Raw genomic sequence first — 122595 nt, 5'->3', positions numbered from 1 at the left:
TTTAGGACTTCGCCCACATCTTCTGGCTCCACACATAGATTACCCCTTTGGTCCCCAAGGTTCCTTAATTTTGCCGTGTTTACCTTTCACCCTTACTGGTCCTGAATTCTTTGCTAACTCTCTTTTAAAAGCTACTGTTTTACCCACAAGCATCTGCTCGCAATCTGTTTTTGCCAGGTTTTCTCTTACGTTCTTGAAATCAGCCTTAGCCCAATTCAAGACCTTAACTTGAGGACTAACATTATCCCATTCCACAACTACCTTGAAACTTAGAGTTATGGTCACTGTTCCCATAATGTTCCTCCACTGACACTTCCACCACTTGCCCAGTTTCATTTCCTAAGATTGGGTCGAGCATTGCCTCGTCTCTGGTAGGACTGTCTATATATTGTCTCAAAAAAACTTCCTTGAATGTATTGAACAAATTCCTCTCCATCTTAAGCCCCTTACCCTAAGGCAATCCCAGTTAATATTGGGAAAGTTAAAACCCCCACCACTATAACCTTATTGCTCTTACACCTTTCTGCAAATTGCTTACATGCCTGTTCCCACTACTATTGGGAGATTTGTAGTATAATCTCAGCAAGGTGATTGCCCCTCTCTTGTTCCTAAATTCTACCCATGTGGCCTCATTGGATGGTCCCACCAGAATATCCTCTGTAAGTACTGCAGTGGTGTTCTCTCTAATCAGTAGTGCCACTCCCCATCCTCTTTTGCCTCCCACTCTGAAACTTCGATATCTCAGAACATTAAGCTGCCAGTCCTCCTTCCCGCAATCACATTTCCATGACTGCAATAACATCATAATTCCAAGTGCTGGTCTATGCTCTGAGCTTACCTAATTTACCTGTGAGGCTCCTTACATTAAAGTAAATGCAGTTGAGTTTGCCAGCCCTCCCATGTTCCCTAACCTGCCTCTGTCTGCCCTGCCCATTGGACTTGATTGATTCACTCTCTACATTCATGTCAATCTCCCCACCTGTCACACTGCTACTTGCCAAATTACTTTAAACCCTCCTAAGTAGCATGAGCAAAACTTCCTGGAAGTTTATTGGCACCCCTACAGTTTAGGTGCAACCTGTCCTTCTTGTACAGGTCCCACCTGCTCCAGAAGCCATCTCGTTGAACCAGGTACCTAAATTCCTCCCTCCTACACTAGCTCTTCAGGCACACATTCATCTGTCCTATCCTTCAATTTCTACCCCTGCTCGCACGTGGCACAGGGAGTTGTGCTGAGATTATGAACTGAGAGGTCCTGTTTTTTAACCTTCAGCATAACTCCCTAAACTCACTGCAGGATCTCATCTCTTTTTCTACCTATGTCATTAGTATCAATGTGTACTACATCCTCTGGCTGTTCTCCCTTCTCTTCAGAAGGTTCCAAACCTGATTGGAGACGTCTCTCACCCTGGCACCAGGGAGACAACAGACCATTCGGGACTCTCACTCTTGGCCACTGAAACGCCTGTCTGTTTACCCTCACTAACCGAATCTCTCTCCACTAGTGCTCACCTGGACCTTTCCCTCCCCTCTGTGCATAAGAACTAACTGTGGTGCTAAACAAACTTGGCTGCTGCTGCTTCTTTCCTCTGAGAGGCCATTCGCCCCCAACAGTATCCAAAAAAAGTATGCCTATTTGAGAGGGAAATGACCACAGGGGACTACCTGCCGGCACTGACTACCCTTCCTAGTTAGTGATCACCCACCTCCTTTCTGTCTATACCTGTGGTGTGACCAACTTGCAAGTATGAACTCCTTGAAGAAGTCTTTTGAATGTCTTTTAAAACCTGAAGTAGAAAAAGAGAAAACAATGAGAGTGACTTTGCCATTTACTGAGGTCAACACCTCAGGCCAGTGATTGATCGATCTGAGGAAAAAGTGTTTCTTTCAATTTTTCTGTTCATCTAATTTGAGCTAGCTTCATTGAACATGGAACATAGAAAAAATACAGCACAGGAAAAGGGCCCTTCGGCCCACCATATCTCTCTGCCGACCATGATGCCAATCTAACTAATCCCACCTGCCTTCACGTGGTCCGAATCCTTCCATCCCCGGCCTGTTCATGTGCCTGTCTAAATGCCTCTTAAATACTGCTATCATATCTGCTTGCACCTCCTCCCCTGGCAGCGCGTTCCACCTTAAACCTCTGCCTATCACCTGCCTGCATGTGCTCCTCCCCCTCCCCCACCTTCTATTCCAGCTTCTGCCCTCTTCCTTTCCAGTCCTGATGGAGGGTCTCGGCCTGAAACGTCGACTGTTTATTTCCCTCCATAGACGCTGCCTGACTCGCTGAGTTCCTCCAGCGCTTTGTGTATTGCTCCAGGTTCCAGCATCTGCAGGATTTCTTGTGTCCTCTTCTCTAGTATTTAACATTTCCACCCCGGGAAAAAGACTGACCAACTACCCTATCCATGCCTCTCATAATTTTATATACTTCTGTCGGCCATCTAGAGAAAACAATCCAAGTTTGTCTAATACACTCCAATCCAGGCAACATCCTGGTGAACATCTTCACCCTATCTAAAGCCTCCACATTGTTCCTATAGTGTTGGCGAACTGGATCGCTTACAACACTCCAGATGTGGCCTAACCAAAGTTTTATACAGCTGCAACATGACTTCCCAACTTTATACTCAATGCCCTGACCGATGAAGGCAAGAATGCTGCAACGCCGCCTTACCACCCTATCCACTTGTGTTGCCATTTTCAGGAGCTATGGACTTGCACCCTAAGATCCCTCTGTACATCAGTGCTCCTAAGTGTCCTGCCATTTACTGTAGACTTAACTCTTGCAATTGACCTCCCAAATGCAACACCTCACACTTGTCCGGATAAAAATTCCATCTGCCATTTCTCCGCACAAATTCCCAACTGATCTATACCCTGCTGTATCCTTTGACAACCTTCCTCTCTATCCATAACTCCACCAGTTTTCCCTGAGATGGTTCTCTGATCTCCTTTACTTCCTCATCCCCTCCCTGTTCCACCCCTACTCATCCCCTCTTCTCTCTCAGTTCCTCCTCAGCCACCTCCATTTTCCATCTTTTCCTCCCCTTCCCACTCCTCAGTTTCCTATGACCAACCCTGACCTCTCATCTTCCCAATCCCTCTCCCAGCACCTGCATCCATCACCATCCCCGCACCATCTTTTTCTCTCTGCTTCCCATCCTATTCTGTCCCTACCCTCTTCCTTTGTGGCATCCCACTCTCAAGCCCATTCCCTTTATCTCCCCAGCCCAGACTTTTCCCATCCCCTCCGTCTCCCCCCCACAGCACAACCCACAACATTCTGCCCCATCTCCATTTCTTTTCCCATTCCCAAGCCAGTTACCCAGCCAGTATTCAAAGCTTCTGGCAGTAGCTTTCATAATTTACAATGCCACTGTGTCTTGTGTGTAATTCGTCAAAGAATCATCTTCTTAAGACATTGTAGGTGACCCACTTCAGAATCCTGGATCACTGGGCACGTCAAATCTGAACGCAAGTATCCCAGTATGAATATCCAGCCATTGACAGTGGACTCATTTCAGGGGAGCATCTCAGCAATTTCTGCTGCTGTGAGTGGAAAGTCATCTTCCACCATTGTAAGGTAAAGAATGCGTCAGAATCTCCATGTGGTAGCCTGCATAAAACATTGTGTTTTATGTGGAAGGCTGATCGTTGTACTAGGATAACAGAATCACCTGTCTCTGCACTCTAATGTGGCCATGATTGAAATTGCCAGTTTTGTACCTAGAATTGCTCAGAGGAGTTTATGAGTTAGAGCAACAGATCTTCCTAAATAGAAACTGGTGAAACTTCTTTACTCCAAATGATATCTTGTGCTTTTCCTATCTCTGCGTTACTCCATTCACTTTTAAAGGACAAGAAACAAACAATGTGTCTGGTAGTAGGCTTCTGCTGTGCTGGATTGAACGTTGAGGTTTGCTATCCCATATTACGTGATGGTTGGGTACACAAAAGTTGGAATGGCCACCGTTTCCACACGCGCTGGAGTCTAGGCTCTGTGTGGCACAGAAAGTTGATCACTACGTTTGTACTAGATTGCCCGTGCAGCAGAGATCCAGTGTCTAACCTGCCCTCTGCTACACCGATACCTGAACTGCTGGCTGTGTTAGCCTGACTGACTGCTCCCCTTTCCCTTCACTATCTTGGAAGTGGAATTTGATGTAGGAGGCAGACTAAGAGCATAAGAAACAGAAGCAAGTGTAGGCCATTTGGCCCATCGTAACCTGCTCAGCCATTCAGTAACATTGTGGCTGATTCTATACCTCGGTGTGAGCACACCATTGTTATCAGTTATGTCTGTTGCTGCTGACCATGGGCTGTGGTTACAGCACTGTTAATTGCCAGTGCTCCCTCTTGCAGCCTCTGAGCCAATGAGCATGACCAGCTGATAGTATTCCACCTTGCTCTGCAAGAGCGGTCATGTTTGAGTGTTGGGTAATGTGCCTAGCTGGCTGTGTTGAAGCTGTGAGACGTGTGTTGAGGCTTAGGATACTGAGTGGGAGGGTAGTTAGGGCACAGGCATGTTTCATGGGAATTCTGATTGATATGGGTGAGTGACAGGGCGTATTAGATGGAACATCTCGTCAGGTGAATGGTGCGGTTGGCGAGAGATGCGACAATGATGTTCGCATGGGGGTCATTGAATATTTTATGACTGTGTCTGAGAGTGTCACTTCTGGCACCAAGGGCGGTCTCCTCCATTGACTTAGCTATCCATCTGGATGGCTTCTTGGGCCCTCTGTATGTGGAGGATTTCTCTCTCTCACTGACCACCACCTCAACCAAAGCACCCTCAGTCAAAATCAAGTCACCACTTTGACCCATGTTCCCTCACGACTTCCACTAACCTTCCCAGACCGGGAATGACGATTACAGCCAGCTTGCCTTTTAGGGATCCAGGCTTGGTTTCAATCAACATAAGCCAACTTCAAGTGGTGCTAGTCATTGGATTCTGTTCATGTGTTACGGCAGTAGAAGTGGGGCTGGCGTAGGGTGGAGACTGCAATCATGATAATGAACTGGGAGCACAGACTTGTTGCGTGTCCTGCACTGGGTCAGATGGACATGGATAAATCACACATCACAATCTCATTGTGGGGTTACCAGCTCTATACCAGTTTAGCCCCTTCAATCCTAATAGAGTGATTACCTATGCAAAGTACTCACCTAGTTTTCCTGCTGTATCTGGTGGGTTGTTAGCTGCCTTTAAAGACCTTCAAATGATCCAAGCTACTTTGAACTGTGACTGGAAAAAACTTTTTCTACCCCTTCCTCAGTGCTGAGACAATTTTCCTCTTGGTCTTTCAGCAGATCCAATGGCAGTCATTGTTTTCTTCCTTTCACTTGCCACGGTTTGTTGAATGAGGAGGGCTTTTGGGTCATACAGACATTCTGTTGAAATGCTCATAGATATTTGCAGTACAGAAAAAGCCCATTCAGTTCTAGGTGTCTGTGCCAGTTGAAGATACCCAGCCCAATCCCACTTCCCAACTACTGGTTGGTAGCCTTGGGGGTTACATCACATCAGCTGCTTAACCAGGTACTATTTAAATGTAGTGAGGTTTCCCGCCTCTAACATCCGACCGGGCAATGTGTTCCAATCCCCTCAACTAATCTTTCTATCAATTACCTTAAATCCCCTTGTTATTGGCATCTCTGCTAAGGGAAATTGGTTCTTATAATGTGCAGGCCCCTCGTGATGTTATATATCTTGCCTCAGCCTTGCCTGTTCCAAGTAACAGTGCGAGCCTATTGGATCTCTACTCAACAAAAATTCTCTGGCAAAACTTCATACATTTGCTCTGCACTCTCTCCGGTGCTAACAGATCCTTCTTGTAATATGGTGACCAGAACAGTACACAGTGTTTGAGCAGTGCTGTGGGCTAAATCGTGTCTTACGCAATCTGAGGGTGACTTCAGCTAAGGAGAGAAAGTATCCTGTATGCCTTTCTCACCATGTGATTTACCTGACCTGCTACCCTTAGGGATTCCTGTTTGTGGAGTTCCTCATTTCTACCATTTCCTAATGCAAAAGCAGGAATGCTCAGCAGGCCAGGCAGCATTGATGGAGAGGGAACAGTGATCATGGTTCAGATTGATGACCTTGCTCTTTGCTCTTTCCTTACCTTCTTTGCCTTCCCCAAATGCAGTAATTTTTCCAATAATGTGTCCAGCACTTTGGCCTGTAGCTACTTGTTTTATCCTCCAGGTAACCAGCAGTATCCCTTTAGCAGTCCCCAACCCCGCAGCATCGTGGCAGTGAGCTGGAGAATGATGGTCAGAGCCTTCCCTCCTGTGCTGGTCCTCCTGTGCTGGTCTGAACAGTCAGAAACACATTTTATCTGGGTGTCTCAACTTACCTACATCTAAATGCTTAACATTTCTTCCCTCTCTAGTTTACTTCACCCAGGGCTTCACATTTTTTCTGGTTGACCGTCACTTCTCTGTTTTGTGGTCAGTAGCAGTAGGAGTGGCCGGATTGGGAGGGTCAGGAATTCTCACAAACCTGCTGTCAGTACATCAAAGTCAAAATCAAGCTTATTGTCATATGCACAGGTACATGTCTGCACAGGTGAAATGAAAAACTTACTTGCAGCAGCATCACAGGCACATAGCATCGTTTAAGCAGCATTCACAAGAAAAACATGAATTAAACATAAATTATACACAATTTTTACAAGAAAGAACACAATTAGAACAAAAAGAGCTAAATTTTAGTACAAAATAATCAAAGTGGTCATAGTGTTGCTAAACTGCAGTTGATTAGGGTTTTGCTGGTTGGTTCAAGAACTGAATGGTTGAAGGGAAGTAGCTGTTCTTGAACCTGGTGGTGTGGGACTTCAGGCTTCTGTACCTCCTGCCCGATGGGAGCTACGAGAAGGTGGCATAGCCCGGATGGTGGAGATCTTTGATGATGGATGTTGCCTTCTTGAGGCAGTGCCTCCTGTAGATACTCCCGATGGTGGGGAGGGATGTGCCCGTGGTGCATTGGGCAGAGTTCACTACTCTCTGCAGCTTCTTACATTCCTGTGCATTTGAATTGCTGTACCAGACCATGATGCAAACAATCAGGACACTTTCAACAGCACATCTGTAGAAATGTGTTCAAGTGTTCGGTGTGACAAGCCAAACCTCCCTTAACCTCCTAAGAAAGTAAAGACACTGGCGTGCCTTCCTTGTGATTGCATCTGTGTACTGGGCCCAGCACAGGTCATCCAATAGGTTAACGTCCAGGAATTTAAAGCTGCCGACTCTCTCCACCTTTTTCTTTAATATTCCCTCAGTTGCTCAGCTGCTCCATTACCTCCTTAAAAACGACCCTGTTTTTGACACTCGCTTTCTGCTGCTTCACACAAAGAATCATAGAATAGTACAGCACCATGTTGTGCCGACCTTTAAACCTCGCCGAAGACTATCTAACCCCTTCCTCCCACATACCCCTCTATTTTAAATTCCTCCATATGCTTATCTAACAATCTCTTGAATTTGACCAATGTACCTGCCTCCACCACCACCCCAGGCAGCGCATTCCATGCCCCAACCACTCTCTGGGTGAAAAACCTCCCTCTGACATCTCCCTTGAACTTCCCACCCATTACTTTAAAGCCATGCCCTCTTGTATGGAGCATTGGTGCCCTGCGAAAGAGGCGCTGGCTGTCTACTCTATCTATTCCTCTCAATATTTTGTATACCTCTATCATGTCTCCCGTCATCCTCCTCCTCTCCAAAGAGTAAAGCCCTAGCTCTCTTAGTCTCTCCTCATAATGCATACACTCTAAACCAGACAGCATCCTGATAAATCTCCTCAGCACCCTTTCCAATGCCTCCACATCCTTCCTATAATGAGGCGACCAGAACTGGACACAGCACTCCAAATGTTGTCTAACCAGAGGTTTGTAGAGCTGCATCATTACCTCGCGGCTCTTAAACCCGACCCTATGACTTATGAAAGCTAACATCTGATAAGCTTTCTTAACGACCCTATCCACCTGTGAGGCAACTTTCAGTGATCTGTGGATATGAACCCCCAGATCCCTCTGCTCCTCCACACTACCCAGAATCCTGCCATTAACTTTGTACTCCACCTTGGAGTTTGTCCTTCCAAAGTGTACTACCTCACACTTCTCTGGATTGAACTCCATCTGCCACTTGTCAGCCCAGCTCTGCATCCTATCAATATCCCTCTGCAAGCTTCAACAGCCCTCCACACTATCCACAACACCACTGACCTTTGTGTCATCTTCAAACTTTCTGCCCCCCCTCATCCAAGTCATTAATAAAAATCACAAAAAGTAGAGGTCCCAGAACCGATCCTTGTGGGACACCACTAGTCACAGCCCTCCAATCTGAATGCACTCCCTCCACCACAACCCTCTGCTTTCTACAGGCAAGCCAATTTTGAATCCACATGGCCAAGCTCCCCTGGATCCTATGCTGTCTGACCTCTGAAGAAGCCTACCATGTGGAACCTTGTCAAATGCCTTACTGAAATCCATGTAGACCACATCTACTGCACTACTCTCATCAATCTGCCTGGTCACCTCCTCAAAGAACCCTATCAGGCTTGTGAGACATGATCTTCCCTTCACAAATCCATGCTGGCTATCCCTAATCAGTCCATGATTCTCTAAATGCTCATAGATCCTATCTCTAAGAATCCTTTCCAACAGCTTGCCCACCACAGATGTAAGGCTCACTGGTCTGTAATTCCCTGGACTATCCCTACTACCTTTTTTGAATAAGGGGACAACATTCGCCACCCTCCAATCCTCCGGTACCATTCCCGTGGACAACGAGGACTCAAAGATCCTAGCCAACGGTTCAGCAATCTCCTCCCTCGCCTCACGGAGCAGCCTGGGGAATATTCCGTCAGGCCCCGGGGACTTATCTGTCCTAATATTTTCTACCAACTCCAACACATCCTCTCTCTTGATATCTACATACTCTAGAACATTAACCTCACCAACACTGTCCTCAGTGTCATCAAGGTCCCTCTCCTTGGTGTATACTGAAGAGAAGTATCCATTGAGGACTTCACCCACTTCCACAGCTTCCAGGCACATCTTCTCACCTTTGTCTCTAATCGGTCCTACCTTTACTCTTGTCATCCTTCTGCTCTTCACATAAGTGAAAAAAGCCTTGGGATTTTCCTTAGCCCTACTCGGCAAGGCCTTTTCATGTCCCCTTCTTGCTCTCCTCAGCCCCTTCTTAAGTTCCTACTTTGCTACCCTATATTCCTCATGAGCCCTATCTGATCCTTGCTGCCTACATCTTATGTATGCTGCCTTCTTCCTCCTAACTAGTTGTTCCACCTATCTTGTCACCCACGGTTCCTTCACCCTACCATTCCTTCTCTGCCTCACCGGGACAAATTTATCCCTGACATCCTGCAAGAGATCCTTGAACAATGACCACATCTCCATAGTACATTTCTCTTCAAAAATGTCATCCCAATTTACACTCCCAAGTTCTAGCCTTATAGCCTCATAATTTGCCCTTCCCCAATTAAATATCTTCCTGTCCTCTTTGCTCCTATCCCTGTCCATGACAATTCTAAAGGTTAGGGAGCAGTGGTAACTGTCCCCCAAATGCTCACCTACTGATAGATCTGTCACCTGACCCGGTTCATTACCTAATACTAGATCTAATATGGCATTCCCTCTAGTCGGCCTGTCAACATACTGTGACAGGACTCTGTCCTGGACACACTTAACAAACTCTGCTCCGTCTAAACCTTTAGTACTAAGCAGGTGCCAATCAACGTTTGGGAAGTTGAAGTCTCCCATGATAACAACTCTGTTATTCTTGCACCTTTCCAAAATCTGCCTCCCAATCTGCTCCACAGTATCCCTGCTGCTACTGGGGGGCCTATAGAATACTCCCAGTAGAGTAACTGCTCCTTTCTTGTTCCTAGCTTCCACCTATACTGACTCTAGAGAGGATCCTTCTACATTATCCACGCTTTTTGCAGCTGTAATTGTATCCCTGACCAGTATCGCCACCCCTTCTCCTCTTCTCCCCCCCTCCCTATCCCTTTTAAAACACTAAAATGCAGGAATATTCAACATCCATTCCTGCCCTGATGTCAGCCATGTCTCTGTGAGAGCCACAATATCATAGTCCCATGTACTTATCCAAGCTCTCAGTTCATCACCCTTATTCCTGATGCTTCTTGCATTTAAGTAAATGCACTGTAGCCCATCCACCTTACTACTTTTATAGCCTGTACTCTGCTTCTCCTTCCTCAAAGCCTCTCTACCTGTCAGATCTGCCTTTTCCCCATCCCCTTCTTCCTCTGACCTACTCCTCCGGTTCCCTTCCCCCTCGCAATCTAGTTTAAACCCTCCTGAACCTCACTAGAAAACCTGGCTGCAAGGATATTGGCCCCCCTCAGGTTCGGGTGTAACCCGTCCTCTCTGTACAGGTCCCACCTTATCCAGAAGAGATCCCAATGATCCAAAAATCTAAAACCTTGATCCCTGCACCAACTCCTCAGCCACGCATTCATCTGCCATCTCCTCCTATTCTTACCTTCACTATCACGTGGCACTGGCAGCAATCCTGAGATTGCTACCCTTGAGGTCCTGTTCTTCAGCCCTCTGCCTAGCTCCCTCATGTCCCATGACTTCTGGCTGCATTCCCTCCCACTCAAGAATGCTGTGGACCCGATCAGGGACATCCCGGACCCTGGTACCTGGGAGGCAACATACCATCCGGGATTCTCGATCACGTCCACAGAACCTCCTGTCTGTTCCCCTGACTATTGAGTCCCCTATCATTACTGCCTTCCTCTTCTCCTCCCTTCCCTTCTGAGCAGCAGGACTGGTCCCAGTGCCAGAGACCTGGCTACTGCCGCTTGATCCCTGTAGGTCATCCCCCTCAACAGCATCCAAAGTGGAAAACCTGTTACTGAGGGGAACAGCCTCCGGGGTCCCCTGCACTGTCTGCCTGTTCCCTTTCTCTTTCTCTCCCCTGACAGTCACCCATCTATCTGCCTCCTGGACCCTGGACATGCTTCCTCTTTTGATCTCCACCCTTTCCTGATCGTTCTATTCGTCTTTGAATATTCATTAAACATCTATGGGTTTTCTTTGATTTCACTGGGCAATAAGTTTTCATATTTTTTAAAAATTTCTCTCTGCTCTCTGTCTCCTGAGCTCCCAGGATCTGAAGTAAGCTTTTCTATTCTTGCCTCACCCGGCAAGTTCCTTCCTTCCAGTGGGGTCAAGTTTGCGGAGATTTTTTTTGTGAGCGTGTTTGATCTGGATCTCGAGTACCTCCTCCTTGAATACTTCCCAATGCTCTGGCATTGACTTAGCAGCTGATTCCAGTCCGTGTTCCCTCAGCCATATCCCAGTTTAGTAAGACTGGCCTTTCCCTGATTGAGAACTTCTTCTAATGGTGTCTGAATGGTGAAAAATCACCCAGCCAGCATGTCCTTCTCAGCCCCCATTCTCTTCTTACGCCCACATTTTATGTCTACCACATTTTATTAGTGTGTTCCTGTTTGGCCCCATCATCACCGTGTGGTGTTGGTCAATTTACCTCTGTCATTTCCTGAAACAGGGAGGCAAGGAGCCAATCCTCAATATCTTTCAGCAACTAACTAAAACTATCACCATTGCCCTGATGTTTCTCACCATGGGTACAAGCTGACTACTTAACGTTCAATCTAATATCAAGCGGCATATTTGGATAGCAATGATAGGATTGGGTCGAGTCAACATGGATTTACCAAGGGCAAATCATGCTTGACTAATCTACTGGAGTTTTTTGAGGATGTAACCAGGAAAATAGACGAGGGAGATTCAGTGGATGTTGTATACCTCGACTTTCAGAAGGCATTTGATAAAGTGCCGCACAGGAGATTGGTGGGTAAAATTAGGGCTCATGGAATTGGGGGGCGGGTATTAACATGGATAGAAAACTGGTTGGCGGATAGGAAACAAAGGGTAGGGGTGAATGGATGTTTCTCAGAATGGCAGGCCGTGACTAGTGGGGTGCCACAGGGCTCGGTGCTGGAACCGCAGCTGTTTACGATCTACGTTGATGATTTGGATGAAGGCATTGTGAATAACATTAGCAAGTTTGCTGATGATACAAAGTTGGGTGGCAGTGCGACATGTGAAGAGGAAGTTAGGAGAATTCAAGGTGATTTGGATAGGTTGGGTAAGTGGGCAGATACTTGGCAGATGAAGTTTAATGTGGATAAGTGTGAGGTTCTCCACTTTGGGAGCAGGAACAGGAAGGCGGATTATTATCTGAATGGTGTGGGGTTAGGTAAAGGGGAAATACAGAGGGATCTAGGAGTCCTTGTTCATCAGTCACTGAAAGTGAATAAGCAAGTGCAGCAGGCAGTGATGAAGGCTAATGGAATGTTGGCCTGTATTACAAGGGGAATTGAGTACAAAAGCAAAGAGATTCCTTTGCATTTGTACAGGGCCCTGGTGAGACTACTCCTGGAGTATTGTGTACAGTTTTGGTCTCCAGGGTTAAGGAAGGATATCCTGGCTATAGAGGGAGTGCAGCGTAGGTTTACGAGGTTAATTCCGGGGATGTCGGGACTGTCTTATGCTGAGAGGTTGGAGAGACTGGGATTGTACACGCTGGAATTGAGAAGATTGAGAGGGGATCTGATTGAAACATACAGGATTATTAAGGGATTGGACAAGATAGAGACAGGAAATATGTTCCAGATGTTGGGGAAGTCCAGGACCAGGGGGCATGATTTAAGAATAAGGGCTAGGCCATTTAGGACAGAGGTGAGGAAAAACTTCTTCTCCCAGAGGGTTGTGAATTTGTGGAATGCACTGCCTCAGAGGGCAGTGGAGACCAATTCTCTGGGCACTTTCAAGAAGGAGCTAGATAGCTTTCTTATAGATAGGGGAATCAAGGGATATGGGGACAAGGCAGGAACAGGATATTGATTGTTGAGGATCAGCCATGATCTCAAAATGGCGGTGCAGACTCGAAGGGCCGAATGGTCTACTTCTGCTCCTATTGTCTATTGTCTATTTATCCTCATTAATGCATTAAGCCAGCAAACGACCATGCATCTCCCAGCAGAGGGTGAACCGTGGTGCAGCTGAGTTCTGGAAATGTTAGCACTGTCCATCAAACCAGGATCAGGTGCTGAATTTTTTTATATACTCATTTCTCAGGTTATGGGTGCTGTAAACAAGACCAGCATTTATTGCCATTCCTAATTGGCCTTGAGAAGGCAGTGCTGAGCTGGTTCCTTGAACCACTGCAGTTCCTCTGGTGAAGGTGCTCTTGGGGAGGGAGTTCCAGGATTTAGACCCAGTGATGATGAAGGATCTAAATCTGTTTCCAAGTCAGGATAGAGAGGGAGCTACAGGTGTTACCACATGCCTGAAACCCTTACTGCTCTTGGTGGAAAAGATTATGGGTTTCCGAAGTGTTGTCAGAATATCAACAGAGCATTTATAAACGGTTCACACTGCATTTGACAAGATCCCTCATTGTAGGCTGATCCAGAAGATTAAAATGCATGGGATTAACGGTGACTTGATTCAGAATTGGCTTACCCAAAGAAGACAGAGGGGAGGGGTGGAGGGGTGTTATTCTGGCTGGAGGTCTGTGACCAGTGGTGTTCCGCAGGGATCAGTGCTGGAGCCTCTGTTGTTTGTGATTTATAGAAATGACTTGGATGAAAATATAGATGGGTGGTCTAGTAAGTTTGCAGACGACACAAAGATTGGTGGAGTTGTGGGGAATGTCAAAGGATACAGCAGAGTATAGATCAGTTACAGATATGGGCGGAGAAATAATGGAGTTTAATCTGAGCAAGTGTCAGATGTTGCACTTTGGGAGATCAAATATCAGGGGAAAGTATACAGCTAATGGCAGGACCCTTAACAGCATTAATGTACAGAGGGACCTTAGGATCCAAGTCCATAGCTCCCTGAAGGTGGCTATGCAAGTAGATAGGGTGGTAAATAAGGTGTATGGCATGCTTGCCTTCATTGGTCAGGGCCTTGAGTATAAGAGTCAGGAAGTCATGTTACAGCTATATAACCCTTTGGTTAGGCCGCACTTGGAGTATTGTGTACAATTGTGGTCACCGCATTACAGGAAGGATGTGGAGGCTTTGGAAAGTGTGAAGAAGAGGTTCACCAGGCTGCTCCTGGATTAGAGGGCATGAGCTATAAGGAGAGGTTGGACAGACTTGGATTGTTCTCTCTGGAGTGCCAGAGGCTGAGGGGAAATATATAAAATAGGCATAGATAGTGTAGACTGTCAGAATCTTATTCCCAGAGTAGAAATGTCAAGTACTACAGGACATGCATTTAAGGTGAGAGGTGAAGTGGATTATGTACAGGCAACAGAGATTTAGTTTAATTTGGCATCGTGTTTGAACGTAGAACATAGAACAGTACAGCACAGGAACAGGCCCTTCGGCCCATGATGTTGTGCCAAAGCTAATGATGCATAATTATACTCGTCCCTTCTGCCTGCACGTGGTCCATATCCCTCCATCCTCTGCATATTCACGTGCCTATCTAACAGCCTCTTAAACGTCTCTATCGTATCTGCCTCCATCACCACACCGGCAGTGCATTCCAGACACCCAGCACTCTGTGTAAAAAAAAACAGAAGTTGTCCCACACATCTCCTTTAAATCTTCCCCCTCTCATCTTAAATGGATGCTGTCTAGTATTAGACATTTCAACCCTGGGGAGAAAGATACCATCTGTCTACCCTGTCTATGCCTCTCATAATCTTATAAACTTCTATCAGGTCTCCCCTCAGCCTTCACCGCTCCAAAGAAAACAACCCAAGTTTGTCCAACCTCTCCTTATAGCTCATGCCCTCTAATCCAGGCAGCGTCCTGGTGAACCCCTTCTGCATCCTCTCCAAAGCCTCCACATCCTTCCTATATTGGGGCAACCACAACTGCATACAATACTCCAGATGCGGCCTAACTAGAGTTTTATGAAGCTGCAACATAACTTCCCGACTCTTGAACTCAGTTCCTGGACTAATAAAGGTAAGCATGCCATACACCGCCTTTACCACCCTGTCAACCTGTGCAGCCACTTTCGGGGAGCTATGGATTTGGACCTCAAGATCCCTCCGTACATCCAACGCCGTTAAGGGTACCGCCAATAACTGCGTATTTTCTGCAGCCATTTGGGGCAGTCATTGTGGGCCGAAGGGCCTGTTCCTTGCTGTAATGTTCTGTGTTCACCCACCGTGCATCTTTGGTGCAGGGAATCAATGAATAGGGTGGTGATAGGGTACTAATCAAGTTAGGAATGTTGTTAAACCTCTTGAGAGTTGTTAGAGTCGCACTCATCCAGACCAATGGAGGGGATGATTTCTGAGCCCTGATTTGTGCCTCGTAGATGGTGGAAAGGCCTTTCTGGTGTCAGGAGGTGAGTCACTTGCTGCAGGGTATCCAAACCTTGACCTGCTCTTGTACCCTTGGAATTTATGTGGCTGGTCCAGTTGAGTTTCTGGATGGCGACCCAGCAATGGTAATGCTATTGAATGTCATGGGTGGGTGACTCTCTTGTTGGATATGGTCATTGCCTGGCATTTTTGAGGCAATAATGCTAGTTATCCCTTACCAGCTCATGCGTGAGCGTTGTTAGATCCTGCTGCCTGCAGGCATGGTCTGCTTTGTTTGCTGTAGAGATGTGAATGGAATTGAAGATCGTACATCAGTGAACTTCTCATGATGGAAGGAAAGTTATTCATGAAACAGCTGGAGGTGGTTGGGCCCAGGACAGCACCCTGAGGAACTCCTGCAGTGATGTGCTGGGGCTGGGACGACTGACCTCTCACAACTACAGCCATCTTCCTTTATGAGGTATGGCACCAACCATTGGAATTCTCTCCCTCTGACCCATTGGTTTCAGTTTTGCTGGGATGCCTGGATGCCGCACTCAGTGAAATGATGCTCTGATGTCAAAGGGAGTCACTGTCACCTCATCTCTTGAATTTGACACTTTGAACATAGAACATAGAACAGTACAGCACAATACAGGCCCTTCGGCCCACCATGTTGTGCTGACCTTTAAACCACGCCTAAGACCATCTAACCACTTCCTCCCACATATCCCTCTATTTTAAATTCCTCCATATGCTTATCTAGCAACCTCTCGAATTTGACCAATGTACCTGCAGAGCATTCCATGCCCCAACCACTCTATGGGTAAAAAAACCTCCCTCTGACATCTCCCTTGAACTTCCCACCCATTACTTTAGAGACACGCCCTCTTGTATTGAGCATTGGTGCCCTGGGAAAGAGGCACTGGCTGTCCACTCTATCTATGTATAGATAGATAGAAGTGGACTAAAGGACCTATTTTCATTCCGGGTGACAATGAAACTACCCTAACCTGATATATGTTTACATGTTGTCAAATTGCACAGAATATGCAGTCAGAAGGAGAGGATAGATCATGGGTAGCATGTCTGGGCCTTTACTAGCTTTCCATCTTTCATTTCTAACTTGATTGACAAGCACTCAGGTCTCCCAGTTTCCATGTGTTCTCCCACCACTATAGCTAATCCTGTGTTCATTGTTTTTCTTATGTTCTTCTCCTTTCATTGTCAGATCAGCTGCCAATCCCAGTTCTTTCAACAATTTACTGATAAGTCACTTTTGGTAATCAGTTTTCCTCTCCCATCTGCCTTGCAGTAATGAAGATGTGATTTACCTTTCATGATTTTACTGGTGATGAAAGAGTTTAATGTGAACCTTTAGCTTGTCTCTTTCTTTCTGTAGAAGCTTGCTGACCTGCTCTGTGTTTTGATGTTTTTCTCTTGTATCACATTTACCTTTTTGTTCGGAAAGCTATTTTTTTTCCTTCTGCAAACAAAACAAGATACTTCCTGTGAAAACAGGAGTAAGAGAGCAGGATAGGGTCCACATTTAGAACATAGAACATGGAACTGTACAGCACAGGAACTGGCCCTTCAGCCCACAATGTCAATTTTCACCCCTTCTCTCCCCCTCGCTCATCTCCTGCTTACACTTCCTCCAGGCGTCAGTTGTGATTAACAAGGCTTCAGCACCCTCTCTCAGCAGGCACCACCACTACTGGTGTCGTTTAGTTTCTCTTGGTTTCCATCCTCTCACAGACACTCCCTTTGTACTTGAAAACCAAAAAAAAACTGCAGAAGCTTGATATCTGAAATAAAAGCAGCGACTGTTAGAAATGTCTTCCCTTTATTCTCTCTAAACCTTTCCCTTCAACAGTCCAGGCAGCAGAGAAACAGAATTAATGTTTCATGTCAGTGAAGTTCTGACGAAGGGTCTTCAGCCCGAAACATTAGCTCTGTTTCTCCTCTGCAGATGCTGCCTGACCTGCTGAATGTTTCCAACAGTTGCTGTCTTCCTCTGCTTTGTTGTCTCCAGCTCTGCTCCTTTGGGTGACTGCTTTGCAGAACACCTCTTTTCAGTCTGCAAGGGTGACCATGAGGCTGTCGCTTTAATTCTCCATCCCGCTCCCACACTGACCTCTGCATTTCCGGCCTCCTGCGCAGTCGGAACAAAGTTCAATATTAGCTCAAAGAACAGCGTCTCACCTTCTGACTGGGTACATTACAGCCCATGGGACTCAACACAGAAATCAACTGTTTCAGATAACCAGCCTCTCCAGTTTTATATCTCACATTTCCAGCATTCGGGTTTTCCCCTCTCCTCTTCTGGTAATCCCGCATTTCATTCCTCTCCACCTATTCACACCCTCCTCCAACACATCTTTTGTCATTCACTGATCTTCGCCATGTTGTCAGCTGACACCACAACTACGTGTGTGACTTGACCTCTCCTGGTCTCCACACTGCTCTAGACCTTCCCTTGTTCTCTCCAATCCTTCCCCTTCACTATTGGTATTGGTTTATTACTGTCACAATTTAAAAACATGAATTCTATTTCACAGATGCTGCCTGACCTGATGAATGTTTCCAGCATTTTCTGTTTTTATTTTAGATTTCCAGTACCTACAGTTCTTCAAGTTTTGATATAAAAAGGTATTGGGCTTGGTATAACAGATCTACGGGTGGTGGTGCATTAGGATTTAGACTGTAACGTCAAGAATTTGAATTTTACATGCTACTAGAAATGACATAACAGATAATATCATTGCAACATCTGGTTTTAAGATTGGTATATCGGATATTTGCATCGGTGTATCTGGTATTGTGGATTGGTACTTAGATCCTGGAATTAGTAGTCAGATATTGGGATTGGTATACTAGCTTTTGGAATTGGGTCACACAGTGATGCACCATTAGTGCTGCTGGCGTATAGTTCCGGTAGCACTAATGGTGCTGGGTTTGAACTTGATCCCTGTTGCTTTCAAAGTGGAGTTTGCACGTTCTCCCTGTGGCCCGATGGGCTCCCTTTTCCTCCCATGTCCCAAAGGTGTGCAGGTGGGTTAATTCTCTGCTATAAATTGCCCCTGATGGTGGAAGGTAGGACAATCGGAGGGAATTAATGGGCATGTGTGAGAGAATGGGCTACATGGAAATAAGTGGGGGAAGGGGATCGGTGGGATTGGCTTGAAAACTGGCATAGACTCCATGCTGTAAGATAAATAAGGAAATATAATGAAAGTCAAAACACCAAGTATTAGGATGGTGACGTTAAGAGTTGGGATTGGATTGGTACAGCAGGTCTTTGGAGAAGCCATATTGGGATTGTTTAACCAATTGTCACATGGGTATGGGGATTCATACATTAGAGCATTCAGCGACATTCCCTCTTCTCCCCCCTCCTATCGGGCACAAGATACAGAAGCCTGAAAGCACGTACCACCAGGCTCAAGGACAGCTTCTATCCCGCTGTTATAAGACTATTGAACGGTTGCCCAGTACGATAAGATGGACTCTTGCCCTCACAATCTACCTCGTTATGACCTTGCACTTTATTATCTGCCTGCACTGCACTTTCTCTGTAGCTGTAACACTTCATTCTGCATTCTGTTATTATTTTACCTTGTACTACCTCAGTGCACTGTGTAATGAATTGATCTGTATGAACAGTATGCAAGACAAGGTTTTCACTGTACCTCGGTACATGTGACAATTCCAATTCCAATTGGTACATCAGGATAGAGTTGAATATGTTATCTTGTGAAGTTGGCACTTCAGTATTGGTGTCTATATGGCTGTCCCAAGACAATCACAATGAAGAAAATAGAGTAGGGGTACTTAAAACTATGGTGGGAAAGACCTAATGAAGAGCAGAATATTACCAATTGATTCAGGGCACAGAGTGGCTGGCAGTCTAGTTCCATCTCCTGGGATTAGCTGCCTTAGCTGGATGATAGCTGGGATACCATATCCGGACTCAGTGGTGCTAGATAGAGGAGGAGAAAAAAGCCAGCTCATTCCCTGCTCCTGATCGCTATCGAGTGTTGCCTGGGAGACGCTATGTTAAGACATATTATGATGCCTACAGTGGTTGAATAGATCGCTATCAACTGCGCACTCTTTGCCAGAACAGCCTGCTGATAATTTTGGTCTTGATCTTAGGAGACTCAGGGACAGGGCAGTTTCATCAAGTAAGGAAATTGGGCAATAAAAGTGTTCTCCAGTAGGTTGATTAATAGCAGGAAGGTACAGTTTACACCCCCACCCCCCCAACACCATGTGTCGCATGTGCTCAGCATCTAGTGTGCAGCTTACATTTCCTATACAGCTAAACATTTCGGCAAAGATAGGTTTGTGGTTTCCGCTGATGCTGGAAAGTATGTCACAAGCCAGAAGCTCGACTAGCTGCCTACACTTCTGACCGTCAAGGGGTCCATTGGCCACTTACTAAAATGAATCATGCTTTCTTCACCAGTAGATGATCCCACACTGAAGGAGCTGTGGTCAGCATAGGTATCCATCTGACTGACTCATTTGTTACTGTCGATTCTGAGAAAAGCTCATTGCTTTCCTTGCATCCACCGGACAGAGCCAGTCTCATCAGAGTAAGTTACCGTACACTGACAATCTTGTATTGTGTTCATGCCGGCTGAGTGTTGAGTTGCAAGCTTTCATTTGGGGCGGGGATATTGGGGGAAGTGTTGTTCGTCCTTGGAGATGTGCTGGTTTGGATTTGGGCATCTGGATTCAGAACCCAGGAAGTGAAGTCTCTCTGCTGCTGTGTCGTCTGATGTCTCGTGTGAGGGGGAAATGGGTAGGCCTGTATCTCACTCACATAGCTAATCTGGAATTTAACGTCTCCACTTACCAGGTGCATCGTGCATGAGGATTAGCAATATTTTGAATGCTGAGGTTAATACAATTTTTGTTAGATAATGGCTTCAAGAAATCAGCAGTGAAGATTGATAAATGGAAGGAATAAACATACTGAGAAAGACCTAATGGAGAGCAGAAAATTGCAGACAATTATAGAACATGATTCAGGGCAGAGCTGGGCTGGCTCGTTCTGATCTAATTGAATGACAGAACAGGCCTGAGGGGCTGAATGGCCTACTCTTGTAACTGCCAGTCCTAATTCAGCTCCGTAAGTTTCCTGAACAAAATGAGACATGGTGGAGAAACTCTTCATGATATGGGGAGCTGATTTCAGTGGGGATAGCAGTGGGGGATTTGTGCAGCTGTTGGTTCAGGGGGGACACCTTCCATCCTGGTTCAGTCACGTGAGGGGTCTGGGAAGGGAATCTGTTGGCAACTTTGGCAGCAGCCAACAACAGCGGCTTTAAACCGAATATCCAGCTAAGGAAAATTCCTGGTATTCTATGACAGGTAGCCTTTGGGTTGGGGTAGGCTGGAAAGCTAATGCTATACATGTGGAAGTTGACCATGCTATTGGAGGGTGTCATAGAACAGATGCCCATGGATAAGGAATTAAAGGAGACAGAAAAGATCGCTGAGTGGTGATTAGGAGGAGAATCCAATCCCCTGACCATCAGTTTGGCCAACTCAATGCAGATTAACTGGTGATCAGCTCTGTGGTTCAGCCACCTGTGTTCTCGTGTCCAGGTCTGTTACAGGCTAATTAATAGAGATTAATTGCTATGATTAGTTAACAACCCATTGTCCTGGATGGCAACCATGATGTTATAAAGTGAATCAGATTGATCTTGGTATTTTTTTGTCATCTCTTCTTCTCGGGCAGCCCCTCGGGATCGAGGATGACTCATGTCCAGTCTGGTTTTGTGGGTTCTGAGGTGGCTGATAAAGCCAATGTGGAAACTGTGGACTTTTCCACAGATGGGGCAGGAGGTCGCTGACAGGATGTGCAGTAGTGCACTCTTTTTGCCACTCATGCAGTGCTCTCGATGCATGGACTCCAGATTCTCAATACATCGTGAATGCTGCTTCTCCACTTTGAGTGGTCATGTGCCAGAAGTTCCCAGGAGATGGTGGGGATGTTTCTCTTCTTCATGGAAGCATCAAGCACATCCTTGAATCTTCTCTACTGTCTGCCTGGTAATCTGCTCCCATGGCAAAGCTTGAATAGTGTCTTTCAGAAGTCCTGTGCTGGGCATATGAACGTGGCCCAGCAACATGACAGAGCAACTAAGGCCTTGATTGTGGGGATGGTGACCTGGGAGAGGACATTGATATTGGTTCACTTACCCTTCCAGTGAACTTGGGGGATTTTGCAGAGCTGTATCTGATGGTAGGTCCAGGTCTGGGAAGCATATAGAAAGGCAGGGATCGCTTCTGCCCAGAAGACCGTCAGTTTTGTGTCAGGTCTGAGGCTTTAATCTTCAAATACCCTTTTCCTCAATCAACCAGAGGCTGTTCTGGCACATTGAAAGTGGTGATGAATTTCAGCATTGATATCTGCCCTCACTGAATAGTGACTCCTGAGGTATGGTCCATGCTGTCCAGAGACTTGTTGTGAACCTTTATTATTGCAGGGTTAGTGGTTAGTGGCTTTATTATGAGAGGGTTAGATGCTGCTGCAAGTAAGTTTTTCATTGCACCTGTGCACACACGGACTTGTGCATCTGACAATAAACTCGACCTTGACTTTCCACATTCCTGTGACTCCACAACCACCCTGCAGTGAGTGCTCTACTTGTGTGAGCCGACATGAGGAGTGTGGTCATCAGTTGGCCACTGGCCACTCGTGCGACCAGCAGTTGAAGGCCTGCTGACGTTTGCTCCCATTTCTGGGGAACTGAGACTCGCTGTTGCTCTCCTGTCCTCGTCACTGGGTACGATCGGCTAACTCAACACATAGGGGCAGTCTGGGCCGTACACTAATTATCGCATGGTAAGTGACACTGGCCACTGAGCCAAGCAGAGGCCTGTGTGACTTCACCTTATACCCCATCTGCACCGGGCTTCAGATAAAGAAGAAAAGGACCAGCATTCTCATAGCACCTTCTATAGCCTGCTCCTCAATACTCCTGAGTGTAGTTACTGCTGTAATGTAGGGAACGTGGCAGACAATTAATGCACAGCAAGGTCCCACAAACAGGTGTAATTTTTTATTGGGAGCATTGATTGAGGGCTAAATGTTGTCCGGAACCTTGGTGCTGTGCAGAATAATGCCATGGGAATGTTTACAAGTATCTGAGAGGCAGACATAGTTCTGCTCAAAGTACTGCATGGGGCAGGGCAGAGTGTCTGTCTGGAATGTGTATAGAAGATGTGAGATAAACCTTTGAGGTGGGATCAGAGGATGGAAAACCTTGGCCTTGACATCAAAAGACAACGTGGTTTAAGACTGAGTACTCCTCGTAGTTTGAACACAGACTCAGCGAAGTTTCAAACATAACTCAGCAGTATTGTAATGGGACAGAATTGGTGTACGTTGTGGGTTAGTGACCTGTGTATGTTTGGGTACAGTTCCTACCTGCTGTGCTGCAGTATTCTTCCTGGTTTGGAGTATCATTCATATTGCATGTTGGAATATTAATTTGTATTATTGGGACATTATCGATGAGTACCACGGGTTAGGGTATTGCTTTGCCAGCTGTTTTGAGACACTGCTATTGTGCATGTTATGTTGAAATGTTATCCCCAGGTATAATGGAAGTAGAATGTTCTGGAAATGCTCAACAGATGAGAAATGGCTGAGGAGAGAGAAACTGAGTTCATGCTTGAAGTCAATGATATTATTATAATGTACACTATAATATTATAGTTTGCACAACATTACTGCTTTATTGTTAAATTTGTTTCCTTATTGCATTGTACATTGCATTGTTATTTCAGAGTGTTCTGTGGTGGAACTGTACTGTTACACCGTGTGCTGCCATTATCTACAAGGTTACGGTAAAGCAGCACGTTCCCCTGCGGCTGCAGCGTGCATCAGCTGCAGGAGGCAGTGCAGTAATTCAGTAAGGCCGCTGCAGCTCCTGCTTCTCCTTTGACCTTTCCCACCGAGATGTAGGGGAGCAGCGGCACTGGTGGAGGGGTGGGGTGTGGGAAGAATCGTCGCTCCAAGCTCCCACAGAACATACACAGAGTCAGAGAGGTACAGCACGGAAACAGGCCCTTCAGCCCATCGAGTCCGCACCGAACATCAACCACCCATTTACACACGTCCTACATCAATCTCTTTTATTTATTCTCTCCGCATTCCCATTAACTCCACCCCCTCCCCCCAGATTCTTCCACTCACCCACATGCTCGGGACAACTCACAGTGGCTAATTAACTGACCGGCCTGCACGTCTATGGACTGTAGGAGGAAACTGGAGCACTCGGGAGGAACCCTCGTGTTCACAGGGAGAACGTGCAAACTCCACACACACAGCACCCAAGGTCACGATTGAACCCGGGTCTCTGGTGCTGTAAGGCAGCGGCTCTACTGGCTGCGTCACCGTAACTGTTGTTGTTCGTCACTGGGTCAAGATTGTAGAATTCTCCATTTCCCACCATTGTGGGAGACCAAGCGGATAAGGACCCCAGCAGTTCAAGGCCAGATATCACCCTGGACGGCCAAGGATAACCATGGTTAGAGATAACCAAGGCCAATTACTACTTTCTCATTAGAGATGATAAATAACGAGGGATTAGCAAGAGCAGTTACTGCCATCTGGGGGAACTAGAGATAACTAGTAACAAATGATAACCAAGGCTTGTTACCATCTTTTTAAGCAACTAGGGATAATCAAGGACAAGTACCAGCTTCTTGGACAACTAAGTGATGAGGGATAACCAAGACCAAGGATAACCAGTGGCTAGGGCTAACCATGGACTTTGACAAGGCCCAACACAGGAGACCGGTCCAAAGGGGTAAAGTCCATGGGATCCAGGGCAAGTTGGCAACCTAGATCCAAAATCGGCTTGGAGGGTTGCTTTTGTAGTTGGAAGCCTGTGACCAGTCATTATCACATGGATTAGTGCTGGGACCCTTGCTGTTTGTTGTATACAGTACACGAATGTTCTGGGTATCATTGTCAGAGGTATTATTAGTAAGCTTGCAGATGAACAAAAATCGGTAGTGTTGATCGTGAGGAGGGTAGCCTTAGGCTACGGGATGATACTGGTCAGTTTATAAGATGGGCCGAACAATGGCAGATGGAATTTAATCCTGATGTAGTTGGGGAGGGCTCATAAGGGTAGGACATACACAAGGTAGGGCCCTGGGGAGTATTGAGGAATAGGGGGACCATGGTGTACAAGTCCAAGGCTCCCTGAACATGGCAGCACAGGTAGATAAGGTGGTGAAGAAGGCATGTGGGATACTTGCCTTCACTGGATATAAGAGTAGGAAGGTTATGGTACAACTTTATAAAACGTGGGCGAGGCCACAGTCAGAGTACTGTGCACATTTCTGGTCACCACACTACAGGAAGGATATGTTTGTGCTGGAGATTCATCAGGATGCTGCCTGGGATGGAATGTTTCAGTATAAGGAGAGACTGGATGGGCTGGGTTGGTTTTCCTTAAGGCAGAGGAGGCTGAGGGGGGACCTGATGGAGGTGTTCCAGATTACGAGGGGCATGGAAAAGGTAGATAGTAGGATGTTTGTCACCATGGTGTCTAAAACTAGAGGGCACATGTTTAGAGTAAGGAGGAAGTTTTTGGAGGGGAGCTGAGAAAGACTTTTTTTCACCCAGGAGGTGGTTGGAATCGGGAACACGCTGCCTGGTGGTGGAGACAGACTTGCATAACATTTCAGAAATATCTGGATGAGCACATGAATCACGAAGGCATTGACGTCTACAGACCAACTTTGGTACGTGGGATTAGTGTAGATGGGGACTTGATGGTTGGCATGGACATGGTGGGCCAAAGGGCCTGTTTCTGTGCTGTATGACTCAATGACAAATATCTCACCAAATAGGGACAACTAAGGATTAGGGATAACCAAGGACAGTCACCACCGATTCAGCCAACTAGGGATAACCAATGACTGGGAATAACCAAGAGCAGTTACCTTTTTAGGCCATTATGGATAGCCAATGTCTATGGATAACTGGGGCCAATTAGGATCTTTTCAGGCAACTCAGATAACCAATGACTAGTGATAACCATGGCATGTTCTCACCTTCTCAAACAACCAAAGTTAACCTATAACAATGGATAACTAGGGGCAGTTACCACCATCTTAGGTGACCAGGGATAACCGACGACTATCGATATCTGAGGCATATTACCACTGTCTTTGATAGCTAGAGAGCAAACCAATCATTAGAGATAACTAAGGTCAGTTGCCACCTTTTTGGGCAAGTAGGGATAACAGAAGACTAGGGATAACTAAAGCCTGTTATCAGCCCCTCAGACAAACTGGAGGTAGCCAATAACTACTGGTAGCCAAGGCCAGTTAACACAACCTCAAGCAACTGGGAATACCCAAGGTCAGTGATTATGAATAACCAATAACTAGCACTAACTAAGGGCAGTTAGCACCCTCTTGACCAACCGTGATTGATCAGTTGGTAAGATGGACAGAGCAATGGCAGATGGAATTTAATTCTGATATGTGTGATGTGGGAGGACTTTGGGAAGACTAGTAAGGGTAGGACATAGACAATAAATAGTTGGTTCCTAGGGAGTATTGAGGAATAGGAGGCCGTGGTGTACAAGTCCAAGGATCCCTGAAGGTGGAAGCACAGGTGAGGGATAACCAAGATAAATTACCACCTTCCCAGTCAACTAGGATTAACCAATAACAATGGAAAAGCAGGGGCAGTTAGCACCTCCTTGGGAAACAAAAGACTAGAGATGGCCAAGGCCAGTTTATCCCTAGCTGTCTGAGAAGGTATTATCAGGGCCTGGGGATAACCATGGCCAGTTACTACCACCACCTTGGGTAACTAGAGATAATCAATGACTTGTGATAATGAAGCTAGTTACCACTTTCTTGGAAAGCCAGGGATAACCAGTAACCTGGGATGGCCAAGGCTATTACCATCTCGTGAGGGAGCTAGAAATAACCAAGGGGATTTACTACCTTCTTAGGCAACTTGGAATAACCAATAAACATTTGCCCAGCCAAGTCCACTTCTAACCCAGGAACTATTATTAAAAGTGACCATTCCTGTATGTACCCAGTGAAGAGACAGTCCTCCTGACAATGCATCAATTCCAACTGGACACATTGCCTTCCTCCTGAGTCCCAAATCCTTTCTCCTCCTCTCTGCAAACTCTCTCTCTTCAAATTTGGATCTCCTCTACCTTGCTCGTTCCTGACCCCCGACGTGGTATTCTCATGCTGCTGAGCTCTTTCTCTTACAGTGACACACCAACCTGGAACCAGCTCTCAGCACCTTGCTGACTTGCTTCAGCAGCCCCTCCACACTCTTCAGTTTTGCAATGTCACTGCACTTCCCAACTGTTCAACCAAACAACCTTAATTTGGAAAAGGAAATTGGCTGATTCAAAGTTTTAAATTCTTTGACTCTGAATGTTCCAGGTTCTGGAGTTAAGTGGAGATATTGAAAAGGCCCAGGGAAATGCTAGGGCCCAAACCCAATAATATGGCTCAGCTCAAGTGCTGATGAGTGCTGGGCTCAGGTGAGCAATTTTGTTTAAGCTCATTTTGGGCTGATGCAGCACTGGAGAAAGCCCTTCTACAGGGCCCCATGTGTGTTCTTGGGATCAGTTAGGTACAGATTAAAGATCGATCTTACTGATTGGTGTAACGTTATTCTACAGATGGAGCCACAAGTCCCAAGTGAGAAGATGCAACGTACCCAGTTGTCCAGTGCCGAGGTAAATCTATGTGTGTGTGTGTGTGTGTGTGTGTGTGTGTGTGTGTGTGTGTGTGTGAATGTCTGTGTCTTTATCAGTAAAGTGTATATGTGTGTGCGTGTGTGTTGTGTTTGTGCATTATGCCCGTGCGTGGTTGGAGTACTCACTTTGAAGGCTGTTTGCAACAATGGTCCCTTCTGCTGAGGTTGAATCTCATGCCTATATTTCTCAAAGCTGCCTTTACTTTGTGGGGCTGAATGAAGCTGTGCTCACCCCGGGCCTGATACAACGTGCCCTGCACGCTGAGCACCCCATGCTCCAGCCCAAATGGATCCAGTGAGACCTGTGCTGACAAAGCCTCAGTGTGGAGAGGCTTTCGTAAAAATGACTTAAATGGCTGCAAATAATGAAAAGGATAAAAACTGTTCTAAAAATAAAATGAAAACCGCATTAAAATTCCAAGAAATAATTCCAAATGTGAACAAGGAGCAATTTTATCTTGCTTCTCCTGTTAATGTAGAAGGCCAGGGGTTCACTTTCAGTGAGCAGGGCTGTCCTGTGGGTGGAGCTTGGGCTGGCACAGGGTGGGGGAGACATGTTCTCCGGCCTGGGATTGGGAAACCCCGGTGTGACCAGGCTCCGGTACTGGACCATATGAAGGGTGCACTGGCATCCACCTTCAACGTGTCCTGGACTTTTGAAGGATCTGCTTAAGTCTGTGGCTCATTCACCCCAAGGTGTCTGATTGCCAACATTCCTGTCAGAACCACTGGCCATGGCCAGCTCGATCCAGGCATAGGGTGGCTGTGGACTTGGCATGGTCTGCTGTCCATCGGCCCACAGATACTTCTTTCTCCCAGAGTGTTGCTGCCAGGTACACTGAGCCCACATCCAAACGCTGATTAGTGCTGGAACGGGAGGCTGAGGTAGGAGAGTCAAAGTCACATTTATTGTCATATGCACAAGTACGTGTGAAATGAAAAACCTGCTTGCAGCAGCATCATAGTCACTTAGCATCAGATGAGCAGCATTCACAAGAAAAATATAAATTAAATGATTATATACAATTTTTACAAGAAAACACAAAATTAGGATAAAAAAATGAAGTCCATTGTAGTGCAAAGGGATCAAAGTGGTCACAGTGTAGTGATTAGTGTTGTGCCGGTTGGTTCAAGAACCAAATGGTTGAAGGGAAGTAGCTGTTCCTGAACCTGGTGGTGTGAGACTTAAGGCTTCTGTACCTCCTGCCCAACGGTAGCTGTGAGAAGATGACATGGCCCGGATGGTGGGGATCTTTGATGATGGATGTTGCCTTCTTGAGGCAGTGCCTGCTGTAGATACTCCTGATGATGGGGAGGGACGTGCCCGTGGTGTATTGGGCTGAGTTCACCACTCTCTGCAGCTTCTTATTTTACAGCACATTCGTATTGCCACACCAGGCCATGATGCAACCAGTCAGGATGCTCTCAAGTCAGCCATGATCCAATTGAATTGTGGAACAGATATCAGGGGCAGAATGGCCTACTCCTGCTTCTATTTCTTGTGTTCTTACATCCTCTCTGAAGACCTAGACAGGCAGCTGGGGTAGAAATTGACCCAACAGTGCGTGTTGTATGTCCTGGAGCCTACTGTTCAAACATCACTTCACTGAGTGTACACAGTTCCTCACAGAGTGCCTGTCCACAGCCATCATTCAAAGGCCAGACCCTCCAGGGTAACTTGAATGTGCGGACCAAACATGGTGAATAGTAGCAACTAGTTTAATTTAACATCCTGGTCAGCACAGACACGGTGGGCCAAAGGGCCTATTTCTGTGCTGTACTGTTCTATGTACTTCAAATAGTCAATGATACACCGTTGTTTGCTCTTCGCATTGTCTCTCAGACTTTCCATCAGACTGAGTAGTCCCACTTCCACACACTGCCTGCCCTATGCAGAATACTGCTGGAACTGTGCAAAATACAAACGGCATGAAGGAGTCAGTCAGGAGCACTCTCCTTCCTGACCACCAGCAGGAGCATCAGTCCAGAGGCTCGAGCACATAATCCAGGCTGGGTTTCCCAGCGCAGTACTGAGAGGCAGCTTTACTGCCATCGAACCTGTCCCAAGGATGAGGGGGGTGGATCTGAACCATCCCACAGCACAATTTTGGAAAAAAAAGTGGGGGAGTTCTTGTTAATCAAAAAGCAGGTGCTGAAAGTCAGAAATAGAAAATGGTGCAAAAATGCTCAATGGGTCAGGCGGCAGCTATAGGGAGAGAGAACTGATGAAATATTAGCTTGGTTTGTCTCTCCCTGGACGCTGCCTCAGCTGCCGAGTTATTGCTGTGTTTCTGCTCAGTCTAAACATCTCTGGCGTCAGCAGTGATCTGCTGTTGATCACATCGCAGTTGGTAGGAGCTTGCAAAACCCAGCTTCTGCGTTTCCTTACATTAAAGAGAGAACAGCATGTGACATCAGTTTCTCAGGGCTGGGTTTGGGTGTGAATTTTCTCGGTCCACTGTTGCCTCATTCTTTGTTTCCCTGACGTTTGATGTTTCTGTGTCCTGGTCTGTTTTGTCACAGAGTCAACATCTGTAAGTGATGTTGGTCACAGCATTCACTGCCCCATCACCACATCCTCTTCACTGTCCCCTCTCCAACAGTGCAAGTGATGCTCCGCTCAGCCCCTGTGGAGCTCTGCTGATAGGCCCGTTCCCTCTGTTCTTTTTAGCTCTTGGTCCTGTAACACAACACCTGTAGGTCTAACTGTCTGGTTATACCTTTGATGTATGACATAACCAGACAATGGTTTCAGTCTGCCTGGTATCATTAAATCCATATTATTGTTATTAATGTTGGCAATAACATGCCTCTCTCAGTGCCCCATTTTGTGTTAATTTTCTAATTGTGGAGTTAACGGATAAAGGAATTGGGAGAGGTGCAAAACAAGCTGTCATGTCCTATCATCCACGTTAGACTGCTGCACAGTGAAAACTGCCTCTGACTCTCTTGTAATGTTTTAACTGCATACGCTGGAGAAATGTTCTACATACATGTCCTCCCCAGCTGATGCAGTCCTGACCTGTCTACGGCCCGTACCTGCCAATTAGCATTTGGGAGACTGGTGGGATGGATTTGCCGGCTGCTCCTGCCATGGGAGAACTTTGTTTGTGGCCACATTTCCAATTTGTGAACCATCTGGGTTACGAACAATTCACAAGATTGGAAACCTGCTGTAACCGGGGGAGGCTCTGTTCACTCTTCCCATATGAAAGGTTGTAGAGTTACTGTAAACTGTTTATTCAAAACAGTTAGGCCAAGTACAGTTATCCACACTTCCACATTTTGTTCTCCCAATGCTGAATCTCTTAGTGGTTTAGAATCAGATAACTAATGTGTTTTTATCTGTAATTTGTCACAAGGCATTGCTCAGGCTGGTGATGTTACACATGACACAGCACTGGCAGGAACATGTCGAGCAGTCCCTGTGTTTCCTGTCCAGGCTCAGACCTGAAGGCAGGGAACTGGGCTGAGGCAACAGTGGGTTGCTGACATAAAGGGAACTTTACCCCATTAAGGGCTAGAGATGTGGCAGCTTTGTGGTGGGATTTGAGGGGCGGAACAAAAAGTCTTCTTCTGTTGCTTGGTCCCACCTGTAGTTTTTTCAGGTTAGGAGCACACAGTCTCTTCCACTGGTGCACTGAACTATCTGCTGGTGATGGCAGTGAGCTGTCCAGGTAGCTGCTGCTTTATGAACTTTTTAATAGTGCTGGATGTGTCTCAGGATGGTGAGGTAACAACACGTCCTGTTGCTGCTCCTCAGCTCATTTCAACACACGGCACATTTGAAAATCAGAATGAGGAAATCTGAAGTAAGAGATAAGGAGATGAAAGTGTGTCAGTACTTTCTCAGTTATAACAGGCTGTGGTCTGGCTGGCCAGTGGTGGTCTGTCCAGTGGGCCAGCTGATGGATCAACCATTTACCTTTCACCATTAGGTTTGCTGGGATGAACAGCTGCCCTCCTTGGTCATGGTACGAATTGTTGTTGGAGAGTGTGTGCATAGAGGAAGTGTTAGAACATAGAACATAGAACAATTACAGCACAGTTCAGGCCCTTCGGCCCACAAAGCTGTGCCGAACATGTCCCTACCCTAGAAATTACTGGGCTTACCCATAGCTCCATATACCGATCTAACAGTCTCTTGAAAGACCCTATCGTATCCGCCTCCACCACCGTTTCCGGCAGCCCATTCCACGCACTCACCACTCTCTGAGTAAAAAATTTACCCCTGACATCTCCTCTATACCTGCTCCGCAGCACCTTAAACCTATGTCCCCTTGTGGCCACCAATTCAGCACTGGGGAAAAGCCTCTGACCATCTACCCGATCAATACCTCTCATCATCTTATACACCTCTATCAGGTCCCTCCTCATCCTCCGTCTCTCCAAGGAGAAAAGGCCGAGTTCCCTCAGCCTGCTTTCATAAGGCATGCTCTGCATTCCAGGCAGCATCCTTGTAAATCTCCTCTGCACCGTCTCTATGGCTTCCACATCTTTCCTGTAGTGAGGTGACTAGAACTGAGCACAGTATTCCAAGTGGGGTCTGACCAGGGACCTATATAGTTGCAACATTACCTCACGGCTCCTAAATTCAATTCCCCGATTGATGAAGGACAATACACCGTATGCCTTCTTAACCACAGAGTCAACCTGCGCAGCTGCTTTGAGTGTCCTATGGACTCAGACCCCAAGATCCCTCTGATCCTCCACACTGCCAAGAGTCCTACCATTAAGACTATATTCTGCCATCATATTTGACCTACCAGACAAGATGCATGGGACTATGTGTTGTATATGGCCCATTCCTGCTCCCTTCCAACCCCCCTACCTGCCCCCTTCCAGCCCCTTACCTGCTCTCTTCCATCCCCCTTCCAACCCCCTTCCATCCCACTACCTTCCCCCTTCCAGCCCCTACCTGCCAGTACCTACACCACAAGTTTTATGTCAGTGGAAATACCTTCCAATGGGAAACACAGATGGTTGATGGGTCCAGAACAGTTTTCTTCCAAGCCCACCACCATTGTAGCTTAGGGCACTGAGACCAGTCTTGTAACCAGGAGAGGGAAAGAGGTCCCAAGATAAACTCTGTGATCCAGCAGAGAATTCTGCAGAAGTCATTTTATTTATTTCATTAGCAGTTAAACATGAATGATTTTTGTCAATCAAAGTATGAGATGTGTGACGTAGGTGCATAGATCAAGTTGAGCTGTGGGTCAGTGAGATCATTCTCGGGGGGGGGGGGGCACAAATGACATCGGTAGTAAAAGGGATGAGGTCCTGCGGAGTGATATAGGGAGTTAAGAAGAGGTTAGCAAGCGGGACCTCGGGTAGTAATCTGTGGATTACTCCTTGTGCCATGAGCTAGTGAGGGTAAGAATAGGAGGATATGGCTGAAGAGTTGGTGCAGGGGGCAAGGTTTCAGTTTTTCTGGACCATTGGGATCTCTTTTGGGACAAGAGGGACGGGTTGCACCTGAACTGGAGGGGGACCAATATCCTGGCAGGCAGATTTGCTAGTGCTGCTAGGGTGGGTTTAAACTAGATTGGCGGGGGTTGAGGTGGGATCCAAATCAGTGAGGCAGATGGGTGGCAGGAGGTTGAGACAGAATTCAATGCCAGTAAAGACAGTGGACAAGTCAGGCAGCAGCATAGCAGGGAGTGAGGAAAGACTGTTGGATTAAATTGCTTTTATTGCAATGCAGGAGGTCTGGCAGGTAAGGGGATGACCAGGGTATGGGTAGCTACATTGGACTGGGAGATCATAGCCATTACTGAAACATGGCTAAGGGAGGGACAGGACTGGCAGGGTACAGATGCTATATGTGGGATAGAGAAGAGGGAATTGTGTTTTTGATTAAGGGGAACATCACGGCAGTGGTCAGAGATGAAATTCCTGAGGGATCATCCAGTGAGGGTTTATGGGTGGAGCTGAGAAATAAGAAGGGGATGGTCACCTTGTTGGGGTTTACTATCGGACACTTAATTGTCAACAGGAATGAGAAGAATAAATACGCAGGGAGATTGCAGAAGGTTGCAAGATTAATAGGGTTGTCATAGTGAGGGGATTTTAACTTTCCTAACATTGACTGGGACTGCCCTAGTGCTAAGGGCTTAGATGGGGTGGAATTTGTTAAGTGTGTTCAGTCAAGTTTCCTCAGGCAATATACAGAAGGCCCTACTAGGGAGGGGGCAAAGCTTGACCTACTCTAGGGAAATGGGGCAGGGCATGTGACTGAGGTGTCAATGGGAGAACACTTTGGGACCAGTGATCATAGTTCTATTAGTTTTAAGTTAGTTATGGAAAGGGACAGAACTAGTTCACAAGTTAAAGTTCTAAATTGGGGCAAGGCAAACTTTGATGGTATTAAGACAGGAACTTGCAAAAGTTGATTGGAGTAGGTTGTTTGCAGGCAAAGAGACATCGGGCAAGTGGGAGGCTTTTAAAAGTGAGATGTCGAGAGTTCAAGATCTGCATGTTCCTGTCAGAGTGAAGGGCAATGCTGACAGAAGTAGGGAACCCTGGATAATGAGGGATATTGATGCTCTGGTATGGAAAAAGGAGGCAGGGGTCGGGTACAGGCAGCTGGGATCGAGTGAATCCCAGGAGGAGTACAGGGGATGCAGGAGGATACTCGAAGGAAATCAGAAGGGAAAAAGTGGGCATGAGATCACTCTGGCAGACAAGTTTAAGGGGAATCCAAAGAGAATTTTTAAGTATGTTAAGGGAAAAAGAGTAACTAGAGAGAGAATAGGGCACCTCAAAGACCAAAGTGGACATGTTTGTGAGGAGCCGCAGGAGACAGGTGAGGGCCTCAATGAATATTTCTCCTCTGTTTTTACCGTGGAGAAAGACATGAAGGCTTTGGAACGAGGTTGTTAATGGGGATGCCTTGGGGATCATTAATGGATTTGTCTTAGTCTGCATTACAGCAGAGGAGGTACTGGATGTCTTAAAGCATATTAAGGTAGATAAATCTCCAAGGCCTGATGAAGTCTCTCCAAGAACACTGTGGGAAGTTAGGGAAGAAATTGCAGGAGCCCTGGCTGAAACATATGCATCATTGTTTAGCAACGGGTGAAATGCTGGAAGGTTGGAGGGTGGCGAATGTTGTGCCTTTATTTAAGAAAGGCTGCAAAGAAAAACCTGGGAACGACAGACCAATAAGCATAACATCTATGGTAGATAAGTTACTAGAGGAGATTCTGAGGGATAAGATGTACAAGCATTTGGAAAGATGGATTGATTAGGAATAGTCAGCACAGCTTTGTGCGTGGGAGATCATGTCTCATGAATTTGAGTTTTATGAAGAAGTAACCAAGAAGGTCAATGAGGGCAAGGTAGTAGATGTAGTCTATATGGACTTCAGTAAGGCCTTAGATAAAGTTCCGCATGGTATCTGCTATGGGAAGTTAGATAGCATGGGATCCAGGGACAGCTGGCTAATTGGATACACAGTTGGCTTGATGGTAGGAAGCAGTGGGTGATGGTGGAAGGTTGTTTTTCAGTCTGGAGGTCCGTGATTAGTGGTGTTCCCCAGGGCTCAGTGCTGGGCCATTGCTATTTGTCCTCTATATCGATAATTTGGTTGAGATTGTACCAGTCATGGTCAGTAAGTTTGCAGATGACACCAAAATAGGTGGTGTGGTTGACAGTGACAATGGTTACCAGGATTTACAGAGGGATCTTGATCAGTTGGGGAAGTGGGCCAGGGAATGGCAAATGAAGTTTAATTCAGATAAGTGATTATACTACAGACCCCCCAGCAGCCACCAGGATTGTGAGGTACAGATATGCAGGCAGATTAGGGAAAAGTGTAAAAACAGCAGGGTTGTTGTCATGGGTGACTTCAACTTCCCCAACATAGACTGGGACCTCCTTAGTGCAAGAGGTTTAGACAGGGCAGAATTTGTAAGGTGCATCCAGGAAGTTTTCTTAAATCAATATGTAGATAGTCCAATGAGAGGAGGGGCCATACTGGACCCAGTGTTGGGAAATGAGCCTGGCCAGGTGACTGATCTTTGAGTGGGAGAACACTTAGGGAACAGTCATCACAACTTACTAAGTTTTTAAGATGGCTATAGATAAGGATAAGTATGGAGCTTGCAGGAGAGTATTAAACTGGGGCAGGGCAAATTATAAGAGTATTAAGCAGGAACGAAGGAGAGTTAATTGGGAACAGCTGTTTTTGGGCAAGTCCACATCCAACATGTGGAGGGTGTTTAAAGACCAACTGCCCAGAGTACAGGACAGGGATGTTCCAGTAAGAAGGAAGGACAAGGATGGCAAGGTGAGGGAAGCTTGGATGACAAGAGAGGTCGTGAATTTAGTCAACAAGGAAAAGGAAGCGTACGTAAGGTTTAGGAAGCTAAGATCAAACAGGGCCCTTGAGAAATATAAAGAAGCTGGAAAGGAACTCAAGAAGGGAATTAGGAGAGCCAGGAGGGGCCATGAGAAGTAGATTAAAGAGAATCCCAAGGCATTCTATATATCCATCAAGCGCAAGAGAATAACTAGGGAGAGGGTAGGACCACTCAAGGATAAAGGAGGGAACTTGGGTTTGCAGGCAGAGGATGTGGGTGATGTTCTAAATGAATACTTTGCATCGGAGAAGAACATGGAGGATAGGGAGATCAGTGTGGAGCGTGCTAATATGCTAGAGCATTTTGAGATAAAGAAGGAGGCAGTGTTGGGTCTCTTAAAGAACATTAAAGTGGATAAGTCCCCCAGGTTATTGAGAGAGGCAAGAGATGAGATTGCTGGGGCCTTGAGCATGTCCTCTCTAGCCACAGGCGAGGTCCCAGAGGACTGGTGAGTAGCTAATGTTGTTCCGTTATTCAAGAAGGGAAATAGGGATAATCCTGAAAACTATGGACCAGTGAGTTCTACATCAGTGGTGGGGAAGCTATTGGAGAGGATTCCTAGGGATAGGATTTAAGAGCATTTGGAAAACTATGGCCTAATTAAGGACAGTCAGCATGGCTTTGTCAGGTCTTACTAACCTGATTGAGTTTTTCGGAGAGGTGACGAAGGTGATCGATGAGGGTAGAGCTGTGGATGTTGTCTACATGGATTTTAGTAAAGCGTTTGACAAGTTCCCTCATGGTGGGCTCATCTAGAAGATTAAGATGCATGGGATTCACAGTGACTTGGCTGTTCGGATTCAGAATTGGCTTGACCATAGAAGACAGAGGGTAGTGGTCGATGGGACCTGATGGGACTTATTCTGGCTGGAGGTCCATGACTAGTGGTGTTCCGCAGGGATTCGTACTGGGACCTATGGAAGGAAGTTATGTTGCAGCTTTATAAATCTCTAGTTAGGCCACGTCTAGAGTATTGCATTCAATTCTGGTCACCCCATTATAGGAAGGATGTGGAGGCTTTGGAGAGGGTGCAGAGGAGGTTTACCAGGATGCTGCCCGGATTAGAGGGCATGTGCTATGAGGAGACACTGGACAAACTTGGGTTGTTTTCTCTGGAGCGGCAGAGGCTGAGGGGGGACCTGATAGAAGTTTATAAAATTATGAGTAGACAGCAAGTATCTTTATCCCAGGTTCTAAATGTCTAATACTAGAGGGCATGCATTTAAGGTGAGAGGGTAATTTCAAAGGAGATGTGTGAAGCAAGTTTTTTACACAGAGAGTGGTGGGTGCCTGGAATGCACTGCCAGGGGTGGTAGAGGAGGCAAACACTATAGAGGTGTTTAAGATAGGCACATGAATGTGTAGAGAATGGAGGGGTATAAACATTGTGTAGGCAGAAGGGATTAGTTTAGTTAGGCATTTAATTACTAGTTTAATTAGATTGGTGCAACATTGTGGGCCAAAGGCCTGTTCCTGTGCTGTACTGTTCTATGTTCTAAGTGCAAGGTGTTTCATTTTGGGAAGACGAACGAGGGTAGGACTTTCACAGAGAATGGTAGAGCTCTGCGGAGTGTTGTAGAACAGAGGGACCTGGGTGTACAAGTACATAGTTCCCTGAAACTGGCGTCGCAGGCAGACAGGGTGGTGAAGAAGGCATTTGGCATGCTGGCCTTCATCAGTCAGGGCACTGAGTACAGAAGTTGGGATGTTACGTTGCGGTTGTACAAAATGTTGGTGAGGCCGCATTTGGAATATTGTGTTCAGTTTTGGTCACCCTGCTGTAGGAAAGATGCCATTAAGCTGCAAAGAGTGCAGAGGAAATTTACGAGGCTATTGCCATGATGTGAGGGGCTGAGTTATGCAGAGAGGTTGAGCAGGTTGGGACTTTTTCACTGGACTGCAAGAGAATGAGGGGTGATCTTATAGAAGTGTATAAAATCAAGAGGGGCATAGGGTGAATGTGCACTGTCTTTTTCCCAGGGTTGGGGAATCAAGAACTAGAGGGCATAGGTTTAAGGTGAGAAGGGAGAGAGTTAATAGGAACCTGAGAGTGGTCAGTGTATGGAACAAGCTGCCAGAGGAGGTGGTTGGGGCAGGTACATTAACAACATTTAAAAGGTACTCGGACAGGTACATGGATAGGAAAGGTTTAGAGGGATATGGGCCAAACGTGGGCAAATGGGTCTGGCTTAGATGGGAATCTTGGTTGGCATGGATCAGTTGGCCCGAAGGACCTGTTTCCATGCTGTATGACGTTATCTCTTCACATAGTAGAACAGATTTGAGGCACAATGTAGCAGACTTCTAACGTTCCTATTAATATCATTTATTATTATTATTCAAGATGGTCATTGCCTGTTGAATCTGTGACCTGGATGTTACTTGCCCCTTATCAACCTAAGCTAAGAGTGGAGTTACCAAAGCCACAGAAGTGGCCCACAGCCTCCAGGAATCAGGGATTGGGACCAGAGCCATGGTTGTAAGGACTTGACATAAAAATTATGAAAGTTTTAAAACTTGTTCTAAGAATAGTTTTGTTGAGTGGTTAGTAAAGTATCAGATGTGGGGCAAGAAAAGCTGGTTGACTAACAGTTGGGTAACAAGGAACCAGTTCACATTGCAGCTTGTGTGGGAAGATGGCACAACAGTTTACCTCCAGGAGTATGTCCGGAAACCTCAGGAGATAAGCTATTTGTAGATCAGAAATCTACGGCTTGTATGGGGACTTAATTTGCTTTGCTGGTGCAGGCAAGTCCTGTGGACATCTGGCTGAATTGCATCATGAGCAGAAGGTCAGATGTTGGGCAGCACAGCGGCAGAACTAGTGGAGCAGCTGCCTCACAGCGCCAGAGACCCAGGTTCAATCCTGACCTTGGGTGGAGTTTGCACGTTCTCCCTGTGCCTGCACGAGTCTCATCCGGGTGCTCTGGTTTACTCCCAGTTCCAAAAGCACGCAGGTTGTTAGGTTAATTGGCCTCTGTAAATTACCCCAAATGAGTAGGTGAGTGGTAGAATCTGGGAGGAGTTGGTGAGAATGTGGGGAGAATTAGTGGGGAATGAGATTGCTCAGTGAGCTGGCAGAAAATTCGATGGGCCGAAATGGCCTTTTTCTATGTTGTAAGGAAATGTGGTAAAATGGTAATGTTTCACAACAAGTTCACGGACTCCCAGATCTCCTTTAACTATCTTCCTCAATCTGCCTCCTGTGGGATTCCATTCCCAGTCTCTCCAACGCTCTGACCATTCCGACAGGACCACCTTCCGCACCGCTCCTTCTGATAAGTCGTCTCATTTCCCCACCGCTCTTTCCCCTCCACTGTGTCCATCCCATTTCAGTTCTGCTCTCGTCCCCTCTGCTCCCACCTGGAAAGTGGACAGGGTTCCACTTATCCTTATTGACCTCATTAAAGCTCATAAAATTCTAGCAGGGTTTGAGGGAAGAACCAGGAAGGACGTTTCCCTGCTGAGGTCACAGCCTTAGAATGAGGGGTTGGCCATTCAGGACAGAGAAGAGAAGAAATTTTCTTCTCCCACAGGACGGTGATGTTTGGGAGTCTCTACCCAAGATGGAAGATCAGTTGCTGAGTACATTCTAGACAGAGGTTGATAGATTGTTGGATATTAAGAGAATTGAGGGGGAAGGAGTTAGCGCAGCAGTAAAAAATCAGCAATGATCTCAGTAAATGTCAGAGCCTGCATGAGGGGCCAAATGGCCTCCTTCTGCTTCTACTTATATTCTGTGCTTCTGTGTCCTCACCTTCCACCTCACCAGCCTCCACATTCAATGGATGTAATTTCCACCACCTTCGACGTGATGCCACACTTCCCCTCCCCTCGCCTTTCAATATTCCAAAGGGACTGTTCCCTCCGCAACTCCTGTTCACGCTTCCATCTCCACCAATCACTCCTTTCCTCACAACACTTCCCCATGCAACTACGGGAGATGCCACGCCTGCCCTTTCACCTCTCCACTCCCCATCATCCAAAAGTCATTCCAGGTGAAGCAGTGATTCACTTGCACTTCTTCCGATCTAGTGCACTGTATTCCGTGCTCACAATGTGGTCTCCTCTACGTCGGGGAATCCAAACTCACTGGGCGCCCATTTTGCGGAGCCCTTGCATTCAGCCTGCACACGTGACACTGAGCTTGTAGTTACTCTAACTCTCCATCCCCACTCTGTCTTTGGCTTCCCACACTGTTCTAACAAGATAAGACAAGATATCTTTATTAGTCACATGTACATCGAATCATGCAATGAAAATGCATCTTTTGAGTGGAGTGTTTATGGGGGCAGCCCGCAAGTGTTGCCACGCTTCCGGCGCCAACATAGTATGCCCACAATTTCCTAACCCGTATGTCTTTGGAATGTGGGAGGAAGCCAGAGCACCCAGAGGAAACCCACGCAGACACAGGGAGAACGTACATTCTTACAGACAGCGGCCGGAATTGAACCCGGGTCGCTGGCATTGTAATGGCGTTACACCCAATGTGAGCTCAAGAATTAGATTTTTAGAAGGCCCTTGATAAAGTCCCACATTAGTGTGCTAAATTTAAGCATGTGGTCTTGGGAGTAATATACTGGCATGGATTGAAAATCAGTTGGCAACAGGAAACAGACTATTGGAATAAAGTGTCTATTGTTTGGGTTGTAGGCGGTGACTAATGAGGAACTGCAGGCATCAGTGCTTGGGCTATCACTATTCAGAACACATGTCAATGATTAGGATGAGAGAATCAAACGTAATACTTTTAAGTTTGCCACTGAGATGGGCCTGAGTGGGATTGTGTGCTGTGAGGGGAATGCAAAGAGGTTTCAAGGTGATTAGACAAGTTGAGAGAGTAGGCAAGTACATGGCAGATGCAGGTGGATAAATTGAAGTTATATACTTTGGTGGGAAACTCAGAAAGGCAGAGTATTACTTAAATGGTGACAGATCAGGAAATGTTGATGTACAAAGGGATGTTGGTGTTCTTGAACACCAGTTGCTGAAAGCAAACTTACAAATGCAGCAAGCAGTTACAGAGGAAAATTGTACATTGGCCTTCATTCCAAGAGGTTCTGAGTACAGCAGCATGGTGGCTTGATACCATTGTACAGGGCCCAGAGTCTCCCTACCAAAGGAGGGGTACACTTGCCAGGATCCCTGGGATGGTGGAACTGTCACAGAAGGAGAATCTGGCTCAACTAGACCTGTATTCACCAGAGTTTAGAAGAACAGGAGGAGATCTTATTGAAATTTACAAAATGACAGAGTTCAGCGTGGACAGAGGGAGGATGTTTCTCCTGGCTGAGAGTCTGGAACCAGGAGTCAGTCTTAGGAAACAAAGCCTGAATGTGGTGCACCTATGGAATTCCCCACTGTAGGGGATGATGGAGGCTAAGCCGCCGAACATAAGAAGTAGATAGATTTTAGACATAAGAGGCATCAAGGTCTATTGGGAGAGAGCAGGAGGTAGTATTGAGGCAGAGGGTGAGTGATGGTTGTATTGAATGTTGGGGGGTGGGGGGAATGAATTGTCCATCCCCACTCCTATGCTTCTACCTTTTGTCTAGACTTGTCACAGCCCTTACCACTGAAATCAACCGTTTCAGATAACCAGCCTCTCCAGTTTCATACCTCACATTTCCAGCATTCGGGACTTTCCTCTCTCTCCTCTTCCAGTAATTCCACATTTCATTCTTCTCCCCCCGTTACACCTTCCCCCAACACATCTTTCGTCATTCTCTGGTCTTCACCACCTCCTGTGAGCTGATAGTACCAATTGTCATGGAGTCATAAAGCATGGGAACAGGCACTGTGCCGACCATGGAGCACCCATTTGAACCCATCCAACACTCGTTCTGTTTTATTCTCCCCACTTTCCCATCACCTCCCCCCAGATTCTACCCCTCGTATGCTGTGGCCACTTAACCTACCAATCTGCACGTCTTTGGGATGTGGGAGGAAACCGGAGCATCCAGGGCAAGCGCACACAGTGACAGGGAGAATGTGTAAACTCCACACAGACAGGACCTGAGGTCGGGATTGAACCCAGCTGCACCGTAGTGCTGCCCACTGTGCCCATCTCACTTTGGTCTTCACCCTGTCTCAGACATTCCTTTGTTCTCTCCAGTCCTCATCCTTCTCTGCAACGTAAAACTTGTTTCATTTCTAACTCTTCACAGTGCTGATGACAGGTGCTGGACCTGAAACACTAACTCTGCTCCTCTCTCCACAGATGCTGCCTGACCTGCTGAGTGCTTCCAGCATTCTCTGTTTTGGTTTCTAACTGTGCTGTGTCTTTTCTCTGTGCAGCAGAGATTGTTGTATGAAGAAGCCCTGTACACAGTTATCCATAGCAGTGGTAAACCGGCAGGGGACCAATGTGAGGACAAGAATGAGCTCCTTCAGTACCTGCAGAACGTGAGTAGATCAACTGAAACATCTCTTCACCAACAGGTAGTGAACATCTTCCCAGGGACTCAATGGGTAAAAAGAAAGTCAACGTGCATTGGTGGTATCTATATGGTGTCTAGACATCCCAGAGCCCACTCCCAGTGCCTGGATGTCCCAGCACCTTCTCAGAGCGTCTAGACATCCCACAGCCCACCCAGTCTAGACGTTCAAGAGCCCATTCACAGTGCCTAGACATCTCACAGCCCACCCACAGTCTAGACAACTCAAAGCCTACTCACAGCATCTAGACGTTGCAATTTTAACACAGTATGATCCCACTATAAGGTATGGATATGAACAAGTAGTCTACTTTGGTATTGTTACTGGATGCACATTATCCAGAACATCAGTGCAATCTCACCATTCTCCCCTTTGCAATAACGGCCTGAGATGTAGCCCGGAGGTTTGGAGGGATCCTTTGCCTGGCCTTTGAGGCTGTGCAATTCCTTCACAAGGTTCAAGGTTGGGGGAGAAACCATGTCGACATTGATGGCTAAATGGAACAGGTGGATGAAGGACTGTTCTCCCTGTCCACCCCATCTCCTGTGCACAGTTCAGGAAGGAGTGATGGCACCTGAGAGGCTGCAGGGAATAGGGAGAGTTACAGGTACCAGGGGAGGGTGTCCAACAACAAAGGAGACTGAGGGGAGCTGTAACTGAGTGGAATCGAATTCTGAGGGGCTTGGGCAGAGTAGAACCTGTTTCCCTCACAGAGGGGGTCAGAGAGTGGCGAGCACAAGTTGAAGGTTTACAGGGGACTCAGTGAGTGATGGGAGTCTGGAGCTCACTGCCTGCGAGGGTGTTGAAGGTAGAATCCTTCACCACATTTACAGTCACCCAGGTGAGCATTTGAGGGACCCTCCCCGCAGGGCTATGGACCAAGAGCTGGGAAATAGGATTAACCTGAAGGTCCTTTCTGATCGGCATGGAGGCGATGGGCCAAATGGCCTCCTTTTGTGCTGTGAACTTCAATGAATCTATGAAAGGGGCACTTTTTTCTCTTCCTGGTGTCCAGTGAAGTCAGCATTCCAGGAACAAGAGGCACAAGACCCCAAAACTGCGTTTGATACTCCCCAATTGGGGAAGAGAACAGAGGCACAGTCTGCAGCTGATGAGGACACTGGTTAGTCAGAACCGGTTGAATAAAGTAGGTGGGGTTGGCATCAGGGCAAGGAACCCATCACCTGGGCACCCATCCTTGGCCAGCCCCCACGCATGTGTGTTTGAGACAGATGGAGACTCTGCCCCATTATATTGAGCGAAGGTGGCTAAGAGGTGACCTTAAAGAGGTTGATAAAATCATGAGAGGCATAGATAGGGTAGATAGTTGCAGTCTTTTTCCCTGGGTAGAGGAGTCTAAAATTAGAGGGCATAGGTGTAAGATGAGAGGGGAAAGATTTAAAGGGGATCTGAGAGGCAGGTTTTTCACACAGAGGGTGGTGGGTATATGGAATGAGCTGGCAGAGGTGGTGGTAGAGGCAGGTATAATTACCATAGAACCATAGAAAACCACAGCACAGAAAACAGGCCATTCGGCCCTTCTAGTCTGTGCTGAAACATTATTCTGCTAGTCCCATTTACCTGCCCCCCAGTCCATACCCCTCTAGACCTCTCTCGTCCATGTATCTATCCAATTTACTCTTAAAAGTTAAGAGCGAACCCGCATTTACCACATCAGATGGCAGCCCGTTCCACACTCCCACCAATCTTTGAGTGAGGAAGTTCCCCCTAATGTTCCCCCTAAACCTTTCCCCTTTCACCCTAAAGCCATGTCCTCTCATACTTATCTCTCCTAATCTAGGTGGAAAGAGCCTACTTGCATTAACTCTGTCTATGCCCCTCATCATTTTATAAACCTCTATCATATCTCCCCTCATTCTTCTCCGCTCCAAGGAATAAAGTCCTAACATGCTCAATCTTTCCCTGTAACTCAACTCCTGAAGACCTGGCAACATTACAACATTAGAAAAAAACATATGGATAGGTACATGGATAGAAAGGTTTAGAAGGATATGGGCCAAATGCAGGCAAATGGGATGAGCTTCGATAGGCATTTTGGTATTGTATCGGTTTATTATTGTCACTTGAACCGAGGTACAGTGAAAAACTTGTCTTGCATACCAATCGTACAGGCCAATTCATTACACAGTGCAGTTACATTGGGTTAGTACAGAGTGCATTGAGGTAGTACAGGTAAAAACAATAACAGTACAGAGTAAAGTGTCACAGCTACAGAGAAAGTGCAGTGCAATAAGGTGCAAGGTCACAACAAGGTAGATCGTGAGGTCAAGAGCCCATCTCATCGTATAAGGGAACTGTTCGATAGTCTTATCACAGTAGGGTAGAAGCTGTCCTTAAGCCTGGCGGTATGTGCCCTCAGGCTCCTGTATCTTCTACCTGATGGAAGAGGAGAGAAGAGAGAATGACCCGGGTGGGTGGGGTCTTTGATTATGCTGGCTGCTTCACCAAGGCAGTGAGAGGCATAAACAGAGTCCGTGGAGGGGAGGCTGGTGTCCGTGATGCACTGGGCTGTGTCCACAACTCTCTGCAGTTTCTTGCTGTCCTGGGCAGAGCAGTTGCCGTACCAAGCTGTGATGCATCCAGACAGGATCCTTTCTATGGTGCATGGATTAAAGTTGGTGAGTGTCAAAGGGGCAAGTTGGGCTGAAAGGTCTGTTTCTATGTTGTATAGAACACCACATTAGGAGATGAAGATTTAGTGTGGAGGACCCAGCTGGGGGATGGTCCTGCCTTTGGACCTCCAAGTGATCCCTAGAACCGTTCACAAAAATCAGCCTCAGCTTCAATGATCCCCACCACTGTTATCCGTGCAAATTGCATCTTGTATATTTGGGATGTCAGACTGGTAAATATTATGTTTTATTGAATTACATGGATTCTAAAGCTCAGAATTAGCCGATCCATAATTAATATTGGGTGCAGTGCAGTTTAAGCTTCAGATGTTGCAGGGGTTGTATTCACATGCATCCACTCGATGGACATCCTGCTACCTAAAGAAACAACCAGGCATCGCAGAACATGAGAGTCTTTGCTCTCCCAAACAAAAGCAGTAACCCTGAAAGATCACCAGACAAAGAAGCAGAAGTCGGCCACTTGGCCCATCGAGTCTGCTCCGCTACCTCACCATGAGCTAAACTATTCTCCCATCCAGCCCCAGTTCCCGGCCTTTTCCCCATATCCCTTGATCCTCTGACTAATTAGATACCTATCAATCTCTTCCTTAAACACCCCCAATGATCGGGCCTCCACAGCTGTATGTGGCAACAAATTCTTTAAAACCACGACCCTCTGGCTAAAGAAACTTCTTCTCATTTCTGTTCTAAACGGGTACCCTCTAATTCTAAGACTGCGTCCTCTAGTCCTGGGCTCACCCACTAAGGAAAACAGCTTAGCCACATCTACTCTGTCCAGTCCTTTCAACATTCGAAATGAAAGGACTCAGCCAGTCAAGTAGCATTTGGAAAGAGAAATCAATTAACATCCCTGACCCGAAATGTTGACTGGCCTCTTTCCACACATGCTTCTTGACTTGTTGAGTTCTTCCAGCGTTTCTGTTATTGTTTCAGATTCCACCGCTGTAGTGCTCTTTGCTCGTTCTCTCATTCTAGGTCTTCAGCCGTGAACACTGATGGTTCAACCTTTATCCCACAGTAATTCATTTCACATTTTCTCATTTCCTCTCCAGGCTTTCCAAATGGACAAGGAGGATAACAATGTCATTCTGAAGCAGGTCCGAGACCAGAAGGTGAGTGGTGTCAACTGTTATTGTCTGTGGACAGGATTACCGTTTGAAGCTCCTGACAAAAGAGGCTGGGCAGGGTTGTGTTTGGAGGTTCTTGGGAGTGTGTTTGCAAAGGTTTTCAAAAGCCACTAAGGCAGGGCTGGAGCTGAATGTAACAGTTGTCTAGGGTAACATTTACCACTGGGGTTAAAAGGGGGTTTGTGTGAAGTGTGGGGGAAGATGAGAAAAAGATATGGGTTGGGGATATTGCTGGATTTTTCCAGCAGTTCCCTGCGTTCACCCTCGTAACTGCTGGTAATGTCGGCACTTGAAAATGCAGACACTCTGAACTTACTGAGCACACTCCAGCGGCTTGGAGTTGAACAGTGGAGTTGGCCGGAATTGGCCAGCGTGTAGTACTGGGAATGTGCTCATGGGGGAGACACCAACCCATTGATTCCAATGGAGAGCCCAGAGCTGTGGGGAAGTGAACAATGTGGTGGTTACTGCTTTTGAACCATTTGTATTTGTAGCAACATTTCAAATTATTTATGTGTTTTAAGTTATTAGTTGTTGCTTTTGCACATGTTATTTTTCATAATTTTGTAACGCCTGTCATAGAATTGTGATGACATTGAAGGACGCTTCTCAGTCTGTCAGCAGCTGTGGAACAATCTATCCTGTCACATTCACTCCACTCGAGTCCCATAGCGCTGTGAATTATTTTCCCTCTGCTGCCTGTCCAATGTGAAAGCCCTGGTTGGCTCAGTTCCCGCCACTTTTCCAGGCTGTGAGCTCACATCCCCTCTCAGCCTTTTGCCCATCACCTTGCATCTGTGACCCCAGTACCTGCACCATCCACCACAGGGAACAGCTCCCCTCGACTTCCCCTGTTTAAACCAGGCACGATCTCGTAAGCCCTGATGAAAAGACCTCTCCCCGGAGAACAAGCTTCTCCAGTCTAACCTTGTAAGTGTGATCCCTCATCCCTGGAACCAGTTCTAATGCTCTTTAAAACTGGGACCTCACCAGGATATTCACGTCCTTCCAGAATTGGACCCTATATTCCATTTGTGGTTCACCCAGTGTTACAGACAGGTTCGGTATGACCTCCCTGCTTTTGAACTCCATGCCTCTGTTTATGGATCGTGGGATACTTTCACTATCCACTTTCTCAGCGTGCCCTTTGGTTTCAGAGAGCTATGCACTCTTGCACCCAGATCCCTCTGCTCCTGCACACCCTGTGCCATTCGGTCTCTTCTGCCCCTCATTCTTTCTGCCAAAGGTTGTCACTTAACTCTTCCCTGGACTGAATTTTATTTGCTGCATCTGCCCAGGCTGATGGTATGTCCATGAGTCCCACAGTTTACTGCTGTCCTCACTGATAGCCATAACTTCAGGTTCAGTGACCTCTGCAAACTCTGACCTCACTCCCTGCTTTCTTTAATGGTTCCCCAGTCTAGTCTCACTCCCTGGACCCTAATCCCACCCTACCCTCACTCTCTATGCCCTAATCTCACTCCCCGACCCCCTCACTCCCTGAACCCTAATCACACTCCCTGCTCATTCGCTGTACCCCTAGCCTAATTCTCCCTGGACCCTAATCTCACTCTCTGTTCCCTGATCTCCCTCTCCCCCCTCACTCCCTGCATCCCACTTTCACTCCCCCCTCACTCCCTGCATCCCACTCTCACTCCCCCCTCACTCCCTGCATCCCACTCTCACTCCCCCCTCACTCCCTGCATCCCACTCTCACTCCCCCCTCACTCCCTGCATCCCACTTTCACTCCCCCCTCACTCCCTGCATCCCACTCTCACTCCCCCCTCACTCCCTGCATCCCACTCTCACTCCCCCCTCACTCCCTGCATCCCACTTTCACTCCCCCCTCACTCCCTGCATCCCACTCTCACTCCCCCCTCACTCCCTGTCCACTTCAGCATCATTTCCTGGTGAGGGAGAGTCAGCTGCACAGAAGGAGAGGAGCTGGAGCAAAGACCCGGCCCGGAGCCTGATCAGACCCTGCCCCGGCTCCTTCGGGTGAAAGCCTGGGCTGGGGTTGACTCCAGCTGCTCTCGGACCCTGACCAGGAGCGGCTCCAGATTCAGGCACTGGCGGAGACCAGGCTCACTCTGGGCCGTGTGGACTCCTGTCCTCTGTACACCAGTCACTGGCTCCGTCACTGACCCTCGAGGTGAGTGGAGGGTGGTCAGGCTTAGGCTACATGGTCAACCCCTCAGACACTGGCGCCCCTCCCTTGCTGTAAGGCGTGAAGGTTGTTTTCCGGGACGTTTATACTGAGCTTCCTCCTGCTCCCTGTGCTTCCCCCACAGCCACCCTCCACCTTTCTGAAGCTGACAGTAAAGGAAGCCAATGGAATTATTGGGAAGGACGCGACTGGTGAGTACCTCTGTTCCAGCAGGTGGCCTGGTTTCCATTAGAATCTCCACTCCACTTCACCATGCCTTGGAAGGAGCCTGTTAGTGCTTAACATAGACCAGTGAGATCAGTGAGGAGTATAGCAGGGGCCAAAGGATGTTGGGAAATGCACTGCTGTCGGGGACATGTGGCAGTCAGTGAGGGAGTGTAGTGATCGACTTCATGAGGCTGACTGAACAGACTGAGGAATGACAAATGACGCTCGGTGCAGAGGACTGCAAAGTGATGTGCTTTAGTAGGAAGAGTGAGGAAAGACACTAGAACTTCCCTTTCTAAAGGAGATCCAGGAACAGAGAGATCTGTCTCATGAGTGCTTCAATCTTTGAATAGGGCAGGACAAGCTAAGAAAGTGAGTCAGAACAGCAGCCAAGATGTTGGGGTTTATAAACCGAGAATAGAAATTGTGGTGAACTAGAAGCTGTCACCAGAACGTTGGGTCCAATTCTGGTCACCACACCATAGGAAGGATGTGAAGCCCATAGAGGGTGCAGGAAACACTTACAGAAGAATGATGGGCACATTTTTTCTTACTGCCTGGTATTTGACAGCCTTACCTCCTGTCAGAAACTGTCTGATTATTCCAGGGTCAGGGCCGAACTCTCACTGGGGCCTTTTGCTGGGTGCTTCTGGGGTGGGGAGGGGAGGGTGGTGGTGGTGTGGAAGAGGGGTCAGTGGGATTGGCCTGGTGATCTGAGGCAGGTGAGAGGGTGGGGAGGCATCTTGGCGCGCAGTCAGATCTGGCATCGTTCAGTATGCTGTCAAACATAACCCATGGGCAAGCCGATTTTACAACTACCCTGAAAAACCTACAGAGAAATAAATGTTAGTACTTCCAATTAAATTGGAATACTGCAGTCAGATCTTTATTAAATTAGAAAAATTAATTTAAAACCTTTCAAAACACATTTGTTGGCGTCTTTGTGTCTGGAAGATCCTGTTTAATTGGAGCAGGACACATAAGCAACACACAATTTGGCAATTACAGGAGCAGGGCAGATCATCCTTCCCCTTTGCCTGATCACTGACCTGACAAACTGACAGCGACTGTACCCTGAGTTATCTGCGCCAACGATGAAACGCCCTGGGGTCAACTTAGTCACTCAAAGCATAGACAGGTGTACCCTGGAATTACTCTGCTGATCATTGATTTTTGAATCTGATTTTTGATTCTGATCATTGAACTGATCACTGAACAACAAAGCTTGTCGACAGAGCGAGAAGCAGAGCCTTTCTCCAGAAAGTGTCACTGGCAACAGCAGCTTCTGTTCCTTGGTCAATGTGTGAGGGAGTGGTGAGGAACAGCTATAAGTGGGTCTTGTCTTCTGTATCCTCATGTCCCTGCCCCCACCTCAATTTCATTGGGCAGTTCAGCAGAGAGTCCTCTTGCCTGACGTGGGCAAGCCACTACTGCATGATATCCCTCTCTGTGTAGTGTCTGGAGCCTTCGACCCAGCACACCGAATGGCTCTCTATCCTCACACACATGTAAACATACAGCACACGCCTGCATTAATTCCATGGCTCCTTCGCTGTGGTCACTGTAAACTCACTGCTCTCAGAGATGGTGTCTCCTGTTCTCTGAGTGAGGCCCGTGTGATGCAGTGGTCCTACTGTTGCTGAGAAGCATGGTGCCAATGTGCTGATTGGCCTTCTGGAAGATAGACCACAGTGGGCCAAAGCTCTCTTTCATTGGTGTCCTTTGCCCACAATCCAAGCGAATTTAAGCCATCCTTTGGCTGTAGTCCTCCACAGTCATGGGGCTTCAAACAGTTCCACCTGTGCTGTTGTCCTGTGGAACCATTCTGTACAGAGGTCACTGGTGCTGCCTAATTCTCAGACAGAGTGGCGATGGTCCAACCTCACCCCATCTCCTTCCATGTTGTGTGGGGGGAATTTCTGTTCAACAATACCACCACGGTAGAGCAGACTCTGTTGATCACCTACCCAGACAGTGAAGGAGATGGACTCCTTACCTTCAGCTCCACTTGAAGTCACAGGCCTTCTCCCCAACCTCCTGTCACCTCACCAAATGGAAAGGAAAGTTGGATGAGGTGCGTGTGGGTAGGTCGGCATTGACACTGCTCATTGTCCATAGACTCAAATCACTCCCCCTCCCTCCCTTGTTAATCTGAAGATTATGAGGTGGAGGGAACTGGTGATTGGTTTATTGTTGTCACAGGTACCAAGATACAGTGAAAAGCTTTTGTTTGCGTGCCATCCATACAGAACATTCCAAACATAAGTACATTGAAGTACAGGAAAGTGCAGTGCAGGTAGACAAATAAGGTGAGGTAGATCGAGAGATAAAGAGTTCATCTTTATCATACAGGAGGTTCGTTTAAGGATCTTACAACAGCTGGATAGAAGCTGTCCTTGAGCCTGGTGGTGCGTGTTTTTAAGCTTCTGGGTCTTCTGCTTGATGGAAGGGGGGAGAGGAGAGAATGACCAGGGTGGGAGGAGTCCTTGATTATGTTGGCTGCTTTCCTGAGGCAGCTGGAAGTGTAGACAGTGAGGGGAGGCTGGGTTTCGTGATAGACTGGGCTGCATTCTCAACTCTCTGTAATTTCTTGCGGTCAAGGGCAGCTACAAGGATCGACGTGCAGGGAGAGGAAGGCTGGGGAGGGGGTTTTCACAGAAACGTTAACCGCATAGGAACTGATGTAGGAAGGAGTGACAACTGCAAAGTCATAATGATCCCAGAGAGGACGGAGAATTCTCATCCTCATTACCAGGCAGAGAGGATTTCAATGAGGTTAAAGTCGGATGTGTTTTACAACCATCGAGCAAACCTTTCTTACGAGGTATTGTTCAGGTGGTACAGGTAGGAATTAGACCATAAGATATAGAAGCAGAATCAGGCCATTCGGCCCATCAACTCTGCTCCACCATTCAATCATGGCTGATTTTTTTTCCCCAACCCTGTTCTCCCTCTTCTCCCTGTAACCCTTGACCCCTTGACCACGACTGGGCAGGACTTTCTCCACAACAGGTCGTGCCCAGTCATGTGAGAGGAGTATGTACACTGCTGCAGCAGATTTGGAGTGAGACCAGAGACCTCCTGTTGACTTTGCTCTGCTTGCTTCATATTGTATCGAGGTGCGCTCAACTTCTTCTCATCCAGGTGTTCTTGTCGAACCTCTTCTCTAGGCTTCAGTGACCCCTACTGTTTGCTGGGGCTGATGGTGTCAGAAGAAGCCCAAGAAGAAGAGGCCCAAAGGACAGACAGTCCCCTGCCCAGAAGACGGCAGAAAGCTGTGATGAAGGAGGTAATCCCTCAGCATCAAATCCAGAGAACAGAAGTCAAGAGGCAGACCTTGAACCCCATTTGGAACGAAACCTTTCTCCTGTAAGTGTCAACATTGCCGGTCTGTCACGATGCTGCACCTGGGAGGACTTCTGCTTTTCTCTAATGCTTTAGTTATTTCTATTTGAATTTTTTAGTGTTCTTTTCTTCACGCACTTCAGGCACCATGGTCTAAGTTCAACAAACAATCTGCTGGAGGAATAATTTGCTGGCATACTGCTCGACCCGCTGAGTTCCTCCAGCAGATTGTTTGTTGCTCTAGATTCCAGCATCTGCAGTCTCTTATGTCTTCATGGTCTAAGTTCAGTATTTCTGGACGTTAATCAGTGTTTTTCCCCCCTGTGGAGGAGGCAGCAGTTGCTCGAGGCTGCCCTTACTTTGTTCTCATGCGCCTGGTTCTCCACAGTGTGTTGCTGTACGGTGACGGTACACTGGAACCCAGGCTGATTTCAGACCTTTCTAATGTTAGTGGGGCTGAGGCCAATTATAGCAGCTCAGTTGCAATAGTTCCTCAGACACTCCTCGCCCAAAGACTAGCGAGCTCGCTACAAACTTGTATCCAAAGCTGGTGAGTGAACAACTTGACTAGATGTTGTTTCTGTATAAAGCTCCACTTGTAGTTGCTATCCTCAATTACAGGGTTGGAGAGACCGTGAGAGGGCACTGACAAGGAGAAAAGAATAATTCTGGGCTCTGTTTTCTTAAGATGTGGACAGTGGATAAATCATTCCTTTTGCAAAAAGGTGGAAGGTTCATGTTGATGGTAGTGAACAGGTGCTGTGACCCACAGTGTGACCTCGCGTCTACCCTGGTGTTCCACAGCGTTCCCCATGGATTGACGAGGCGATCTTCTGTCGCTAACTTCATTGCTGAGAGCTACGTTGATAACTCCGTTCTTTTTGTTTACAGGGAAGTCAAGGATATCCAACTTACTGAGCTGTACATGGAAATGTGGTGAGTATTCTGATCCCAGAGCTTGGAAGGTGATGAGATAACTTTAGTGGAAGAAGAGCTTTGAGGGTTGAAATGACATTTATCCCGTGGAGAAGGACATTAAACCCATCGTGGCCTGACTCAGAACACAGAAAATGGGAGCAGAAGGCCATTCAGCCCTTCGAGCCTGCTGCACCATTCATTCCAACAATGGAGTGACAGAGAGGTACAGCACAGATACAGGCCTTTCAGCCCACCGATTCCATGCCAATCACACCAATCCTACATTAATCCCATTTAGTTTATTTCCCACGTACCCCCGCTCGCCCCCCCGGCTGATCTTCTGTCTCAGTACCATATTGCCCCTCTCCTCCTGCCCCTCAATGCTGTTTGTGTCCAGAGATCTATCTCCTTCCTCCTTTAATATATTCAGCAACTTGGCCTCCACAGCCCTGTGTGGCAGAGAACTCCACAGGTCCATCACCCGCTCAGTGAGGATGTATCACCTCCCCTCAGTCCTAAATGTACTATCCCAAATGCCGAGACTGTGACCCCTGGTTCTAGAACCACTTCCCCTGCACCCCACCCAGGGAAAATGTCCTCCCCGCATCCAGCTCGTTGAGCCCTGTCAGTATGTTGTACGTTTCATTGCGATCCCCTCTTATTCATCTGAACTCCAGTGATTACAGACCTTGTCATCCCAGACTCTCCTCGTACTTAGTCCTGCCATTCCAGGAATGTCTGGGGAACCTTTGTTCCCCTCCGTGCCCGGTGTATCACTCCTTCAGGAAGGAGACCTGAACTGCACGCACTACTGCCGGTGTGGTCGTACCCAGGCCCTTTATGACTGTAGCAGACATCCTTGCCCCTGTGCTCAGAAACGTCTTGTAATGAAGGCCAACATATTGCTTTTGGGAGAGAGTGCCATAAGGGTTTTGATTTACCTATGCTAACAGGGAGAGAGTGTATCACCTGAGGTTGACGCAAACTGTGGGGAGAGAGGGGGCCACAGGATTAACTGTTTGAACTGCTTGCCCTGCACACAAATCTAAGCTCACTGCCCCATTCCCTTTTGGTGCCATATCTATCCAAAGCTAATCCTGTGCCCCCCCCCCCCCCCTCTCCCCACAGTTTGCGTCAACCTCAGGTGATACACTCTCTCCTTGTTAACATATGTAAATCAAAACCCTTATGGCATTCTCTCCCAACAGCCTTGTATTAATCCTAAACCAAACCCATCGCTACATTTCCACTGCAGACGTCTACCAATCCAGCATTAATCCCACTGCCCCACTCTGTACCCATAGCCTACCATCAACCTAAAGCTAATCCCACTTTCCCTCCAGCCTTATAATGATCCAAACCACCCTGCTCTCCCCATAGCCCTATATCGTGTGGGATAGTACAGCACAGAGGTAGATCACAGCCCATTGAGCCTGTACCCCAATGTGTCAAAGAGCCACCCCATTAGTCCCATTCCCTCCATATCACTGCAGTTTTATATCATGAATTTATATTCAATTCATTTTTGGAGGCCACTACTAAACCTTTATTCACCATCCTACCAAGGAAGTACTTTTCAAATTATAACCACTGTTTGCATAAAAGAAGTTTATTTGTAATATTGTCTCTGATGCCTTCATTAAGTTGCCTTAACTCTGCATCCTGTGTTTACCAATCCTTCAGCCACTGCAAGAAGTTTTGCTGTGTTATTCTAACTAATGACTTTACCTCGTCCAAATCTCCTCAAAGTCTAATCTGCTGCAAACTCAAACCCAGATTCTCCAAGTTATCCTTGTAATGTGATCCCCATTCCTGGAATCATCCCAGTAAATCCTGCATCCTCTTTAGTACCTTCATACCCTTCCTAAAACCTGATACCCAGAACTGGACATAATTCTGCAACTGAACCAAAAAAGGTTCACAACAACTTCCTTGCTTTGTAATCTGACATTTTAGTTAGTAGACTTTATTAGCTAGTGTAGTAACTACAAACATTCACACACAAAGCTCCAAGCCCCTCTAAATTTATATCATTTAACTTGTATCATTCGTCTGACCAAAATATGTGATTGACAGCCTTTTGGCATTGAACTTCAACTGGTGTGAGTCAACCTGCCAATTATCTTCTTGAAGTTTTTTACTATCTACTTCACTACTTCCTACACCACTCATTTTTGTAAATCTCAAAGCTGTGTCATGTTCTCGAAGTTCACTCGGAAACAGCCTGGGTCCCAGATTTGAATCTTGCAGTCCCCTGCATGTCTCTCTTCACACTGGAGAATGATCTATAACCTTGGCCAAGTTTATCCACCCTTCTATTGCCCCTCTTAGTTACTGAACTTTGATTTTGTGGCTTGATGTGCCAGTGCAAGTATCTCCTGCACTGCCCCATCTATCTGTTTAAAAATCTCAGTCAAGCTGGTCAAATACAATTTGCCTGTCACCATCTGTGCTGATTGTCCTTTATTAATCTGCTTTAGTCCAGGAAGCTATTAGTTTTTCTCCATATTTCAGTATCTAAAAGCTTGCCCACCATCGATGTTAAACTGTAAGTACCACATGTATGCTTCTCCCTTTTGTTTAGAATAAGGGTACAACGTTTGAAACCACCCCCCCCCCCCCCCCAGTCCCCTGACACCAACCGTGTGTCGAGGCTGGGCTGGAAGGGTGTAGTCACTACTTCTGCCTAAAACAATCCCACTCCCTTGTTCCCTCGCTGTGGACCTGTAACTCCTCCTGTTGATTTTCCAGGATGTGTGTGTCCTGACGTGGCCCATCTCCGGGGTCAGGGAATCAAGAACCAGAGGGCATAGGTTTAAGGTGAGAGGGGAAGGATTTAATTGGAACCTGAGGGGCAACCTTTTCACACAGAGGGTGGTGTGTATCTGGAACGAGCTGCCAGAGGATAGTTGAAGCGAGTACAATAATAAGATTTAAGATACTTTTGGACAGGTACACGGGTAGGAAAGGTTTAGAGGGATGTGGGCCAAACACAGTCAAATGGGACGAGCTCAGGTGGGCAACTTGGTCGGCATGGACGAGAAGGGCTGAAGGACTGTTGCTGTGCTGTATGGCTCTGACTCTATGACCCCAAGTGCCATGGGACAGGTAGTGGCGAGCCACCTCCGGCACAAACCTGAAGGCTGAAAGAATGAGGGTGGGGTGTGGGTCACAGCAGATTGGACGCAGCTGACCCTCCCATCCCCCCCCCTCTCCTCAGGAGGTCAGCATTTCCCCCCCCCCAACCCCCAACAAGCAGCAGGCCACACACTCACCTTTGCCCCTCAGCCAGCCCCCCTACACTGCGGCTTCACAGGGTAGTCAGAAGCTGGCCTGTCCAGGGCAAGAAGCCTCCCTTGGTCGACCAACTTAACCACCCGCAGCGGCCTGCCCTGAGTGTGGTCAACACCCCAGTTTTGGCCCTCAAAGCAGGGAGACACTCAAAAAGGGAGCCGATAGACTCTGTAGATATTCACTGTCAGCTCAGCCTCAGTGCTTATTCTGCTGTCAACTCAAATTATTTTGTTGAAATAAGCTTTAATTCTCCCTTGGCCAAACTGTGGGAGGGGGTGATGGGGGTAGGCTGTGAGAGGGGGAGATGGGGGTGGGCTGTGGGAGGGGGAGATGGGGGAAGGCTGGTGCAGTAGCTCCCCAGGGCCGCTCCCTGCGATCACCAGGAAGGGTCCTCCGAATAGAATCGTGGAATCGCACAGCACAGAAACAGGCCCTTCGGCCCACCTTGTCCATGCTGACCATGATGCCCGTCCATGCCGACCATGATGCCGATCCACGCCAATGCCATTTGTCTGCCATTAGGCTGGCATCCCCTCTCCACCTTTCCTCTCCAAAAACCTGTCCAAACCCCTTTTAAACATTGTAATTGTACCTGCCTCCACCTCCTCCTCTGGCAGCTTGTTCTATATACCCACCACCCTCTGCATGAGAAACTTACCCCTCAGGTCTCCTTTAAATTTCTCCTCTCTCACCTTAAACCTGTGCCCTCTAGTTCTAGATCCCCCGCCCTGGGAACAAGATTCTGATTATCCTATCTAGCCCTTCATAATTTTATAAACCTCGATAAGGTCACCCCTCCGCCTCCTACCCAACCCATCCAACCTTTTCTGATAACTGCAGCCATCCATTCCAGGTGAATCCCTTCTGCACGTTTTCTACTGTTATGATATACCTCCTATAGTGCAGTGACCAGAACTGTACACAATACTCTCAGTGCGGTCTAACCAATGTTTTGTACAACTGCAACGTGACATCCAAACTCTTATACTCAATGCCTCCGCCTACGAAGGCAAGTGTACCAAATGGCTTTTTCACTACCCTGTCCACCTGTGTCGCCACTTTCAGGGAGCTATGGACTTGCACCCCAAGGGCTCTCTATACATCAGTGCTCCCAAGGTGTCTGCCATTTACTTTATATGTCCTGCCAGTATTTGACTTCCCAAAAAACATTATCCAGAATCAGAATCAGATTTATTATCACTGTGACATGAAATTTGTTGTTTTGCTGCAGCTGTACAATGCAAGACATAAAAATTACTATAAATGACAAAATAAGTAAATAGGACAAACAAAAAGGAATAATGAGATAGTGTTCATGGTTCATGAACCGTTGAGAAATCAGATGGCGGAGGGGAAGAAGCTGTTTCTGAATCATTGAGTTTGGGTCTTCAGGCTCCTGTATCTCCTCCCTGATGGTAGTAACGAGAAGAGGGCACGTCCTGGATGGTGAGGGTCCTTAGTGACGGATGCCGTCTTCTTGAGGCACCGCCTCTTGAAGATGTCCTGATGGTGGGGTGGGTGGAGGGGGGTTGTGCCTGTGATGGAGCTGGCTGAGTCTACAACCCTCTGCAGCCTCTTGCGGTCCTGTGCATTGGAGCCTCCATACTAGGCGGTGATGCAACCAGTCAGAATGCTCTCCACTGTACATCTGTAGAAATTTGTAAGAGTCTTTGGTGACCTACTGAATCTCCTCAAACTCCTAGTGAAGTAGAGCCACTGGCGTGTCTTCTTCTTGATCACATCAATGTGTTGGGCCCAGGAGAGATCCTCCAAAATGTTGACACTCAGGAACTTGAAGCTGTTCACCCTTTCCACCGCTGACCCCTCAATGAGGACTGGTGTGTGTTCTCCCGACTTCCCCCTCCTGAAGTCCACAATCACTTCCTTGGTCTTGCTGACATTGAGTGCGAGGTTGTTGTTGCGACACCACTCAACCAGCCAATCTGTCTCACTCCTGTACGCCTCCTCATCGCCATCTGAGATTCTACCAACAACAGTGGTGTCATCGGTGAAGTTATAGATGGCGTTAGATAGCTCACAGTTATCTGGATTAATTTGCATCTGCCACTGCTCTGCCGAACTTTCCAGCTGATGCACCCTCAGACACCCTTTCTCGTTAACTTCTCCATCAATTTTTGAGTTGTCTGTAAACTTACCAATCAGACCACCTACGTTCTCATCCAAGTCATTGTGATATAGGTGACAAACAACAAAGGTCCCAGCACCAATCCCTGCAGTACACCACTTCTTACGGACTTCCAGTCAGTAAAACACCCCTCCACCACTACCCTCTGCCTCCAATCACCCACCCAATTTTGGATCCAGTTTGGCAACATGCCTTGGATCCTTTTGCCTTAATCTTTTGGACCAGCCTACCATGTGTGACCTTGTCAAAAGTCTTACCAAAGTCCATGTAAACCATGTCTACTGCTCTGCCTTCATCTATTTTGCTAGTTACCACATCAAATAACTCAATCAGATCTGTGAGATATTATCTCCCCTGCACAAACCTTTCTGACTCTCCCAGATCAGTCCTTGCCTTTCCAAATGCTGGTAAATTCTTTCCCTCAGAGTCTTCTCCAACAACTTCCCTGCCGCTGATGGAAGGCTCACTGGCCTGTAGTTTTCAGGCTTATCCCTACTGCCCTTTCTGAACAATGAAACAACCTATGCCATCCTCCAGTCCTGCGGCTAACAAAGGTACAAAAGTCTCTGTTAGAGCTCTTTCCTTAGCATCCTGAGGTAGGTTCAGTCAGGCCCTGGGGATTTATCCACCCTAAATGTGCTCCAATATTTCTAACACTTCCTCCTTCCTGATACAGGCATGCTCCTGAATATCAGAGTACCCCTCCCTTAACCCTCCACCCTCCACATCCTTCTCCTGGTGAGTACCGATGAGAAGCATTAATTTAGGGTCTCGCTCATGTCCCCTGGCTCTCTTTGATCCCTGAGGGAACATATTCTTTCCTTAGCTACTCTCTTGCTTCTAATATCGTTATAAAGGGTTAGATATCATAGAATCATACAGCATGGCAACAGACCCTTCGGCCCATCACTTCCATGCCAACCATCAAATACCTATCCAGACTAATCCCATTTACCAGCACTTGGTGTATAGCCCACTAGGCCTTGGTGATGCTCGTGGTTGTCCAGATGCTTCTTCAATGCTGTGAGAGTCTCTGCCTCCACCACCCCCTCAGGCAGAGTGTTTCAGATTCCATCCACCCTCTGGTCAAAAGAAATTCTTCTTCAAATCTCTCTAAACCTTCTACTCCTCACCTTAAACCTATGCCCTCTGGTCTTGGACACTTCTGCTGTGGGGAAAAGTTTCTATCTATCCAACATATACTCGTAATTTTACACACGTCCATCTGGTTCCCCCTCAGCCTCCTCCACTCCAAGGAAAATAAACTCAACTTATATTGTAATATCTGAAGCACTCCATCCCAGGGAACACCCTGCCCCCTCTCCAGTGCAGTCAGGTGCTTGCTACAGTGTGGTGACCAGAACTGCACACAATACTCCAGCTGTGGCACAACCAGTGCTTTATAAAGTTGTACCAAGTTCAAGTTTATTATCGTGGGCGTGCATATAAATGCCATGAAAATCCACTTTTTGCAGCAGCACCACAGTACATTACAAACATAAATTACATAAACTTAAATTAACATAAATCAACCAAGACCTCCCTGCTCTTATATTCCAACAAATCAGAGCTAGCATTCCGTATGCCTGCTTAACCACCCTGTCTACGTGTGCTGCTACTTTCAGGGATCTTTGGACTTTGTGCACCAGGGTTGCCCTGTTCATCAATACTCCCTGGCCCCACCATCCATGGTATAGCTGAGCCTTATTTGACCCTCCCAAAATACATCACCCCACACAGGACTCAATTCCATCTACCATTGCCCTGCCCAACTTACCAACTTACCAAAACATCATTCTGCAGCCTAATGAACCCTCCTCACTAACAACACCACCGCCGATGTTTGCATAGTGTGTGATCAGGATCCCGGGGATGCCAATAAGGTTGCACACTCTCACCTCCATCCCAGGTTGAGGAATAAGCTTTTTGTAAACAAGAATGTCTGATCCTGTCTTTGCATTTGTTATGTGGATGTTGATATTTGGATGAGATGTGTAGTGTGATGTTCCTGGTGGAGGTTTGGAAGGAAGTACCAGTTTAGAGTGAGGCTGGACTTCTGCTGAGGGGTGGGCTCGATAATGCGCAGAGCGACAGGGAAAGAGCAGGGGGATGGACTGATGGGTTTGTTCCATGGCAGCCAACACAGACGTGATGGGTTGAATGGTCTGTGTGCAGTAACAGTTCTCTAATTTGTGTGGAACGTGCTCCGTGGTTTTGCTGCTCTCTGTCTATGTAACTTCACCAAACCTCACAGTCACCCGAGGATTGTGCCATCCTCAGGCCTGCCCTGCTCCCTCCCAACTTCCTCCAGCCCATCTCTGACATCACCTTCAGCAGCCAGCTCCCCTGAACTCTGCACCCCCTCCTCCTTCATCAGGGTTTCCCATGTTTCCCGTGCTCTACAGTAAAACCATGATCACAGGCAGGTGTCAGTTAATTAAATACACCAGTTAACCTAGTGTTGGCCCAGGAGCTCCCTCAGCACTGCCCCAGTGGGAGCTCCCTCAGCATCGTCCCATTGGGAGCTCCCTCAGCATCACCTGTTGGGAGCTCCCTCAGCATCGCCCCAATGGGAGCTCCCTCAGCACCGCCCCAGTGGGAGCTCCCTCAACACCATCCCATTGGGAGCTCCCTCAGCAGTGCCTCATTGGGAGCTCACATGAATCATTATCCTTGCTGCTTTTAAAGATCAGTAGACGTACCGTCCTCTGTTCCTTCACATGAATCATTATCCACCCCTTGCCTTGCTGCATTTCCCCAAATGCAGCAAGGCAAGGGGTCATGGGTTGTCATGACAGCCTGTCGCTGTCATGGGTTATGCTGAATTTAAAGGGCTGTGGGCAGATTCTTCTGTGGATAACGTTCTAATTGTTTTCAGGGACCTGGATGACGAAGAGTCTGCGAATGTCCGGCTGGCTGAAATCCACGGGATCCACGGGCTGAAGAGGTAAGAGGAGTTACTTTCTGCCTTGTACATGATTTGTTGAGACAGGAGGGTTTGTGGTGGTGACAGAGACTGACAGATACACCACAGCCAGAATCTTATTCCAACTCCACATTTTCAACAGAAACTTCCCTGATCTTCAAACCCGAACATAGACACATCTCATCTTCCGCTGAGCCTCTTAACAGATTCAACTTTGGTTTCGATGCCGTTAGATCCATAACAACTGCTCCCTTTTCTGGACAGGAAATGAATCTTAGCATCCCAGAAGATGTACAACTCAGAAGGAGGCCATTTGTCCCATCAGATCTGTGCTGATTGAAAAAGAGTTATTGAACCTAATGCACCTTCCCGTACTGGGTCCGTACAGGGCAAGGCTCTTCAAGAACACATCCCAGAACTGGGTAGATATGATAGGGGGGTCTCTGCATCTCCCACCTGCTCTGGCAGAGAGTTCCACACCCCACCAACCTCTTGGGGGGTGGGGGAATCAATTTTCCTCACCTCCCCTCTCACCAGTCACTTAAATCTCTTCCTCCTGGTTTTTGATCCCTCTGTTAAAGTGAAATCGATCCTTTCCTATTTATGTAATTTTTTACACCTTAATGAAGGCTGCTGGCAGCCACTTCTACCCCAAGGAAAACAACCCCAGCTTATCCAACCTTTCTTATAGCTACACTTTTCCACTCCTTGAAACATCCATTGGTTGGATGGTAGGACTCTTGCCAGCCAATGCAAAGGAAGCTTTGAAGCCTGACACAGTGGCACAGTGAGGAGAGCTGCTGCCTCACAGCTCCAGTGACCCCAGTTCAATCCTGACCTCCAGTACTGTATGTGTGGAGTTTGAGCGTTCTCCATGTGACTGCGTGGGTTTCCCCCAGGTGCTCCGGTTTCCTCCTACATCCCAAAGTTATGTGGGTTGGTAGGTTAATTGATCACTGCAGGCGGTGTTGATGGTCACATGAGGGAGAATAGCTTACAGGAAAATAAGAGGGGGAAAGGGGGACTCGGTAGGCTGAGTGGCCTCTTATCTCACGTAGAAGTAAATAAATATAAATCTGCTCTGCCCCCTCTCCTGTGCAATCACATCTTTCCTATAATATGGTGACCAGAGCTGTACGCAGTGCTCAAGCTGTGATCTAACCAACCCATATATATATTCGAGGTCTCAGTTAACGACAAGACCATCCTGTGTGCCTTTTTACACAGCTTATCGATCGGTCTTGCTGCTTTTAAAGATCAGTAGACGTACCCTCCTCTGTTCCTTCACATGAATCATTATCCACCCCTTGTCTTGCTGCATTTCCCCAAATGCATTACCTCACACTTCTCTGGATTAAATTACATTTGCAAATTTTCTGCCCAGCTGAACAAGTCATTGATATCTCCCTATAGTCTAAAACATTCCTCCTCACAGACAACCACTCAGCCAATTTTTGTACCATCTACAAACTCCTGAAATTAATGTCCAAATTAATTAGCATGTATTACAAAAGGCAAGGGATTGAGTACCATGCCCTGTGGAACAGCACTGGTAACAGCTTTCCGGTCACTAAAACAGCCTTCAACCATTGCCCTTCACTTCCAGTAACTGAGCCGAGTCTGGATCCAATATAACTCTCTTCCTTGGATCCCATAGGATTTACTTTTTGTCAAATATCTTTAAAAACACTGCAATGCTGGAAAATCTGAAATGAGAAGAAAAAGTGATGGAAATGCTCAGTAGGTCAATCAGCACCTCTGGAGACAGAACCAGAAGAACGTTTCAGGTCAATGCCCTTTCATCAGGATTTATATTCAAATTGCTAACGACTTCCTCTTCTGATGTCACACAATTGACCTCAACGTATCCTCAAAGTGGACCATTTTAAATTGTAACCACTGTCTCTGGTTCGGCACTCCCCCATTCTTATCAACATTCCTGATTTCCAATTCCCACGTTTCCCCAAACCCCAGCAGCAATCCAACAGTTTTTGCATTTCAAAAACTGCTTCCCCCAAACGTCCTCCATTTTCCAATCCAATAATACCTACATTTCTGATTCAAAGCGTAAATACTCCTCTTAACAAAGATTCCCAAAATTGCTCCAACTCCATCCAATATACTCCTCATATCGCAGCTCAGTAATTCCCTATATTCATCCATTTCTAATTGAACCCTTCCTAATTTCCATCAAATTCTTCCCTCCCTACTCCAGTCAGTGCTCCCTATATTCCCCCAAATATCAATCCAACACACCCTCCTCACCCACCCGTTCTCTGTATTTCCCAGCTGCATGACTTTTCATTATCCCTAATCCACCGTTCTCTCCATTTTTGCCTCTTGTGGAGAACCTTCCATTACCCAGTTTCAGCGTAATCATTTCTGCCTTCACCATTCATACTGATTCCTCCAAACTTCCAGGGGTGTTTGATGTAACTAACTTCTCAGTGTCTGATAATTCTTGCTGCCTGAAGCCAATTATGATTCACCTTGCAGGCTGTTCAAAGATGTGAAGAAGGCAGCTCGGAAGCATGAACAGGATGATTTTCTGGGAAATGTGGTCATTAAGCTGCAGGTGAGACATCTGTCCCCTCTGTCCAAGCGATACCAGGTCCAGCGTTTTACTTTCAATCCCTAACTGGCCTGGAGAGATGAGTGGAGAGAAACCTTCTTGAGCTGCTCCAGTCCTTGTGGTGAAGCTACTTCCCGCTGCTCTTGGGTAGGGATCACAGGATCCCGATCGGGAATACCATAGAACCATAGAACATAGAACAATACAAGCACAATACAGGCCCTTCGGCCCACCATGTTGTGCTGACCTTCAAACCAAACCTAAGACTATCTAACCTCTTCCTCCCACATATCCCCCTATCTTAAACTTCCTCCATACGCTTATCTAACAATCTCTTGAACTTGACCAACGTATCAGCCTCCACCGCCAACCCCAGGCAGCAGCATTCCATGCACCAACCACTCTCTGGTGAAAAACCTCCCTCTGACATCACCCTTGAACTTCCCACCCCTTACCTTAAAGCCATGTATTGAGCATTGTTGCCCTGGGGAAAAAGGCGCTGGCTGTCCACTCTATCTATTCCTCTTAATATCTTGTACACCTCTATCATGTCTCCCCTCATCCTCCTCCTCTCCAATGAGTAAAGCCCTAGCTCCTTTAGTCTCTCCTCATAATCCATACTCTCCAATCCAGGCAGCATCCTGGTAAATCTCCTCTGCACCCTCTCCAACGCCTCCACATCCTTCCTATACTGAGGCGACCAGAACTGGACACAATGCTCTATAGTACTGAGTCTATTTCTTTCAGAATAGTGAAGGAACTGCAATGTATTTTCAGGTCAGGCTGGTTTGGGTCTGGCAGCTGATGCTCCTGTGTGCTTGCTGTTCTCATTTTTGCAGGAGGTCATGCTGAAAGATTTGTAAGGTGCTGTTGAAGAAATGTTGGTGAATTGCTGCAGTACACTTTGTGCATAGTGCAGACAGCAGGGACGGGATTCTGGGGCGGAGGGAGTGCCTGTTCGAGGTGTTGGATGGTGTACTGTTGTTACTGTTATACCATGTTAATACACTTCCGTTTTAAGACTGCTGTGTATATCTCCTCTTGACAACTGTGCGCAGTTCTGAGCCAACCAGTATCTAGAGTATGGTAACAAAGGAAGCTGCTGTTTGTTCTAGAGGTGGTGGAACAGTGTTAAATTACTTGCCTAACAATCCAGACATCCATTTCAAACCCCATCATCTCTTCTATGGAATTTCATTTAATAATCTGGAATTTAACAAAAAAGTGGTCATTAGTAGTGGTGACCACAAAACCACCAGGTTACTGAATCCGATCTAGCTCACCATTGCCCTTCAGGAGAGGACATCTGCTGTCCTGACCTGGTCTGGCCTCTATGTGACTCCAGACCCACCAGCATATTTGACTCTGAAATGCCCCTGCGGGGGACACCATTGTATCACAAGCACTGTGTTGAGAAAGGAGGAACAAGTCCAGATGGAGCACTCAGCTTCAACCCAGGCACTGACTTCAGACACGGCAAAGGCCCAGTGAATTTTGAAACATTCTCCTCTTAGCACTCCGGAGTCTGGTGTCTAACTTGGGAGACCTGTCCCACAGACTAGTCAAACAACAGGCTGACATAACTGTATTCACAGACTTGTAATGTAGAGACAATATAGAGACATCTCCATCCGAAAGGCAGTGAGGGAAGTCAGAGAGGCTTCAGGAGGATATAGGGAGATCAAGTGAATGGGTAACGATATGGCAGATGGAATATAATGTGGGAAATATGGGGTAGAAAAAATAGAAAGGTGAAGTATTTTTAAATGGTGAGCTATTGAAAGGTGTTGTTCAGATGGTCCTGGGCGAGCTTGTACACAAGTTACTGAAAGTTAATATGCCAATTCAGCAAGTGATTAATAAGGCTAAAGGGAATTTGAGTACAAAAGTAGAGACGTCTTCAGTTAGGGCCCTGGTGAGACCACACCAGTAGTATTTGAGTATCTGGTCTCCCCACCTATGGAAGAATATACGTGTGATAGAAGGAGTGGAGTGACTGATTCCTGGGAGGGCAGGTTTGTCATATAAGGAGAGAGTGAGCAGACGGGGCCTGTACGCTCGTTGATTTGAGAAGAACGAGTGGTGACTTGATTGAAACAGACCAACTTCTTATGGAGCTTGATGGGGTGGGTGCAGGGAGGGTATTTCCTCTGGCTGGAATGTCTAGGAGCAAGGGTCATGGAATCAAAATAAGGGATTGGCCACGTGGGATGAGGAGGAAAGGAATTCCATCACCCAGAAGGCATTAAATCCTTGGAATCCTCAATCTGGGAGCATGGTGAAGGTTCAGTCGCTGAGTATATTCAGACATGTTGATAGGGTTTTAGATATTGAGGGATATGGGGTTGGTGCGGGAAAAAGGCTGCGATCTTATTGAATGGGCAAGCAGGCTGTTGGGCTGAATGGCTTCAGCTTCTTATGTTCTCATAACAATCCCTGATGAAGTCCTGCCTGTCCCAGTAACAGGAGAGAGCCACCGGAGGCTCCAAATTCCATGATGTCTAGTGGCATCAGGTCAAACATGGCCAAGGAAACCTCCTCCCGACTACCACCCACCGTCCTGCCTCAGCTGATGAATCAGTGCTCCTCCAGAGGGTAGCAAGAGCAGAGGATGTGCTGTGGGTGGGGACTTCAGTGTCCACCACCAGGAGTGGCTTGAAGGACTGAGTCTGCAGTAGGTAGTGAACCTACTTGGTTTAGTCCTCAACAATCTGCCGTGGCAGATGTGTCTGACAATGGTAGCATCGGTGGTAGTGAGCTTGTGGAGACAGAATCCTGCCTGTACACCAAGGACACCCACCATCAGGTTGTGTGACACTCCAATTGTGATGGATGGATTGAGAACAGATCTGGACATTCATGAGGCAGAACCATACACCCCACACAGTCTGTAACCTCACAGTCCGCCCCATCCCTCACTCTCCTGTTAACTGTCAGGCCAGGGGATCAACCCTGGTTCAACGAGGAGTGCAGGGAGGATGCTGGGAGCAGCACCAGGCATATTGGACGAATGGTGCTGAACAGTTAACGGGAGGAGGAGGCTCCAAGAACGTCCCTCTCTTCAACGATAATGAGGCCCATTGAGTGCTGAAAACAGGGCTGACCATATTCAGCCAGAGACAGGGCAATCGGGTTCAGCCAGGGATGCTGAGTGGATGATTCACCTCGGCTTCCCCCGAGATCCCCACCATCACAGAAGCCGGTTTTCAGCCAATTTGATTCACTCCAAGAGATAGGAAGAAATGGCTGAGAGCATTGGATACAGCAAAGGCTCCGGAACCAGACAACACCCCAGCTGTGGTAGGGAAGACCTCCGCCCAGAACTAGCTGTGTCTCCAACCCAACTGTTACAACACAGGCATCTACCTGATGTTGTGATAAATTGTCCAGGCATGTCATGTTGACAAAAAGCAGGACAAATCCAATCCAGCTAACCACCACCCTATCAGTCTACTCTCAATGATCAGCAGACATACCAACAATGCTGCCTCGACAAAATCCTCCAAATCCACTGGCAGAATGAGTGAATGAACTGCCAGTGTCCTCTCCCAGGCCAACATCCCCAGCACTGAGGCCCTCGTTACACACAGTTCACTTTGTTGGAAAGGCCACTTCATTCACACGCCTGACACCCAGACTCTCAAACATTCACTAAGAGATTCAAGATTGTGGTCAAAAGCCCCTTGAAAAATGGCGTAACATTCCCACTGATTCCTGGGAATCTCCTGATTGTTCAAAGTGGAGAAGAAGTCAGGATAAAATTGGGAATCCTGAGTCCATTCAGCAGGTACAGAGTGTAAACGGTGGAACGAGTGCACCACCTCCCGAACTACACACCTTCCCAACTGGTCAGGCACCTCCTGCAGGGGACGGTCAGTGCCTGGGGGAGGGGACGGGTGCACAGGAGACAAGCTTTTATACTTAGAAATGACTTGCAGTAGAAAAAGACTTTGATTGTAACAGTTTCAAACAAACTGCCAGCTCTTTCTCCACATAATGACGAATCCTGGGTCCTAGATGCTATTTAAAGCCTCTCTAGTTGCTCCTTGAAGTGTCCCTTCTTTCACACCCATGCCTGCAGTGACAGAGCTTTTTATTCTGCTGGCCAAATGTTGATCGGTCCTATGATCTTCCAGTGGTGCTGCGGAAACTTGGTGTCCTCCTGATCCAGCAGCTGGGCCTCAATGTTAACATTTAACAATGTTAAACTAGATTGTGAGGGGGAAGGGAACCGGAGGAGTAGGTCAGAGGAAGAAGGGGATGGGGAAACGTCAGATCTGACAGGTAGAGAGGCTTTGAGGAAGGAGAAGCAGAGTACAGGGTATAAAAGTAGTAAGGTGGATGGGCTGAAGTGCATGTACTTGAATGCGAGAAGCATCAGGAATAAGGGAGATGAACTGAGAGCTTGGATAAGTACATGGGACTATGATATTGTGGCTATCATAGAGACATGGCTGACATCAGGGCAGGAATGGATATTGAATATCAGTGTTTTAAAAGGGATAGGGAGGGGGGAGAAGAGGAGGAGGGGTGGCGATACTGGTCCGGGACACAGTTACAGCTGCAGAAAGGGTAGATAATGTAGAAGGATCCTCTCCAGAGTCAATATGGGTGGAAGTTAGGAATAAGAAAGGGGCAGTTACTCTTCTGGGAGTATTCTATAGGCCCCCCGGTAGCAGTAGGGATACTGAGGAGCAGGTTGGGAGGCAGTTTTTGGAGAGATGCGAAAATAACAGGGTTATTATAGTGGGAGACTTCAACTATCCAAATATTGATTGGCACCTACTTAGTGCCAAAGGTTTAGACGGGGCGTAGTTTGTTAAGTGTGTCCAGGATGGATTCCTGACGCAGTATGTTGACAGGCCGACTAGAGGGAATGCCGTATTAGATCTAGTTTTAGGTAATGAACCGGGTCAGGTGACAGATCTATCGGAGGGTGAGCATTTGGGGGACAGTGACATTTGCTCCAGAACCTTTAGAATTGTCATGGACAGGGATAGGAGCAAAGAGGACGGGAAGATATTTAACTGGGGAAAGGCAAATTATGAGGCTATAAGGCGAGGAACTTGAGAGTGTAAATTGGGATGACATTTTTGAAGGGAAATGTACTATGGAGATGTGGTCGATGTTCAGGGATCTTTTGCAGGATGTTAGGGATAAAATTTTGTCCCGGTGAGGCAGAGAAGGATTGGCAGGGTGAAGGAACAGTGGGTGACGAGAGAGGTGGAACAACTAGTTAGGAAGAAGAAGGCAGCATACATAAGGTGTAAGCAGCAAGGATCAGACAGGGCTCATGAGGAATATAGAGTAGCAAGGAAGGAGCTTGAGAAAGGCTGAGGAGAGCAGAAGGGGACATGAAAAGGCCTTTGGCAAGCAGGGTTAAGGAGAACCCCAAGGCTTTTTTCTCGTACGGTAAAGAGCAGAAGGATGGCTAGAGTGAGGGTAGGTCCGATTAAAGAACAAAGGTGGGAGGATGTGGCCTGGAAGCTGTGGAAGTGGGTGAGGTTCTCAATGAATACTTCTCTTCAGTATTCACCGAGGAGGGGGGTCTTGATGATACTGAGAACATGTAGGTGAGGGTAATGTTCTAGAGTATGTAGATATCAAGAGAGAGGATGTGTTGGAGTTGGTAGAAAATATTAGGAAGATAAGTCCCCGGGGCCTGACGGAATATTCCCCAGGCTGTTTGTGAGGCGAGGGAGGAGATTGCCGAACCGTTGGCTAGGATCTTTGAGTCCTCGTTGTCCTGGGGGATGTACCGGAGGGTTGGAGGGTGGCGAATGTTGTCCCCTTATTCAAAAAAAGGTTGTAGCGACAGTCCAGGGAATTACAGACCATGAGCCTTACATCTGTGGTGGGTAAGCTGTTGGAAAGAATTCTAGGAGATAGGATCTATAAGCACTTTGGAGAAACATGGACTGATTAGGGACAGCCAGCATGGTTTTGTGAAGGGAATATCTTGCCTCACAAGCCTGATAGGGTTCTTTGAGGAGGTGTACCAGGCAGATTGATGAGAGTAGTAGCAGTAGATGTGGTCTACATGGATTTTAAGTAAGGCATTTGCCAAGGTTCCACATGGTAGGCTTCAGAAGGTCAGAGGCCAAGGGGATCCAGGGAAGCTTGGCCGTGTGATTCAATAATTGGCTAGCCCGTAGAAAGCAGAGGGTTGTGGTGGAGAGAGTTGCATTCAGATTGGAGGGCTGTGACTAGTTGTGTCCTGCAGGGATTGGTTCTGGACCTCTACTTTTTTGTGATATTATTAATGACTTAGATGAGGGGGTTAGAAGGGTGGGTTAGCAAGTTTGCCAGATGACACAAAGATCAGGGGTGTTGTGGATAGTGTGGAGGGCTGTCAAAGCTTACAGAGGGATATTGATAGGATGCAGAGCTGGGCTGACAATTGGCAGATGGAGTTCAATCCAGAGAATGTGTGAGGTGGTACACTTTGGAAGGACAAACTCCAGGCGGAAGTACAGGTAAATGGCAGGATCTGGACAGTGTAGAGGAGCAGAGGGATCTGGGGGTTCATATCCACAGATCACTGAAAGTTTCCTCGGCAGTGGATAGGGTAGTTAAGAAAGCTTATGGGATGTTAGCTTTCATAAGTCGGGGGATCAAGTTTTAAGAGCCGTGAAGTGATGATGCAGCTTACAAAAACTCTGGTTAGGCCACACTTGGAGTACTGTGTCCAGTTCTGGTCGCCTCAGTATATGAAGGATGTGGAGGCGTTGGAAAGGGTGCAGAGGAGATTTACCAGGATGCTGCCTGGATTAGAGAGTATGGATTATGGGGAGAGATTAAAGGGGCTAGGACTTTACTCATTGGAGAGAAGGAGGATGAGGGGAGACATGATAGAGGTATACAAGATATTAAGAGGAATAGATAGAGTGGACAGCCAGCCGGCCTCTTTCCCAGGCACCAGTGCTCCAAAACAAGAGGACATGGCTTTAAGGTAATGGGTGGGAAGTTCAAGGGTGATGTCAGAGAGAGGTTTTTCACCCAGAGAGTGGTTGATGCATGGAATGCGCTGCCTGGGGTGGTGGTGGAGGCTGATGCCATTGGACAAGTTCAAGAGTTGTTAGATAAGCATATGGAGGAATTTAAGTTAGAGGGATATGTGGGAGGAGGGGGTTAGATAGTCTGAGGTGTTGGTTTGAAGGGCAGCACAACATGGTGGGCCGAAGGCCTGTATTGTGCCATATGGTTCTATGGTTCTATCTCATCTGGAACTGGAGGGACATTCTGTGGTCCTGTGCTGGGCTAGGGGATCGGGTCTGTGGGGGCTGGGGTAGTGGGAGTGTGGAAGCAGGGGCCGAGCTCACAGCAGGGTGATGGTTCGGAACGTGCTGAGAACGCCGTGGATTTGATGCTTGGAGTGGGGACTGGTTTCCCCGTGCTCTCTTACATTTACCTCTGTGTTTTGCAGGACTTGCCCTACACGCCTGAAGACAAATGGTACTACTCTGGAGCCTTGCACTGAGACCTACCCGATCGGGAAAGTGTCCACCTACACCTGGAAGCTCATCCACAGGGCAGGTACGAGCCAGATTGTGCGCAGATGCTGGGGGGCCAATGATTGGGAGGTCATGGCTCTCATACGGCATGGGAGCCCCCCTGCCGCCCCCTACACCTGCCCCCCCCCAGGGGGTCTTCTGTGCCCTCCAAGGGGAGGGGAATCTCGGAGTCGAAGTGTCCTCCACACCGGGGACTGCAGCAAGATTTATGCGATGTTTGTTTTCGCAGAGGGACACCACAATGAGCAAAACAGGAGCCCCGTGTTTCGGATCCATCGCCGCCTCTTGCAGCAGTTTGTGCAGTTTGATCGGCTGAAGAAGCAGGTACAGACCCCCGGGACGTGGGTCGGGTTGGGGGGGAGGGTGGAGGGTGTGTCAGGGAGGTGTGTGGGTAAGGGGGGCAGTGTGGGTCAGGGGATGTGGGTCAGAGGGGAGGGTGGGTCGGGCGGGTGAGTCAGAGAGGGGTTTGGGGATGAGGGGAGTGTGGATCGAAGGGAGAGTAGGTGGGGAGATGAATCATGGTGGAGAGTTTTGAATGAGAGGTGTGCTGAGGGAGTGTGGGGTAATTCGGAGGGTGGGGGTGTGATATACAGTTGGCAGGTTTTACATTGTGTTTGTTGGAGCCTCTGTATATGGTGCAATGGCAAAATATAGAATTCTACTCGATTAAAAATCAAAAAATTTTCAGGTGCTGGAATCTGAAATTAAAACCAAACCTACTGGACACACTCGGCAGGTCGGCAGTGTTGGGGAGAGACACAGGGCGAATGTTTTACGGCAATGATATTTTGTCAGAAATGTTTCTGAATTTTACCTTAGCCATGATTGTTAAACATGATTGGATGTGTATGGGCAAGGCTCACTTCTGTAAATCATCCCCCTGCTCTGTACAGATCACACGCACACACTGACACACACACACACCCACTGACACACACCCACTGACACACACCCACTGACACACACACACTGACACACACACACTGACACACACACTCCACACACACACACACTCACACACAGAGGGAGGTCACTGTCCCCACATCCCTCAATGCCCTGAATACTCAGAAACCTGTTGATCTTTGTTTTGAATGACTTGAGCCTCCAAAGTCTGTCCAGGGTAGAGAATTTGAGAGACAGTGTCTGGGGTCTCTTGTGCCTCCAAGGACAAATAGGGATGGCCAATAAATGCTGGCCTTGCCAGTGATGCCCAGCTCCATCAAGACAGGGATGCTGTGGGAAGTACAGTACGTGGTGCCTGCCCCAGAGAGGGTGGGAGAACGGGATTCCCCACTGAAGCGATGCAGCCTGGTGTTGCAGTAGCAAGACTCCAGATGCCACTCTCCTCTAACCTGGGGTTCTGAGGTTGAGCTGGCATCATCCCTGGGTGTACCTGGGCACCTTTTCCAGTTTAACCCCAGGGATGATGCTCTGAGGGTAGGCGCATGTATAGAGGGAATGGACATTGTACAGGCAGAACAAAGTCATCAACAATTGTATTCCTGTTCTCTGGTTAACCTGCAGGCAGGGGATGTCCAGGGGGAAGTAGAGCTGAGTGCACCGGCCTCCACCATACTGTCTCTCCATGCCACACAGAATGACCTCTCGCCCTTCCTTCAGGATCTGGCGTGAGTACCTGGTGATAGTTCCCGGAAAACGGAAGATAACAAAGTGGGAAACATACCGTGGCTGGAGGGCAATCTACGAGTGCTAGCCCTCGGCCTCCTCCACTGCCAGGAGAATTCCAAGCGCAAACTGGAGGAACAGCACCTCATTTTCCATCTTGGAACCTTGCAGCCTAACGGCATGAACATTGAATTCTCCCACTTTAAGGAACCCCCAACCCCCTCTTCGGCACAACCTCCCCCCTCCCCACCAGCACCACCACCACCATGCTTCTTCCCTTCTTCCCTTTCCTAGGCTATCTCTACCATTTTTCTACCATTTTTCCCTCTCTCTCCTTCCCTTTGACCCATCCCCCCGGTGGATCTGCTCTCCCTCCTCCCCTGCACCTGCCCATCACTGTCTCTTACCTGCACCTACCTGTCACCACCCTGTGCCCACCCCGCCTCCCCTCTTTTGTCCACCTATCACTGCTCTGCCTTTTCCCTGCTATATATCGGGCTTCCCCTTTTCCTATCTTCAGTCCTGAAGTAGGGTCCTGACCCGAAACGTTGACCGCCTGCTTTTCTCCATGGATGCTGCCTGGCCTGCTGAGTTCCTCCAGCATCATCGTGTTTTTCACCTAGATTCCAGCATCTGCAGTCCTTTGTTTCTCTACTTGTCATCTAGTTTCCCTTCTCTCCCTTGCTGAGGTGCAGATGCTTGGTCCTGATTGGCCCTGAGTACCTTATACAGCTGACTATTCCTCGGTTGGGGAAGCAGAGAAGGCGATGTTTCCATTGTTTGGGCAGTGGTTGGAAACAGGGATCTGGGCTGAGATAAGGTATTGATGCCCAGCCTTAACACCAAACTAGAGACTTATTATTGAGCTCGACACAGATTCTACATTGAATGCTTTTGCCATTATCACCTAAGATGTCGTAGAGGCATAGAGCAGGGGAATTCTGTCCACACCAACCATCAACCACCCATTGGCGCTGATCCTACACTAATCTTATTTTGGAGCTCGGTTTCCCACTGCAGAAGGCGGCGACGGATCAAGTGCTGAGAAATGGGACTGGTATAGATGGGTACACGATGGGCAGCATCGGACATGGTGGGCTGAAGGGCCCTGCTTCGGTGCTGTGGTGACTCTGTAACTTGGGTGTAAAATGCTTCAATCCATCCTGTTGGTTTGAGAAGGGTGCCACGCCAATTCGGTATTCTTAATTCCCCCGCAACAAATAGTGAGCACATGACCCTGCCAGGTTTATTATTGTGGGTGGGGACCGTGCACACAGTGCATGGGGCATGCCGTGCATGCAGAGTGGGGGGGTCCCAGGCAGAGAGCAGGGGATGGGGGTCCCGGGCAGAGAGCGGGGGAATGGGGGTCCTGGGCAGAGAGCGGGGGGAATGGGGGTTGCCAGGTAGAGAGCAGGGGGATGGGAGGGGGTCCCGGGCAGAGGGTGGGAGGATGGGAGGGGGTCCCGGGCAGAGAGTGGGGGGAATGGGGTGCCCCCGGGCAGAGAGCGGGGGATGGGAGGGGGTCCCAGGCAGAGAGTGGGGGATGGGGGTCCCGGGCAGAGAGCGAGGGGAATGGGGGTTCCTGGCAGAGAGTGAGGGATGGGGGGTGGGGGGTTCCCGGGCAGGGAGTTGGGGGGGACGCTCGCAGAGGTTGTCATTTATTGCTGTGTCCTTTGGTGGTCACCCTCTGACCCTGGTGCTCTGTGTCGTCGACTGCAGGAAGTGGCTGGCCTACAGCAAGCTGTACCAATTTGTGGAAGTTAGCTACACCTTCCTGCTGCAGCACCTGACCAGCATCGAGTACCAGTGGGGACTGGCACAGGTCACCCTGCAACTACAGGCGGTAGGTGACAACTGACAGTCTCGGCGGCCAACACACCGAATTTTTCACATGGGAAGGATGTAGATACACACTGAGAGTGTACACAGGTGAGGGTGTAGGTACACACTGGGAACTGGCGTACACACACGTTGTACACTGAAGGAGGGAAATGGTGTAAGATTAGATGAGATTTCTTTATTAGTCACATGTACATCGAAACACACAGTGAAATGCATCCTTTGCGTAGAGCGTTCTGGGGACAGCCCGCAAATGTCGCCATGCTTCCGGCGCCAACATAGCATGTCCACAATTTCCTAACCCGTACGTCTTTGGAATGTGGGAGGAAACCGGAGCACCCAGAGGAAACCCACGCAGACACAGGGAGAACATACAAACTCCACACTGGCCGGAATTGAACCCGGGTCGCTGGCGCTGTAATAGCATTACACTGGTGTACACACACATTGTACACTGAAGGATGGTTTGGTGTACACACACAGATTGTAAACCAGTGGAGAGCTTGGGGCACACACAGTAGGGATGAAGGGACAAGGCAGAGGTGGTCATGATGTGGGCACAGGGGTGGTGACCCAGGAGAGGATCCTCACTAACCTGCTGGGATGGTAAACTCATCCAGACATTTGAGCCTTGGACTTGGGGGCAGTGGGAAGTATTACACTTGATTGGGGGTGTTGTTGGGAGCTTTACTCTGCATCTGGCCAGTTGTTGGACTTGCCTTGATGCTAGATACAGTCTAGATTTCATTACCAAGGGCTAACACTGTGGACTGCAATGAACATGGGGACTTTAAATGCAAGTTCCTCTTCTACTGAGGCTCCACTTTCTGCAGGATATCGGGCAGATTTCTGTCAGTACAACATCTCATTGACTCAGATCGGGTACTCCAACGTCATGGTTCTGAATGTTGCCATTACCTTCAGGTTAATCTCATGGATTATACTTTTCTCACAGCAAGAAGAATTGGCGGAGTCTTTCACATCGTTCCTGGATTATGGAATTTCTCTCACCCAGAAGTACAGGGAAGTTTTTCCAATCTCTGATCCCAAATCAATTGAACACCAGCAGTCCCTGCTCAGGTTTGTCGTTATCTGTAATTAGTTCTCTACCTGTACTTGTGTCCTTTGCGACAGCCAACCTTCCCGGACATACCATAAGACACTGTAACAGTGCTGCCACCCCGAAACTCATAATACAGACGCACACAGACTTACAGCTCTCCACTCTGACTCTCTATGTACAGCTGCGCATCAAGCCCTGTGGAACACTGTTCCAGTGACTCATCCCCTGTGGAACACTGTCCCAGTGACTAATCCCCATCACTCCAGTGCCCAAAATTCCATGTATTAACACCGTCCATACCTGGATAGCAGAAGCTGCTGAATGTGAATTCCAGTGGGGCCTATAGTTAAAGCATTGTGCACCATAACTTGTCTGTGTAATGCCATGGAAGCAACTGGCTCCAGATCTAACGGCTTGTCCACCAAGGTCACTGCTCTCCCCCATTTCTCTGTCCGTCACCATGAAACAGGGAACTGTCTCTTGCTTAAATCTCAAGTCTCCACATCAGAAGCAGCTTTTGATCATCTGCTAAATCTTAAATGAAGACATGATGTTTAATGAGATCTGCCTTTCTTGGAATATTCTTTTGAATGTTCTTTCAGATAGTGTTCATGGAGTATCAGAGTGTGTGTGGGCCATGGAAGCAGTGTAAATGAGTGTGGCTGTGTGCACGATAAGGTTGTGTGAATGGAATAAATGTGGGAAATACTCGGTCCGTTAGGCAGCACCTTTGGAGAGAAAAAGTGGTCGGTGTTTCCGGTTGGTGGTTTCCATGAGAAAGTGTGCATGGATTGTGGGAGAGTTTTCCTGTGAATGGTCCTGTGGTTGGGGGGGGTGACCGATCGTGAACATCTTTGTTCCCTGGTACTCCTGTTTCTGTGTTATGTCCCTCTGGATCTCACTCCACTGGTTTTGTCCTTCCCTCACAGGGTCCTGGTGCAAATCTGTAAGATGAAGGCTTTCCAAAAACTTTGTTCTTCAGTTCCCGATCTCCATGACAGAATCATTGATGCCATTAAGGTATAGTTCACAAAATAATAACTATCGCGACTAGCAAGGAATGTTGATGAACAGAGAGACCTGGGGGTTCCCTGAAAATGACGACACAGGTCAATAGGGTGGTGAAGAAGGCATATGGCATGCTTGCCTTCATAGGTCGGGGCACAGAACATAAACCTGGGATGTTATGTTGCAACTTTACAAAACACCGTTTAGGCCACACTTGGAGTACTGTGTGTAGTTCTGGCCACCACACTACAAAGGTAGAATCAGATACACTCACTATGTTTAAGAGATATTTAAACAGACACCTAAATAGGCAAGGCATAGGAGGATACAGACCTAATGTGGATGAATGGGATTAGTGAAGCTGGGCAAAAAGGTCAGCATGGATGTGGTGGGCCAAAGGGCCTGCCTCTACGCTGTACAGCTCTGTGATTCTTATAACTGGTGATAATGTACAGTTTAGCCTAATGTTAAAAGCCATGTCTTAAAATGCACCTTGTAACAACTGGATTAAGCAGCGAGTGGAGTGAGATTTCTGTTGCGTAGGGAGTGGCTCTGAAGGTTGTGTCATTCCCTACACAACAGGGGAATGGGGTCTTGGGACTGGAGACTAGGCTGTGAGCATTCTTCCTTCTCTGTTACAGTCTGGCACCACTGAGTGGTATCACGCCCAGAAGCAGCTGCTGGAGCCCATGATAAAGGTACAGTACGTTTACAGCACTTTCTGCACTGGGTGGAAGATGTCAGCACTGGAATTCTTTGTACTTTACACACCAGCAACAGTCCTGATGTCAGTGATGGACAATAAGGCTCATTTAACCTTGCCCCATCACACACTCCAAGGCAGGGTCAAATGCACAGAAATAAAAAATAGAAACGCTGGAAGAATTCAGCCAGTCAAACAGCGTCTGTGGAAAGCAAAAGCAATCAACGTTTCAGGTTCAAAATGTAGAGAAAAGCTCCCTCTACACCATCCCATTAATCACTGTCAGTGCAAACACAGTGTGATTAGATACAGAGTAAAGCTTCATCTACATTGCCTTATCGCACTTTCCCAAGACAGGGGCAGCACAGGGCGAAGCTCTCTCTGCAGTACAATCCCAACTCCTGTCTTTGTTACACATCCTCTCACTGTCATTGGTGTGTGTGTGTACAGATATAACAAGATTATCCATCTCCCTTCTTGATGCTGTGTGCACTCATAGCCACCAGAACCCCAGAGGATATAGATTTCCTCCAAGGGTCACTGACTATTCCACAGCCAGACTGACTGAAAATTGGCTGTTTTTCAGTAAGCCTGTTTTCCAGATCACAGCTGCACAGAGGCACTGATGACAGACACCATTATTCTGATTGAGGTGAAGTTTGGATTAGAGTTTTAGTTGTTGGTTTCTCTTTGGACTCCCACCCATTCATCACGTATCAGGCTGGACAGTGAGGGTAAGCAGGACACTCAGTGGTGTGGACAGTTTACTTACACACACACACACATGCACGCACGCACACGCACACACGCGGAGTGACCATTGGGTTGGGAGTGGCTCCCTTGACTAACTTTTCATTCTGATAATTCAGGACTCCTGATGTGTTGCGCTCGTCCCCAAAATACCTTGGAACTCTGGTTTCTGGCTCAGTCACATCCTACCTTTTGCTATATACAGTGCTAAACTATACCTGATATCCATTTTGATTTAAATGTGGTTCTACTTAGATAGCTCATCAATGATTAATTTATGAAAATTTCATTCAAAATTTGAACGTTTTATCCCTTTTCAGACTGAGGAAGAAAATATGAAGTCCCTGGTGTTATTCATAGACCAGCTGAATAGTGACCTTACAAATGACCGGAAAAAACGATTGAAGATTTTCACAGGGTAGGTCCTGAGCGTGCTCAATCACACGTGAATCATAGAGCACCTAGCTGTCTAACTCCAACTTTCCGAAGGGAGCACATTCTAGAGCCTGCTGTTGGTGTGAGTGAGCCTTTGTTAGTGGCTTGTTGCACAATTAGGGCCACGGTTTTATTGATCTATTGTCTCTTGCTCTCGGTCCCATCTTGTGTCATCAGCTTGTTGGTGCTGTCTGATGAAAACTAAGTTGGAATTGTGGCCATTAGTTAAGCAGCTTTATATCGTGTGACGGTGCATCAGAGCGACTGACTTGTGGTGTTATTTTTTCACAGCACTGTCAAAGTCAACCTATTCAATGTCACCTATATGCAGATCCAGAAACTGGTAAGAATGAATTTAACGATGTCAACACTTTCCACTCGTGCCAGCTGCTAAATAAGGCTGTATGCATTCCTGATAGTGGCCCTTTTTCAACCACAAAGAGAAAACAAGGAACATGCGATCAGAATATTTATCAATGGCACCAAATGAACCTTTGATCCTTCACATAACCTTCCCATCGAGGAATAGCTTGGGGATTACCATCCAATCCATGTGTGGGAAAGAGTGATGTCTAAAATTGACTAGACGAATATTCTTAAATTAACTGGTTCAGATTCACTTTTACGTTACACCACTAACCCTTCATAATGACTTAAATAAGCCACTGACTGAATGAGTTAACCTTTGCTTCTCAATTCGTCAATGTAGTATCAATTGCTGATCACCGTAGGCAGTGTTTTACATTACAGAGCGACTATGCAAATTGTTCTATTAAGTTAAATAATGGAAGAACAACCAGGTGTTGCATTATGGCTATGTTAGCATTTTAATCAGTTTTAATGAGTTTGTTGATCATTACCTGAGATTGGAATGAATTGGTGGTTAGTTTCAGGATTAGATTCTGGTCGAAGACCAGATGCAGGGTCCTGATGCAGGCTTTTGACCCGAAACATTGACAATTTCTTTCCTGCCACAGATGCTGCTCAACCCACTGAGCTCCCCCAGCAGATTGTTTGTTGCTTAGGATTAGACTCCTCAGTTATGAGGCAATTTGAATTAAAACTGATAGTCTTTACTGCATAGGTTAAGGTCTATGTCTGAGTAGGTAGCTACGATTTTATCCTGGGAAAGCTGTGTTGATTACAATGTCTTCCTCAAAGAGAGTGTGGGACTTTCTGGGATGTTATTGTGAGAATCCCCTGTGTGTGGAGGTGCTGCCTGTTACTGTTCCGTCCTCTGGTCTCTGCTACGTTCACCTCCCATACTGGGAGCTCTGGCTCAGATCTCACTTCCCTCAGCGCCTGGAATGTACAGCCAAGTATCATTTAAGTACACCTACCTGTTTCTGGCTAGAACAATTGCATGACTGGAACTTCTGTAACCTGACGAAGGGGAAGAGCCAGAGACATCATTTCCTTTACTTACAGTTATGCCCTTCGAACATGGATATAGGACATTGGTGCAGGAGTGGCCAGGCCAGGGCCCTGGAGCAAAGTTCCTCACAAAGTACGTCACCCAGGGACCCTTCACCCTGCTCAATGGGATCATGGCTGATCCCTCAGTCTCAGCTCCACTTTCCTGCCTGATCCCCATAATCCTCAACTCCCCTATTGTTCAAACATCTCACCCTTGAAAATATTCAAAGGCTTTGTAATGTATGTGGTCTTTTGGCTCCCTGACAGTACTTCTGTTAAATAAAGTATGAAAGGTTAAATGAAGTCAATCGGTCATTATCGAAATCAATGTTGAAGCAGGCTTGAAGGACAGAATGAGCCTGGTTCCTAGACGGACACCCCAGTTGCTTGTTGTACGGAGCCATGCAGACCAAAGGTGTCTGGGTTTGGTTCCGGTCTCTGCTCAGTTGTCTGGCCTTTGGTGAACTGGCGTTTGATCTCAGCAGGCTGGCCCAAGAAGGAGGAACAGAATTCTCTGGAGCACTGTCTCCTGATGGTTATCTGCGGAAGTCTAGATCTGAAGTGAAGACCGGCACGCGTCTGTGTGTTGTGATGCAGGTCGAATTACTTGCTGACATTTTGTCTCAGCTGGTTGGTGATCACTGGCTCTGTGGAGGAGGTTTTGGAGGCTATATGTCACCAGTCCTTCAGCAGAAGATTGGAGGAGAATTGGTGCTTTTAGGAAGCAAAGTTTCATCTTAGGGATTTTCGAATAACATTTGTTTCTCGTCAGGTGGCTGAGGATCTGAAGGAACAAGTGATAAGTACTGGAGGTGGCAGGTCCAAGGCGGTTATTGAGAGTCTCTACCAGTTGTACCAGAAGCTCAGACAGCTGCTGCATCAACAGATTTACTTATCACCAAAGTAAGTACGTCCGAGACATGTATCCTCATGCAGTGGGTCCCCGGAACAACACACACAGCATATAGCGACATGAAGGCTTGTGCGGTTTGCCAGCAATTCAGGTCTATTTATCATTTGCTGTACCTTTTGGTGTGTGTATTCATGCAGTGCACTCACACATTACACGCTCTGTACACACACAGTCTGCAGTCACAATGAGCCTGTATTCACACTGTGTGTCTGACACATGTCCTTGACCAACCTCCTGTATAAATTCATACTGTGTACCCTTAGAATACACACATCAGTTGTATCCAAGGCAACAAGGGATGGATAATAACCTGCTGCCTTCGGCACGAACAGCCACATCCTGAGAAAGGATTACAACAAAGCCAGGTTCTCTGGGGCAGTGTGAGCAACACAGACAATCATCCCTGTGCTGCCGCCGTAAAATGATCTATTCACTTTAACAATCGTATCTCTCAAAACTCCCGATTAGTAGCCAAAAGAAATGTTCTTGGCACCTCTGTATTTCAGCTCACCTGATTCTGTGTTTTTCAGTGAAGATTCTGTTCCACTGAGTGACTTCCACAAGTGGTTCAGTGACTCGTTACCAAAGTGGTTACAGATGGTGTACAACAATACGGTGGAGATGGTCCAGCGAGCTGTGCAGAAAGATCAGGTACTACGGTCCTAGAGTAAACAACCTGGTCACTGTATTGTGTATGTTTCATCCAATGACCACTGCTCAGCTTTTCTACTTCTGCAAGGCAGCTAGGACACGGTAATGGGTGGTGTAGAATCGTGGATGGGAGTTTGTGTGCTTTCATCATTGAGAACTGGGTTTGATCCCAAGTCCAGATGGAGGGAGATTGTAAAGAATAATAGACAGAAGGGACATAATCAGTTGAGTCAGACAGCAGCGTGATGTGATTTCCTGGAACATTAAAGCTCTGTCCCCCTTCCTACTATGTACAGCAGTCAGAACATTCACTTACTCTCTGCACTAGTCCTGTCTCATTGAAGGTGATGTCAAGCTCCTTCCAGCACTTGCACACATGGACCAAATGGACATCTCCATGATGTGTTTGGTCTTACACACGTCCCCAGAATAAATAACCAAGGTCACGCATCAAAATAGGAGTGGGAGGAGCCCATTTAGCCCCTAGTGCCTGCTCTGCCATTCAGTAAGATCATGGCTGATCTTTTACCTCAGTACCACTTTCCCTTCCTGGTCCCATATCTCTTGATTCCTACAAATCTATCACCCTCTATCTTGAATATACTCAGTGACTGACATCCACCTACAGCTCTCTTGTGTCGTGAATTCCAAAGAATCATTACCTCCGGAAGAAGAACTTTCTTCATGTATCTGTCTTGAATGGAGGACCCCTTCTTTTGAGACTGTGGGCCTGGTCCAGCCTAGGGAAACATAATCATTGAGTCTACCCTGTCAAGCCCTGTAAGAATTTTGTACATTTCAGTGAGATCACCTCTCATTCTTTTAATCCCTCCTCGGGAGAAAATCCCTCTGTGCTGGAAATCAGTGTGCTGAATGTTTGCCTCTGTCATAAGTGTATCCTTCTTTATGTGGGGAGACCTGACCTGCAGACAATACTCCAGATGCCTTCTCACCAGGGTCCAACATAAGTAGATAAAGGCATCTTAACTTCTGCACTCCAATCCCTTTTACAACAAAGGCCAACGTAACAGTTGCCTTCGGATTTCTTGCTGAACCTGAATGCTCCTGCCCCACTGATCTTGTGTCATTTTCATCAACTTTGCTCCAACGTCCCCCCTGCCCTCAGATTCACTCGGTCAGTCTCCGACACCTCTCTCCCCTTCCTGGATCTCTCTGTCCCCATCTCCAGAGACAGATTAACCACAGACATCTTCTACAAACCCACTGACTCCCACAGTTACCTTGACTACACCTCTTCCCACCCTGTCACTTGTAAGGATGCTGATCCCTTCTCCCAGTTCCTCCACCTCCGCCATGTCTGTTCCCATGATGAGGCTTTCCGTTCTAGGACATCCAAGACTTCCTCCTTTTTCAATAACCAAGGTTTCCCTTCCATCACCATCAATGTTGCCCTTACCTGTATCTGCTCCATTTTCCACACGTCTGCCCTCACCCTGCTGACATAACAGGGACAGGGTTCCCCTTGTCCTCATTTACTACCCCACGAGCCTTCGCATCCAACACATCATTCTCTGCAACTTCCGCCACCTCCAAAGGGATCCTACCACCAGACATATCTTCCCCTAACCTCCTCTTTCCACTTTTTGAAGGGCCTGCTCTCTCTGCAACTCCCTTGTCCACTCATCCCTCCCCACTGATAACCTTCCTGGTATTTGTCCCTGCAACTGCACCAAGTGCTACACCTGTCCCTACACCTCCTCCCTCACCACCATTCAGGGTCCCAGACAATCCTTCCAGGTGGGGCAGTCCGAGGGAGTCATTTATTACATCCGGTACTCCCAATGCAGCCTCATGTACCTCGGTGAGACCCGACACGGACTGGGTGACCGCTTCGTCGAGCACCTTTGCTCCATCTGCCACAACAGCCAGGACCTCCCGGTGGCCACGCATTTCAATTCCACATCCCACTCCCACACTGACATGTCGATCCACAGCCTCCTGTACTGCCACATTGAGGCCAGATGTAGGTTGGGGGAACAACACCTCATATTCCGCCTTGGGAGTCTTCAACCTGACGGCCTCAACATCGATTTCTCTAACGTCCGGTAACCCCACCCCTTCATTTCTTCCCCCCCCCCCACCACTCCTTTGTCTTCCTTATTCCCGTGGTTCCCTTCCCCTGCCTTTATGACCTGCCCATCTCCTCTCCTCCCCTTCCCCATCCTTTATTCCACGGTCCACTGCCCTGTCCTACTGGATTCCTCCTCCTTCAGCCCTCGGCCTCTTCTACCGCTCACCTCTCAGCTTATTACATCTTCTCCCCCTCCCCCACCCCCTACCTTCCCCCTCTCACCTGGACTCACCTCTCCCCTGCCTGCGTGTGTTCCTCCCCCTCCTACTTTCTTATTCCAACTTCTGCCCTCTTCCTTTCCAGTCCTGACCCAAAACGTCGACTGTTCATTTCTCTCCGTGGATGCTGCCTGACCCGCTGAGTTCCTCCAGCACTTTTTGTGTATTGCTCCAGATATATCCAGCGTCTGCAGAATGTCTTGTGTCCCTGTTTACTTCAGTTATTTTTGTACAAGGACACCCAAGTCCCTTTGAACATTCACCTTTCAGTCCTACACCATTAAAAAAAATCCCACCTTTCTATTTTTGTTTGAGCAAAGTAAATTAACTCACATTTCTTCCACCTTATATTCCATCTGTCATCTCATTGTTCATTCTTTTAACCTAACTATATCCCCTGAAGTGCCTCTGCATCGTCCTCATAGCCCATACTGGCACCTAGCTTTGCATTACCCCTTGCAATGTTCCATCTATTCAGACCCTTCTATGTCGCACCACCCGCACAGTTTATGGATGTAGTTCGCCTGGAATGATTGTGAAAAAAAGATTGTAATTAACCTTGTTATGACCTTGCACCTTATTGTCTACCTGCAATGCACTTCCCTGTAGCTGTGACACTTTGTATTCTGTTATTGTTTTTACCCTGTAGTACCTCAATGTACTGTGTAATGAATTGACCTGTACGGTCGGTATGCAAGACAAGTTTTTCGCTGTACCTCTGTACAAGTGACAATAATAAACCAATACCAATTTAATTCAAACTATTAACTTCAAAGGGGACTTACTAAGTGTATAATAATACAAAATATTCACACTTGTGTTTCCCCTTAACAATAGCAGCTGTACACTTCTGCGGGCTTGCCTACTTTTACGCACTGCCATTTCCCACCCTTCCAGCAATGGGCAGTGTGACCCAGACTGCTGTTACCGGCCACAGACCCATGCCAAGACGTGGTCAAGGTCTGCTTGGTCGCAAGTGAAAACCAAAGAAAAATAGGGCAGTTGCTGGGAATCTGAAATAAAACCAGCCAATGCTGGAAACACTCAGCAGATCAGACAGCATCTGTGGAAAGAGAAACAGAGTGAACGTTCTAGGTCACAGACACATCGTCTGAGCTGAAAGACTGACCGTTTCTCTCTCCACAGACACTGCCTGACCTGCTGAGTGTTTCAAACTTCCAGCATCTCCAGTTCTTTTGCTTTTTCTTCACTGCAGAACCAGTCTGGTGTACAATTTTTCCCTTCCACTTGAGGACAAATACTGTGGTCTGGTGGAAGTGATACACAATAACTTCTGCTTCAGGCCTACACAATGCAGATTTGGCAAAGAAAGGAAGGTAGCCCATGTTCCCCTGCCAGGTTTTCCCGTGGACTTGCACTGCCCTGTTTTATTCACTGTACTCACTCTGGCAACAGAACTGGCTTCAGAAATCCAGGGCTCGCTGCTCAATGGTTAAATCAATTTGTGTTAACTAGCAACACCCTGCCACCAGAGGCCAGTCTCACCTCCTGGAGCCAGTTATCATCTTTGATTCTCTTTCAGGTGGTCTTACATTAAGCGACATTAAAAAAGAGGGTTCCTTATATATCCGGGCACACTCCTGGTGATGTGGCGAGGTTTCATGGTGTCTATTTGTTTGTACTTCAGCCATCTGTCAACAACTGTTAAGAATGTGTGCTGAATATGCAGACCTTCATTGCACATTTTGCCCTGAGGTTGCTCCGCAGAAACGTGGTGCATGCATCTTTGAAGTAGAATCCTTGCAGAGTGCTAACTTCCCTGTAACGTTCACACAGCTGGAGAGTTTAGGGGAGAAGACCAAGCACAGCACCTCTGCTGTGGATATTGCAACCTGCTACCTCAAGATCAAGCAGACCTGGACACAGCTGAGCTGGCCAGATCCCGAGGAAGCATTCGTCATCATGGTCAAGCTGACCGAGGTGAGTGAGACGTTTTATGAGTCACATTGACGTCATTACACTGTTCTCATTATCGAATTTTCAGTTAGATGCTCTCTCTCTCTTATGTTTCCTGTGGCCTTCAGAAAGGGTTTAGTTTCAATGCTATGTTCTATTAGAGAATGCTGGACACTGGCCTAGATTAATGCAGTGTCTGCGGGGAGAGTACCGGTCAACACAGAGGAAAAGATCCAAGGATGTGCTCCAATCCTCCTCAAAGAAGTGCAACATTCCCACTGATTCCTGGGAATCTCTGGACCACTCAAGCTGGAGAAGGATCACTTGGGATGGTATTGAGAGCCTTGAGTACACAGGGCCCCTGTGTAAGTGGTAGAAGGAGCCCACCTTCTTACATGCTGGCTTCCTCGATCACCTCTTGCCCCGTCTGTGGGAGAAACAATCTGCTGGAGGAACTCAGCAGGTCAGGCAGTCCTGATGCGGGGTTTCGACCCGAAACATCGACATTTCCCTTTCTCCCACAGATGCTGCTCGACCCGCTGAGTTCCTCCAGCAGGTTGTTTGTTGCTCCAGTTTCCAGCGTCTGCAGTCTGTGGTATCTCCATCTGGGGGAGAGTCTGCAGGTCCCACATTGTCCTCACCAGCCAGCTCCAGACCCACAGGACCACAGTGGGAGCGAGGCATCCTCGGTCCTGAGGGGCTGCCTGAGAAGGAGATTTCCCCTCAGTTTGCAGGTTCTGCACTTCTCTTCCAGTGGCCAAGAACCTCACAGATCCGGGGAGGGAAATCGTCCCAGCCTTAGCACCTTGTGGCATGTGACATTAATGCTGGATTCTAGACTGAACTGGTGCCCAAGAAATTTGGTGTCAGAGAAATTTGCTGTCAGAGTTATTGGAGGTTGAGAAACGAGGTGGTGTGTAATGTGGTTAAGGAAGTGAATGTTTACGATGTCTCTGTAAATGATTCTTCCTCTTTCCTGCTGGTAGAATGCAGAAGGTTGGACGCACTCCTGAGCTGTGCTCAGCTATGACGCATTCTTGCTCAGTCATGTGGCTGACTCTTACTTGCCCTCTGAAGTGGCCTGGCAAGCCACTCAATTATAACAAACTGCTGTGACAAAACAGAATTTAAATCAGACTGAGCAGTGAGCATTGAACCAGGCTCACGATTTGATTAAAGTCAAAAGCACATGAACTCAATCAACCTCGCAGAGTCCTCCTCTCTAACATCTGGGGACTTGGCAAAACTGGGAGAGCTGTCACTCAGTGGAGCAGTGACCAGACAGTTATACACACAACACCCCACTCCTCACACACCACCTCTGGAGATGCCCCCACCCACCAGGCAGACAGACCCATCAGGGAGGGGCCGTGCTGTGGCACGTAGTTAGGAGAGAAGGTCTGCAGACTCCATACAGTCACGGCATCACCAGCTGATGAGTCAGTGCTCCTCCTCTGTGCTGAGAGGGAAGCAGTGGTTGTGGTGTCAATGTCCCTCACCAGCAATGCCAGTAGAGTTAATACACAAGTGTGGCAAGTAAAAGAGCAAGGAATTCTTCCTGGGATCAAACAGAGCTTTGTGAGACTGCATCTGGAACATTGTGTGTAATTTTGGTCTCTACTTGGGTATGGATTATACCCAAGTAGAGACTCTACTTGGAGTTTAATCCAGCCAAATGTGAGGTGTGTTGCACTTTGGGAGATCAAATGTAAAGGACAGTACACAGTTAATGGCAAGCCCCTTAACATTGCTGATGTACAGAGGGACCTTGGGGTCCAAGTCCATAGCTCCCTGAAAGTGAGTGCACAGGTTGACAGGGTGGTAAAGAAGGTGTATGACATGCTTGCCTTTATTAGTCGAGGAATTGAGTTCAAGAATCAGGAGTTATTTTGCAGCCTTATAAAACCCTAGTTAGGCTGCATCTGGAGTATTGTGAGCAATTCTGGTCGCCCCATTACAGGAAGGATGTGGAGGCTTTGGAGAGGGTGCAGAAGAGGTTCACCAGGATGCTGGCTGGATTAGAGGGTATGAGCTATGAGGAGAGGCTGGACAAACTTGGGTTGTTTTCTGTGGAGTGGTGGAGGCTGAGGGGAGACCTGATGGAAGTTTATAAAATTATGAGAGGCATAGATAGAGAGCCGGTATCTATTTCCCAGGGTTGAAATGTCTAATACTAGGGGGCAAGCATTTAAGGTGAGATAGGGTAAGTTCAAAGGAGATGTGCGAAGTGTTGTTTTACACAGAGAGTGGTGAGTCCCTGGAATGTGCTGCTGGGGGTCATAGTGGAGATAAATACGATAGAGGTGTTTAAGAGGTTGTTAGATAGGCACATGAATATACAGAGAATGGAGGGATATGAACATTGTGTAGGCAGGAGGGATTAGTTTAGTTCGGCGTTTAATTAGTTCAGCACAACATTGTGGGCTGAATGGCCTGTTCCTGTGCTGTACTGTTCTATGTTCTATGATACGGTTGCCTTGGAGTCAGTACAGCAAAGGTTCACTTAAACGATTCCTGGGACGAGAGTGTGTACTAGGGAGGAGGGTTGGCTTAAAAGAACGAGAAGAACTATCATTGAAACTGATGGAAGTCTGAAAAAGGAAGAAGCAAAGAGGTTGATTCCTCTAGCTGGAATGTTTAAAATTTAGGCTGTAGCCTCAGGGTATGGGGTCAACCTTCTAGGACTGAGGTGAGATTAGAGAAACTCGGAGGGCTGTGGATGATATTGATCAATTTTGGACACTGGAGAATCGGGAGATAAGGCAGGAAAGTGGAGGAGGCGCAGGATCAGCCATGGTCTTACTGCGTGGTGGAGTAGGCTCTCAGGGCCATGAGATCGGCTCCTGTTCCCGTTCGTCATCTTCTCACTTGTTTCGTGATGGAGGTGACCGAGTCCAGAAGGACTGGGTCTTTTACAGGTGGTGACCAAACCACCACAAGTAAGGCATTGACCTGACCTTGTCCTCACTGAGGTGTCTGTCTATGGGAGTACAGTCCTAGGGTCATCTGAAAGTGGTTGGGCCCAGGACACGTCCCTGAAGGATGATTGACCTCCGACCAAAACAACCATTTTTCTTTCAGCCAGGTACGATTCCAGAAATTCCTGCTTCTTCCAATTGGTGTAAATATTTCAAGAGTTCCTCTCTGCTCTGTCTTGTGGGGCTCTGCCAAACGGGGTAGGTTCAGAACAGATCCAGCTGCTCAGAACTGCTCATCCATGAGATGCTGTGTATTCTACCTGGATGTGGACTCTCCTGTCCCAGCACATCCCTCCTTTTCTATTATAATGATGGTGTGGGGCTGACCTGGTACAGTGAGGTTTGCCAGCATCAGTAGCAATGGCATGTGTCCTCTCTTCTTGATAAATGTTTAGTGTATCACCCTTAAACAGATTAATATCCTGTGTGAGATGGTTACATTTACATCAGTGGTTGGGTCAGGTATCAAGTAACACGTGCTTCGGTCAGGTTCGGATCGGCCGTGGTCGAATTAGGTTTGAATTTTATACCAAAGTGGACGTCCAGTGGAGACGTTCACTGTTGACTGCACAGTTCCATTCAGTTAATGTCATTTGCAGCTCCTCAGACAATGAAGCATCCCATGCCTGCATGTAGCAAGGCTCACACAACGTTCAGGCATGGGATGATAAGTGAACAATACTAATTGTGCCTCACAGCTGTGGACAATGATCTTCTCCAACAAGACAGACCCTAACCTCCTACCCTTGCCAATTAGTGGCATTTCCATTACTACCATTGCTGTTGAACAGGTAGGTGACTGGATCAGCCACAGATATACCACGACTATAGGAGTAGGTCAGAGAAAGGGTATCCTGCAGTGAATGACTCACCTCCTGACAATGAGACCTTTCCACCATCCATGTCAGGAGCATGTTGGAACCCTCTGCACTTGCCTGGATGAGTGCAGCTCCCAGCAAAGCTCAAGAAGTTCGACATCATCCAGGACAAAGTGGCCCAATTGATGAAGGCCCCATCTACCACCCCAAACATTCCCTCCCTCCACCCCCAGCACACCATGGCTGCAGTGGGTACCATCTACAAAGGCAATGCAGTACTTTGCCAGGGTTTCTTCAGCACCTCTCAAACCCATGACCTGCTCTCACTTGGAAGACAAGGAAATGACACAACCTGGGAACTCCCCTCCAAACTGCTCACCGCCATGACGTGAAAATAAATAACCTTTCCTTCATTGTTACTGGGTCAAAATCCTGGAGCTCTCCATCAGCACCAACGTCCAGCTCTAACACATCTTCTGAGGACTCTTGGGTATGGGGATTAGTGCTGACCTCTCAGTGCTACCCCACGCCCACTTGAAGAATAAAAATGATGACGTGTTCCTGCCCAGGCGAAATCAGGCCTTGGAGGTCGGAGTCTGGTTTGTGCAGTGTGTCACCACTGCCCTCCTTGTGACTGGGGCTTTATATATGGTATATCTGTAACCATATGTGTGGGTGTAGTGTAAAAATATGTGAACAGGAGTAGGCCACTGGACCCCTCAAGCCTACCCCACTATTCAAGAAGATCTGATCTTGGCCTCAACACCTCTCTCCTATCTTTGGCCCCTTCACCCCTTCTCTTTCCCCTCCCCAGCCCTCACGACCTGCCCATCACCCACACCTTCCTCCCTCAGGTTCCCCTCCTTCCCTTTATTCCATGGTCTACTGTCCTCTCCTACCGGATTCCATCCATTCCACCCTTTGCCTCTTCCACCTATCACGTCCCAGCTTCTCACATCACTCCCACTTCTCTCCCGCCCCTGCACCTACTCCACCCCCCCCCCTCACCTGTATTCACCTATCACCCACCAGCTCGTGCTCCTGTCCCTCCCCCCACCCTTTTATTCAGGCTTCTGCCCTCTTTCTTTCCAGTCCTGATGAAGGGTCTCAGCCTGAAACGTCGACTGTTCATTTCCCTCCATAGATGCTGCCTGACCTGCTGAGTTCGTGTGTGTTGCTCCAAGTTTCCAGCATCTGCAGTCTCTCTTGTGCCTCCAATGCTGGTTCCCTGTCTGGCTGCACTCTGCCCATCCCACACACAGGGGCTGTGTGGCAGGGTGGTGGACTCTTGGCAGCATGCCCTTGGCTGTGGTACACCTGGTACAGACTGAGCTTCCAAACCCCTTCACAGGAGGCCACCTCGGGCATATTGGAAAGATTATTGATCCATTCTAAGCTTATGGGATATGTTGTCCAATCCTGAGCCGCAGATACCAGCCCCGCACCCCCTTCAATCCCCACTGAGTACCAGTGAAAGGCAAAGATTCACCAGTCGGCAGAGATGAGATGGTGTGGCTGTCACACTAAACATCCTGAAGCCCCATCCAGTCTCTTTGTCTGTACGTGTGCTTGAAAAATTGCTAATCCTCACGGACTCCTCCTGTTGCAGGATATGTGCAAGATTGCACTAATGTACTGTCGACTCATTGAGCAGAAGGCAGAGGAGCTGTCAGCCAAGGGAAATCAAGTAAACCCAAGTGATGTGAGTACTGACTGTAATTCATCCTGATCTGCACCTCATTAATCTGTATTTCATTAGAAGTTCAAACGATTTGCATTTCATTAATATTCTACAATAGTTGACAGTAATCTCTAACGTATTAAGAATTCACATGATGAGAAGATGTTACTGGGCAGCCTGAGGAGTTAATGATAGAGGGAATTGGATGTACAAAACATTTTTTAAAAAATATTTATTCTCAGACACGGGCATTTATTGAGTAGTCCTTGTTATGTTGGGAGGTAGTGTGGTGTGCCTTCTCCTCAAATTCTGGTCTCACAAGGGTGTTAGGTAGAGAATGCCACAATATTGGCCGAGTGAGGAAGGAACTAGAGCCATAGAGCTATACAGCACAGAAAGAGACCCTTCGGCCCATCTAGTCCGTACCGACCAAGTTACCTAACTCTATGTCCAAGTGAGGACAGTATATAATTCAGAAGAAAAATCAACCTGAGAGTTCCCAGTCTCACCCAGATACCACAGGAGGGGTGGCTGGTGATACTTGTCTACCTTGGTGGGCATATGGATGTAGATTAGGAGCAGGAGGAGGCCGTTTGGCCCCTTGAGTCTGCTCTGCCACTTAATGGTTCATTTGGGCCTTGTCCCTTTTAAGTTTCTCACTTTTAAAAACATCCTTTATGTGAAGTGAAGGACAACTGGAAATTAATTAATGACTCCTTTCACAATACTTTCCCAGTCAGATGCGAATGCCGTGAGGTCGCTGCAACTCTGTGTGGTTCTCAACAACATGAGGCATCTTCGGGAGGTCATTTCCCGGCTGCCTGAAGACCTGGACTGGCAAGGACTAAAGGAAGACACAGCCAACATGATATCAGTGGATCAAATCCAGAACACACTGCACACCCAGCTCAAAAGGGTCAACGATTCAATCAACAATAAGATCCAGGGTGTGATCCAAACCCTTGCACAGAAGGTATTGGAGATATTTCAATGTCTACCAAAGAGGGATACATGGGGACTGAAATTCTGGGTGGCTGCCTTGACATTGGATGAGTAGATAAAATAGACACCTGGATACAAATTCAGCTGAGGTGTCCTTCAGGAAAAGGGACTGGAATTACCCCAGAGGAAAATTACACACTGCTTTAGTCGGGGAGCATTTTCCTCCTCCATCTCCACCTCTCCCAGCCCCGCCCCTCTACACCAGTTGGAAAACAGTTGAAGCTAAAGAAACATCTAAACAAGTTGAAATCTGACTTGAGCCCACTTTTGTCTTTTGAACCTTGTCCGGTCCACGATTTCTACCCGTGATCATTAGAATGTTCCAAGTGTTGTGTTGAAAAGCCCAAGTGGTGTTGGTGCTGGCTGAGAGGGGTGGTGGAGGCATGTTAATCACGGGTGTTCTGTCTGGCGAGATGAAGGAGAACGAGAGAAAACCAAAACGTCACAGATGCTGGAGATCTGAAACAAAGGAGAGTGTTGGAAAAAGCCAGCAGGATGGGCAGCATCTGTGGAGGGAGAAAACATGGAGTTAAAGGAACAGATTGACCTTTCGTCAAAACTGGCCAGTTCTGATACAGACAGAAAAGGCTGGTGATCTGAAATTGTTGATTCACTATTGAATCCTGAGGGCTGTAATGTGCCTTCACTTGCTGTTCCCTGAGCTTACATTGGACTGAGTTGGAATAACATAGGCAGCCCAAGATCAGAGTAGGAGTGGAACGAGAGAGGTACCTTGTTGACTCATGGTCTATTTTGTACAATCAGTAATGAGAGGCTAACTGTACTGGGAACTGAGTAAGAGTACTATAGGAATACTCATAATAAGTGAGAAGACCAGATCCTTTTTCTTTTCATTTGTTTTTTTTAGTTAATTGCTTTTCCTGAGCAGGGGGAAGGTCTCCTGGAGGTCTGATTGTATGGCTGATGGACTGGCTGTGCCACATCAGGGAGCCATGAAGACTCATCCCTGGAGATGAGCACTGTATGTTAGACCAGCATGGGTAATACTCGGGAGAGAGAAACTATGTGAAAGGCCATTGATCTGAAGTGTTGAGACTTTTCCCCCTCAGCTGCTGCCTCACTTTGCCAAATATTTCCAGCATTTCCTGTTTGTGCTTCATATTTGCTGCATGTGCTGTGTCCTGCCTTTGTACAGGCTGCGGCGGGTAGAGGCAGCAGGTTCCCCTCTCTCAATGGAATTGCTGAGCTGTTGGCTTTCCTCGCATGTTCACGAGTCTAGCAGGCTGTGGATGTTGACATTCTGAGGAAGCTGACGCTCCTCACTGATCATTTTAAACCACAAATTTCCTGATGATGGGTTAGGACAAAGTGTCCTGTTAATGTATTGGATATAACATTGATGAGATCTCCTTTATCCTTGTACTGAGCCCACCTACCTACTCTAAGGAAGGACCTGTTCACAGGACTATTACTCAAATGGTAAAAAAGCAAAATCTGAACAAATACTAAACATCCACAGCTGGAACTTTTACCAGGGAATCTCCCAATCTTCCACCTTCTCTGGAGCTCAGTCAGCAGAATGGGAGGCCTCCTGCCTGCCCCAAAGCTCGACTACAGATCCTGGTTTGACCAGTGCTTTCACTGTCCCAACTTCCCTGCAACCATGTGCTTTCATGTGACTTTCTTAATCCAAGATTTGGGATTTGTGAAGCTGTGGATCATTAAAGGCTGAAGGTTCTGACCATGCAGATTAAAGACGTCATCTAATATAAATCTTTTGTGTTTACCAGCTGCAAGCAGACATAAAGAAACACATTCACAACCTGTCCACGTCCAGTCATGAATCGCCATTGGATAATGTGAGTACTATATTATTAACAGCGTAGAAGGTCTTGGCAACAGCAATGGCTTTATTTACATATTGATTCACAGGAGGTGGCAATGGATGTCGAGGCCAACATACATGACCCTTCCCTAATTACCCTTGAGAAGATAGTGGTGAGCTGCCACCTCAAACCATGCAGTCCTTCTGGTGAAGGTGCTCCCACTGTGCTGGGATTTAGACCTGGGGATATATTTCCAAGTCAGAAGGTGTGTGACTTGGAGGGGAACCTGCAGGTGCAGGTATGTGCCTGCTGCCCTTGTCCTCCTTGTTGGAGGTCACAGGTTTGGGAGGTGCTGTCAGACGAGCCTGGGTGAGTACCTTTGTAGTTGGTACACACTGGAGCCTCTGTGCAGTGGTGGTGGAGGGAATGAATGTTTAGGCTGTTTGATGGGTGTCAATCAAATGAGCTGCTCTGTGCTGGATGGTATTGAGCTCTCAGGTATTCCGTCACACTTCTGACCAGAGCCTCGTAGATGGTGTAACAGCCTTGGGGAGTCAGGGGGTAAGTCACTCGCCATGGAATACTCAGCCTCTGAACCACCCTTGTAGCCATTGTATTTATATGTCTGCTCCAGTTACATTTCTGGTCAATGATAAATCCCAGGATATTGATGATGAGGAATATCAAAGACAAGTGGTTAGACCTGCTTGTTGGAGATGGCCATTGCTTGTCGTTTGTGAAATGAATGCCACTGGTCAGCCCAAGCCTACACACAGCAGGATCTAGGCAGGGATGGGCTGCTTCATTTGCTGAGGTGTTTTGAATGGAGTTCAACCATTACCGAACATCTCCAATTCTTATAATCAAAGGAAGGGCATGATGATGATGGTTGGGCTTAGGACACTGCCCTGAGGGACTCCTGCAGTGACGTCCTGGGGTGAGATGATTAAGCTCTGATCATTTTCCTTTGTGTGAGGTAAGACTCCAACCATTGGGGCATGCTCCTTTTGATGCCCTTTGACTTCAGCTTTACCAAGGACACTTAGATGCTGCCTTAATGACATGGGTAGTAACTCTCACCTCACCTCTGGGATACAACTCATTGGTCCATGTTTGGACCAAGGCTGTAATGGGATCTGGAGCTGAGTGTTCCTGAGGAAGCCTACACTGATCGTCAGTGATCAGGTCATTGTTCAGTAGGTGGTGCCTCACTGCACTGACTATGAGACTCTTTTCATCACTTTGTTGGCCACTGAGACCTGACTGATGAGACAGTAATCAGTGGGATTGGGATGGTCCTGCTTTTTGTGAACAGGACATCCCCGGTCAATTTTCCACATTGTTGGGTGCATGCCAGTGCCGAACATGTACAGGAACAGCCTGACTGGATGTGCGGAGAGTTGTGGAGCACGGGCGTTCAGGACCACTGCTGGCATGTTTTCTGGTCCCACAGCCATCCAAGTATCTGGTGCTTTTAGCAGCTTCTCAGTATGTTGTGGTTGGAATGGCTAAAGACTGGCTTCTGTGACAGTGGGCATCTCAGGGGGATGTTATTCCAAATCTTTCTTTCTTTATTTTGTTCCGTTTGGTAAGAAATGCATCAGGGTGCACTGTGAATTTCTGACTGAAAGTATAGGCGCATGTGGTGAGGAGAGAACTGAGCTGTGAGGAAGGCTACCATTAAGTGGCAGAGCAGACAGAGGGGTCAACTGAGCCTGCTCGTTGCCTAGATGCACACCAGAGGAATGGCCACTGAGTGGGTGGGGATAGTGAGCGGAGATTCCTGATTCTGGGACAAGAGTAGAGAGATCTGGAAAACCACTATTTGAAGTATGAAGGGGAGAGATGAATAAAATATAGGATGCTAAAACTTTCTTTAAAGCAAATCAAAGGACATATTTTGAGTGTTATTATGGTTGGAGAATTTGCAGAGCATTTAAACATCCTGGGATGGGATTGAATGATAGCTTGCTCCACAGTGGTGCCCTGGTTATGGTGTGAGGTAATTACATAACATCCAGAGCCAGGAGAATGATCCAGTCCTTAAAAAAAACCACGTTAAGCTGCAGGTGGAGGGTGCAGACTTTTTAAATCCAATCACATCCTTGAGTTAACCGCTGACAGCATTTTGGCCAAATCCATTAACTGTGTGGGTGGCTGGGGAGACATTGTTCACTTTCCACTTTCTGCACACTGCACAATTGGGCTGAACACAGCCAGCCTAACGGGCTTGTTACTGTGCTTCATTATAACATGCACCAGCTCAATCCCTCACTCCTTCATGTCCTTATTCCTTACGTCAGCTGTACCCCACTGTGATAAGACTATTGAACGGTTCCCTTATACGATGAGATGGATCTGACCTCACGATCTACCTTGTTGTGACCTTGCACCTTATTGCACTGCACTTTCTCTGTAGCTGTGACACTTTACTCTGTACTGTTATTGTTTTTACCTGTACTACCTCAATGCACTCTGTACTAACTCAATGTAACTGCACTGTGTAATGAATTGACCTGTACAATCGGTATGCAAGACAAGTTTTTCACTGTACCTCGGTACAAGTGACAATAATAAACCAATACCAATACCACAGCCAGGGAACAATGAATCTCAGCAAGTCTGTCCCTTCTGGCAACTTCCAGCTTTAGTAATGTATAAAGTGCTGGAAAGGAAGGGATCAGTGAGCCCACCAACACTTCCCAAAGGTAGAAAATCCAAGTGCAGTAAGGAAAGTACCTTGGGAATGCTGTTCCCTGCCCCTCACCCCTCACTCAACACCAGCCCAGAAGATGAGTGAACATGAATTCATAGTTATTTTACTCTATTAGTCCAGTGATAGGATGGGATGGGTTAGTTATTCAGTTATCATTGGTTGGATCACTTAGTTAGCACAAAATTATCAATTCAAATCCACTTATTTGAAAGACAAAGAGGAGAGAAGAGCAGATGGAGGGATGTGTGGGGTATGGAAGGAGGGGAGGTGGGTGTGAGGTGGGGGGAGGAACCAAAAGACAACCAAAAGAAAGTTTCCTCCACTTTCAGGACAACTAATCCAGCTCCTTGGCCATCATGTGTCAGTCCTCCCTGGCTCCAGGAGTGCTGCTGGAGGATTGGAGGACTGCCAACATTACTTAAACATGGAAGGGATAAACTAATATTAGTGTGATATCTGTGGTGGGCAAATTATCAGAATCACTTTAAAGGACGGGATAAATCTTCATTTAGAAAGATGCAGATCTGTCACCATGGATTTTTTTTTTGAAGGTGATCTCATATCCGATAAACTTGACGGAATTTTTTGATCAAATAACAAGGAGGGTTGATGAGGGCAGTGCGTTTGTGGTAGCAAGGCTTTTGATTGGGTCCTAGGTGGCTGGCTAATCAAGAACGGTAAAAGCCCAGGGGATCCAAGGAAGAGCAACAACTAGTTCAGTGCCAGGCAGCACAGTGCAGTGGTACACGGGGTGTCTTCGTCACTGGAGGGTGTGACAGTGGGATTCCACAGAGCTCGGATCAGTCCCTCTCTCTTGTATGTTCATGACTGAGAATTAAATGCAGTGGACATGATAAAAAAAACTTGGATGTGGACCAGCAGTGAGGAGGGAAGCTTTTGATTTCAAGAAGATATCAATGGTCTGGTCAGTCGGGAAGAAAGCTGGTAAATGAAATTTAATCCAGAGAACCTTGAGGTACACTGGGGGAGGTAAAACAAGCCAAAGGGATTATCCAATAAATGGCAGGGTACTGAGATATGTGGAGGAGGAAGAGGATCTGGGTGTTTGTCCACAGATCTTCAAAAGCAGCAACAATACCACAACCCATTACCACCTGCCCGCCAGCCAGTCGGGCACCTCCTGCCCCATCTGTGGAAGAGTCTGTGGTCCCCACACTGGTCTCACCCGCCACCTCAGAATCCACAATACTGGAGTGGAAGCGAGTGACCCTCGATGTTCAAGGACTGCCAAAGAAGGAGAAAGAATGCATGAGCGATGCTTTATTTTATTAGCCAAGACAGAGGATATAACAGTAGGGGGTTTCTCCTAGAACTGTGTACAATGCTAGATAGAGCACAGCTTGTGCAGTTCTGGTCACCACGTGACAGGCAGCATGAAGATGTCACCAGGAATGGAAAATTGTTGCCGTGAGAAAAGATTGGATAAGCTAGGTTGTTTTCTTTGGAACAGACGAGGCTGGTTCCCTTCTTGTCTTTGATAAGGTTTTGGCCATAATTTGCTTCCACAGCCACAACTCTTTCCATAGCAAATGACTCCAGCTAATGGGACAATGCCCCTAAAGCATTTTGTCACCTGGACAACCTTGGACGTCACCCCATCACAGACATTCCCACTGTCTTCTCCACCCCTCCCCCTCTCTGCAACTTAAAAGGTTGAGGGGAATGTGGGGAGAATAAATAACAGGAAAAAATAGCTGGGGAGTGGGATTGATCTGTGAACCAGCATGGATTCACAGGGCCGAATGGCCTGCTTCTGATCCATAAGGAAATGGGGAACTTACTCCCAGTGCTTTGTTTTATTTCAGCTGAGAGAAAACTTAAATTGGGGTGTATAAAATTACGAGGAGCCTAGATACAGTAGGCAGGCAGAATGCGTTTCCTTCAAGTCTGGAACTCACTGCCTGATAGAAAGCATCATCACATTTAAACAGTACCTGGGTGTGGACTGGAAGAGCCATGACCTGCAGGGTGACATACCCAGTGCTGGAAGGTGGGGTTAAGCTGCGGAGCTCTTTTTCCACCTCACAGACACGATGGGCTGAACAGCCTTCATTTTTGTTAATCTGTGATTCTATGACATCATTGTTAGTGAGATGAATGGAGTAAATTGGGTTTTATAAGAAGGAAGAACTTTGAGAATCAGTCTAATCGATATCTAGGTTAGTTAAAAGTACCGCAGCTTAGGGGGAGGGGGAGGAGGTGGGGGGCACAGACATGTGACCAATACTGTCCAACGTGGCTAACTGTATGTGCCAGCATCCTATCCCACCTTCTCCTGTGTTTGTGTAATGGAGCTTTAAACTGGATCTATTCCACCTCCAAACTCTCATATGTGGCATAAAAATACGTTTATATGTGGGTTTCCTCCGGGTGCTCCGGTTTCCTCCCACATTCCAAAGACGTACGGGTTAGGAAGTTGTGGGCATGCTATGTTGGTGCCGGAAGCGTGGAGACACTTGCGGGCTGCCCCCAGAACACTCTACGCAAAAGATGCATTTCACCGTGTGTTTCAATGTACATGTGACTAATAAAGATATCTTAAGAATATTTCTTTTTATCACTTTAGTTGATTGTGCCTTTAATGAACTTTCTGGAGACTGAGTTTGCATACATGGATACAAACCTGGTACAAGAGAATTTTCAGAGGTAAGTTACACGCTCATTAACTCATCAAAAAGTCTTTGTAAATCTGAAATAAACAAACCGCAGGGAAGATACAGTTCACTCAGTATCTGGACAGAGAAAGTAGTTCTCATATCTGTGCTGGCTCAGCTGTTGAGTGTAATCAATAGGTTTTAGACACACGAGGGGGAGCAGGATCTGGGTCCAGTTGTCAGAGCTGCTGCCTCCCAGCTCCTGGGTCTCGCGGTCAGTCCTGTCTGTGTGGAGTTTGCCCGTTCTCCCTGTGACCATGTGGGCTTCCTCCCACATCGCATGGATATGCGGGTTGGTGGGTTAATTGGCCGCTGTAAATTGCCCCTAGTATATAGGTGACGGGTAGAATCTGGGGGCAGTTGATGGGAATGTGCGGAGAATGTAATGGGATTAGTGTAACAATGGGTGCTTGATGATCGGCACAGACTTGGCGGGCCAAAGGGCCTGTTTCAGTGCTGTATCTCTCTGTGGGGTTAGCGTGGGAAAGTGTCGCTGAAATAAAGAAAACATCAGCCATGATCTCATTGAACAGCAGAGCAGTATTGGCCTACTCCTGGTTCCGTTTCTTATGTCTGGTATGTAACTACTGTAGAGCCACAGAGTGAGCCTCAGTCTTTGCCTTTGATAAACAATCACATCCAGAAACATTAATAAACTGCCTTTAACATCAGGGGCTGGTGTCAGTCAACCTTAGTGAGCAGAAAACTTGTGCAGGATGCTAAAAACTATTTTGACAAAATAGTGTGGCATTAACCCAAATCGAATGTTTGTACTTCAAGAAACCAGTGCAGATTTTTTATGATGGTTTAATTGTTCACCAGTTCACTGGGTAATCAGTGGATGTTGTTTATTTGGAGCTGACGCTGGGTAATACACAGGCAGCAGTCCCAAACAGTGTGTCTGCATTCAGCAGTGGTCCCGCTAGATGTGCTTGGTATCAGGTCATCTTTGTTTCATTGCCAAATTTCATTGTCAATCCCTGGTGGACTTGCCATTGCAGAGATAGGGGAGGGTGTCTAACCCTAAAACTGTGGGTCTCTGTGCATTGTCAATTCTGGTCTTGACAGCATCGCTGGTTTTCTTTGCTCTAATGTTGGCAGCTATGTCTTTGCTTTAAGTCTGGTATCTCCTCCTTCAACCACTCTGCCTCTCCAACTCTCTCACATCAAGATGCTCCTTATTACTTTCTAACCATTAGATCACCTTTAAACCTTGGTGTAAATTTTTTTTAGATTGCATTGGGGTATTTCACAATAGATCCATGCACCTGTGCCAAGACTGCACTCCCATCATTGAAGGTCAAGGTCACTCTCACCCTCATTGTAAACCTTACTGAAGCTTAAGATTCTGAGGGAGTCGACTGGACGATGAGGGGGGGTGGCGGGAATTGGGGGCATAGTGTCAGAGTAAAACAGATGAGGAGGGATTTCTTCTCAGAGGTGGAGCCCTGGAATATATTTGAGAGAGAGATTTTTAGACTCCAGGGAAATCAAGAATCATGGATAATAGGCAGGAAAATGGAGCTGAGGCCAAGATCTGATCTGCCATGATATTATCCAAGTGGCCAAGTCCTGTTCCTATTTTTAATGTTGGCTTCCTGGCCTTTGGATCGCTCCAGGTGATGGTGAACGGTCGGTGAATTGTCTCACTGTTTATAGCTCCCCTCAATGTTGGGGAAGTCACTGGTACTCCCTGTTCTGGGGCAAAGAGCGTTGTCTCTTTCCATGTTGAGCGGGCATGTGGATCTTTGAGTAATGTGGGCTCCTCAAAGTTTCAGGCAGTGCCGGACTGCACTCGCAGCCTTTCAGGCTCCCTTGCAGATCCCAGAGCTCTTCAATCGCAAGGGTCACTCTCCCCGAATGTACACGTTGTGGTTGACAACACCAAGAACTTTCCCACAGCCTATGTCTTGTATTCAGGGAGCTCTGGGTCTCTTATTGTCAGGCAGTTTGCATTGCTTCCCATACTGTTGGTGCCTCACTGTGCTGGGGGTACAGAAACCATTCCCTCCCTTGAGATGCGACTCTTCTCTGGGGTCCAGCAACTCCAACTGATTGCTGCTGGAGTGAAAGTCACGAGCCCGCTGGTAATCTTGTGGAGGCTGCCGCCATTCTGAGGCACCCCCAGTACTCACCAGACAGGGCTGATAATTTGCCATGGTTGTTGGTGTCCTGGACATCTTGTGGGCAGGAGAGCTCAGCCTTCCAGTGAGAGGAAGGGCAGCAGCAAGATCATCAAGGGCAGCAGAGATAACGACTGCAGCAAGGAGAGTGTCTCTGAACATCCGTCAGGGCAGCCTGACTGCCCGTAGGTTCCTCTGGGGACTCCTCTCCAGAGGCTCCTGCACAGTCAGAGTTTAAGCATGGGCCATAGAGTCATGGATTGTGTTAGTATTGCCAAGGATCCAGGGTAATAGGTCAGTGTTGCAGCAGCACTCATCCCCTGAACATAAGTGCACTTTGTGTGCAAACACTAGCAATGCTCTTCAATCTTGTCTGCAAAGAAAGATCCCACAAGGCTGGACGTGACTACTGAGACAGCTTCTATTAAGGGACATGATATCATGGGGTCCCTGAGGTAAAAAGAAGTGGGTGGGTAAAAAAGGGGTTACATACTAATCCTCCCAGTCTGTGCCAGGACCTCTCAGTCCAAGAGCAAAAGGCCACATTTTGCTCAATCATTTTTCAGTGTGGTAAAGGTGATCAAACAAGGAGGATTAATTTATTCCAATCAGATGGTTTCATTGAGGATCCTGCAGTGTCAACACTTGCAAATTCCATAACATCCACATAATTGCCAATAAGATCCTCATGAAAAATTCCTCTTGTGTTTACCTGAATTACAACTGGAAGCACTGCACTTACTGCAGCCATCTGATGGAACACATCTGTCTGACCTGCTCAAAAACCTTTGGATATCTATGTATTCACTTTGTACTGTGCCACAGGCTCAGCCGGCAAATGCTTTGCAAGCACTTCAGAAAGAGGTATGAGAAAGTTGACAGTTGAGGGAAAGAGGTCCTTGGCAACACGTGCGTTTAGGAAAGATAAGATTTCTTTATTAGTCACATGTACATCGAAACACACAGTGAAATGCATCTTTTTTGTGTAGAGTGTTCTGGGGGCAGCCCGCAAGTGTTGCCACGCTTCCAACGCCAACATAGCATGCCCACAACTTCCTCACCCATACGTCTTTGGAATGTGGGAGGAAACCGGAGCACCCGGAGGAAACCCACGCAGTCATGGGGAGAACGTACAAACTCCTAACAGACAGTGGCCGGATTTGAACCTGGGCCGCTGGCGCTGTAATAGCGTTACGCTTACCACTACAGAGGATCTTGCTGATGGACACCACACAACAAGCCCTCCGGGTACTCCAGTTTCCTCCCACATTCCAAAGACGTATGGGTTAGGAAGTTGTGGGCATGCTATGTTGGCGCCAGAAGTGTGGCGACACTTGCGGGTTGCCCCCAGAACACTCTACGCAAAAAGATGCATTTCACTGTGTGTTTCGATGTACATGTGACTAATAAAGAGATCTTAAGTTCTGCTGCTCAGCTGCAAGACACAACGAAGTGTGGATTAGCTCCCAAACTAGGAAGGAGACTTATTAGTTAGGACCCAGGGCATCATGACCATCCCTCCTACAAGTAATGCTGTATAAACAGACTCATCCAATGGACAAGTGTTCGTAATGATGGGGCCTCATCGGATAGCATTAAATGATTATGAATCAAGGAACAGGTTAGGGTACATAGAACAGTACAGCACAGGAACAGGCCCTTCAGCCCACGATGTCTGTGCTGTGCACGATGCCAATTTAAACTGATCCCTTCTGCCTGCACATGATCCGTATCCCTCCATTCCCTGCATATTCATGTGCCTGTCTGAAAGCCCCTTTAACATCACCGTTGTATCTCCTTCCACCATTACCCCTGGCAGGCTCGTTCCAGGCACTGATGAAGTGACCCAGACCTGAAACGTTAACTGCGTCCCTCTCCACAGATGCTGCCTGAACTGCTGAGTGTTTCAAGCATCTCGTGTTTTATTTCAGAATTCCAGCATCCGCAGTTTTTTTTTCATCCATGGCGGCAGATGCAGAGCCGGCGTTGATTTTTGTTTCCTCTGTAAACGGATGAAGCAATTGCTATTTACACCTAGCTTCAGTTAATTCATCAACAGTGCATCAACAGTAAGGGAGGGACATACACTACGCGGTTCCCTCACAACGTATGGGGGAATGTGCTGCTTAATGCGTGGTCCTGACAAGGCACATTCCAGAAATATCTGCTACAGGACTTGAAACAATGTGCATTTCTGTGATAAAGGGGAAGGAAGGGTGTTGGGGCCAACTCTCAATGACTTAATACAAGCATCAATACTACTGTCAATGAAGGAAGAATGAGGCTTCCAGTGAGGCAGTGTTTTGTCCTTCTCCACCTGCCTGAAGATCTCCAGCGAGGCTCTCTTGTGTCCCCTGACCTCCTGCCCCAGCACACCACTGCCAATTTTGCTGTCCTTCAGGCTGCTGGAATGCACATCCCCGATCTTTCAGGGGACCAGATGTCTGTGGTGGATACTCATGACGAGCCCCTGGCCCGGGGGGGGGACTGGTTACAGACTGCAGTGCCCTGCCAGCCAGGGGAGGTAGTAGGCAAGTTTTGGGGCAATGCCTGCTAACCAATGTGTTGGGAGACTGTATGGGAGGACCTAGCTCCCACACTCCACAGTGTCAGTGGAAGGACAGGATGGATGCCAGGCTGGGTACCTGCTGTGATACCGATCACGCACTGACTGTTAGTCTCCAACACCGGCCAACAATCCCCACGGTCCTGTTGTCACGGAAACCAGCCTCCCCTCCACGGACTCTGTCCACACTTCTCGCTGCCTCGGTAAAGCAGCCAACATAATCAAAGACCCCGCCCACCCCGGACATTCTCTCTTCTCCCCCCTCCCGTCGGACAGAAGATACAAAAGCTGAAAGCACGTACCACCAGGCTCAAGGACAGCTTCTATCCCGCTGTTATAAGACTATTGAATGGTTCCCTAGTACAATAAGATGGACTCTTGACCTCACAATCTACCTCATTATGACCTTGCACCTTATTGTCTGCCTACACTGCACTTTCTCTGTAGCTGTGACACTTTACTCTATATCCTGTATTGTTTTACCTTGTACTACCTCATTGCACTGTTGTAATGAATTGATCTGTATAAACAGTATGCAAGGACAAGGTTTTTCACTGTACCTCAGTACATGTGACAATAATAAGCCAATTTACCACTCTACACGGAATAGCATCTACTCCTGGGCAACATATCCCTGTTCCTGATGAAGAATAAGCTGCTTCCAGCCCAGCAGTGAGCTGATCCCAAGTAGCATTGCCTCTGTCCTTTTAGGGCAGACAACTGCCTCAGCAGAGCTCTGATTGTATCATCCCGAGGCTCCTCCGAGGCACAAAGACTTCGGATGGCCTTGGCCAGTGCTTCCGTGGAAACAGACCTTGTGGCACAGCCTGAAGCTTCAACAGAGGGAGAAGGTCGAGGGAGGGATCTCATTCTAAACTGTTATTTAAATTTTACATTTGTAATTTAAAATAGCTCTAATACGTTTCTTTTGCACTTACTCCTAAGTAAACAATTGCCTGCCATTGGCAATTAACACTTAATTAGGTTGTCAGTTTATGACTGGTGATTTGAATGGGTGGTAATTAGTGTCAGTAGAGGATGAGTTAGAACCTGGAAATTTGGGCGAGGCTAAAGCATATTTGCTAATCCACCGATTGAGTTTAATTGGAGTGCTGGTAACTGTAGAAAAAGTGGTAGATTTGGAACATGAAATAAAACGCTGGAGGAACTCAGTGAGTCAGACAGCATCTGTCGAGGGAAATGGGCAGTTGACGTTTCGGGTTGAGGCCCTTCATCTGGACTGAAAGATAGACGGGAGACTGTAGAGTTGTTCTGGAAAATGTGGGAATTTGTTCGGGAGAAAGAAAGAAGCGCTGAGATTACAAACAGTTATTTATTGTTTAGCAATTGTTGCGTTAGACAGATGTGCAGAACAGCCGGGTGCTTGTGTTGGGCTGAGAAAGCTGTTTGGCTTTTAGTTCTTGGTAAGTAGACACTGGGTAGGACTCCTCGGTCCTGTTGAGTGAAGGCCCGAGTGTCTGGCTGCCCATCTCTGTGACTTTACGTGTGACTCTTATAGCCAGCGGGTGGGAATCTAGGGACCGGGAAAGGCCTCTCTACATTTCAGCCTGTCCTACTGTGAAACTGGACTGGGGTCATCAGTAAACCCACTCAACCTGTTCCATTCATAATTCCTAATATCTCAATTTTGCAATTTTTGGTCATCTGAACCTCAGCTGTGTTTTGAGGGAAGGATTCCTGCTTTCCCTTGCTTCACACACTCTCACCTGTTATTCCCGGTTGGATCAAAGCCCAAACCCTAGATTTTAAGGACATATGACAACTCAGTGCATTGCCCAGTTCTGTACTAATATTATTATCAGCAGCTGCAGTTTATTGTTGATTTCTCACTATTCTTGCAGCCTTCTAGGTTTCCTCTGGACACATATAATTGATGTCATCAACTTAACGTCGAATCAGTGTGGGGTTTCTCAGGCGCTTTATTCAAGGCTGAGCTACACTCTGCAGGTGAGACTTACTGACTGACTTCCAGCAGGTGCGATGTGAGGAATGGTGTTCCACCACGCAAAGGCTTCCTCCACTTGGGTGAAATGTGTCGCCACCCTTTTATTCTGTAGGTGACTTGAAGGCTGAAGCCCTCCACAGCTGGGGGAGGTTCAGGCCGGGAACTCTGGCATTACCCAGGGGAATGGCATTGCATTCTGTGCTTTGTTATGGTCCCCCTCCAGGGAATGGGATTTTGTAGATTCACACCTGCTCTGTTTAAAAGATCCTGAAGGTATTAATTTACCCCCAAAACATTATTATCCTCTGTGTGATGAAGTTCTCCTCCTCGTTGCTTTGTATTCCGAGCTTCCTTACCTGTAGCCTGTGGAATTGGAATCCCTCGCTCTTTAGTGAATGTCAGCCTTGTGAATTCTCATCCATAATGCATAGTTCAGTGACATATCCTTAGCTGCAGTTTCTTTCTCCCTGTGATCGAGTGAATATAATTGAACCATGCATCATTTTGATTGCCTTCTAATGAGCCAGTTTAAGGGCTGGTTTCAGCCAAGTGGTTTTCCTTGGTGTCCTGATAGTATCTAAAACAATCCCATCATGCAAAATAAATAACATTTTACACTAATTAACTGAATTATCATCAGAAATGAGCGAGATCCATTTGTTAAATATAACATAGCTTTTTCTTCACTCCCAGACCTTGCTGCTTAGTGGCATTTGGAATGAAGGAGTATCCTGTTCTTTTGTTTGCTCATCCATGGGATGTGGGCATCTCTGGCCACACCAGTGTTCTGTCCACTCCCTGACCACCTTTGGTGATGACTCAGCTTCTCAAACTGCTGCAACTGGTGTGCGATTGGTGCTGGCATGGTGTGTTATGTAAGGAACAGCTATCAGTTCCGTGGGCATATCTGTGGCTATCAATGAGTCTGCAGTTGTTAACCTATATTTAATAAACTTTTAATGGGACTTTGTTCTGCAAAACTTGGACACCATTCCGCAGGAGATGTAGTGGGTGCTGAACAATGTTATTCTGCTATCATCTTGGCTCCGGGAGTCTTGGTTATTGACTCTGAGTTGCTGTGTTTCAGATCCTGCTGCAGTGCTTCCACGCTGAGGGAAATGGTCTGCCACTAGACAAACTCCAGATTGCCAGCTTCAAGGTAAGTCACAGAATGTCCGATAACTCCAGGGAACACTGCACAGACTTCCCTCCGGGAAAAGCCAGGGATGGGACTTGACTTTAAATTCAGGTTGTGCGTGAGTCCTCCTGTTCCGGGAGAGTGAGAATCCAGCAGCTTTGTCAGTGGTTTGTTGAGAGAGGACGGATTAGTTACTCCACTGAGTTTTGCTCCACTGGTGCCAAGCATTCAGTGACCCCGAGAACCAGGGTATCCATGTGGTCCCATTACTCTTTCGGTGTTGGGGGAGGTGGGGGTGTCTGGAGAGGGCACAAACGACAGTGAAGTTTTTGGAAATCGACTTCATGTGAGAGTCTTGGAAAGGGCCAACTAAATACCATCTATTTCCGAAGTATAATTGATGTAAAAGCCTTATTCATTCCACCCCACAGCTCTTGAAGCTGCAGTGTTGTACAGCACAACCCAGAGGTTGCTAATGGCATTTCTGATTAATAAGTAAATAACTACCAGCCATGAGCCATGAGGTGTCAGTCTCCATTCACAGTGCATGTGCATGCAGGTTCTCCCATGTGTGCATTTCACGATAACATTGGAAGGAGTGGAATGCACGATTGTTTTTGATTACTGCCAGGGCTTTACTTCCCTTGTTACTGAATGACCATACATGTTAAGCAAATATACACATGTGGCTAAACCAGTCATGGAGAACGCTTTATTTTCTACCGATCCATCCAAAATATGCCATATGGATCTCTGCTTCTACAGCAGACTTGATACTAATAAACTTCTACATATTGACGCCAAGAAACGGGTGTTCAGTTACTGTAAGTGATTCACGCACAACACACAGATATAGAGGCAGCAGATCACACGCCCCATCCTGCACCAGTACATAATAAAATTGACACTCATCTTCTAGCTTAATATGTTTTCCCATATTCCTTGTTTCCATATAACTACATTTCCCTGTAGAGAGCCCTAGTTCCACTCAACCTTTCCCCACATCTCGTTAGTGCCCCATCGGATGGGCTCTTTAATACTTTGCCCACATAGTCATTTATCACATCTGAACCAGGACTGTCAGTGCCAACACACCCACTGCAGCATCACAGCCCGTCCACTGTGCACACATTGAAATTACCTTCTCCTGTTCCGGGGACCACACCAGTTGCAGCTTCCCCTGTTCACTGGCTGAAACCGGGAATTTAACCATTCACAATAACACTATTTATTTAGGGACAGAGCTTGGAGCAACAGCATCTCTTTAATGTCTCACCATCCCTCCAGATCAGTTCCCACCATATCCCAGCCCTGCCTCTGTAGATACTCCAAGCATATCAGTCGCCAAATCCACCAATCTCTTCTTACCATACCTGCCATTCTCAGTCTCCCTATCTCCATCCTTGCCATATCACTTCCTACCATTTCATCTGAGCTCTTTCTCATATCTTTCCCAAGTCCCCCCATCCCTTCTCACTCATTCCCCCTCTGGAAACATTCCATAGTTCTTTTATACTATTTATACCCCCCTGTCCTTCTCCAGTACCACACAAGAAAAGAACGCACAAGCAAACAGGAGCAGGTGTAGGCCACTCGGCCCCTCAAGCCTGCCCCACCACTCAATATGACCACGGCTGATCTATGCTGGCCTCTTCCGTGCCGGTTCCCCATGACCCTCAATTCCTCGATCTTTCAAATATTTATCTACCTCCTTAAATACCCCCAGTGATCCAGCCTCCACAACCCTCCAGGTAGAGAATTCCAGACATTTATCACCCTCAGTGAGAACAAATTCCTGCACAGCCTTGTTTTAAATGACCCACCTCCTTAATTATGTCCCCTTGCTTGAGACTCTCCCATAATTCAATCTCAACACCTACCTTGTTATGCCCCCTTAGGATCTTGTGTTTCAAGAAGATAACCTCTTGTTCTTCTAAATTCCAAAGAATACAGGTCTCATCAGCCTACTGGAAATCCAAATCCACTAGATCTACAGGTTCCCCTCTATCCTCTGCTTGTTTCATCCCTAAAGAACTCTAGGAAATATGTCAAACATGATTTTCCTTTCATAAAACCATATTGACTTGGTTTGATTGCATTAAGATTCTCTAATAGGCTAGCTATTCCTTGATAACAGCCTCCATCATCTTGCCAACAACAGTCCTACAGTTACTGCTTTTTGTCTCTTGAACAAGTGTGTCAAACTCGTGGTTTCCAATCTGCCAGTCCTCTTCCAGAACTCGTGAGTTTGGGAAAATTTCATCCAATGGCTCCACTATCTCTGTTAGCCATTTCCTTTAAAAGCATTACCTGTAAGCCAGCAGCTTGGCTGTCTTACGCATCACACACAAAATGCTGGATAAACTCAGCAGGTCAGGCAGCATCTATGGAGAGAAATAAATAGTCGACGTTTCAGGTCAAGATCCTTCATCAGGACTGGAAGGGAAGAGGTACACTTCCATCCCTCATCAGAAAGACCTTAAGGCTCTCTGCTTCTTTCTGGACAACAGACCCAACCGGTTCCCCTCCACCACCACCCTCCTCCATCTGGCAGAACTGGTTCTCACCCTCAACAACTTCTCCTTCGGCTCCTCCCACTTTCTCCAAACTAAAGGTTTGGCCATGGGCACTCGCATGGCCCCAGCTGTGCCTGCCTCTTCATCGCCTACGTGGAACAGTCCATGTTCCAAGCCTACACTGGTAATGCCCCCCAACTCCTTCTCTGCATTGGGGCTGCTTCCTGCACCTGTGCTGAGCTCAGCAATTCTATCAACTTTGCCTGCAACTTCCACCCTGCCCTCAGATTCACTCGGTCCGTCTCTGACACCTCTCTCCCCTTTCTGGATCTCTCTGTCTCCATCTCCGGAGACAGATTAACCACAGACATCTTCTACAAACCCACTGACTCCCACAGTTACCTTGACAACACCTCTTCCCACCCTGTCACTTGTAAGAACACCATCCCCTTCTCCCAGTTTCTCTGCCTCGGCCGCATCTGTTCCCATGATGAGGCTTTCCACTCCAGGACATCCAAGATGTTCTCTCTCAGTAACCGGGGTTTCCCTTCCACCACCATCAATGCTGCCCTCACCCCCTTCCCACCCCCCCCCCCAACATAACAGGGACGGGGTTCCCCTTGTCCTCACGTAGCACCCCACAGCCTCCACATCCAACACATTATTCTCAGCAACTTCTGCCACCTCCAACGGGATCCTACCACCAGGCACATCTACCCCTTCCCCCTTTCTGCTTTTTGCAGGGATCACTCTCTCCATGACTCCCTTGTCCACTCGTCCCTCCCCACAGATGACCCTCCTGGCACTTATCCCCGTAACTGCATCAAGTGCTACACCTGTCCCTACACCTCCTCCCCCGCCACCATTCAGGGCCCTTGCCAGTCCTTCCAGGTGAGGCAGCGTTTCACCTGTGAGCCCGAGGGTGTCATTTATTACATCAGGTGCTCCCGGTGCGGCCTCCTGTACATCGGTGAGACCCGACGCAGATTGGGTGACTGCTTCGTCGAGCACCTTCACTCCGTCCGCCGCAACAGCCAGGATCTCCCGGTGGCCGCCCACTTCAATTCCACATCCCACTCCCAGACTGACATGTCTGTCCGCAGCCTCCTCTCCTGCCATGTTGAGGCCAGACGTGGGTTGGAGGAACAACACCTCATTTTTTGACTTGGGAGTCTCCAACCTGACGGCCTCAACATCGATTTCTCTAACTTCCACTAACCCCTCCCTTCTTCTGCCCCCCTTTTTTTTTCTCCTATGTCTTCCCTCATTCCTGTGGCCCCCTTCCCCCAGCCTCATGACCTGCCCTTCTATTCCCCACCTCCTTCCCTTTATTCCATGGTCCACTGCCCTCTCCTACCGGATTCCTCCTTCTTCAGCCCTTTGCCTCTTCGACCGATCACCTCTCAGCGTCTTACATCTCCCCCCCTCCCCCACCCACCTACCTTCCCCCTCTCACCTGGACTCACCTGTCCCCTGCCTGCGTGTGCTCCTCCCCCTCCCCCCACCTTCTTATTCTAGCTTCTGTCCTCTTCCTTTCCAGTCCTGATGAAGGGTCTCGGCCCGAAATGTCGACTGTTTGTTTCCCTCCACGGATGCTGCCTGACCCGTTGAGTTCTTCCAGCGCTCTTTGTGCTGCTCCAGATTCCAGCATCTGCAGTGTCACCAGCTTGGCTGTCTTTAAGTTTTCCCAATACTCGATCCCTTGAGATGTGGATCATTACAAATTATACCCTCTTGTTTGAAACTAGCCCATCAGAAATCTCTGGGGTGCTTGCAGGGTCCTTCACCACTGATGCAAACTAATGATATAAATTACCCAATATTTCCTTGTTTCCCATTGTTAATTCTCCAGAGCCCTATGCCACTGGTCTCTCATTTCTTTTTGATTTATTAAACTTCCCAACACATGAACCCTTCTCCCTGACCCACCCCCTTATTAGTTTAAAGCCCTCTTTGGATTCTAGGTATACGATTCACCATGACACTGGTCCCAGCATGTTTAAGTGAAGTCCATCCCAATGGAACAGCTCCCTCCTCCCCCAGTACTGATGCCAGTGCCCATGAGTCAGAACCCATTTCTCCCACACTATTCTCTGAGCCACACATTTACTTCTATAATCTGTGCAAATTTGCATGTGGATCGATAATAATCTGAGAATTATTACCTGAGCAATAATCTGAGCTGCTCATAATCCCTCAACAAAACTTATTCCACTGTCCTGAACTTCTTGAGGTGGTAAAGCTCTCCCTCAATCCTTTACTCAGTCCCAGCTCTGCATGTTTAACTTGTGATACCTGGGGTCTACTTACTACTGACACAGATGTTGTTCCTGCCTGCCACACTTTGTTCTAACCTTTCTTTTATTTCAGGCTCTTGAGGCCCATTTGTCTCTGAATGCAGCAAGCAGTCACCAACTGATCCAGAAGTATTGTGCAAAGAAAATCCAGCAACAGGTCTGCAGCGTAGAATGTTCTCTAATCCAATACTATTTGATGTGTGAAAGTGCGTCAGATATAGCAGGGATATCATGACCTCCGGGCGAGGGCAAAGAGTTTGAAATATGCCAACAGATCAGCTATCGGTGCTATTGTTAACCAGTAGGGAGCACATCAGCTCACAGTATAAGTTCAAGCTGTGTAAAGCGTTTATATGTTTATTGCTGGCATTAAAGAAACTTGATTACCAGCGATCACAATCTGCGTGTGTGCAGCAACTTTGATGTTCTAAGATGCATGAGGGGCAAGACTGGGGAAAGTGGGGTTACTGGGAATTGAAGGTTGGTAAAGAAGGCAACTCGTGAGGGGTCGTAAGAGGATGCAAGTGTTGAAGTGAAGAGATTTAGAACCAGGAATTCCAGAGCATGGGATCCAAGAGCTGCCAAGCTGGCTGCCAGTGGGGATAAGGTAGGCCGGGAGGTATGGACCAGAGGTCCAGTGAAAGGAATAGAGAATGTCAGGAAGTGTTCTCGGGATGGAAGAGCCAATAAAGATAGGAGGTCCCAGTTCACTGAGGGATTTAAACACGAGGCACTCAGAATTAAAATCGCCCATTTTCGACAGACCTCTTCTTGCCATATCCTTCACTCCCTCCTTGTCTTACCCTCCGGTCCCCTCCTGTCATAGCCGCTAGTCCCTTGCCTCCAGACCTGTTTCTTCACAGACACATCCAATTGTCTCTTGATTCCACAGTTTCCATTTCACTGTCACAGCTATCTCTGACTCCCCTGCCCAAACACTCAGTTGTGAGGAGGACGCATTTAGAAGCACCGCAGATCTGCCAGGTCACACTGTGGGGTGGATACCACTTTGTCCTTTGAATCCCAATGATCAACACTCCCAGGACAACGTGGTCCAAGTTCCCCTGCAGTGCCCTGTGTTGGGCGAACAAGGCTCACTCACCATAGGAAGTGCCTGATCGAAATGACCTGGAAATGGGCGTCATTGTGTTTCACTTACGAAAATAAATCAGTTTACTGTTGTATAATGTTGAGGACAGAATGGCACCATACATTACAATTTCCTGGCAATGAAACAATATTTAGAACCAACTTGGAAGCTCACTTGGAGGGGTCAGAAGAAGGGGTCAGGAAATGGAAAGGTCTTCAGCTGAGACTATCAAAGTACTGATTGCGTAGGACAGTTTGCTCTGTATCCAATCTGTGCTGTACATTCTAGGAGATGGGGCAGTATACAGGAAGTTTTACTATGGTTTCTGATTATTGCTGTACCCCTCCTGGGATTTGACAAGACTGCACTGATTTACTGTGGCTAACCCGTGTTATAACTGCCTTTGGAATGTTTGATGCAGAAGTGTAGATGAAGCTTTACTTTGTATTGCCTGGGAACGTTTGGCTCAATGTAGAGAGAACTTTACTTGGTGTACTTGTGTGAAAGTTTCTGATGCCAAATATGAAGCGTTTAATTTCCTCCAAAGACCTTAATATTATCCAACCTCCAGACTTGAGCATATAATCAGACTGATGTTGTAACCTAGTGCTCAGGCTGATGCAAATGAGATGACAAACCAGACTGACATCTCAGGCAGGTCTATAATATTCCACGGTATTATTAAAAGTGAAGTGAGTGTGCCAGCCAAACAGTTGTCTGATCATTTGGTCACTGTTGTTTGTGGAACAGGTTGCTGCACTTCAGAACAGAGCCATTCAGAAGTGGAATGTGAAAGGTGTAACATAACTGTAAATACTTTCTTCCTTTAACATTCCTTCCCTTGAGGATTAGTGAGATTTACATTCCCCATTGTAACAGTTCTTCCCTTTCACTTTAAGGCTGCTGAGGAAACATCCAAGTACGGTGCAGTCACTGTAAAAGTGTTTTATGACAATCAACTCCAAAAGCTCCACGTTGAAATCCTAAACGCAGTCAACCTCATTCCACTGGATTCCAACGGTAAGCCGAAAGGCGGGGTTTCAGGTTGGGGAGATCAGTTGCACCATCGGAGTCCCTTTCTCCTCATTCTCTCCGTGACTTCCCTGTGCAGGTGCCAGTGATCCTTTTGTGGAGGTGACTCTGCAACCCAAGCACGTCTTCCCATTGGTTGAAGGCAAAACCACAAAATGCAAGTACAATGACCTCAACCCACTCTTTGATGAGAGCTTCGAATTCAGGTACAGAACGAATCCTGATAGCGCTTGTCCTTCACTTCCATCATTGTTACTTCTGTGTCTGAATGTTCAAAAGTTCTCCTGGCCAGTCCCCTTCTCCTCCTTACAGTCCCTCAGGGTCAAGGAACAACTTGGTTCCATGGCGGTTTGGTGGCTGAAGAGGCAGATTCTTCTGCAGGCTGATGGGGCAGGTGGGTGGGGAGTTTCTGAGGTGGTTCCGCGGGGCCCAGCCTTGATGACGAAGCTCACTCCGTGAAGACAGTGTTCCTCTTCTGGTTTGCCCCTCCAGAGGGAGGTACCTCTGATCACTGAAAGTCGTCACACAGGTGGATAGGTTAGTTAAGAAAGCTTATGGGGTGTTAGCTTTCATAAGTCGTGGGATCGAGTTTAAGAGCCGCAAAGTAATGATGCAGCTCTACAAAACTCTGGTTAGACCACACTTAGAGTACTGTGTCCAGTTCTGGTTGCCTCATTATAGGAAGGATGTGGAGGCGTTGGAAAGGGTGCAGAGGAGATTTACCAGGATGCTGCCTGGATTGGAGAGTATGGATTATGAGGAGAGACTAAAGGAGCTAGGGCTTTACTCATTGGAGAGGAGGAGGATGAGGGGAGACATGATAGAGGTGTACAAGATATTGAGAGGAATAGATAGAGTGGACAGCCAGCGCCTCTTTCCCAGGGCACCAATGCTCAATACAAGAGGGCATGGCTTTAAGGTAATGGGTGGGAAGTTCAAGGGAGATATCAGAGGAAGGTTTTTCACCCAGAGAGTGGTTGGTGCATGGAATGCGCTGCCTGGGACGGTGGTGGAGGCGGATATGTTGGTCAAGTTCAAGAGATTATTAGATAAGCATATGGAGGAATTTAAAATAGAGGGATATGTGGGAGTAAGGGGTTAGATAGTCTTAGGTGTGGTTTGAAGGGTGGCACAACATGGTGGGCCGAAGGGCCTGTATTGTGCTGTATTGTTCTATGGTTCTATGGTTACCCACCACCTTGTTAATGTAGAAACATAGAAAATCTACAGCACAATTCAGCCCACAAAGCTGTGCCGAACATGTCCCTGCCTTAGAAATTACTAGGCTTACCCATATTTTTCTCAGCTCCATGTACCTATCCAACAGTCTCTTAAAAGACCCTATCGTATCCGCCTCCACCACCGTTGCCGGCAGCCCATTCCACACACTCACCACTCACTGAGTAAAAAACCTACCCCTGACATCTCCTCTGTACCTACTCCCCAGCCCCTTAAACCTGTGTCCTCTTGTGGCAACCATTTTAGCCCTGGGGAAAAGCCTCTGACTATCCACACGATCAATGCCTCTCATCATCTTATACACCTCTATCAGGTCCCCCCTCATCTTCCGTCGCTCCAAGGAGAAAAGGCTGAGTTCCCTCAACCTGTTTTCATAAGGCATGCTCCCCAATCCAGGCAGCATCCTTGTAAATCTCCTCTGCACCATCTCTATGGCTTCCACATCCTTCCTGTAGTGAGGTGACCAGAACTGAGCACAGTATTCCAAGTGGGGTCTGACCACTTGTTCTTTCAGTTAGCCCTCTCCTGCCCATCGTGTCGCTCCAAGTACTTGTGTTCCCGAGCAGCGTTCAGCTCTGTCACGGAAGGGCTTGAAAGGACCTGACATTCCAGGCCCTGGACTTCATTTGCAGAGTGGAAGTTGCCTGTTAGCGGTTTCTTTACACAGGCTCACAACGTGAGGTCTTGATCCAGTGACAAAGGGGCCCAAGGCAACTGGAGTCCAGGCTCTGTTGCTTGATATAGGTGCTCACGCAGTAGTATGCGGGGGAATGGAGTATAAAGGTAGGGATGTTCTGCTGCACGCTCTGGATATTGGACATATTTGGTCTCCTTATTTAAGGATTTACTTGCATTGGAGGAAGTGCAGAGAAGGTGGGTTGAACAGGTTGGACCTTTTCTCATTGGAGGTTAGATGAGAGGTGATCTTATCAAAATGTAAGATTGACAGGGTGGGTTTGCCCTTCATGGAGGAACCTAGAACTATGACCAGAGTTTCAGAGTGAAGGATCGCCCATTTAAAATGGGGATTAGGAGGACTTTGTTCTTTTAGAGGGTGGTGAGTCTTTAGACCCAGAGAGCTGTGGAGATGGAGTCACTGAATCGATTTAGTGCTGAGACAGATGGATTCTTGTTCCACGGGAAGTTGAGGGTCATGGGGAACAGGCAGGAAAGTGGAGCTGAGGCCAAAGTCAGATCAGCCAGGGTTTCGTTGCAGGCTCGAGGGGCTACATTGCCCTATTCCTGCTCTTAATTGTTATTTCCTTACACTGTGCCCAATCAATAACTTTTTGTAATTCAGTGCTGCCTCCCCGTGCATCATTGGCGGACTGGAATATGGGGTTTCTGTCCAATTGTCTTAGTTTACAAGTGTGGTGAATGGTCACAGCCACAGCACAGAGCTTTGCTGATCTCCACTGGTCACATTCTGTCAATGGTGTCTCTCCCCCTCTCCCCCTCTCCACAGCCTTCCCCGTTGCTCGCTCTTCCCTGCAACTTAAAACCTGTTTCTTTTGTAACACTTCTCTAGTCCTGCTGAAAGGTGATCGACCCGAAACATAAATTCTATTTCCCTGTCTGCAGATGCTGCCTGTCCCGTTGAGTTTTTATTCCAGTTATTAGACTGATTGATCTATGGTTCTCTAGTTCTCCTCTCTGCCTTTTCTTAAATAACAGAGTGACATCTAAGTGAATGGTTCCTGAATCATGAGAGCTTTAGAAAGTCTATGGTTAAACAATGTGCAATATTCCCACCCACTGCTTATAAAACCCTGGGATGGACTCTTCTAGTTCTGCTGATATGCCACCCTCTTGTCCCATTATATTCTTAATTTTTGCATGATTTAATTTTAGTCAGACCCTACCTGAATTCTGCATTAATTTTCTTGGGATGACATATTTCATAAATCCTTATGATATTGCAGGAGGCCATTCAGCCTGCTGAGTCTATGCCAGTCCTTAGAATAATCCCATCCCAATTGCATTCCCCCACTTATCTCCCTGCCCCTCAGCTACACCCACCAACCAGCACATCAGTGGGATGTGGGACGGAACCCACAGGGTCACAGAAAGAACATCAAGCTCCAACAACACTGGAGGTTGGGGTCAAACCCATGTTGCTGGAGCTGAGAGACACTGACCATTGGACCACTCTGCATGCTCTCCTCTATCTCCTTCCTCTGCTGTGAATATGGATGTGGCCAAAGGTTATTCAACCTGAGATGTTATCTTGTTTCTCTTACCACAGATGCTGCCTGACCTGCTAAGTGTCTCTAGCAATTTCTGTGTTATTTCAGATTTCCAGTATCTGTAGTTTTTTTTTTGATTTTTCAAATATCAGAGTGTTGTCCATTTCCTTCATTCAAGATATTAGTTATCAGTTGTCAAGTGCTGTGCATAGCTGCTGAACACTCTCATCTCCCTGACTTTGATGTTCCTTACAGGTGTCATTTAAACTCCTTTCAGTGTACCTCCTGTTATATTTTCTTACCTTTTGTTGTCCTTTGTACCTCTCCCAGTTAATGGTCTGCACTGCTTCTCGCATTTTATATACTTGCTAACTGATTAGTAATACTATGACTTTAAACTTTCAACTCTCTTTTCAAATCCTCCATGATCTTTAACGTTCCCCAGCCCGACAGCTCTGAGATCCCTTCTCCGATTCAGGCCTCCCATATATCCCTGATTTACTTGGCTCCTTGGTTTCCAAAGGTCTGGAATTTCTTCCCTACCCTTCTCAGCTTCTCTCCCTCTCCAAACTCCTTCAAGACCCACCCACCTGACCAAGTTTGCGGTCACCTGTCGTAGTATCTTTCAGGTATCAAATTTTATTTGATAACAATCCATGGGATGCTTTACGATGTTAAAGACACCGTAATCACTGTTATTGGCTCCACCCAGGGCCCACATTTGGTGTATTTGTTCTCATTCTCCATTTGGTGGCAGGTTATTTGGCCGCAGGTTATCGTGACCAAGTCTGATCACTGATGTCCACTAACTTGTAGTCAAGTGGAGAAACCCTGGCTGATTCTCTGCTCTCTAATCCAGTGGTACAGTGGGCAGCAATGAGAGCCTTATAGACCTGGCAAGAATCGAACCTGACCCCTTTCTGGCCTGAAGATTAAGGTGACAATGATGTGCTATCATCCATCTTGCATTACCACAAGAAAATCAAAATTGCCCTGGTGGTTTGAGTCTGTGCCAGGACAGGCACCCATTGATTATGGGTGATGGGAAGTTGCAGTTTGTTGCTGGTGTGGGTGAAAGATTGGCTGCTGGTCAAGCTAGCCATGGGTTAATGCAGCTGCAAATTGGACTGAAGGCTCTTGGGCCAAAACTGGAGATTTGCAGAACTATAGATACGCAAAATTTGCAGGAAAGCACTATGAATGTACAGAATGTGTAGGATTTTTTCCGCTGTGTGCGAGGGAGTGATAATCGCTGTTTTCGGTGTATTTTCTCGGTAGCGATGTTACTCCAGAGCAGTGCCGGACTGAAGGAGCCTGCCTGCTGCTCACTGTATTCGATCATGATACACTGCTCAGTGATGACCTGGAAGGGGAGGCGTACTTCCCCCTGCAAGACATCCCAGGACTGGACAGCATAGAGGAAACCTTCAACATCAGCAAGGTTCCTCAGACCCGACTAACACTTGGCCATCCAAAACCCAACGGTGAGAATAAACTATCCTGCAAATCTTCGGGGCATTCATACGGTCATTGACTGATCCAGAGTTCCATCCCTCTTCTGCATCATGGGAGCCTCTCTTGAGTGCTCCCAGTGTTGTTTTGTGCATGTTTTTTGCCCCTCTGGGTTAAGAATGTCACTGTTGGGTAATGAATCTCTCCTTAGCAGTTTAAGCACCCAAAGTAGCCTTCCATCTCTCCTATGTGGGATGGATGTACAGTAAAACTCCTCCACTGTCCAATCAAACACTGGTCAAACAGAAACAACGTGGGTAAACTAAAGAGCAAGATGGACTCTGCACTGCTCCATCTAATGCTTCCAAGGGTTGAGGTTGAGACCTGGTTTAAGGCAGAGGGGACTGTGTCCCAGAAACATCTGTATGTACAGGGTGAGAGGGGCAAATCCTTGGAGAGAAAACAATGCAAACAGATTAAATTTAACTGTTTCTTAACTAAGCAAGACTTATCACCGGCTTATAATTTCTCGGCAGAAGACAATATACTGAAGTTATTAGAGGCACGGAAAGCAGACCGAGACGCTCAGGCCTTCATTAAGATACGAAAACAACGGGAAAGGAAGTCGAAGGAGACATAAAGGTTGTCACAGCCTCAGGAAGAAGCACCAGCTACAAGAGAACTTTCAGACACCTTGTATTTCACTGACAGCCAGTGAGCCCCCTGATAAACACCTCGGCCTGCCAGCATGGTTCAAAGAAAGCTGCAAGCAGTGTATCAGCAACTTCCTGTGTGTGGTGGCTGGGTCCTACCCCCACCCTGTGTGTGGGCTGTTGATGAAGCTGGTTTCTGGTGTGGGACTGTGAATGCACACACGTTGCAATGGCCCTCAGGTTGTAGAGACTCTTCAAAGTGCTCACTTACAGCTGCCTTCAGTCCCTCAGTTGAAGTTCACACTCCTGCTTTTGTAGACTCAGTAGTTTCAATAGATTCTACACAGGGCTTCAGTGAATCACGTGGTAGTTTTTAAAATGTTCCATGTGATTTGATGTTTTTAACTCCAACCAGCTAAAACTTCGTTGTACAGCAACAGAGATTAAATCAGGTTGTGTGTGTGTGTTAATATTCTATTTAATATAAGTAAGGTTTATGTTCAGGTTCAGTTTAATTTTGCTGCAGCTGCTTGCATTGTTTGTACAGTGTCAGCGTGACCCCGGATTGGTGCCATTCACCTCGAGGGAGAGGGAGCTCGGTACTACCGGTGATGCCAACATTAATGCAAAATGCCACAAGTGCCAAAGCAATAGTTGAATTGGCTTGGGAGTTGTCCCAGAGTCCTGGCCAATACTTCTCTGTAAATAAACACATGAAAACAGATTTACCACATTGTTGTTAACTGAACCCTGCCGTCTAGCACCACTGAAGTCCCAAGGGTGCTGGGTTATCAGAGCTTTACTGTACTGTTCATGAAATCTAGCTATGCACAAAGTACCTTCTGAACTATTTGGGATACCCACCACCCTCTGTGTGGAAAAACTTGCACCTCAGATCCCCTTTAAATTTTCCCCCTCTTACCTTACCCCCTCTAGTTTTAGACCCCCCTATCCCGGAAAAAAGACTGTGACTGATTCCCCTCTCTGTGCCCCTCATAGTTTTATAAACATTAAGGTCACCCCTCACCCCTCGTCCCTCTTCTCTCCGGGGGAAACAGCCCCAGCCTATCCAGTCTCTCCTTATAACCCAAGCCCTCCAGTCCAGGCAACGTCCTTATGAATCTTGCCAGCACCCTCTCTAGCTTAGTCGCATCCTTCCTGCAGCGTGGTGACCAGAACTGCGCACAATACTCCAAGTGCAGCCTAACCAACAATTTGTACAACATAATGTCCCAACTCGTGTACTCAGTGCCCCAGCTGATGGAGACGAGCATACCATTCAGCTTCTTCACCATTCTGTCCACCTGTGGCATTACTTTTATGGAGATGTATACTGGTAGCCCAAGTTCTTGCTGTTCAGTAACACTCCCCAGAGCCCTGCCATTCACACTGGACGTTCTGTCCTGGTTTAACTTCCCAAAATACATCACTTTGGACTTGTCCAAGTTAAATTCCATCTGTCATTCCTTTGCCCACTTTCCCAGTTGATCTAAATCCTGTTGTAACCTTAGACAACCTTCTTCACTGTCCACTATGCCACCAATTTTGGTGTCACCTGCAAACTTACTATTCATGCCACTTACATTCACTTCAGAATCATTAATATATTTGATGAACAGTAAAGGACACAGCACCGATCCTTGGAGCACACCGCCAGTCACAGGCCTCCAGTCTGAAAAGCGAACCTCCACTACCACCCTCTCCTTGCACCACCAAGCCAATTCTGTATCCAGTTGGCTTTCCCACCCTGGATCTCACGTGTTCTAACTTCTGGACCAGTCCACCTTGTCAAAGGCCTTGACGGGTGGCACGGTAGTGTAGCGGTTAGCGTAACGCTATTACTGTGCCCGAAACCCAGGTTCGATTCTGCCCCTCTTTGTAAGGAGTTTGTACGTTCTCCCCGTGTCTGCGTGGGTTTCCTCCGGGTGCTCCGGTTTCCTCCCACATTCCACAGACGTACGGGTTAGGAGCTGTGGGCATGCTATGTTGGTGCCGGAAGAGTGGCAACACTTGTGGGCTGCCCCCAGCACATTCTCAGTAAAGCAAAAAGACGCATTTTACTGTGTGTTTTGATGTACACATGGCTGATAGATAAGTATCTTAGATATAAATATCTAATGTCCATGTAGACAATGTCCACCCTCCTGACCCCACCCACCTCAAACAAAATTTAATCAAATTTGTGCGATATGATCTCCTGCAAACGAAGGTGTGAAAGGGCTATGTAAATGTACGTTATTGTATGGGAGTTTTATTTATAAATTCATCTCCTACGAACTGTTGCTCACCAGAAACTTACATAAGGGATGTGGTGGTGAAGGGTGGGGTGATGCATTGTGATTTCTCAAGAAAGCCTCCAAGCGGTTGAGACTTGCCAGCAGGGCGCAAGAAAATCATCGCGACTGGTGGTGCTAATGGTGTCACGTGGTCGAGACCTCCAGTTCCAGCGAGGGAGGAGGATCTTGGAGGCAGAGTACAACCTTTGTCAGTGGACACAGGGGAATCACTGTCCAGGGATGGAGAGGTCTGAACAGACTGTGGCTAGAAATTGTCTTGGGGGTTGGTACGAATGAATGATGTAGGATCCGCTTGTGTTGATATTCAGTCACATTGCAGTCTGGTATATGAGTATTGGGTGCTGCAGATAACAGAATGCCTATCCAATACTGCCTGTCTTGCAACATAAAGCAAATATCCAACCCCATATGTCCAGGACCTTGGATGATTTTATTTAACTGCTGCCTGCCAAGGCCCCTAGCTCTAGAATTCCCACTTAAAGCTCCAAACATCTCTGTTCTGTTAAAAAACTTCTAAAATCTTGCCTCTGAGTAAGCTTTTGGTCACTTGTCATAAAAGATTTTTGCTTCATAAATTAGATACGTGTCTCGTGTCCACAGCAAACATTCAATAAAACTTAATTTGTAGTGATTAAGTATTTATACTTCTTTTACCTTGGTGCTCGCTGTAGTACTTATTCTCGCTCCACTCCAAGAAGCAATGTGCAGTAATTTCCAGTTAACGGCCGTCTCACCAACTAATTACATTAGATAGGATTGGTAATTAGCCAATGCATGGGCGGTTGTCCAGCCCAGACTACAGTTACAGAATTTCCAGCACTGAAAGAGGCATTGTAGGTTTGGTATTGGAGCCACGCAAGTTGCCCCTCCCTCCACTTCCTCCGCTCTCACCAGCCTGGTTGGAGGAACATCCTTGGATTGCAATGCTGCACATA

General features: G+C 47.3%; 1 protein-coding gene across 1 annotated transcript; it reads left to right on the top strand.

The window, feature by feature from the left end:
* Window positions 1-20075: 20075 nt before the first annotated feature.
* On the top strand, window positions 20076-122281 carry unc13d (unc-13 homolog D (C. elegans)). Its single transcript, XM_052033355.1, is given in 33 exon segments — window positions 20076-20173; window positions 27069-27125; window positions 41806-41913; window positions 45653-45712; window positions 48020-48086; window positions 51273-51471; window positions 52339-52383; window positions 60684-60752; window positions 63228-63306; window positions 70730-70762; window positions 70764-70839; window positions 70948-71141; window positions 72342-72445; window positions 74163-74286; window positions 75238-75362; window positions 76275-76365; window positions 76995-77051; window positions 78127-78224; window positions 78533-78584; window positions 80430-80560; window positions 81101-81221; window positions 85329-85472; window positions 90854-90946; window positions 91662-91898; window positions 93679-93747; window positions 99018-99097; window positions 105657-105762; window positions 106848-106919; window positions 111785-111868; window positions 113701-113821; window positions 113913-114039; window positions 118537-118742; window positions 119247-122281. Coding segments are annotated over 33 exon segments (3357 nt in total). The 5' UTR covers window positions 20076-20149; the 3' UTR covers window positions 119351-122281.
* The last annotated feature ends 314 nt before the right edge of the window (window positions 122282-122595 follow it).

The sequence above is a fragment of the Pristis pectinata genome, chromosome 18 (genome assembly GCF_009764475.1).
Source record: "Pristis pectinata isolate sPriPec2 chromosome 18, sPriPec2.1.pri, whole genome shotgun sequence".
In the NCBI taxonomy this organism is placed as follows: Eukaryota; Metazoa; Chordata; class Chondrichthyes; order Rhinopristiformes; family Pristidae; genus Pristis; species Pristis pectinata.
This window is presented reverse-complemented; position numbering and strand designations above follow the sequence as displayed.